Source organism: Lithobates pipiens, unplaced genomic scaffold, assembly GCF_037356315.1.
Source record: "Lithobates pipiens isolate NorthernLeopardFrog02 unplaced genomic scaffold, aLitPip1_a1.2 Scaffold_16, whole genome shotgun sequence".
In the NCBI taxonomy this organism is placed as follows: domain Eukaryota; kingdom Metazoa; phylum Chordata; class Amphibia; order Anura; family Ranidae; genus Lithobates; species Lithobates pipiens.
The window spans coordinates 454740922-454885100 of record NW_027507748.1 but is presented as its reverse complement, the minus strand read 5'-3'; positions in this window follow the sequence as shown (position 1 = coordinate 454885100).

Here is a 144179-nt window from a genome sequence, read left to right as displayed (position 1 = left end):
ATTAAGATGGCTCTCATTCATTTACATTGATTTTTACATGTAGTGCGACTAGGGGCGACCTGAAGTCAGATCTGAGTCGCCCCTGTGTAAACCGGCTCTTACACTTTGCTATGATTGGTGCTGACTCACACATGTGCAATCCTATTGTCCGCATTATGTGTCATCACACACCCTCACCCCAGGCCGAGTTCACATGCTGAGGGTGCTAAAGGTGAGGAGACTTACTACTTGTGAAATGCAAGTTGTTCTCACTACACTGAGGAATCAGTATTGATTATATACAAAAATGGTGATATCCAGTACTCCTCCCTTGTATGAAAGACCGAACAGATACATGACAGAGTGATATAAAGATATACAGTATTTATACATACATTTGAACAATGGTAGTTTAAGGTCAAGGGGTATAATTTTGATGCCTTTGTTTATATATCATATAGTGAGGGTGGCGTGCTGACATCATCACTGTCTAGGACAAGTGTCTTCAAGCCGGCCGGCATTCTTTTTATGAGCTTATACTGTTTTTTAAAATGTATAATAAATAAATTGTGTTTCTGTGGATTTACACTATGGTGAGTTTCTTTTTCTGAGACCGTGATCGTTGTTTGCTGGTCTGCCCTTTGAGTTTGGATTACCTGGCTTGCCCTGAGTGTAGTCACAGCTGATTCCTGCCAATTTTCGATCTGATGTCTGGATGCTGATCTAATACTACAGGCTCTATATCGCCTGCCTTCCAGTAAGCGCATAGGTTGGGTGGTGGAGGCTCACGTAGCAATGGTGTTTTACCTGCACAGGAGGATTTGATTTTTATGTCATCACTTTCACTTAATTCACTGGACTTTTATATTTAGTTATATATATATGTTTTTCTTACTATCCTCCTCATTTGAGGATTGGTTAGTCATCATGTATTATATATATATTTACCGTTAGGATTTAATGTTCATTATGATGATTAATTGGTGCAATTCACTGTTTATTTTTATCACTGCATTATTTTAGTTTAATTTTATGCGCAGCTTTTTTCAATGCTTATGGTTACGGTGTTTGTATATTTCTTACAAATTTGAGCTGCAGCTATATATTTTTAGGATTTAATTCACCCATTCACTATTTAGTTTTTAGTGCGGTATTTAACCCCTTTTGCTTTACTTTTATATATCATATGTTGGAATAGATCAAACGCAAACCAAAAATATTCTTTTTATGAATTTTAATAATTCTAAATAAATATTGCATTTCAAACTATTTTCAGTGTTATGGTACCATTAAATTCATCAGTTTTTGGTAAAGAAATTTCTTATTGTACAGTTACGGATGTAGTACCCTGGCCCATAAATTAAGAAAATAACCTGATTTAAAAAAATATTAATTATGCTGAATCCAGGTTTTTGCTTTCATCTCACAATATTTTACCTCTGAATTAGTTGCAGTTATAAAAGTGTTTTTCCAGCTCATATAATTAAAAATGAAGCATTTGCTTCTAACCACAGTCTGCATTTTGCAGGCTGGTACCCAGTAAAACCACCATTCAAATACTGCAGTCCAAAATTAGAGGCAAACAGTCTCCCAGACAGTGGTTTGTTTGAAATATGCAAAATATAATCATGCAGTTGTCCTAAAATGACCTTATGTTTTTTCTCCAATGAATTGATTTTTATTTGAGTGCAAAAAACGCATTTGGTAAAAAGAAAAAAAAATCATAATAATTACACAATCCAGAGAGGAAAATGGTAAATGCAATCATCTGAGAATTGCTTTATATTCTTGATGTGAAAGGTTACCCAGATGTGCTTGCACATATTAGCTTGCAGCATTCATGCTATGAAATTACAAAAGGCGATAGGTTAAAAAGTTCTGTCCAAATTTTGTTGTCTCTGGGCTGAGCATATGCTCCCAGCTGCTCGGTAAGAATGTGCAGTGAGATGGAACCCGGCCAGTTGTTTCCTCTTGTAGCCCTTGGCTATGTTTCATCCTTCGCTTCTCCTTGATCTCTCAATTTATGTAATAGAAGGAGGAAATGATCCTATCAGTTCAAACAGCCTATTCTGCATGTTTTTACAAGGGTAAATAGTACCTGCATGCATAACTAAATGTGCTCCATCATACACAGGCATATGGGGCAAGTGTTCACTTATTACAAAAATTGATTCTGCAGCAAAATATTTATTTGTGCATTTTTGGGTTGTAGCGGTATTTATAAATACATTCGATTTTATATTATGAAAAGCCAACATTTCAGTAAGCTTTACTTTAGGGGAAAAGTTGTGTGGTAATAATTAAGAAAACCACATGTTCAGATTCTAGCATACATTACGTAAAAACATTTTTAAAATGGAAAATGTTTCTTATTCATGTTGTGCGCATATTTGACAAATACGTCTAGATCTTTCCTCTAGCTTTTGCCTAAGCATGGTGTAATCAAAGTTAAAGAGTTTCTGTGACTTTTCTAAAGAGCAATACATAGTGCTAAGTTTGCTGTGTACCCAGGTACATATTCTTCCTGCTGCTTTCCTTCTGCCTGTGAAGGTGGGATTTAAAATACTGCCTTGTAACATATTAATGTGGCTTACTTCAACAAGAAGTGCTGCATATTCTTGCTGTTAGAAGTGATATGACATTTTTAGATTCCTTTAGATTTACTATTCATGCTGGACTAAAGTTTTATTTGCATAGAATATAGATAGTTATACATATGTGATAAACAAAGCCATCCATTTCAACCTATCATAAATTCAGCAGTTATTCCAGAGGAAGAAACTGTGCAACCATTGTAGTTTGGCAAAACAATTTTTAAAACCCCCAAGGTCACTTGGCTTATTTCCCTGAATCAAAATATTTCTCCCTTAGCACTTAGTAATTTGCATATTATTAGTTCTTTTTTTTTTTTTTTTTTTTTTAGAACTCAGTCCTTGTTTTTTTTTCTCCATTACAGTCACATTTGCTAAACATATCAAGTTCTAACAACTCCTGCTGTGTAATGAGCATTTATATCATAGAAATGTATAAAACTAATCTATAGGAATAAATAAATCCTAAATTTAGTTTTAGATAATGTAATGGAAATTTGTAGGTTCTGTATATAATTGTATTCTATTTTATATGTATTGCACAATGCCCTCACTGTGCACACAGCACTAATAATGTTTTCAGTACATGTTTTGCATTCTTTCGAGTTCTGATTAGAATTAGCCTGCCTATGTAACGGCCCTTGTTACCATAAACGTACAATTGTAATATTAATGTGATACCTACGTAATCATGTGTATAAAAGCCTTCAAATGCGTCATAATAAAGGAGAACGGTTATTTGGAAAGATGCTGAGCGTATCTTTTGTGTCTGTTCCCTACTGCAGTAGTTATTAATTTGGAACCACTAATCAATATGAGGATAGGAGTTGCCTATCATCAAAATATCCATTTCAGGTGGCGAGCCAGCCAGGAGGGGTTATCAGGTGACCCTGAGTATCCGAAACGAGGAGCTTGAGACGATCCGGGAATTTCTGATAATCAGCCGGCTGAGGTAAGCCTTTTGCTTACATTTGAGTTATCAGACTTCCTTGATCGGTAAGGCATTTTCGGGACAAAGGGAACCTATTTTACTCCCCTTAATCGAACTGTATTGATTAGTGGTTATATGTTATGTTGTCACTGTCTACTGTCCATCAGAGTGTTATAGAGAAAGAGAAGAATAGTGCTGTTCACAGAGTATAATGTAGTACATCTGCTAGATAAAGTAGTTTAGAGGCAAGAGGGTATAGGCACACGTAGAGAAGACTGGCCAGTCATTATGGGCATTAAATTAAGTAAGGGAATGATGGGTAAGAGACCCTCAAAAATGCCCAGCGCAAGAGGAGCGCTATATATGAACCGAAGATGTGGTTCCGCCTATACTGAGCCCCTAGATTAATGGTTGAAGTGGACAGGGATCCACAATGGGTAACTGGGTTACCACCAAAGTCCACAGGGACTAAGAATCATGCAGAGTATACAGCTAGAGAAACAGCTATTTATGTGAGCAGGATGGATCAAGAGTGACATTAACACTAGACAGAAAGGGACTTTTTGATGTTAAGTTGTGGGATGAATTTGAGGTCAGGCACTACAACTAGTAAAGTCAAGAAACAGTAATGAGAGTTAAAACAGAATGCTTTATATGTTGTCAGAGAGGGAAGATGGGATGAGCACTATAGCTGCCCGTCTGATCATAGAAGGTACAGTATGTGAAGTATGGAATTACAATACATTGGATGCAAAGGATATCAGAACAAAATAAAGAAAGCAGAAGTTTAAGCAAGGAAGTATTAAAGAGCGTTAAAAGAAAGTGAGAGAATGATATGCATGTGTTGTGTACAAATGGGAATAATGTAAGCGATTTTAGAGCGATACTTGTGTATGTTTGTGAATGCTGGAACCTTTAGTTCGCTCGGTTGTGTCATGTACGCAAATGTGACCCCCTCCTTTGTGCTCTCCTGAAAGAATGTGGCTGACATGAGAGATTGGTGATAAGCTGGAGGACACCATGCCAATTTCAGTTTTTTAGACAAAACATTTATAACAAAATGTGCTGGGTTAACGAATCTAATGATAAACAATGTGATCACAATTATTTTTGAATCTGTTTTCCAAACATGGTAAAATCAAGGTTACATTTAACCATGTCTTACACTAATTGAATATCTTTTGATAGTGGAAACAGTGCATTAAAAAAAAAAAGAGAGAGAAATTGAGTAAAATTAAGTAATATGTCCCCCTTTAAGCATGCCAAGTTAATTTTGATCGGCTGTTTTCAGCCTTCCAGGTTCTTACTGAGGTAGCCATACTAACAGTAAAACTCAAATATGGAAGCAGACCAGGCGACTCTAAGGATGCTGCATTTACAGCCCCGGACACTTGCTGGGTCTGTGCAACTCACAGATTCCACCCCAGTTCTGGCCCAGTATAGCTGGGATTAATAATTCAACTTTAAGGACCCCAGAACGAGAAGCACAAGTGGTCCACAGAGGGCAACTTCTTACGAAACAAGACTTTGGAAAAGGTGATCATTTATGTCTGAAAATACTACACACATCAAATACCGCCACCTAGTGTGTAAACACTGCGCCAGCACCCAACCTCCCCCCAGCTGCCACTTGTTTGTATATTATTCAAATATTTAGAAGGTGAATAAATCCTCACACTTACACCGTGTTAAATCACTATCCCCTTGTGGCGCTAAATGGGACAGATTAGTCCCCCAGTAAGAACTCCAAAAATATATAATGAAAGTATACAGAGTGGATTCATCAATCCCTATTCAATACACCTCAAATAAATATTGTATATATATACAAAAAAATCAAATCAATAAATGAAATATCAAGTGAACTTAATCACTCAAAAAGTGCAAAGACTAAATGAATATTTTCATATCCACTTAACATATGTGCATGTCCCCAAAAAAAAAAAAAAAAAAAAAAAACCTGTTCAAACAAATATGCATACAGTGTCTGCCCTCCTTTACATGTGTTTATAACATACAGCAAAAGCAGGTTAATTTAAAGTGAAAAAAGAAGAACAATTTCTTAACATATAAGTGAAAAAGTCCTCAATAGAAGTATCCCAAAGTAGAACGACAGGTGGTGATAAATGAACAAATCAGCACGCCCTTCTCCTATGTGCTTTCTTATCAGTGTCCCCAGACGATGAAAACTCCTTCACCACACCACTAGTGACCCCCTATGGATGGAGCACTCACCAAATAGATTGCCTAGTACTCTCGCACCAGGCTCAACAGGCGTTTCAAATAGCTTAATTGGGAATCACAGATGTCCAGCACACAATATCCAGAGAGTGTTACTTCCCTTTTGCAGATTCAAATAGGATTGACTCCCCAAGTTCCTCAAAAAGAAAAACAGAGGCTTCCCATGGTGTAATACTATAAACCACTTTAATAGCACACTTAAAAGCCACTTGGTAATGCACTCACATGTAAAAAGATTATAAAAAGCACTTCAAAGTCACTGCAATAATTCACATCAGCAAAAACTTCACTCAAAGGCATTGGTGGTTACAGTGGATACTGGTCACAGTTAGCAGTGTCAGTGATATCTCTCACCCCTCCTTCAGCTGTATGGTACCCTACAGCCAGACTCTCAATGACACTCTCTCTCCAATCCTGTTCCTCGTGTAAGAGGCACACACACTTCAGCCTTGTTTGCAGAGTTTGATACAATCAATGGTTGCCAGATAGCCACGCCCCCGACATGTTTCGTCACTAGGACTTATTCATGGGATTGGCTATCTGGATCTCAATACCTCCTTTTATTCTAATGGCAACCATCCCTAAATGAGAGTCACAGCTGCTCTTCACAAGGTGACTCCCAGTTCTCTCCTCCCACCAATCTGAATGCTCGGGTACACCCACCTCTCCATCAGAGTCCTCCTCCAATGTCCAGAGCCAATCCGGTTGCATTATATCCGAGGGGTTGTGAGCCAGCAGCTATAACAAATCCCAGCTCATATGCATCCGGCGGCGCCTGTACAAGTCTCCTCCCCCCTTGCTGTGCTTCAAAACACCCCACAAGGTGTCCCCACCCCTACTCCGATAATTCACCCCGCCCCCCATTACACAACCCGGTGTGCCGAACAAATAGTAAGCCCGCGTGTGCGCAAATGCTAACTCCCTCCTCACCATCCCTAAGCGACGTCAGCACGCACGCCCTAGCTCAACGTTCCACCCACCACGGGGGCACTCATCGTTAGATCCGATCGTGCCACCACTGCGCATGCGTCGACACCTCACTCGCGCTTGCGCAGATACTGTCCACCTCCCAGATCATCAACTGACGTCAGCTCACAACTTCCAGCCCCTCGCTCCACCCACCGCATGGGCTTTCTACATCAGGGACAGCCTCGCCCCCCACTGCGCAAGCGTCACTTACTCCCTTTCTAAACTACGAAGTGAAAAAAGGTTATCAATACCGCTCGTCCTCCCAACCCTTCGGATCTCTCCCCAGACATCCGAAAACCTCCTCCTGTGTCACCGCGCACGCGCACCTCGGATGTCAATCCGACAGCATTAATTCACACAGCAGGGAGCTAGTATCACCTCCAATTCACAGATGTCCACTCGAATCACGGGATTCAGTCAGATCAATCAGTCATCCTTCATATAGTACAGCTGTAAAGTCCCTACCATTCCCATATAGGTGGCTATACCAAACCATATACTGACCCTCCTCCCAATAATTCACCAAGTGTTATAGTAGAGGTGAAAAAAAGGGGTGATGTTAGTAGTTATAACATAACTCTCATCTCCCTATCCCCATTAGGATGCCTACAGTATCTCTATGTCGCCATTGCCTTAGAGTTCACATAATACATGTTCCATCATTTATATCATGCAATCATAAATGCAAATGACAATAAGTTAATATGCATCACATCTTTCTAAAACCAATAAATTAAATATTTATCTATATTTGCAGCTGATTACAAAAGTTATCATATGTACCCCCATCAATCTGGTGTATGAACACCTATATACACCTCACCACTCCATAAATCTTGATCTCAGAGTACATATGGTTCACCTTATTCACCTATCCGCATAGTATAGACTAAAATTATCAATCTCAATGGATATCACTATTGGTCATTCTTCATCAAACCCATTGGGCCTATTGGGCAAATAATCCAGACGTTTCTATAAATGGTTTCCTATAGCCCATTTGTACTTAATAGATTACTCCAGACGTTTCTATAAATTATTTCCTATAACCCACATGATCTTGCAATCATTGGTGGGTTTTAATTCCCCACAAGCCTGTGATCCTACTAAATCAGAGAGGTCAATTCAAATGACAACGCGAAAACGCAAAAAAGGGAATCACTCCTTTCCTATCCTTACACTGCAGTATTATGAGTTATTGATAAAGCTATTCACATCTAATTCGATGTTCATACCCCTCGGCGTCAGGCTCTTCATCAGAAAGATCCATTTGGTTTCTCTCTGCGAGAGTTCCCTCACCCGATTCGAGCCCCTCCATGAGGGGTGTACGTGATCTATACCGCAGAATTGTAAAAGGCTAGGATCTTGATGGTGATGTTCTTTAAAGTGTAAGGATACGCTATGGTCTTGGTACCCCTTGCGAATGTTAGTCAAATGTTCGGAGATGCGAACTCTCAATAGCCTCTTGGTACGACCCACATAGTATAACTTACAGGGACACCACAATAAGTATACCACATATGGGATATTACATGTCATAAATTCCTCTATGTGGAAGGTTTCGCCCACTCCATTGGTCACCTCAGTGATCCCCCTACTCAGATTCCTCACGGTTTTACAACAAATACATCTCCTACATGAGAAGAATCCCTTCAATTCCTTTGATATTGTCTGTCTGATCGGGGGATCAATTATTTTTTTAACGATTTTATCCCCTATGCTCGGGGCCTTTCTGTAAATAAACTTGGGATAGTCTGGAAGGCACAAGCCCAAATGTTTATCTCTCCCAAGAATATACCAATGTTTGGCAAAGATATGTTCAATTTCCTTATACTGATGATGGAATCCCGATAAAAACTTAAACTGATGCTGTGTGTCCCCTTCCTTCTTACGTGGCTCAAGGCAAACTTCCCTAGGTGTATTAGCCACCTCTTTAATGGTCATATCCAGAATGGTTGCACTATATCCTTTCTGTATAAATCTCTTTCTCAGGACCTCAGATTGGGTTAGATAATCCTCATCAGTGGTGCAATTGCGACGTACCCTCAAGAATTGTCCTCTCGGAATGTTCTTAATCCAAGAGGGGTGATGCCCACTTCTCGTAGATAAGAAACTATTCCGATCGGTGGCTTTAAAGAAGACCGTAGTTTTCATTACACCTCCCTTTCTTTCAATAATAAGGTCCAAAAAATTAACACATTTTGAACTGATGTTATAATCCAGTACAATATTATTGGGGTTGGAATTCAATTTCCTGATAAATTCTCTAACTGATGGTTCAGTACCCACCCAAATGGGATAGGGATATTCAGAAGAAGAAAGTGAAAAAGTATAATAGAGATACAACAGATTTTAAGAATAATAAAATTTATGCGTGGCAGACTAAGGAAACAACTACAACTAATGAGCAGGAATCTTCTGGGGATAGTAATGTATCAAGTGTAAGGCAGACCCAGGGGGTTAAAACCCAAGAGGGGAAAGGAAAAACCACCATGAAAAATACTGTTAATAAAACAGGTGCTTCCCAGGTCTTGAGACCAACTTACACTAATATCCAACAGAGGAGGTCGGAACCTCAGGGGGGGTACCAGTCACCGAGATTACCACCAATGGAGGGGTACCCACCCAGATATTTTGACCACCAGCCCCCACAGATGGATGGGTATGGTTACCCGACAAACTATGCACCCTATATAGATCAGAGATGGCCGCAAGAGGGATACGGTACACCGAGAGATCCCCCTATATCATTGTATAATAGATTTACCCCTTTGAGACAGGATGATAGGGGAAGGAGATATAGTGGTAATTCATATCCCCCTCAACACCCTCCTCCTCCACCTTTTCCAGAGCAGAGGGGGAGAGGGGGCAGGGGAGGTGGGACTATGAGAGGACGAGGATCAGGGGGACACAAAGATTTGAAGAATGTACCTTACCAACAAAACCCACCAACTGTAAGAGACGGAGGGGATGCCGGGCAGGAAGGCGCAAACAATCCAAGAAAGAGATTGAGGGACAACTGAATGATGGAATCTTTAATTTAAGTGAGGTAGAATTAAATACTAATGAATTGCACATTTTGAATACGGGTCTCAAATGTGCCCCGAAAAAAATCATGAACAAATTCGAAGTGTACATGGATATTCAGAAGTATACACGCAGTTTAAATATTAAAAAATATTTTCTAATGCACCCCAGTAAAACACACTCAGAGGCGAATTTAAGGCCTCTGCAGAGTGACAGTGGTTTAAAAAACCGCTCTTTATTTAATCCCCAGATTGTGAGCAATCACTTCGTTGAGGTGTTTAAAAATTTGGTGCTGAATGATTTAGAACAATTACCCATAAAAAAAGGGGTGAATGCGAGGCATTTTATAGATGGAATAAAATCCTTGGAAAAGAAGAAGGGAATTATCATTCGACCGGCTGATAAGGGGGGTGGGGTTGTCATCCTGGATAGTGCCTTTTATGATAATCAATTGAGGGACCTATTGAGTGACACCAACACCTACAGGAAGTTGGATGCAGACCCCACTAATCAATACCAAAGCCAGTTGGAGGCCCTAATCCAGTGGGGTTATGGGAAGGGGGTACTGAGTGGCAGGGAAGCTAGATATTTAACCCCTAGTTTTTGCCGTATTCCAGTGATCTATACCTTACCCAAGATCCACAAGAATTTGGAGGCTCCGCCTCCACGCCCAATTGTGAACGGGATTGGCTCGGTGACAGCTAGGCTGGGGGAATATTTGGATAAATTCCTCCAGCCTAGTGTAAGAGACACACGAGCTTTTTTAAGGGATACCACCGATCTCTTGAAATCATTGGGTGATATTTCTGTCCCCCTGATGGCCGAGGTCTTCCTAGTAACAGCTGATGTATCCAGCCTATACACTATTATCCAACACGAGGATGCCCTACTAGCCCTCAATTGGGCGATGAGTAGGAGGGAGGATGTCTCCCATTCCCGGAAGGTATTTGTGGGTCATGCTTTGGAGTTTTGCATGACCCACAACTACTTTTGGTATGGGGGCATGTTCTACTCTCAGCGGGTTGGTGTGGCAATGGGGGCTAAGTATGCCCCGAGCCTCACCAACCTGTTCATGGCTGAGTGGGAGGATAGGTTCGTTTTTCAGAACAAACCTCAACAATTATTATTTTATCGTAGGTTTATAGACGACTTATTCTTTATTTGGGTGGGTACTGAACCATCAGTTAGAGAATTTATCAGGAAATTGAATTCCAACCCCAATAATATTGTACTGGATTATAACATCAGTTCAAAATGTGTTAATTTTTTGGACCTTATTATTGAAAGAAAGGGAGGTGTAATGAAAACTACGGTCTTCTTTAAAGCCACCGATCGGAATAGTTTCTTATCTACGAGAAGTGGGCATCACCCCTCTTGGATTAAGAACATTCCGAGAGGACAATTCTTGAGGGTACGTCGCAATTGCACCACTGATGAGGATTATCTAACCCAATCTGAGGTCCTGAGAAAGAGATTTATACAGAAAGGATATAGTGCAACCATTCTGGATATGACCATTAAAGAGGTGGCTAATACACCTAGGGAAGTTTGCCTTGAGCCACGTAAGAAGGAAGGGGACACACAGCATCAGTTTAAGTTTTTATCGGGATTCCATCATCAGTATAAGGAAATTGAACATATCTTTGCCAAACATTGGTATATTCTTGGGAGAGATAAACATTTGGGCTTGTGCCTTCCAGACTATCCCAAGTTTATTTACAGAAAGGCCCCGAGCATAGGGGATAAAATCGTTAAAAAAATAATTGATCCCCCGATCAGACAGACAATATCAAAGGAATTGAAGGGATTCTTCTCATGTAGGAGATGTATTTGTTGTAAAACCGTGAGGAATCTGAGTAGGGGGATCACTGAGGTGACCAATGGAGTGGGCGAAACCTTCCACATAGAGGAATTTATGACATGTAATATCCCATATGTGGTATACTTATTGTGGTGTCCCTGTAAGTTATACTATGTGGGTCGTACCAAGAGGCTATTGAGAGTTCGCATCTCCGAACATTTGACTAACATTCGCAAGGGGTACCAAGACCATAGCGTATCCTTACACTTTAAAGAACATCACCATCAAGATCCTAGCCTTTTACAATTCTGCGGTATAGATCACGTACACCCCTCATGGAGGGGCTCGAATCGGGTGAGGGAACTCTCGCAGAGAGAAACCAAATGGATCTTTCTGATGAAGAGCCTGACGCCGAGGGGTATGAACATCGAATTAGATGTGAATAGCTTTATCAATAACTCATAATACTGCAGTGTAAGGATAGGAAAGGAGTGATTCCCTTTTTTGCGTTTTCGCGTTGTCATTTGAATTGACCTCTCTGATTTAGTAGGATCACAGGCTTGTGGGGAATTAAAACCCACCAATGATTGCAAGATCATGTGGGTTATAGGAAATAATTTATAGAAACGTCTGGAGTAATCTATTAAGTACAAATGGGCTATAGGAAACCATTTATAGAAACGTCTGGATTATTTGCCCAATAGGCCCAATGGGTTTGATGAAGAATGACCAATAGTGATATCCATTGAGATTGATAATTTTAGTCTATACTATGCGGATAGGTGAATAAGGTGAACCATATGTACTCTGAGATCAAGATTTATGGAGTGGTGAGGTGTATATAGGTGTTCATACACCAGATTGATGGGGGTACATATGATAACTTTTGTAATCAGCTGCAAATATAGATAAATATTTAATTTATTGGTTTTAGAAAGATGTGATGCATATTAACTTATTGTCATTTGCATTTATGATTGCATGATATAAATGATGGAACATGTATTATGTGAACTCTAAGGCAATGGCGACATAGAGATACTGTAGGCATCCTAATGGGGATAGGGAGATGAGAGTTATGTTATAACTACTAACATCACCCCTTTTTTTCACCTCTACTATAACACTTGGTGAATTATTGGGAGGAGGGTCAGTATATGGTTTGGTATAGCCACCTATATGGGAATGGTAGGGACTTTACAGCTGTACTATATGAAGGATGACTGATTGATCTGACTGAATCCCGTGATTCGAGTGGACATCTGTGAATTGGAGGTGATACTAGCTCCCTGCTGTGTGAATTAATGCTGTCGGATTGACATCCGAGGTGCGCGTGCGCGGTGACACAGGAGGAGGTTTTCGGATGTCTGGGGAGAGATCCGAAGGGTTGGGAGGACGAGCGGTATTGATAACCTTTTTTCACTTCGTAGTTTAGAAAGGGAGTAAGTGACGCTTGCGCAGTGGGGGGCGAGGCTGTCCCTGATGTAGAAAGCCCATGCGGTGGGTGGAGCGAGGGGCTGGAAGTTGTGAGCTGACGTCAGTTGATGATCTGGGAGGTGGACAGTATCTGCGCAAGCGCGAGTGAGGTGTCGACGCATGCGCAGTGGTGGCACGATCGGATCTAACGATGAGTGCCCCCGTGGCGGGTGGAACGTTGAGCTAGGGCGTGCGTGCTGACGTCGCTTAGGGATGGTGAGGAGGGAGTTAGCATTTGCGCACACGCGGGCTTACTATTTGTTCGGCACACCGGGTTGTGTAATGGGGGGCGGGGTGAATTATCGGAGTAGGGGTGGGGACACCTTGTGGGGTGTTTTGAAGCACAGCAAGGGGGGAGGAGACTTGTACAGGCGCCGCCGGATGCATATGAGCTGGGATTTGTTATAGCTGCTGGCTCACAACCCCTCGGATATAATGCAACCGGATTGGCTCTGGACATTGGAGGAGGACTCTGATGGAGAGGTGGGTGTACCCGAGCATTCAGATTGGTGGGAGGAGAGAACTGGGAGTCACCTTGTGAAGAGCAGCTGTGACTCTCATTTAGGGATGGTTGCCATTAGAATAAAAGGAGGTATTGAGATCCAGATAGCCAATCCCATGAATAAGTCCTAGTGACGAAACATGTCGGGGGCGTGGCTATCTGGCAACCATTGATTGTATCAAACTCTGCAAACAAGGCTGAAGTGTGTGTGCCTCTTACACGAGGAACAGGATTGGAGAGAGAGTGTCATTGAGAGTCTGGCTGTAGGGTACCATACAGCTGAAGGAGGGGTGAGAGATATCACTGACACTGCTAACTGTGACCAGTATCCACTGTAACCACCAATGCCTTTGAGTGAAGTTTTTGCTGATGTGAATTATTGCAGTGACTTTGAAGTGCTTTTTATAATCTTTTTACATGTGAGTGCATTACCAAGTGGCTTTTAAGTGTGCTATTAAAGTGGTTTATAGTATTACACCATGGGAAGCCTCTGTTTTTCTTTTTGAGGAACTTGGGGAGTCAATCCTATTTGAATCTGCAAAAGGGAAGTAACACTCTCTGGATATTGTGTGCTGGACATCTGTGATTCCCAATTAAGCTATTTGAAACGCCTGTTGAGCCTGGTGCGAGAGTACTAGGCAATCTATTTGGTGAGTGCTCCATCCATAGGGGGTCACTAGTGGTGTGGTGAAGGAGTTTTCATCGTCTGGGGACACTGATAAGAAAGCACATAGGAGAAGGGCGTGCTGATTTGTTCATTTATCACCACCTGTCGTTCTACTTTGGGATACTTCTATTGAGGACTTTTTCACTTATATGTTAAGAAATTGTTCTTCTTTTTTCACTTTAAATTAACCTGCTTTTGCTGTATGTTATAAACACATGTAAAGGAGGGCAGACACTGTATGCATATTTGTTTGAACAGTTTTTTTTTTTTTTTTTTTTTTTTTTTTTTTTTGGGGACATGCACATATGTTAAGTGGATATGAAAATATTCATTTAGTCTTTGCACTTTTTGAGTGATTAAGTTCACTTGATATTTCATTTATTGATTTGATTTTTTTGTATATATATACAATATTTATTTGAGGTGTATTGAATAGGGATTGATGAATCCACTCTGTATACTTTCATTATATATTTTTGGAGTTCTTACTGGGGGACTAATCTGTCCCATTTAGCGCCACAAGGGGATAGTGATTTAACACGGTGTAAGTGTGAGGATTTATTCACCTTCTAAATATTTGATCATTTATGTCTGCCAGACACTCTTTTCCCTCCAGCTTGACACGTGGACCGTGTCATCAGTCACAAGCAGTTATGGCTGCCTTAGTAAATGAGCGTGGGATAGAGCCAGGGTTCTCCACAGTTGTTTTTATAACATACCACTTCTTGTTTTACCTGTTACCAAAGGTGTTACCAAAAGCTGAACATCCCTTCCAGAGATAACAAAAAGATATATCCAGATGCCCAAGTCAGGATCTTAGTATGTATTTTGTTTGTATGGACATGTTTTCTGGATGTCCAGTGGCAAATGCTACTGCACAGGCCACAGTAAAAAAAAGTGTTATCAGAAGTAGTTTGTAAGTACAGAGACAGAGAGTAACAGAGGAAATCATTTTTATAGGAGAGTCCTTATTAGAAGTTTTGAGGTTTTATTTTTACACCCCCTACTGTCTACAATGTAGCGGACAAAGTAGAGTAAGACACTAGAAAACTTTTGCCTGAATGTTTTATTATATTTTATCAAGCCTGTAGGGGGATGTTGGACTCTCTCCCTATGGGATTTGGTTTGGGAGTGTGTTGCTCACTTGCTTATATTTTGTCTCAGCAGCTGAAGTCCTCCATTCGGATCTCACAGAGAATGGTGCTGATTTTTTAGGGTTTTTGACAAACTCATTTATGTGTTTTCTCCCCAATTTCAGATCCTAAAAGTTTGGAAGGATCTAAAACTAAAGCCAGTTGACTTGTGGATTGTTAAGAGACATTTATATTTAAGGAAATGTTTGGAGACTCAATACAGCATCTATTTCATGTACAGTTTTGCAAAACTTGAAGGAAAAGTGACCTGGATCCACACCAGACACTGCAAAAATGACTAAATGAAAGAAATCTCTGTGTTTGATTTGTTTCCCTCTTGCGATAACAGTCTAGGGTATTTTTTGATTCAATTACTTTAATTGTAAGGGATATATATATTTGAAAAGTAGTTTAGCCATGTTGAAGCCATATTTGTCTTTTGTACCTCTTCCATTTTATGTAGAATTGTCTGTGTTTACATGTGCTGATAAGTCAGCATACCAGCAATTAAGCTAGAAGGCCATTCTGGCCACAGGAGTGTACAGCCAGTACTCTGTAAATATGTCTTATCAATCATTTGTTTTTCACAGTGAAATGTCATTTTGTAATGAAAAAAGCTGCTCAGCTATTATTTTCTCCACAATGGAGTTTTTGCCTCTTTGGCCAGGATTACCTCCACCTAAGCGTGTGGAGGTTCCAGGTTAAAGGTGATAGCAGGTATGGTTAGTGATCAAAATATTGATCAAAAGAGAGGAGACTGTAATGGAAATTTGTAGGTTCTGTATATAATTGTATTCTATTTTATATGTATTGCACAATGCCCTCACTGTGCACACAGCACTAATAATGTTTTCAGTACATGTTTTGCATTCTTTCGAGTTCTGATTAGAATTAGCCTGCCTATGTAACGGCCCTTGTTACCATAAACGTACAATTGTAATATTAATGTGATACCTACGTAATCATGTGTATAAAAGCCTTCAAATGCGTCATAATAAAGGAGAACGGTTATTTGGAAAGATGCTGAGCGTATCTTTTGTGTCTGTTCCCTACTGCAGTAGTTATTAATTTGGAACCACTAATCAATATGAGGATAGGAGTTGCCTATCATCAAAATATCCATTTCAGATAATAAAATCTAAAATAAACACAAGGGACATTACTGTTTTTAGAGATGTGGGGCAGTACGTTTGTTCTGTCCCATGTTTACCATCCGCTAATTTTATAGTTTCTATTATGTGTTAGTGCTTTGTCAGTTTTTACTGATCTCACTTGTATCATATATCCACATCCTTGTCCTACATTTCATTTGTGTGTCTTTTGTCTTTCCTCCTCTGTTTTGCTTTTGTCCCCCTTTTTCCTGTTTTGTAAAGCTATATTTTAGTTGATTTCCTCACTTATTATTATCTACATGGATTAGTGATTTTATTGTGGACAAATACAGTATATATATATATATATATATATATATATATATACTAGATATGGATTATAAGGACACAGATTGGTATGAGGCTAATGGTGTTCTAGCACTGTTTTTTTTTTGGTAGGTGGTTAATATGTAATACTTTGATCTGTCTGTGCACATTTTCTTGTTTCATATATATGTGATATGTACGGTATTTATATTTTTTTTCACACATTGATCATAGGCAACAGAAGGTCTGTGATTAGTACCCCATGACACCTGTTATAGGTATAGGTGGGGCTATATAAGAATTATCATGCCGACATACCTGTGTAATGATTAAGCGTATTGCAGTGTGTGAAACACGTCTACCAGCATACTGTTCCTGTAGTGTTTTTGGGATGTCCTAATAAAGAATCTTGGATCAATTGTAGTGTGTGACCATTCTTCTATCATCTATTGCACATAGAGGCGAGCCTAGGCAGGCACCCACTGGATCCATTAGGCTTCCTTATATCACCTGGAACAGCAAGTTTTTCTTGTTCAGATTACAGCATCTCGCAGCATGCTTGCTCAGTGAGTTAAGCCCTTCCCTCGAAGACTACCGTTGTTTTCTTGTGTGACTTATATATCAAACACTAATGCACTACAGGATACCAGTCTCACTTTTTGGTTATTTGAAGATAACCCGCTGAGAGCAAATGCACGTGAAATTTTAAATAGTAATACACATAATGACATTGGCTCAGTGAGGGCTCTCTTCCGTAGACTTGAAAAAAAAGCATGTCTAAGGAGATTCAGGCAGACTGGGACTCAAGCTTTCTCTCTGAATACCTATCCAATGAACAGATATTGTGGGGATTGAGGGTTAAAAAGTTCCCTACTTTTTAGTTGTTTGAGGAATCTCTTAAAAAACTATAAACAGATACTTTAGCTGCATGTTCCTTTGCTCTAATCCATATAATAATTACATCAAAGTGAAAGGAAATGGAAGTGCTACAACAGGAGATATTGGAACTGCAACAAGCCTTGAAACCACTACAAAGTGTCACACAGTTTGTTGATTTTGATTTACGTTTCAATGAGAAATTAGACACATAAGCTGAGTTTTGGGATGGCACCTTGACCGCATAAGATTCGGATCAATCACCACCACGATCAGCTACTAGAGGTGCACAGGCTTGATCTACTCCTTCTACAGCGACAAAAAACGGGGTCAAGAAATGCGAACCCCACAAAAGGGGCCCTAACTGAGATATAAAAGGACACACAAACAGAAAACAAGGAAAACGTGCACCAGATGTCTATTCCCAATGATCTCCTCCCTCTTCAGGTGAGGGTGCTGCTCAATATGCAACCACATATTGGAAAAGAACAAGTAGTCCGGATTGCTGCACTTTCATTGAAGTGCTGCCATCGGGACTTTTTGTTTCTTTCTTGCATATAAAAGGACAAGCCAAGGCCGCAGAGGGAGGAGAGACAGAGGAACAGAAGAGGTATCCCTCTTTCAGGCAACCATGCAAGTTATAAATAACTATTCCGATGTTTTAAATTTGTCCTACCTTGTTGACAGTGAAAAAATCTTTATTATCAAAGGGATTTTATTTTTGTCCAGAGACATTTACATTTATTTGACACTATTCTACATGTCAACAGGTTTATCGGAAATATTACAATAAAAAACATTATTTTTCAGCAGGAGATGTGGAGATTTCTGAGCAATCTATTTTTGAGTCAACTAATACTAATCTGGAGGGTGCAGCTTTCTCTTTCAGGGAACACCGTGCTGTTAGAGATCTGGAGGATTTGTTGTCCTGGAATAATCCCCTCATTGTACCGGTGGTTGATGCCGGTGCTGTAAGACCGGTTCTTTTTAAAACCAAATCTGATTTTTATCCTGTCAATTTCTGCACCCCTGAAATGACTACATTTCAAAGATTGGTGGAGCGGGATCTGACAGCACTGGTACAACAGGCAATGGGAGGTGTTACAGAGTGGCAAGATTACACAACTAGAGATGAGAGGATGTCATTAAAAAATCTAGAGGAAGACAATACCTTTGTCATCCACAACTATGACAAGGGAGGACTCATGAATGAATGAATGAATGAAATACTTATATAGCGCACAATGCGAACTGAATCGCCTCTAGGCGCTGTGGCGAGCCTTGATCATCTGCTAAAAGAGGAAGGTCTTGAGTTTTTTCCTAAAAGCCAGGTGATTTTCTTCCAGGCGGATGTTGATTGGTAGAGCATTCCATAGCAGAGGCCCTTGGACAGCGAATCTCCGATCACCCTTGGATTTATACCGGGCTTTGGGCACGAGGAGGAGGTTTTTGTTGGCTGATCGAAGACTGCGGTTTGGTGTGTAATGATTTATTTTCTCCATTAGGTATTCATGACTCATAGTAGTCATGAATGAAAACTCTTATAGAGAAGACGCAATTTGCCAGCTATCCAACACCCATACTTACATTAAGCTTAGGGGGTGATCCTACTGAGCAATATTGAGCAGTCCTTGCAGTACTTATTAACAGGGATGAGAGTGGGTGTTTTCAGTCAAAACGAAGCAACAAAAATCATACCTGAATACCTTACCCTTCCCACATTCTATCATCTCCCCAAAACCCACAAGGGGCTAAATCCCTTAAAGCAGGGATATGCAATTAGCGGACCTCCAGCTTTTACAGAACTACAAGTCCCATGAGGCATAGCAAGACCCTGACAGCCACAAGCATTACACCCAGAGACAGAGGCATGATGGGACTTGTAGTTTTGCAACAGCTGGAGGTCCGCTAATTGCTTATCCCTGCCTTACAGGGACAGCCAATTATATCAGCCATTAAAAGGCAATTACAGCCTTTGGTCCAGCAGCTCCCTGGGTATCTCAAAAACACTAGGGGAGTAGATACCCACAGGTGGCACAGGTATATATGCCCCAAAATTGGGAGCAAAATACCTGTATTAGACAGGTATCTGTTCCCCCCTGAAAGGTAAATTTACTGTCCCACAACTATTTTTCTTTTGATGGGGGTTCTACCTCCAGAGATGCAGGGCTGTGATGGGGCCAAGCTTTCGCCCCAACAGCCAAACTCTACATGAGTTGGTGAGAGCAGTCTTTGGAGGAGATTACCCCTATAGATCTTCCATAAGACTATATTTGAGGTATATTGATGATTTGATATTCATCATGGAGGATGGGACATCCAGGTTGACTTCTTTTTTGGAATAATTAAATTGCAACAATAAAAAAAATATTATTGGTGAGCCTAGTGACAAAGAGATTCACTTTTTGGATATGTCCTTGACTGGAGTCAATTTGAGCATCAATACCACCCTATATAGGGACCCATTGTCGGGCAATTCTCTCTTACTGGCACAAACGGGACACCCAAGGTAGACCATTAAGGACAGTTCTTATGGGGGAGGAGAATCTGTAATGATTACCTAGATTTTGAACAAGAGGCAGCCTCCTTATACAAGCGATTTTTAGAGAGGAGTTACCTGAGGTGGATGGTTAATAGGACTCTGGCTATTGCCAGAAGTAAGGATAGGATAGATCTTTTCAGAAGAAAGACACAGGTTAACAATTTACAACAACACAAATTGACCTTGTCCACCCCGTAAAGTACTGAGTTCAGGGAGATAAGGAACATTATAAATAGACACCTCCCTATTGTATACAAAGATGAGATTGGTGCAAACATCTTATGAGAAGGTATTAATATAGTATCCCGGAGGGCCTCCACTCTAGGTCGCTCTCTGTCCCCCAGTTTTTTCAATAGAAATACTCCAAAATCAGTAACATGGTTACCCGGTTACACTTTAAGGGAAATTTTCAATGTGGAACCACAGGGTGCCCATGTTGTGGTTATATTATGGGTGGTAACAAATTTTGTTCATCAATGACACAAAAAGAATACAACATTTGTTCCTTCCTTGATTGCAACACTAGCTATGTAGTGTATATGCTTAAAGAGAGAGGGGTTGTGGGACTTTGAATGAGGTCTATGACGTGTAGGTCAAAATTACCTTCAGGCATTTGGAACTTTAAATGAAGCATGCAAGTGAAAATGAATAATGAACTGTAAGGCCGCGTACACACGCGGGGACTGTTCGCCCAACTTTGTCCGCTGAACAGTGTTTCGGCAAACAGTCCGCTCGTGTGTGGGCTTTCAGCGGACAGTTTCAGCGAACAGTCCGCTGAACAAGGTTTTTCGGAATTTCCGAAAAACTGTCCGCTGAAACCTTGTTTCAGCGAACAGTTCCCTCGTGTGTAGGCTTGTTCGACAAACTAAGTTCCGCGCATGCTCAGAAAGGCTTTACACGCCGAAAGTTATAATGCAGTGTATAGGACGTCGTATTTTTCGTCCCGTCGTACGTGCCGTTCACGTCATCGCGCACGGTTTCAGCAAACTGTTCGTTAGTCGTGTGTGGCCATGTCCGTCCATGCTAATTTTGAGTGGACTGTTTGCCGAAACTGTTTGACGGACAAAGTTGGGCGAACAGTCCCCGCGTGTGTACGCGGCCTTAATCTGCAAAGGGTTTATTGCATATATCCATAAATATAATCAAAAGCAACACATGCATAAATGTGGGTAAGATATTGAGTTCATATATATATATATATATATATATATATATATATATATATATACACACACACACACATAATAAATGAATGTATATATATATATATATATATATATATATACATACATACATACATACAAGGGCACAGTACTTCATGGTAGCTAACATGTCGGTTTCTAAAAACCTTGAATCCTAATAACATGGTAGAAAGATTGGTATCTAGTAAAAACTTGCAGTCAAACATATTGTTACACATATCTTGGTGGAACTCTGAATAGGAAAATGCATTGTTGTGGCATCATCAGCTCATCGCGTTTCGTGGTTAAATACCACTCATCAGGAGCAGATACGGAGAGGGTGCCTAAAAAGTATAAACAATAAGTCAGACTGAGTACAGGGATAAGGGATTGAGGGGGGGTAATAAAACATTCACCCATATTTACAAGCTAACCATGAATATGGAGTGTGGAAACAATCACTGAAGGTAGGTTCAGGACATCATCTAGCATAGGAGCTGAGGTGGTGCACAAAGGCACAGCACCGGGGAACAGAAACAAAAGGATGTGGCTTAAAAGGTGTGACTGAAAAAACAGTTCCCACCAAAAACATATGTGAATAAATCTAGTTGAGTGTATTAGTATTGGAGATTGCCTGTTTGCCTGTTCACCGAACAGGTTTCAGTGAACAGGCTTTCCCCTTGCGTCAGAGAGGGGTGGGGTCAGGTGACGGGTGGCCCGACCTCCTCAGATTAGAAGTGTGAGGCTGCCAGGATTCCCGCAGTGTCTCCTCCGGTGGAGACAGAGGATGGATGCGCTGTGCTGGAGGGAGAGATCACCCATCGCTGGATCAGTTCAGCCATCGCTGGACCCCGGAGAGATGATCATCTGTCGCTGGATAGCAATAGTGGATTACCACCGCTGGAATCTTTTATTTTTTTTATTTTTAATAAAGGACTTTTGCAACGGTGTGTGTGTCTTTTTTAACTATTTTTACACTTTCTTTGTGAAATGGTAAGGGTACTTTTGTACCCCCTTACCATTTCAAACAGGGGGGGGGGATCGGGATCTGGGGGTCCCCTTGTTAAAGGGGGCTTCCAGATTCCGATAAGCCCCCTGCCTGCAGACCCCCCCAACCACCGGCCAGGGTTGTGGAGATGAGGCCCTTATCCTCATCCACATGGGGACAAGGTTCTTTGGGGGGACCCCAAAGCATCCTCCCAATGTTGTGGGCATGTGGCCTGAACCTGACCTGGTAATTGAATTTGGGGGAACCCCACGCTTTTTTAAATTTTTTTACCAATGACTGTTATCTGTATTATGGGGAGCCGACAATTCATTATAGCCGCGAGTGCTTTTAAATGACTTTTTTCCTGCAGAAATGACAATTTGTGCAGGGACAGTTCTAAGCACTAGAAACATGCGCCCCTTTACAGGCATAGTATTCACACCCCCCAGGTACGAAATTTAAAGGAATATCACACTTTTATTGTTTCACTTTAAGCATTTTTTTAAATCACTGCTCCCAAAAAAACGGCCGTTTTTAAAACTTTTTTCTACATTGATACTTTTTATGACAATAACTTGCATATTAGCCTTTAAAATTAGCACTTTTGATTTTGAATGTTCAAGTCCCTTGGACTTTAATAGGGTTCTAAAGTTCACACAAAGTTTAGGTCTGTTCGCAGGTTCTGGTGCGAACCGAACCAGGGGTGTTCGGCTCATCCTTATTGGAGAATTGGGATGGATGTCTGATCAGGGAAAAACCCCGTATTTGTCCTATGGAGTAATATAGAGTCTGGAGTAGGAAGTGACGTGATAATGAATGTATCAAAACCAATGTAAGAAACCAAACCAAAGTGGTTTGGCTAAGTGACATGTTGTATGTGGTGTCCAAATAATGAAGGGATTTACACAGGTAATAAAAAGCTGGACACCAGGGATAAAAAAGTGTGTTGGACAAAGAGGACTGCCATCATTACCTGAGGTCTCTATGTAAAAATCTTGTGTGTAGTTGCCCAAAACAAGGAAGAAAATCTGTTCCTGGGATGGGGAGTTATATATTTCACTATGACCAATAGTGCACCACCAACGTCATGTAGGCTAATGATTGGGGGGAAGACATCAATGCCTGAGCAGAAACCACCTGGCGTTTGGTGCCAAAAACCCTTCTTCATAGAGCTGCAGATGGAAATACACAAAGCGCCGGTACCACGATGCCGACCTGATTGGCTGCATGTGCCCGGTGCCGCATGAGTGATGTCGATGCGCAGCACAATGTCCACCCATGCCCTTAATCACCATGGGCGAAGAGGGAGGGGACAGACCCACGGTGCGCATCGCAGCATCCAAATTGCTACAGATACTGGACCTTGTAGAAAATGTGTAAATTATTCTGATAAATCAATTGGTTTCTAGAAATGCAAATAAGAGTAAATTGAAAAATTTAAATAATGAAAATAACAATCTAACCAATGTATGAACCCACAATCTTGCAGGGAAATTATTGCATACAAAGGAAAAAATAATATAGATAGTTATAAATATGTGACAAAAAAAAGCCATCCATTTCAACCTATCATGACTTCAGCAGTTATTCCAGAGGAAGAAACTGTGCAAATATTTTAGTTTGGCCAAACAATTCTTAAAACCCCCAAGGTCACTTGGCTTATTTCCCTGAATCAAAATATTGCTTCCTTAGCACTTAGTAATTTGCATATTATTAGTTGAAAAATAAATTGTCCAGTTCTATTTTTTAGTCAGTCAGTCCTTTTTTTTTCCCATTTTGCCACGTACACACGACCGGACTTTCTGGCAGAAAAGGTCAGAGGGAATCATTTTGTCGGATATTTTGATTGTGTGTAGGCTTCATCAGAGTTTTTCTTTTCCAACATTCTGACGGACCTAGAAATAGAACATGTTTTAAATCTTTCCGACGGGATCAATTCCTACCTGGAAAACCGTTCGTCTATATGCTATTCCTATGGACCAAAAACTACGCAAGGGCAGCTATTTGGCTACTGGCTATAAATGAATGGACTTTGGTGTGATCGTTTGCAGCCAATTCTGTTTCAGCGGAACTCTGTCGGGAACTCCGTCGGAAAGACCGTTAGAGTTTATTCTGACGGAAAGTCCGGTCATGTGTACGCGGCATTACAGTCACATTTGCTAAACATATCAGGCTCTAATAACTCCTGCTGTGTAATGAGCATTTATACCATAGAAATGTATGAAAACAATCTATAGGAATAAACAAAACCTAAGTTTAGATTTAGATAAGAAAATCTGAAATAAGCACAAGGGACATTACTTAACATCATTGCAATGTGACTCTTCTGCTTCTGTCTCCTGGTTTAGGCATAATCTTCCTCCTTCAATGCCCCCCATCCCCGCTGCCATAATCTTCTGGTGCGAGTGGAGTTAATAGAACTGAGGGAGCTTTTGTAGGCACTCATCAAGAATGCCCGATGATGCCTGCCCTTTCACCTGACTCCTGCATTCATGGAAGATGGTACTACAGCTTCTATGAATAAAGTTTGATCTACGAATGGATGATGGGCAGATAATCAAGAAGTGCACCCCCTACATCCATACATTGTGTTTTATTTGTAGAAACTGTAGTACTTCTATGAATGGAGGGCGGAAAGGCCTATGGCTATCACAGCTTCTATAGTTCTTCAGTTCTTTTAACTGCAGCTTCACTGGAAGATTATGTTGGCAGATGTTGGGGGCAGCATCACAAGGCACACATCACACTAATGGTAAGTTATTTTCCTCATGCTTATTTTTAACTAAACTTAGGTAGCCCAAAGATTTGAACAAAAACAATTGACTCTATTCCCCCCATCCACACATTCAAGGTGGATGACGAAATCCTTCCCGTTGAGTTATTGTATTCTTACAGCAAGGAGGCTTAGTAGATCGACTTTTGCACAACCTCCCTGCCCATACATGGATCAAAATTCAGATAATCCCTGCTGAACCAGCTGAATTTTGATCTATGTATGACTTAAGCTTCAACAATAAAATTATTGACAGGTTGTCCTTAATAGATAATAAGTCTGTAAGCCTTTAAGAAGTTTTGCAGAAAACCTTACCTCCTCTGCCTTCTATGCTGTATATTAGGTCCAGAGTAATTATAGCACAATAAAAAAAAAAAAATTATATCACAACAAAAGTAAATCATGAAATCACAAATAATTAATTCTTATTTGATTATTTAAATACCCAATATAATAATAGCATTGGATATTGGAAAATGTAAAAATTGGGGATGAGAAAATGTAGAAACATATACAGTCGTGCTCAAAAGTTTGCATACCCGGACAGAAATTGTGAAATTTTGTCATTAATATTGAAAATATGACTGATCATGCCAAGAACCCTTTCTTGATCTACTTGACCTTGGCTTGATATCAAGAGATCCACACATTTTCCACTTCTTATTAAGTGATTGAACAGTAATGACTGACATATTCAAGGCTTTGAATATCTTTTTATATCCTTTTCCATCTTTGTAAAGTTTCATTACCTTGTTACACAGGTCTTTTGACTGTTCTTTTCTACCTCTTCATGGCTCAGTGTCTAGCCTGCTTAGTGCATCCATGTGAGAGCTAGCAAACTCATTGACTATTTATACACAGACAAATTGTAATTTAAAAAGCCACAAATGTGGGAAATTAACCTTTTAAGCTGTGTGCCACCTTCTGTGTCTGTACCAAGGCCAAACATTCCAGGGTATGTAAAATTTTTATCAGGGCCATTTGTGTGATTACGGTTATCATTATGATTTAAAAAGAATCCAAAAAACTAGGTGATAATAAATGGCTTCTTGTGATTGCTATCCTTAAATAAAATAAATTTTTTTGGCATGATCAGTCATATTTTCATTAGTATTGCCAAAATGTCACAATTTCTGCCAGGGTATGCAAACTTTTGAGCACAACTGTGTATATATATATATATATATATATATATATATATATATATATATACATCCCAAGGGGATGTCATTACAATTCAGGAAAAAGAAAGCTGAAATGCAAACTGCAGACATGTAAATAAGAACTGTTCTGCAGCTGAAACGTCTTTTAATTAATTCACCTGTCAATGTTTACCCTATTTATAATTATGAAGGTAGTTATGCACATTGTCAACATTTTATTATATCTCCACATCACTGGAAATTATTGTGTAAAATGATAAAGTTGTCATTTTCTTTATGTTATTATTATAGAAGTATTACAGGCAGCTGCTACCCTGAATATTGCAAATGAATATGTCTAACATACCTAATTTATATCTCTGCAAACTAAGTTTTTGCTTCTCAGCAGACCTTTTTTCATTGTACCAGATCTGGAAAAAGTTCAGGGAACACTGAGGGTATGTATTAGGAATTATTAAAGTTTCATAAAAAGTCCATAAAAAAATATGATGATGCCTTCTGACTAGTTGGAACCTGGCATGTGTTTAGCTGCCTGTAAAATAAAAATAAAAGTGTTTATAATGACCTTTGCTAAACTATTAAAGTCAATCAATGTAAAAAAAAAAAAAGAAAAAAAAAAGAAAGAAACCAATCACTTGGGAAAAGACAGTGTACTCATGTCTGTATGGAGTGTATTGCAATTGGGGTGCATAGCTGATTTGTTCTCAAATAAACAATCATCACATCCGATCTCCGTAGCGATGCGAGTTCAGCCATACAGATAGTATGGCTGAATTCGCATCGCTCCCGCAGCAAACTCGCACGGGACCCTTTTTTTGGTCCGCAGCAGAATCGGATCGCATGGGTGTTCACACCATGCGATCCGATTCCTGTGCGAGTGTGCAGATCGCACTGCGATATGCGGACGGATCTGGGGGTGTCATTAACATTTCATTGACACTCCCAGCCGTTCGCATAGGGCAGTGTGAACTGCCGGCGGGAGGCATGCGATGCGGGAAAACGCAGCGGATTCGCGGCGTTCCCGCATCGCTGTGGTGTGAACCCGGCCTTAGGGTTTTCCTGTGCCTTCCTGACTCCTGAAAGGAACTATCAACAGAACCAATGCTTTACGGGAAAGTACAATGTTGACGGATGAGGAGAGCCACAAAAACTGGTCAAGATGCTTTCAACTTTAAATAAATAACTTAATTCTCCAAACTCAATCAGATTGATTTAATAAAGGAAATGTGTAAACCAATAATACACTCACTATTGCCCTCTCACCTGTGTATTCACCACTGCGCTGAAAAAAACACCCTTACCCCTAAGCCACCACTTAAAATATAATAATAACTTGCGTAATGTTCCTATTACAAATTGCTGAAACATGTGGCGCTAAATTGTAGTGTATATTCCACCACTAAATCCTATACATCAATTTAGCGCCACGTGTTTCAGCAATTTGTAATAGGAACATTGTATACAATAAAGGAAATGTGCTTGTAAAGTGTTAATGCATTTAGAGTAATGATCGAGGGGAAGCTGTGTTTAATCGTACAATTATTTGCAATCAAATATCTTGTTTTTTACATTTTCCTTACAGATGATAGAGCTTTTACAATGAATAACATTTTAACTTTACTAAGCTAAATGAGCATTAACCTTAAAGTATCCAGGCAGACTGAACACTGATTGCAGATCAGACTTCTGACGGCAGACAGAGTTGATTTTTACACAATCATTTTACAGTTGCTATCTAGGGATAGCTAAGCTTTCTACATAAGTGTGCTAGGGATGAGCTCGGTGTTCGATTCAAACGCATGTTCAACATGAACATAGGCCATTCGTCTGTTCGGCGAATTCAGAACTTTGTGGACCATTCGCACCAAATTCGTGTGGTCCTGAGGCTGGCAGGAAGAGGTCAGTTGGTAATGGCTGAGACCTTTCCAGGATCCATACGAAGACCGAAACTAGAGACAAAGCATCCCAGAAACAGGACCTCAGAACATTCAAAGGAACATTTCTCCAGCTTGGCATACAAATTATTTTCTCAAAGGAAATAAAATCCCAACATGGTTTCTGTGAACAAGCAGATTTTCCAAAAAGATGAGAATGTCATCCAGATAGATAACAACAAACTGATAAAGCAGATCCCTGAAAATTTCATTAACAATGTTTTGGAAAACAGCTGGGGCATTGCACAGACCAAAGGGCATAACCAAGTAATCGTAATCCTCATCTCTAGTGTTAAATGCAGTTTTACATTCATCACCCTATCCGGATCATATTATATGCACCCCGAGTTCCAACTTAGTAAAAAGGAAGGCACCTTTCAATCTGTTGAATAGTTCATATATTAAGGCTTATGCCGCGTACACACGGGCGGACTGTATGGCGTACTTAGTCCGTCGAAACACATTTCAGCGGACAGTCCGCTCGTCTGTGGGCTTCAGCGGACTTTTTCAGCGTGCAGTCTGGCGTACTAAGTATTTCGGATTTTTCGAAATTCTGTCCGTCGTACTTTGGTTTCAGCGGACAATCCGCTTGTCAGTAGGCTAGTTCGACGGACTAAGAATGGCGCATGCTCAGAAAGGATTTACACGGCGGAAAGGGGCTTTGCTGTGTATTGGACTTCCTATTTCTAGTCCCGTCGTACGTGCTGTACACGTCATCGCGCAAGCTTTCGACAGACTGTTTGTGCATCCGTGTGTGGTCAAGTCCGTTCAGTCGAAAGTATGACGGACTGTCCGTCGGATTGTATGACGGACTAAGTACGCCATACAGTCCGCCCGTGTGTACGCGGATTAAGGGGTATTGATTTTTGATTGTCACAGCGTTTAAGCCTCGCTAGTCAATACAGGGTCTTAAAGTACAAACCCTGCTCCCACAGGCAATGAGGATTTCTAGATGATTCCTTTCTCTAGATTTTCAGCAACATACTCTGACATGGTCTGGGTCTCTGGGATGGACAGGGGGTAGGTACCACCCCTGGGCAAAGGGTGGTATCACAGTCAAAGGACCTGTGAGGAGTAAGCATGTCAGCTGATTTTTTTCAGAGCACATCCTGGAAATTGCTATATGCAGCAGGAAGAGCAGAAGATATTGAGGTGGGGGCAACAGAAAGTGTCTCCTTTGGGGCAACCTTGAGTAGGCAGGATGAGGCAGAAACAGGAGGAACCCCTTGCCAGGATCTTCCCAGGAGAACGTCAACGTGTGGAGAATGAAGCTGTAACCAAGGAAGGCCCAATATGATAGGTGTTTAGGCCTTAGGAAGGATAAGGAAGGATATTTACTCCTGGTAGAGTATCCCTACCGACATCTTAACAGGGAGGGTCTGGAAGTGGATAGGGCCCCCTGGAAGAACAGTGCAATCAAGTCCCGAGACCATCAATGGAGTGGTGAGGGGTGAAAAGGTTTCATCGAAGATGCAGTTCTCCATGTTGGAAGAACAACAACATGTAATGTAAAGTTGCTTATATAAACTGACAATATGTACTGTATGCATTTTACCTTTCTATCTAGCAGGTGGTACTGCAGTGTAATATTGTGTATTCGATGGTAAGGTAACCAGAGGAAGTGTTTATCTATCCTCTCTATATGTACTTGCATTGTCCTGTTTTCTTGTCTCAAAGAAAACTACCCACCCCCTGCAGCTTATACACAGTGACGTATCTGGTCCAATGTTCCACGTCAGGTGGGAACAGATATCTGCTGACTTTCATTGATGATTATTTCAGGTACACAACTACTTATCTGATGAAACAGAATGAAAAGAATGAAGAATGAAACATCAGAGAAACTTCAAGAGTTCATTGCCATGTCTAGCAACAAATTCCAATACAAACCAGGAATAATATGCACCGACAATGTAGGAGAATACATAAGCAAAGAAGTGGCCTCGTATCTTAAAAGACAAGGAATAGTACACCAGACAACCACACCATACACTCTAAAAAAACAGTGTAGCAGAAAGGAAAAATCACACTCATAGAAATGGCCAGATGCATGCTGTCGGATGCCAACCTACCTCACAAGTTCTGGGGAGAAGCAGTCATGACTACAACCTACCTACAAAGCAGACTACTCTTAAAAGCCAATAAAAGTACTCCATTTGAATTGTGGCATGGATCAAAACCTAGCATAGGGTACATCAGAGTGTTTGGATGTAAAGCATATGCCTATATCCAAAGTGAAAAGCGATCCAAGCTATTGAACAGAGCCATAGAGGGAATTCTAGTAGGTAACAGTGAGCAAACTAAGGGTTACAGAATCCTACACCCAAAGACTGACAAAGTAACAATAAGCTATAGTGTTTATTTTGATGATAGCCCATCACCAGAAGCACTGATCCCTGAAAGCTATGAAGTGAATATGCCAAGCAAAACATAAGAAAAGGTCAACCAAAGAGAACTTTTGCAGAAGTCAGAACAAGAGTTGGAACTTACATTGCCGAAATCAAGTTTCCCACCAGATCCTGCTGAACTGCCTGAAGTCAAATACCACCCCGCTAGCTGTCATACACTGTCAAAACACAGCATACTTGAACGAGCATCCTGGGAATACATAGAAAAACTGCCAAAACGTGAAGCCAATAAATGGAGAAAGGCAGAAGAAGAATTAATAAAGGGGGGGGGGGGGGTAGGGTTTGCGCTATGGAGACAAAAGATATTGAGATAAAAAGGCCAAAAATTACCAAAAATGTGTTAAATCGCTTTTATGGGAAGGGGGCTGCCACTACCAAAAAATCCCAGCCTAATGGGCTGGAAAGAACTATAAACATCAAGGTGGTAGTTATGGCGCTCTCCTATGACAGTGCAAAAATCGCATACTATTTATGAGTTGAAAATTATTCCAGCCTTCTCAAGGTGCTAATGTTGCATATGTTCTTATGTGTTAAATCACAGTGCAAAAATATCTGCAAATTACTAAAAATATAAAGGAAACATATATGAAAAATGTATATTAAGAGTTAATAAAATTAACGACTGTGCAAAAAAGTGTTTACGTGCTATAGTGCAAAATACATGCATATAGAGCCTATCAAGCTTATATCATCTTCAAACAAACAAACATTTAAAAAAACTCAAAATAAAATCCATTTGAAAAAAATTTTGAAGAAAAATCCAAAAACCAAGAAAACAAAACGAAACAAAAATCCTCAGGAAAAGTTTTCTCAGAAAAAGTTTTTTCCAGAAGAAAATCACAAAAGTTCAATAAAAGTGACTTGTGCTCAGTGCCTGGTGTATTCTGAATCACAACCGGTGCGTTTTCCGTGCGTAAAGCAAATTGCTGCACTCACCAGCTCCCCTGCCCAGGGCGTGGCCTAACGTACTTTACAAGGCGGAGGCGGTGTTTTGTGATATTTACGAACGTTTTTAATCTGTGATCATGTGAGTAGCCACTTTTTGAATACAAAAAAGGCGCTAATTTTAAACAGTACTGTACTATGGATGTTCTATATTTCTTTATATAAACACGAGGAAATGAGGAGTAACTGAACACCAACCGGACCAGCTTTATACAGCGGCACAGGGGCTTACACTGTGGAGGCGAGTTAACCCTGCAGGGGCAGGGGAGCTGGTGAGTGCAGCAATTTGCTTTACGCATGGAAAACGCACCGGTTGTGATTCAGAATACACCAGGCACTGAGCACAAGTCACTTTTATTGAACTTTTGTGAATTTCTTCTGGAAAAAAACTTTTTCTGAGAAAACTTTTCCTGAGGATTTTTGTTTCGTTTTGTTTTCTTGGTTTTTGGATTTTTCTTCAAAAAATGTTTCAAATGGATTTTATTTTGAGTTTTTTGAAATGTTTGTTTGTTTGAAGATGATATAAGCTTGATAGGCTCTATATGCACGTATTTTGCACTATAGCACGTAAACACTTTTTTGCACAGTCGTTAATTTTATTAACTCTTAATATACATTTTTCATATATGTTTCCTTTATATTTTTAGTAATTTGCAGATATTTTTGCACTGTGATTTAACACATAAGAACATATGCAACATTAGCACCTTGAGAAGGCTGGAATAATTTTCAACTCATAAATAGTATGCAATTTTTGCACTGTCATAGGAGAGCGCCATAACTACCACCTTGATATTTATAGAAGAAGAATTAAAATTTCTTCAAGAAAATAAAACCTGGACACTCACAGAGCTCCCTCCTAACCGCAGAACCATATGAAGTAAGTGGACTTTCAAAGTAAAGTCAGACGCAGAAGGGATTATCCACAAATACAAAACCAGACTAGTTGCCAAGGGTTACTCCAAGAAACTTGGTGAAGATTACAATGAAACTTTTGCTCCCATCGTAAAACACTCCACCATCAGAACGCTTCTTAGTGCTGCAGCCGGAAAGTCAAACACCTACAGTAGATGTTAAAACTGATTTCCTATATGGAGACATTAAGGAAGATCTCTACATGGACCAACCACCAAGGTTTGAGCAAGGAGACAACTTTGTGTGCAAACTTAACAAGAGCATCTATGGTCTTATGCAATCTGCAAGGATGTGGAATGAGGAAGTGAACAAAGTTCTTTACTAGAGAGGGATTCTCAAGAAGTTAAGCAGACCCCTGTCTCTACTTCAAGAATCAAGGGGTTTAGACACAGGCTGAGGTGGTGGGGGGTTTAGACACAGGCAGCAATGGTGGTGGGGGGTTTAGACACAGGCAGCAGTGTTGGTGGGGGGTTTATGCACAGGCAGCAGTGGTGGTGGGGGGTTTAGACATAGGCAGCAGCGGTGGTGGGGGGTTTAGACACAGGCAGGGGTAGTGGGGGATTAGACACAGGCAAGGTTGATGGGGTTTAGACACAGGCAAGGGTGGTGGGGGGGTTTAGACACAGGCAAGTGTGGTGGGGGGGTTTAGACACAGGCAGCAGTGGTAGTGGGGGGTTTGTACACAGGCAGCGTTGGTGATGGGGGGTTTAGACACAGGCAGCGGTGGTGGGGAGGGGGTTTAGACACAGGCAGGGATGGTGGAGATGGGATCAATGACGCTGGCACTTACTTGCCCTCAGTGTCAGCCGTGCCTCCAGTGATGCCTCTTTCAACATGGGGTCTCAACGAGCAGCCAGGTGGAGGAATGGAGACAGGTGGAGGGATGAAAGAGCCAGGTAGATGGATGGAGCAGCCAATTGGAGGGATGGAGCAGCCAGGTGGCAGGGTGGACCCTGGTGGAGGGATGGAGAAGCCAGGGAGGGGGATGGAGTAGCCAGGTGGAGGGTTGGAGCCAGGTGGAGAGATGGAGCAGCCAGGTGAAGGGATGGAGCCAGATGGAGGGATGAAACAGCCAGGTGGAGGAATGGAGCCAGGTGGAGGGATGGAGCAGTCAGGTAGACGGATGGAGCCAGGTGGAGGGGGTCACACACCAGTGATAAGTTCTGGAAGCCTTCATCCCCAGCGCTCCCCCACCACCTGACAAGTTCTTACCTTGGGTCACTGGCACATGTCAGGCATCGGGTGGCAGTTGGTGTCACCAGTCCCAGGATTAGGAGATGGGGTCTCCTACAGACTGTGACTCACAGCTCACGTGAGACCTCCTCCAGCTCTTCCCCCACTAGATCAGCTGATCATTCGGTTCCACCCCTGGGCTCTGGGGGCCGGCCACGAAGAGGCTGGTTGAGCGGAGAGGGCTACAGGAGCAGCTTTGCTTTGAGCTTCTCCAGGACAAGTAACCCGGCAGCCTCTGCCCAGAATGTGTCCTGGGTGGATCCATCCTGGCTGTCTGTGTACAATGCCGCCCAACCTGCCCCTTCAATGGCTGCTCATCACCCAGGGAAGGAAGCGGGCAGAGAGCTTACATGGCTGCTGGACATCTGTATGGTCACTCTGGGGGAGGGGAGATTTGTCTGTTCCTTCTCCCCACCTACTGACTCTGCAGCCAGGCAGATGCAGCTGCATAAGCTGCCTCCCACTACACTCTGGACCACACCAGCCACCACCCGCCAGGGGGACCCGATCCTCTGGAGAGGACCCAGTGGCTGTGGCTGTGCCCCTAGGCTGCCTTGTTCACCTAGCGGGAGCACCAAATCTGTGTGCCACCCTTTTTAATCTGCCGCCCGTGTCCCATGGACCCATCGGGGACCCAGGGTAGGGCCAGCCCTGGTCAGCAGCTACAGTATTTGTAGCTGCTGACTTTTAACTTTTTTTGACAGGCTGGAACTCCACTTTAATATGCACTGCAGGTTTTTCATTATATTAACCTGCAAAATAAATTCTCCTACTCCTGACAATCACAGCAATACCATATGTGTTGTGATTTGTCCTTTGTACCCATAGCACAATAGTACAATTTTTTTTTGTCCTACCTAAACACACTGGCACTAAAACTTGCAGTGACACTAAATATAAAACCTTTTTTTATACCTAAAACACACTCACCCTAATATTGCCACAAAATGACGCTAACTGCCACAAACTATCACTTGCACTGCACTGACACTAACACTTAAGCCCCATATACACTATCAGTTTTTCTGCTGTTTTTCCTTCAGGTTTACCAAAACCATGTAGTAGAAGGGCCTGCCTGATTGCATGCAAATTGAAACTCCTAAGGTTTGACCTCATATTATATGGTTTTGGTAAATCTGAAGGAAAAACTCAGCAGAAAAACTGATCGTGTGTATGGGGCTTAACTGACACTTGGACAAGGTTCACACTTAAATCAGGGATTTAATTCCCGCATATCAGTCCCGACTTCGGGAGGTGATTTCAGAGACAGATTCGGATAGTGCCATTGTCGACAATAGCTGGCGATTTAGCATGCAATTTTATATGTCAAATCGCATGCCAAACTGTGAACCTAGGCTTAGACTGACACTAACTGATAATTACAAAGGCACTAACTGACACTTGAACTGCCACAAACTAACACTAACTGATATGTACACTGCCACTAACTGCCATTAATGCTGCGTATAGACGATCGGAATTTCCAACAACAAATGTTCGATGTGAGCTTGTTATCGGAAATTCTGGCCATGTGTAGGCTCCATTGGACAGTTTTTGTCAGAATTTCCGACCAACAAAATTTGAGATCTGGTTCTCAAATTTTCTGACAACAAAATCCTTTGTCATAAATTCCGAGCGTGTGTACATAATTCCGAGGCACAAAATTGCACGCATGCGCTGAATCAAGTACGAGACAGAAGCGCTCGGTCTGGTAAAACTAGCGTTCGTAATGGAGACATTTGTCACGCTGCAAAGTTTTTAATCTTTTAATGCAGCGCATTCTCTTCTTCTTTAGAATGCTAGAAAAAGGAAGTTTTGCTGCTGATATTCACACAGAGTTCTGACAAACTGATTTCTGTATTATTTTTCATGATCTCATCTCATCTTTTTTTTTTGCCAGATCTACAAATAATGTTTTACTTATTTTTATAGTGATCTACTTTTTTTTTATCAAGATCTCCTGTTTTTTTTTATAGTGATCTCCATAATATTTTTTCTCGTTTTGTGTATCAAGTTACCACAACACTATTATTATCTTGTATTTTTTAACCTCAAAGATATTGGTTGGAGTTGGTGTCCCTTGTGCCTGGAAGGAAGTGTGGAAGGAAGGGTTGAGAGTAATGGCCTGATTTCAGTCTGGTCGGACAAAAATCGCAGTCTGCCATAGTACCCCAGCCTGGGGACATAAACGTCATCTGCTGCTGTTCCTGATCTCATGGAATCCTGGACCTTCTTGCGTTCCCTATTATATGTGCTCCTCTGGCCACCAATTATATGTGCTCCTCAGGCCACCCAATGTTGTGGGGATCTGCGGCTTCACCAATTCCTGCAATAGATCCAGCGCTGCCTGCCTCATTCTTTTATTAGTATAAAAGGGGTGCTTTACCTGCCACAGACAGAGCAGCTCTCTGTACATATCAATGAATTGGGGGAGTTGTGATCATTGAATGAATCCATTTTCTCTGCAAGACACAACACAAGACAAACCCTAATGTCAGGCGAATCTCTCCTAATCTTGTCCAAATATAGGCCTCAACCTAGAAGCAGTATAGACCACTGATGCCCCAAGTTAAAATTGTACCTTTGTTATCACGATCTGCGCTTATGCTACTCTGTCCTCTGCTCACAGATCGTATGTATGATGCACACGTGTTACGCTTTATGTACACTGTGCATGCGTGAAATTCTGCCCGACCCTGACCTTCTTTCTAGTCTATTCCCTGCCCCTTCTCTTTTGGCGTAGTGGGAGAGCACATGGTGAAGAAAGTGCAAGTGCATGCAGAGGAGAGCAGCAAGGAAGAGGACAACAAAAGCCCGGAGCCACAAACGTTCCGATCCAGGAGATTTAAGGCCTCTAATATGTCCTTTGTAGAGATGGTGGAGATGGTGGACATCTTGAAGAGGGCCGACTATGACGGGAAGCATGGACCTTACCCAAATCCAAATGTGAGAAAGGCCAAGATCCTGGCTAAAGTTGTGAAAAGTCTGCAGAAGAATTTTGGGGTACGGTGATCCAAGGATCAACTGAGGAAACGATGGTCAGACCTCAAATTGAGGGAGCAGGATCAGTACAGAAGAATCAAGAGAGCGCTGCAAAAAAGTAAGTATTTTGTTGTGTGTTCCTATTATTATTATTACGTTTGTGCTGCTCCATGTGCTTTTCTTTAATGTTGTACAGTTTAAAATGGCAAGTTTCAGGTTCATAGGCACAGTAATCGTTCGTAGTAAACATTATTCCTTTGCCCACTAATACAATGTTTTTGGCAGATGCAGGTTAACTACATTTGTTCATGCCTATTTGTATTAAAGAATGTTTAGTACATTGTTGTCCAGATGAGTTTGCAACTAGAATGAAATGCAAACTTGATTCAGTGTAAGGAGAGGACACTCAGCAGTTGTTTACACATCTGGACGCACGAGCACTAGTGTGTGACACCAGAACAAACTTTTTAGGGTGTCCCACACAGGTGCTCCAGTGGATACTAGGCATGTCTCCATCTATGAAACTTGCACAAAAAAAAGTAATTACCGTATTCAAGCTTTCTAAAGGCAAAAAAAATGTTTTCAGCTTGGAACTCTGCTAAAACAGACAATTGTACTTCACTTCCAAGCAATGTTTCATATTCCTATTTCTGGCCTCAAATATCTGTGTGCTAAGTATACCTAATTTTTAATTCGCATAGGGGAGAAAAGACTCGGGATTGCTTGAGGTCACCAGGGACCACCAACCTCCGAAAGAAGAGGAAGTCACCACACCACAACCTCGGGATGTGGAGGAAGTAGAGGTTTATGAAGTGGGCGAAATAGTGACCACAACAGGTGAGTGTCTGACACCACAGCTTCAGGTAATAGAAGTATGCCTGCATATTTATAATACATGGTGTGTTTTTTTGGAAGATGATGTGGATGTTGTGGAAGAAGAAACTAATTTCACAAGTGCAAGTGAACACGTCCTCATCGGGGAGACCATGGTGTGCAATCATGATTTACAGAAGATCAAGTAAGATATCAATGATGTGGAAAAAAGACCCAAAAACATCATTAATGTTTTAGGCAGAATCTAAAACACCCCAAAATTCTTCTAGTTTGTTTGTATTTTGATTATTTTTACACATTTTAAATATTTTTTAAAAAGCAAAAATCTTGAAGATGCACATAGTGTGTCAACATGTGCTATCTGCCATCACGGGATATCAAGGAATGCGTTTTGGGGGTGAAAACCCTTCCTCGCAACTAAAGTAGATGAGAGGAAGGGGTTGCACCCCCGAAATACATCTGTTGATCCCCTATGATGGGAGCTAGCACATGTTGACATTAGGCATGAGATCAGGAGGGAAATCTACATTTTGACTCCCAATTGGCGTGCATCTTCAAAATTTGGCTTTTACAGGGGTGACATCACCCCATCTGATGAAGGCAATATCAACACAGTTTGGTCTCATATTGCCTTCACTTTGTCAAAGTTGAACTTTGTAAGTTCCTGAGTTGTGTATGTTTATGGCTTTAAACATGCCTGTTTAACCCAAAAAAGGCTATTTGTACTGTCAAACCTAGAAATGTTATACAACAAATATGTTAGTTTGTTCAAAAACTCTTTTCTAATGCACATGTGAATGTGCTTTGAGTAAAATGTTTTCTACTCAACAAAGTGTGGCTTCTTCTTTCAATACCCAATACCAGTTTTTGGAGTAATTTGGAGTTTACAGTGACAGTGGGGGTTATTTATTAAAGGCAAATCCACTTTGTACTACAAGTGCACTTTCAGTGCTGTTTCAGTGCACTTTCAAGTGCACTTTCAGTGCACTTGTAGTGCAAAGTGGATTTTCTTTTCGTAAATAACCCCCAGAGTGCTCTAAAATTTGCCCCAATTAGGCCAGTTTGTTGACTCAAAACAATTACTTCATGGTGCTGAAAAGGATGTGTTTTTTTATCATTAATGCATTACATACATTAACAAAAAACATTGTGTGTGTAGCGCTGGCTCCTGACGAGCAGACGCTATATGTTTTTTCAAAGTTAATTTTCCTAAAACCACAGTTGGGTTTTGGGGCTAATTTTCTAAATTTCTGGTTTCAGTACCAGTCCAGCTGGGTTGCACTGGGCTCTCCTTGACTGCAGGAGTCGCTGTCACCTCCGGCAAGAGTAAGAATGCAGTCTAGCTGGGTGTATTTAATGCCACTGTTCTTTCTGAACCAGCCCAGTGGGAGTGTTCTCCTGCTGTGCATTCTGGGAGGTGCTATTTAAGGTACCGACATCATGTGCTTCGGGGGTTCCGGAGAATATTTTCCACCTGTTCGGTTCGGGCGGTCCTCCTGACCCAGCCCGATGGCCCTCCTGGCCTGGGGTGTGGGACCATACATTTCGAGTCTCAGGGCTGGCTAGCCCAAGGCAACGCAACTGCAGGGACAGGCCTGAATGGATTTTGGATTATTGATCCAAAGGTGGTCCGGTGCCATCTCATCTGAAGGGAGAGGCCCAGAAACTGGAGAAACCCCAGGGGAGGACTCACCAGAAAAAGGCTGTGCGCAATGCTGGCTTCTCTGAAGGAGCCTGGAGGCTTATTTGAAGGACACTACATGGATCTACACGTATACAGTATCGCTGGATCGGCTGAGAGATACTGGTACCGTATGATAGCTCTTTAAATTTGTCTATGTCCCTCAGTAATGCTCAAGTCTGTGGCAGAGACTTTTCAAACATTCTACGCTCAAGTCTGTGGTAGAGACTTTTTTCAAACATTCTATGCTCAAGTCTGTGGCAGAGACTTTGTTAAACATCCTATGCTCAAGTCTGTGGCAGAGACTTTACTTAACACCCTACCGGCTGCTAGGCCTAGTGAGAGGAGGTCTATCTGGTGGTTATAAAATCCAGTTGTGAAACGGTTGCTATTCTCTGGATTTTTCTATAAGAGACTTTCCATTTTTGCAGTCTAAAGTACCTGAACTTACTCCTAACCCTCTACCCTAAACTGAGAGACTCTGTTTCTGTTTAATAAATAATCCAAAAGAAGATTCTGTATTAGTTTCCAAATTTCTTTGGGCCATCTACCATGGGAACCCCTAGACGGAGAAGCAGTCAAGAAGGTAACAGTAAGCCCAATAAAACCAGCAGCTCCTTCGGGGGTCAGTGCTACATGTGTGTGTAGCAAACCCACAACATAATAGCTGAAGAGCTGAATAGCTGAATCTCATGTACTAAATTACATTTTCACTATTGAAGAAAATGGCCAAAAAGAAAACCTCATTGGAGAACCTAGGAGACAGCTAAAAGAAACACAAGCAGTAAATTAAATGAAATATTCTTAAATTTTAACCAAAAAATGTATTTTAAAAGGGTTTATCAAACATTTACTGGCATATCAATGGCCCCCTACCCGCAAAGTATTCCATATATTTTTGATGAACCTCGTGGGCACTTTGGGGGGCAAATCAGGGCGGCCAGCTTCAAACGCTGTCAGGTTGTTGTTTGTTCTGGAAATCTAGACTCAGGCCCAACTGAGGCCACATAGTTTGTAGCATTTCTCCTGAGAAAGTTGTGCATAATGCAGCATGTAAGTATTATATGGTTTAGTTTATATTCTGCCATGTTGATTGGCGTCAGGAACAGGCAGAACCGGCTGGCCATTATCCTGAAAGCTTTCTCCATCACTCTTCTAGCTCTGACCAGCTGGTAGTTAAAAACCCACTGGTCCGGCGTGATCACCCAGCCCAAATGCTTCATCAGCGACAAAGACAAACGGAAGACCAGCCATGTTGTCTTCTGCAGTTGGCAATCCCAAGCCACCACTCTGGAGCCATCCGTAGAATTTGTGTAGAACTCATTCTGGGTGATGACTCCACCATCCGACATCGGCCATTCTTTCCCACGTCCACATAGAGAAACTCATATGTCACCGATACCACCGCCAACATCACAATACTATTAAACACTATTGGGGGGTGGCACGACATAAGTATAAAACATTTATTTTAAGGACTATTTAAAGACAAAAATATAAGGTCCACTTATCAGATCCCTCACCCCCTCTAATTGCCCATTTCAAAATTTTAGGGGGGAGGGGGAGATGTTTTGAACAGGTAACCCTCTCCACTTCATTGCAAGCTGAATGTATACATAATGTGTTACTTTGGCCAGCCCCCCTTACTTACACTATTGGCAGCCCACTGGACAGGTAAGACGTTTAATAATACAAAAATATAAATACACGCTGTCCAAATTGAAGCACATTTTTACATTCTGCAAATACCTATCAAGATAATAGGAGAACAAAACTTTAAACAGCACCATTTGAAAGTATTCAGGCAGGACATTGCACAAAAGAGGTAGGTATAGTGTGTATGGGTTTGGCAAAGTCAGCAGATAGAGTATTGGTATCGGCTGACTTAGCAGTTGGGGGGAGAGAGGGTTCCAAATGAGTTTTGGGCCCCTGCACTCTGCCTGGGGGGTGATTAGGGTAAAGCATTACAATGGAGCGGACAAAATACATTGTTAAGTGACTAGGCTAGGTGTGTATGGGCCCAGAATAGCATGTTGGGGAGGTTAGTGAAGCAAATATGCATGAAGGACAACAACAAAGGGAATATTCACAGCATGTTACATTCATGGTAATTATGGAATGATGAAATAAATACAATACACAGCAAACTTTAAAAACAATAACATAGAATGTGATGTTAAAGGAGAAAGCTTACACTAATATAGCCCTTCTGCAGGACCTGAATGATGGCAGAACAGGTCTCTAGAATAATGATCCCCAGAGACCTGGGGGGAGATGCCAGTCGAGAACTTGATGTCCTGCAGACTTTTCCCCGTCGCCAAGTGATGGCCTGTTGCATGCAGGTGTCCGGCTTGGTAATATAAGGGGACAGCAAAGCCAACAGACAGTGAAAAACAGGGTCCGACAGTGAAAAACAGGGTCCTGAAATCATCAGGATTATTCTCATGGATGTCCCGCAACAAAGGCATGTGCGAGAATTGGTCACGTTGGAGCAACCAATTCTTTGTTCATGAACTCCTCCTCCCACTGTTCATGGACTGGGCTTGGGTCAAAGTAAGAAACCCAGCACCAAGCCCCTGCATAGCATGAACTCTATGACGAGTACGTAACCGCAACATGGCTTCAAAACGGTCGGCTGCTCAGAACGAACTGAAAATCAGAAAGAACCTAGGGTGGCACAGTGGTGTAGTGGTTAGCACTCTCGCCTAGCAGTAAAAAAGGTCACTGGTTCAAATCCCAACCATGACACTACCTGCCTGGAGTTTGCATGTTCTCCCTGTGCCTGCGTGGGTTTCCTCCAGGTACTCCGGTTTCCTCCCACACTCCAAAGACATGCAGTTAGGTTAATTGGCTTCTGTCTAAAATTGGCCCTAGTATACAACTGGGGATCTTGGATTGTGGCTCCTTGAGGGTAGGGACCAATGTGAGTGTGCAATGTAAAGGGATAGGGACAATTGTAGACACTCACTCAGGTTGAACTGGATGGACTGATGTCTTTATTCAACCTTACTAACTATGTAACTATGTAACCTGAGAAGAACGTGCTCAAAATCAGAAATGAGTGGACAAGAATGCACTGAAAATCAGATATGTACTAGAAATAGCATGCACTGAAAACCAGATGCAAACTGACTACACACACTGAAAACCAGATACAAATCCACAAGCACAAACTGAAGAGCAGTAACGATCGGAAAAGCACAAGGCTGAAAAGCGTGAATCGTCTCTCACCAAACTTCTACTAACACAAGATTAGCAGAAGGAGCCCAAAGGGTGGCACACTGGCTATTGAACTTCCTTTTTCTAGTCCCGTCGTACCTGTTGTACGTCACCGCATTCTAGCCGATCAGAATTTCTGATAACATTTGTGCGACCGTGTGTATGCAAGACAAGTTTCAGCCAACATCCGTCGGAAATAAATCCACGGTTTGATTGTCGGAAATTCTGATCGTCTGTACACGGCATAACAGTAACTGCCACTCTGCCACTAACTGACACTAACCGTAACTGCCACTCTGCCACTAGATGCCATTAACATTGACACCTATACGGTCATTTACATTAATACTAAGGTGGGGCAAGCACTGAAGGAGTTAATTTTCTATTTTTGCTTCTTTATTAGATTTTTTTTTTTTTGGAGATGTGTCCTCTAGCAAGGAGGAAATGATACAGTGTATCTTCTCTTCCTTGCTAGAGGTAAAGTGTGTGTGCTTATGTTCTTCACCGAAGATAAACAACTCGGGTAGACTACAGATTGAATGATAATTGTGATAGACTATCAGAGGATATCACAGTGATCATATTATCGGGATTTGGTTTCCCCATTTCCCGATCATTAGTAGAGACCCGGGGATTGTCACAGACATACTGGTCTCTGTGCTGTGAGCATGCAATCAATTGCTCTCTCAGCACAAACACAAGAACAAATATATGTGGCATGCAGGTTTAAAGCCTACTTCCTGGACACTGCATATAAGTGTTCCCATGCTGTAAAGGGGTTTAAAGGGAAACATTGTTTGTGTTTATATAGAATTTAGAGATTTTATACTGTCCTTGTATGCATCTTACTTAAAGCGAAGTTCCACCCAAAAGTGGAACTTCCGCTTTAAGCACTCCTCGCCCCCTTATATGTCACATTTGGCATTTCCTTTTTTTGGGGGTGGGGGAGTGGGTGACTATTTTTGAGTAGGACTTCCTATCCCACTTCCTACTTCTGACTACTGGCCACCTAGGGGACTCCTCCTCTCCCTCTAGGCGGCCCCTCCCTCTCGGAAATCTTCTGGGACACATCACAGGTTCCAGAAGATTGCCTGTCCATGCAGAGAGCGCAGCGCAACTCGCACATGCACAGTGTGCACTCGGCTGTAAAGCCACAAGCTACCATGGCTGGGTGCCCACAGTTTCAATGGAGGAACCGCAGAGAGGAGGGAGGCTCTGTGCAGCAGCATCACTGGATCGTGTGACAGGTGAGTGTCTGTTTATTAAAAGTTAGCAGCTACACTTTTATGAGGGCTCACGGTCACAGAGTGTTCGACGCCCTGCAACATGTTCCTGTCAGTGGCCACTGATAGACCTGCTTGGTCTTGGGTAGGGATCGTTCCAGGTATGGAGGAAAAAGGTTCCTGTTTGCCCTTAGTTGTTTGTTCAAGTTTGAGTCAATGTGCTGACTGCCACGATCTCTGGCTAGAGATCTGTACAGCCTTGAAGTACCCAGCTGGGAGTGGCTACTTTCTAGGTGGAAATAGAGACTTTGCTAGACCTGCAGTTCAAGGTGCCTAAGTTCTTCCCCCGTGCCCTCTGTTCCCTAAGAGACTGTATTAATTGAATGTTCTACTGCAGAATAAAACCTTTTTGAAAGGATTTCATCTGTGTCACTGTACAAGTCGTTGGGTATCAACCCTGGGAACCCCTAGAAGTGGAAGAGCAGGCCGAGAGAAGGTAACCGGTAAGCCCATTAAGTCAAGGCCGCCCTGCAATGGGTTATGGCCGTTAAATACTAACACGAAATTAGCAGAAGGAGCCCAAAGGGTGGCTCTAAAGAGCTGAACAACAACGTAGTACGTCACTACGTTCGTAATTCTTGACCAACAATTATGTGGCCATGTTTGTATACAAGACATGCTTGGGCCAATGCCCTTCGGACAAAATTCCATGGTTTTGTTGGCCAACAATCCAATCGTGTTTATGAGGCTTTACTCTTGTTTTAGTTTGGGTTCACTGCAATTTGCATATGTCAAATTCTGTTATTTAACGTCAGTTACATATATGTGAAATAATAATAATAATAATGCTGAATATCGGAGTAGTATGTTGAAGAATCCAAAAATTCTGTTTCTGTATACAATTATCAAAGATTCAAGAAATCTATTTTTAAATACTGGTAGTATGAGAACCTAAACTCTGTCTATACATTATCATCCCATAATCTTCTTCACACAAGAACACAGAGTGATATAACTGGTAATCCTCTTAATGCAGACAGAGAAGCAGGCTTACAAACACGCATGCACTGAACATAACATATATAAAAAGATATGGATGTCAGAAAATATGCAGATATATTTGTTATGGGTTAATATCATATAGGCTATGTTCATATATAAATGATATAACTAGCCCAAGTGTTGTACAGAAGCAGCAGCAAACTCAGAACTGTCATTCAAATCAGTCAGTTCCATTTATATTTGTGTTCTGTAGTGTGGTGTGTTAGAGACAGCTTTATAATTTTAATTTCAAAAGTAATTTTCAATATTTTTAGATCTGCAGTGAAATTTCAATATTCACAAAATGGATTCACATACATCTTATGTAGACATCCAAAAATATTTAAAAGAAAAAAATATATAATCACAAAGGTAATGGTAGTAATACTCTTAGATAGAAAAAGTAATCTATTTTGTTGGGAATAGATCAGGGTCTATAAAGTACAAACACATTGAACAATACATGTAGGTAAGTCCACAAAAAACATGGCGAAACATGGTAAAATTATAAAAAAAAAGCCACGAGTGGAAAAAAGTGGTTGCAGCTTCAGATGTGCAGCAACCCCAGATCTGGATTACTGATGTGCATGTAAATGGTCAGTCTTCTTTTCTATAAAGAAGCTTTATTAACCACTTAAGGACCAGGCCTCTTTTTCAGATTTGGTGTTTACATGTTTAAAACATTTTTTTTTTGCTATACAATTACTTAGAACCCCCAAACATTATATATTTTTTTTCTAACACCCTAGAGAATAAAATGGCGGTCATTGCAATACTTTTTTTTACACCATATTTGCGCAGCGGTCTTACAAGCGCACTTTTTTTAGAAAAAATTAACTTTTTTGAATAAAAAAATATATTGTGAAAGATAATGTTACGCCGAGAAAATTGATACCAATGTGTCACGCTTCAAAATTGTGTCCCCTCATGGAATGGCGTTAAACTTTTACCCTTAAAAATCTCCATAAGAGACATTTAAAAAATTCTACAGGTTGCATGTTTTGCGTTACAGAGGAGGTCTAGGGCTAGAATTATTTCTCTCGCTCTACCGATTGCGGCAATACCTCACACGTGTGGTTTGACTGCCGTTTTCATATGCGGGCACTACTAACGTATGCATTTGCTTCTGTGCGTGAGCTCATTGGGACGGGGGTGTTTTATAAAAAAAATAAAAAATTCTTATTTATTTTACTTGATTTAATTTATTTTTACACTTTAAAAAAAAAATTGATCACTTTTATTCCTATTACAAGGAATGTAAACATCCCTTGTAATAGAAAAAAGCATGGCAGGTCCTCTTAAATATGCGATCTGGGGTCAAAAAGTCCTCAGATCTCATATTTGGACTTAAATGTAATAACAACAAAAAAAAAATGCCATTTGAAAAAATGACATTGAAAAAAATATACCTTTAAGAGGTATGGGTGGAAGTGACGTTTTGATGTCGCTTCCACCCTCCTATGGTATAGAGACCAGTGGGGGCCATCTTAACCTCACTCGTCTCTATACCCAGCAGGAGAAAGGACCCGATCGCCTCCGCTGCTACCGACGTCTCCGGACAGCGGCGGAGGGCACGGGAGAGTGTTGCGGGAGGGGGGTGGCACCTATCCCGCCGCCGATAAGGGTGATCTCGCGGCAAACCCGCTACAGAGACCACCGTTATCGCACACAGGACCGCCTCCTGTAAAGAGGGATACCTCAGTTGTGGCAGCAGCTGCTGCCGTTACCGATATATCCCGATATATAACCAGGAGGTGGTCCTTAAGTGGTTAAGGCAACAAACACAATTTACAACAAGAATTAAAACATCTGACATGGGTGGAATAGAATATCAAATAGAAATAAATAAAGTCATATAACTGCAGTACAAACCTGTTTGCGGTTATTTTATAATGAACATTTGCCTCACTTGTGGTGGGATCAAAGCAGGGTATTATAAAGTTTGGGATACACATAGGTGTATGGATGGTGGGTCAAGAGCAGTTAGGCCTGATTTGCACTTATGCATTTTTAGTGCTTTTTGCAGATTTACACTACAGAGCACGTTCCATAGGAAACTATGTTAAATGGGCTGTAGTGCAAATCTGCAAAATGCAAAAACCACTAAAAATGTATAGGTGTAAATAAGGCCTTATTCTTATGGGACAAAAAGAGGTGTAGAATCATCACTAGGTGTGTTGCCCCATCCATGTGGGGATCTATGTAGCATGAGTTATATGTTATTTTCTCTTAGTATGGTCAGTATTAGCCATTTGTTCTAAATATCTTCTACAATTTGGTTTATTGTGAAAAATGTGAATGAGACATTCCCAACACATTTTCAGCAGCTAGTCATTTTACCACAACTCTAATCACTTTCTATCTTTAAATTGAGCTTGTGGTTTATTCATTTACTCTACAAGTGCTAGATAAATTGCTTTCACGGCATAAGCCAGCACTTGTTCATTAAGTGAGTGCAGCTTTGTGCTTGACAACAGGTTAATGGGCCAAAACAACTCAATTTGAAAAAGTCAACAATTTTTGTCCAAGAAGCCAGTTTCCAAATCTAACACATTCCACATTCCCATCTCACATCTGGAATTTAAACACACAAAAGTTTTCTTTCATATAAAGCTGTTTATTGTTCTGCTAGATTGATGCAGTTAATATTGCCTTTCAAGATGACAGATTAGTATCAGTAGTTAATCAGGGTTATTAGCAGATAAATATCTGTAATTTAATCACTACAGTAATTTCTTTTCCAATAACACGATTTACAAATGCAAGCGATTAAGTAATTAGCCTGCATCTCCAAAACTCACAATTCCTCTGAGCTCTGTTTGTCTGACTTTTCCAAAGATTAAATGTTTTAAGTCAGCATGTTGTTTTTCTGTTCTTGTTTTCCTTCTTTTGTGAGTAGGATTAATTAAACTATTTTATGAGATTAATTAGCCTAAGAAATACAGATTAAACACACTTGCATGTATCTGTTGATGCTTGCCCATTCTCTGGGCACAGTTAACAATAGAGGTGAAGACGGTCAGGTGGTACACTTGTCAAAAAATATGACTTTTATTTTGTCGATTTATAAACAGAGATGGACTAAAGTTTAGAGCCTATGTCTTCTTCAGGTTCCCTGGCAGTCACATTTGCAATACCCCCCAATAATCCTACCTAAAAGTCAAACCATACATGAATTCAATGTCCTCCAATATGGCGACTGCATAGGTTTTCTTTGTATTATTCCTTTTATGGCCCTTTTACATTTTTTTCTCCTTTATTTCCAGGCCTTTGATTGTGCTGGAAATGCTCCTTTCAGTGTATGGTGACAAAGCTCCTTCACTGTACTGTGTCTATAGAGGAGCAGTGTTATCATCGTAGCCTGCTTGCTCTTGATTTGGACTACAGAATACCTCCTCCTCTCTTCATTTCTATAAGAAGGAGGAGGTGTTCTGCAGTACAGCAGAGGGAAACTCAGACATGGCTGATAACAATGCTTGGGATTTCAATTTAGTAGAGGCAAAGTACACAAGAAGTTAGGAGCTCATTGGATATATGGTAGGATCTACGGGTATTTTTCTTGCATTTAATAAACAGATATAACAAATTACTTTTAATAGTATATTAGTATATTTAATAGACCATAAGGGACCATATAAAATAAGTTTATGATTAGGGTTAACTCTTTAAAAGGTCCAATGGAGTATCGTTCAAAACTGTATACACACTTACTGCTCCAGCAACATTATCCTGCCATCAAGATGGAACATATCTATGTAACCTGTGTATGAGTGACCTTCCGTAGAGAGATTCCTCTTAGGTCTCTTCAGGACTTGTTCCATTCCTAGAAACTCGGGAGAAGTGAAGAGTGATTTAGCCTTTAGCTACCTGCTAGTAAATACATATTAAATTGCAACAATTGCATCAAAGTAACTGAAACCAGACGGATAACTCAAAAACTGCCCCCTCAAATCCCCCTTCAAGTGTCATGACTCAAGTCTATGGGATAAGGCAAATATGCAGGGAAACTGGAGAAGAAACAACGCTAACATGAAACTGTTCAACGTGGGACATACAGAAGGGAAGAACATAAAAATTGCTGGCACAAAATAGCTGACATACCTCATATATTCCAATTAAAACATTTTAGTAGACATCTTTTTTAAGTTCTTTTTGCTATATCTCATTCCAGGAAAAATAGGAAATTCTCATAGGATACTTGTTTAAATACCTTTAAATTAAACAAAATTATGATTATGCTGTACCAATTTATTGTACTGGATTAAAGCTTTGCAGTTTGGTTTTATCTTTGGCTGCATCTTTCCCTTGTTATTTCATTCATCTAGAAGAACATATTTTCCAATGATCAGTTTTACATACTAATGATGTAGCATTAAATATGGATGCAAAACCAAATGAGAAGTCCAACCTGGAGTTCTATAACATGTCACACGCTTTCTTTTAATCCTGCTTATTAAATTGCAGACAACTCTTAAAATGTGAGCTTGTGTCTGAAGTTAATGACACTATTACTCAGAAATGTTTTTTCCCCTGCAAATGAACATTTATATTACATTAAATACATTCTGGAAACAATTAAAACAGTTTTTAAAAGCCAATTTTGCTTAATGGTGAAACTTATTCTGAGACATGGTATTTTTGACAGAATTACTTTCTAATGCCTTTTTTGTTCCTTTGTGTGTGTAAAGGTAATTTATACCTAATTTCACACCCTTCCCGTTTATAGTTTTCATATTTAGCAACATGGAAGTTTCTGATTTTTCTGTTAATGATAATTACAAGGGGCTTTTTTAGCATGTCACATGCTATAGAAACTTGCAGGAATTAATATATTTGTACAATTGTTGTCGTTCAGTGTTTATGCTGTATTTTGCTTTTTTATGTTGATAATTATTGTTGCCAAAGATTTTGTAATCATCACGAATTTAATAACTGTAAGCAGAAAACAAAATGTGATTTTATTATATGAAATACTGTTTACAATCTTGGATTGACTCGTACACTAAATTATATTACACAGGTCATCACAATCAGAGCACTGTCTGGTGGAGTAAATGGGCATTTGGGGAAACTCCAGTGTAATCGTTAGCTTTGCCAGGATTTGAGGAAACAGTAAGATATATTCCCACAGTGTTATTAGCTACTTAAATTTAGTGTTGGTTATGCCAATAAAAATACATTGTTTCTCTTTAAGAGCAGTGGTTCAGATTAGCCTGTATGCTCTTTATTACTAGCCAGTTGATTGAAAAAAGGTCCCGCCTCTCAAACAACATTTAAAGAGGTGCTTATTTTATCTTTTCTTTCCTTTCTTTTTATACTCTGGACTGAAAATCCGAATGTTTGACTTACCATGAAAATCTTTTCCTAGAGTACATTTAGGTGTCACTAAACTCACATCATATATCAATATATCAATTAATTCTGTATTACATGCTATTCCTACTCACTCAGTCACTATGAGATTCATTTTTGGCATTCTGCAAAAACCTGGTTGATCCTGATGCTCTCTATCTCCACCTTCTGTTCATGTCTCCAATTCATCTGGGCATTTTGCAGCTGTCTTGGCTACTCTGCACACGCTCAGTTTTCAAAGAGTTTCTATGCTGAGCATTTCCTCCCTTTCACATTTGTCAAGCCCATGTGACTATATATTTTTTTTTGTTTACAATTTTTTGTTATTGAAGTAAAATTGTGGTACAATACGAATTTTCAATTACAGTAAAATTAACATATTAAGATTATTCAGTTATATAAGTAGAACATATATTGATACAATCTATCAAGGGTTTTGTAAAAAGAAATGCCTGCGCAATAGTGTAAAGAATATATATATGATGAAGAAATAAATGGTTCTCACATGGAGATGTATTGTTCAGAAATGCAAACAATTAAATAGAGATGCTATCCCATGTGACTATAGAGTCACACATGTGGGCGTGTACACAGTGGTAAATGACAGCCCTCCTCCTCCCTGCCCACTAACCAGCTAAACACAATGGGAGTGTGATATTACATGTAGATTAATGGTGGCATCATCTCCCTCTTACTCTAATGCCGCGTACACACGATCAAACAATCCGGTGGAAAAGTCCGGCAAACTCAAGTCCGCCAAACAATCCCCCCGTGTGTAGCCTCCGGCATACTTTTTTGACCCGAAAGTACGGCGGACTTAGAATGCCGTGTTGCACACCAATCTGCCCGCCGTACTCGCATTTCGGCAGACAATCCGGCCGTGTGTATGCCAGTCCGCCGTACTTTTGAAATGAGCGGACTTTTCCCGCCCGGAGAAAAGTCCGCTCATTTAGAGCGGGTCTCCAGGTAGGCGGGGCCCGCGAAGGAGACGTCGCTGGCCCCGCCGCCTGGTATGGACTTAAAGGGGAACCCCTAGGCCGAAATCCCCCCAAGTCCACAACAGACCCTTGTCCGAGCACGCTACCCGGCCGGCCAGGAAATGGGGGCGAGCGAGCGCCCCCCCCCCCTCCTGAGCCGTACCAGGCCGCGTGCCCTCAACATGGGGGGTGTCTTGGGGAAGGGGGGGCTGCGCGGCCCCCCCACCCCAAAGCACCTTGTCCCCATGTTGATGAGGACAAGGGCCTCTTCCCGACAACCCTGGCCGTTGGTTGTCGGGGTCTGCAGGCGGGGGGCTTATCGGAATCCAGGAGCCCCCTTTAATAAGTGGGCCCCCGGATACCGGCCCCCTCCCTATGTGAATGAGTATGGGGTACAATGTACCCCTACCCATTCACCTGTAAAATAAAAGTACAAAAAAAACACAGCACACGAGATAAAATACTTTATTGCACAGCTCCGGGGGTCTTCCGTCTTCGGGGGTCTTCTCGCCGGACTCCTCCGCTATCTTCTTGTAGCTCTTTTGCTAGCGGAGGAGTCCGGCTTTCTTCCTCACCGCCGGCCTCTTCTCCCGACTTCGGGGGTCTTGTCCCCCTCTTCGATTCTTCTGCCGGGCCACCGCGCCTTCTTATAGCTCTTTTACAGGCGGTGGCCCGGTCTTCTGTCGCTGCCGCCTTCCGTTCTTCTTCTTCTTCTTCTCCTTCTTCTCCTGGAGAAGTTGACTCGACGCTTTCTCCGGCCACAATGCCAGGGACGCGCTGCGCGGCCACTTATATAGGGACAAGGGGCGGTGTCACATGGCTTTATGTCACATGGGTTGGTGTCACATGGTGACCCCGCCCCTTACGATGTCACAGTCCCCATGTGACATCAACCCATGTGACCAACCCATGTGACATAAAGCCATGTGACACCGCCCATTGTCCCTATATAAGTGGCCGCGCAGCGCGTCCCTGGCATTGTGGCCGGAGAGAGTGTCGAGTCAACATCTCCAGGAGAAGAACGGAAGGCGGCGGCGACAGAAGACTGGGCCACCGCCTGTAAAAGAGCTATAAGAAGGCGCGGTGGCCCGGCAGAAGAACCGAAGAGGGGGACAAGACCCCCGAAGTCGGGAGAAGAGGCCGGCGGCGAGGAAGAAAGCCAGACTCCTCCGCTAGCAAAAGAGCTACAAGAAGATAGCGGAGGAGTCCGGCGAGAAGACCCCCGAAGACGGAAGACCCCCGGAGCTGTGCAATAAAGTATTTTATCTCGTGTGTTGTGTTTTTTTTGTACTTTTATTTTACAGGTGAATGGGTAGGGGTACATTGTACCCCATACTCATTCACATAGGGTGGGGGGCCGGTATCCGGGGGCCCCCTTATTAAAGGGGGATCCCGGATTCCGATAAGCCCCCCCGCCCGCAGACCCCGACAACCAACGGCCAAGGTTGTCGGGAAGAGGCCCTTGTCCTCATCAACATGGGGACAAGGTGCTTTGGGGTGGGGGGGCCGCGCGGCCCCCCTTCCCCAAGGCACCCCCCATGTTGAGGGCACGCAGCCTGGTACGGCTCAGGAGGGGGGGGGGGCGCTCGCTCGCCCCCCTTTCCTGGCTGGCCGGGTAGCGTGCTCGGACAAGGGTCTGTTGTGGACTTGGGGGGGACCCCACGCCGATTTTTTTCGGCATTGGGGGTTCCCCTTTAACTCCATACCAGGCGGCGGGGCCAGCGACGTCTCCTTCGCGGGCCCCGCCTACCTGGAGACGCGCTCGAAATGAGCGGACATTCCTCCGCGTGTGTGGGCGAGTCCGTTCATTTCGAAAGTACGGCGGACTTAGTACGGCGGACTTAGTACGCCGTATTAGTCCGCTGAAAAAGTGCCGTGTGTGGGCAAGTAGCCCGTTCGGAAATTCTGACGGACAGTCTGGCGGACGTCCGCCAGACTAAGTACGTCGGACAGACAGCTACGTGTGTACGCGGCTTAAGACATAGGCTGGAGGGGAAAGGCACAGCCTGTGACTGTCAGAAATTCACCCACACCATGTTATTTCCACAAAAAATAAAGATTTGATTTCAAATATATATACAGTGCCTTGCGAAAGTATTCGGCCCCCTTGAACTTTTCAACCTTTTGCCACATTTTAGGCTTCAAACATAAAGATATAACATTTTTATTTTTTGTGAAGAATCACCAACAAGTGGGACACAATTGTGAAGTGGAACGAAATCTATTGGATTTTTGAAACTTTTTTAACTAATAAAAAAATGAAAAGTGGGGCGTGCAAAATTATTCGCCCCCCTTGCATTAATACTTTGTAGAGCCACCTTTTGCTGCGATTACAGCTGCAAGTCGCTTGGGGTATGTCTCTATCAGTTTTGCACATCGAGAGACTGACATTCTTGCCCATTCTTCCTTGCAAAACAGCTCGAGCTCAGTGAGGTTGGATGGAGAGCATTTGTGAACAGCAGTTTTCAGCTCTTTCCACAGATTCTTGATTGGATTCAGCTCTGGACTTTGACTTGGCCATTCTAGCACCTGGATACGTTTATTTGTGAACCATTGCTTTGTAGATTTTGCTGTATGTTTTGGATCATTGTCTTGTTGGAAGATAAATCTCAGTCCCATTTTCAGGTCTTTTGCAGACTCCAACAGGTTTTCATCCAGAATGGTCCTGTATTTGGCTGCATCCATCTTCCCCTCAATTTTAACCATCTTCCCTGTCCCTGCTGAAGAAAAGCAGGCCCAAACCATGATGCTGCCACCACCATGTTTGACAGTGGGTAAGGTGTGTTGAGGGTGATGAGCTGTGTTGCTTTTACGCCAAACATATCGTTTTGCATTGTTGGCAAAAAGTTCGATTTTGGTTTCATCTGACCAGAGAACCTTCTTCCACATGTTTTGTGTGTCTCCCAGGTGGCTTGTGGCAAACTTTAGACGAGACTTTTTATGGATATCTTTGAGAAATGGCTTTCTTCTTGCCACTCTTCCATAAAAGCCAGATTTGTGCAGTGTACGACTGATTGTTGTCCTATGGACAGACTCTCCCACCTCAGCTGTAGCTCTCTGCAGTTCATCCAGAGTGATCATGGGCCTCTTGGCTGTATCTCTGATCAGTCTTCTCCTTGTCTGAGCTGAAAGTTTAGAGGGACGGCCAGGTCTTGGTAGATTTGCACTGGTCTGATACTCCTTCCATTTCAAAATGATCGCTTGCACAGTGCTCCTTGGGATGTTTAAAGCTTGGGAAATCTTTTTGTATCCAAATCCGGCTTTAAACTTCTCCACAACAGTATTACGGACCTGCCTGGTGTGTTCCTTGGTCTTCATGATGCTCTCTGCGCTTTCAACAGAACCCTGAGACTATCACAGAGCAGGTGCATTTATACAGAGACTTGATTACACACAGGTGGATTCTATTTATCACCATCAGTCATTTAGGACAACACTGGATCATTCAGAGATCCTCACTGAACTTCTGGAGTGAGTTTGCTGCACTGAAAGTAAAGGGGCCGAATAATTTTGCACACACCACTTTTCAGTTTTTTATTTGCTAAAAAAGTTTAAAATATCCAATAGATTTCGTTCCACTTCACAATTGTGTCCCACTTGTTGGTAATTCTTCACAAAAAAATTTAAATTTGATATCTTTATGTTTGAAGCCTGAAATGTGGCAAAAGGTTGAAAAGTTCAAGGGGGCCGAATACTTTTGCAAGGCACTGTATATGTGTATGCCAATTTAAAACAGTTCATTGATATTATTTATTTTTACTCTGTATTCCAAAGGGTTTTTCCTTGCAAACAGGCTGGGAAAGATGTGGGTCTTACAGGTTCCTTTCTAATCTGCGGCTTCTATCAACCAACATCATGTCACTAACCAAGAAGGCATAACAGCGCCTATATTTTTTCCGCCGCCTTAAAAAAGCCCTCCACCCATCCTTACTGTATATTGATTATATTATTTTTTACTTAAAATAATTAAAGTGTCATCATCCACATACAGAAATAGAAGGGACAATTTAAATTAAACAGTATGTGTGCCATGAACAGGTATGATCAGAACTGTGTGGACTGCAACAGAGAGAACCAAAGGCATGTGAAGTGAATAATGTAGTTTATTAAAGATAAGTGAATACAAATTAAATGCACCTCCAATACCAAACAGTGTACAACAATCAACCAACCAAACAGTGACCCACAAATAATAACAGTCTAAGCTAAATATATTTACATTAGATAATGAATACCCAAAGTGTAAACATAGCCAGGCCAGGGTCTTACATGGGCGATTCAAAAGAACAGACCAGGGCTCAAGGACATTACCAAGGCAAGTGTGTGAGTGCCCGGTATAGTTACACATCTCCTGCAATTAGCCTCAGTTGACGCCTAATCACAGGAGATGATGTTGGCTCCATACTGCCAGGAGACCAGTACTGCGGCCCAAAGATCTAATAGTGCCACCAGCAGGTGAAACCTTTGACAGCACCAGACTGCTAGGAGACACCCACTGGCAGACAGTGATACTACAATCCAAATAACTCACAGCTCCACTAGCAGGTGAAACCTTTCTTGACAATGTGTTTAGTATCACTTTAAGGGACTATGGGTAAAGTAATTCTGGGAAATGTGGCTATACTGCTGTCTTCAGGTGCAAAAAAAGCTTTGATATAGGTTCAATTGAGCTTACAAAGCATCCTAAAGAATAAGCCTACTGTTAAAGAGGAAGTAAACCCTGATGGGTTTACTTCCTCTTTTTTTCTCTGCAAAGGTAAAGCATAATGGACTACTATGCATCGCATAGTAGCTCATTATGTGTCACTTACCTGACACAGGAGCCAGCGAAGTCGCCACTGTCCCCTGTAGTCCGCCGCATCCATGTTGCTGGTGGCGTCTCGCAGCTCCGACGAATCACAGCGGCGCAGCCGCGATGACATCACTCCCGCGCATGCGCACGGGAGTCGCGTCTCGCAGCTCCGCTGCTGCCATACGGCGAAGCCGCGATGACGTCACTCCCGCGCATGCGCACGGGAGTCGACAAATTAGGCAAATCCATTCTTGGATTCGCCGCATTTAGTGCGCCTGCGCGCCGCTGTCTACGGCGCATGCGCCGTAGACAGCGGTGCCCATTTTCGGGCAAATATCTCCTAAACTATATAGGTTTAGGAGATATTGCTTGGACCTACAGGTAAGCCTTAATCTAGGCTTACCTATAGGTCCAAGTTGTTTGGAAGGGTTTACTTCCTCTTTAAGTAAAACTAAAAAGATGTGTGAATATGCCTGATGCTTAAAAACTCTTGAAAAAAAAAGTACTGACTGATCTAGTAGAGTGTGCTTTGACATGGAAGCATGTGGGAACTTATCCTTTAAGGCTTCACTGATGAGCTGCTTAAAGGTAATGGAATGGGAGGCAGGCTGTACCCTATGAGGTGCCTCCTGAATGACAAAAAGTTAGTCAGTCTGTCTAAGAGAAGCCATAGCGGAGAGAGGATGTTTCAGAGTAGGACAAAAAGATGATAGAACAATGTCAGGATAAGGTGAAAGGAGAAAACCACCTTGAAAATAAGTAAGGCTCTAGGCAGTCTAGGTGTTGATTTACTAAAGACACATACAGTAGGCTGTTCACTTTGCAAGGGAGTTTTCTCTTTGTAATAGAATCTACCCTTAGCTTAGTGAATGAGATGAAGCTTCTCTGGCTTCCATTATCCAATCACATGCAAGCAAAATACTGTTGTATTAACCACCTCAATACTTACACCCCCTTCCTGCCCAGACCAATTTTGAGCTTTCAGCGCTGTCGCACTTTGAATGACAGTTGCGTGGTCATGCTGCACTGTAACCATGTGAAATTTTTTATACTTTTCTTCACATAAATAGAGCTTTCTTTTGGTGGTACTTAATCACTTCTGGGTTTTTAATTTTTTCCAAAAAAACGACATTTTGAAAAAAAAGTTTCTGTCAGTAAATAGTAATTTTTCTCCTTCACTGATGGGCACTGATAAGGCGACACTGATGGGCACTGATAGGCTGCATTGATGGCACTGATGCGGTGGCATTCATGGGCACTGATGAGGCAGCACTTATGGCCACTGATTGGGTAGCACTGATGAGGAGGCATGAAAATGCTGCACTTATGGGCACTAATAGATGGCTCTGATATGTGGCGCTGATGGGTACTGATAGATGGCACTGATGGGTGGCACTGGTGGGCACTGATGGGCACTGATAAGCAGAACTTATGGGCACAGATAGGCTGCCTAGTGGGCACAGATAGGTGGCATGGATGGGCACTGATGGACATTGATGGATGGCATTGATGGGCAGCAGTGATGGGCATTGATAGGCAACACTGATAGCCAGCATTGACTGGCATCACTAATGGCCACTGATTGCTGGTAGTGGTGGGCACTGATTGCTGGTAGTGGTGGGCACTCATTCCTGGCACTGGTGAGCATTGAATTGTAATCAGGGCACTGATGATAAGTGCCCTGGTTACATACCTACATGTCCTCTGTGAGGAGATGAATGAATGAATGAATGAAATACTTGTATAGCGCACAATGCGAACTGAATCGCCTCTAGGCGATGCCGCTGATCAGGTCTCCTCTCTCCGAGGAGCGGCCATTACCGGCATCTCTGTGTTTACATGTGACTGGCTGCGATTGTCATTTGACAGTGGGCAGGCGGCAAGTGGTTAATCAATTTAATTAATTTGGGTAATCTTTGCATTTTCACCACATTCACAAAGTTAAGATACAATTTCCTAGAAAAGTGCAAATTCACTTGCAAATTTAAAAGCCTATTTTCCTTTAGTAAATCAACCCCCCTGTCTCTGTGTTACAAATGAGAGGGTTCTTTAGAGGACAAAGCTGCATACTCAAAAACTTGCCTCACAGAGGCGATGGCAATGGTAAAAAGAAGCCTCGTTAGTGAGAGCAGACAGAGGAATATCCCTGATAGCTTCAATGGGCAGTTTCAGTTAACTGGGAGAACCAAGCTGATATCCCAGGGAATCATTGTGTAATGTACACTACTATTATTTGAAAGTGACAAAGACTATAATAGAGTATGTAAAAGGGAAATCAAGGCCAAAGCATTTGAAACAAATGACAGGTTGTGAAAAAGAGGCGGACAAAGCCCCCAAAAAATCTTCAACAATATCATTAGTAAAAAGGCCAGGTCTAAGCATGAAGGCCCAAAAAATGTTAGACACATCAAAGGCGAATAAAGCACCTAGACCAGATGACTTACTTCCACTTGTCCTCAAAGAGTTGAGCTCTGTTATTTTGAAGCTATTGTTTTAAAATTTTAGATACTCTTTCATTAATGGCTTGGTTCCTCTATATTTGCACCTGTATATAAGGGGTCAAAGTCTTTACCAAGTAACCACAGACTGGTTACTTTAACAGAATCTGAAAACAAAAAAACATGGAGAAGTTTTAATAGAAAACTATTTTTAAGCAATAGGCAACGTGGCTGCACAAAGACTGAAGCTATCAAACAAATCTGCGTTCATTCTATACAGAAGTAAGCAAAAACTGAGACAAAGGAGTTGCTGTGTATATAGTACATTTGGATTTTGAAAGTGTTCCCCATGCACACAACTAAGGTGTAAATCTATAAGCTTAGAAAATTCACTTTGTAAATGTATATAAATCTGGCTAAAAGACAGTATTCAGAGAGTTAACCACTTCCTGCTTGGTCTATTGTAAAATGACAGCCCAGAGGGAGCACTGTTATCCTGGGTGGAGGATCAGGAGTTATTCTTCTTAATTTATTCTGTGATATTTAGTGGTTCTTGGTGGGTGAGTGTAGAATAGTGATGTTTACCATCTGATTTTTGGGAACTAAATTTTATTTCTGATGTTGATACACAGATCATATTTTTTGGGCTCAAATTATGGTTGTTTGTAAATAATTAAAAAAAAACACAAAATTGTGACTCATTTTAAATTTGCATCAGCAATGGTATTGTTTGTGGTTTGTAAAGACACCTTTTGTGAGATGGACAGCAACAAGTGAAAGTGACAGAGGAAAATATATTTTACCAAATAATGAAAAAATTCCACATTCTAGCAACAAAAAATAAATAAATAGATGAAGTAGAAGCAACATTGTTGCAAATACAATTTCTTTGAGAGAAAGATATATTTCATCTCAACATGTAAAGGATGTATTTGGGGAAGTTACAATTGTACCATTAGAATCAATGGTTGAAACTTGCTTTGAGCTACATAATTCTTATTTTCACTCCCAAAAAAGCTCTTTAACCCAGTGCTCATTTTGGTATTTACTACAAATCTTGGTAAAAAAAGCCATAGAAGTTAAAATGAGAGTTGTTTGCAGGTCTGAGCATGCTCAGTTGTGTTGGCACCTAGTTGTAAAGAGACAGGGAATTTTTCTCTTCTCAGACTTTTAAAGATATTTCAGTGTAGAAATCACCTTTTCACATAGTCTAAAACAAGATTATCTTTAAACAATATACTGCATATTTCACTACCAGGGATGAGCTTTATGTTTGGGTCAAACTCATGTTCGACTCGAACATTGGCTGTTCACCAGTTCGCCGAACATCACACAATTTTGGGTGTTCGCTGCAAATTTAAAAGCCACGGAACACTCTTTAAAAGTCTATGGGAGAAATCAAAAGTGCTTATATGCATGGTATTGTCATAAAAAGTGTTTGGAGACCCGGGTCTTGCCCCAGGGGACATGTATCAATGCAAAAAAAAGTTTTAGAAACTGATGTTTTTTCAGGAGCAGTGATTTCTATAATTTTTAAAGTGAAACAATAAAAGTGTAATATTCCTTTAAATGTTGTACCTGGGGTGTGTCTATAGTATTCCTGTAAAGGGGCACATGTTTCCAGTGTTTAGAACAGTCTGACAGCAAAATTACATTTCTGAAGGAAAAAAAATGTAATTTAAAACGACTCGCTGCTACAATGAATTGTCGGTCCGCAATACACAATAAACAGGGGAACCCCGAACCAAAATGTAAAAAAAAAATGCGTGGGGGTCCCTCTAAATCCCATACCGGACCCTTCAGGTCTGGTATGGATTTTAAGGGGAACCCTGCACCAAAATGAAAAAAAAAAATGTCATGGGATCCCCCCAAAAATCCATACTAGACCCTTATCCAAGCACACAACCTGGCAGGCCACAGGAAAAGAGGGGGGATGTGAGAGCAGCCCCCCTCCTGAACCATACCAGGCCACATGCCCTCAACATTGGGAGGGTGCTTTGAGATAGCCCCTTGAAGCACCTTGTCCCTATATTGGTGGGGAGAAGGGCCTCATCCCCACAACCCTTGCCCAGTGGTTGTGGGGGTCTGAGGCCGGGGGGCTTATTGGAATCTGGAAGCCCCCTTTAGAAAAAGGTGACCCCCAGATCCCACCCCCTGTGTGAATTGGTAATGGGGTTTAAAGGAATATTACACTTTTATTGTTTCACTTTCAGCATTATAAAAATCACTGCTCCCGAAATAATGGCCGTTTTTAAAACTTTTTTTTGCATTGATACATGTTCCCTGGGGCAGGACCCAGATCCCCAAACACCTTTTATGACAATACCATGCATATAAGCCTTTAAAATTAGCACTTTTGATTATTCATGTTCGTCTCCCATAGACTTTAACGGTGTTCACGTGTTCGATCAATTTTTTTGCCTGTTCTGGTGCCATTTAGGTAATTATATCATGCTCTAAACATTATTTCTATGTGCAATCGTCATGGTCTTAACAAGAGTCATGGTTTTGGCGCTATCTGTTTTCAGGGAGTTATAGTAAATTCGCTTTTGGGAATTTTTTTTTGCATCAGCGCTATAGTGAATACTGCTTTAGTGCTAATTACCATGATTAGCACTAAGTTGCGGCAATTAGTGCACGGCACTATAGTAAATAGCCCCCAGTGGGTATATGCAGTAAAGCCTGCTTGTTATACTTACTGTGGAACCTAAGGGGTAAATCCTCCGTATTGTGTAAAAAGGCTGTTTGATCCCATGTTCTCTGATCCTCACCTTCTTTTACTGTCCCTGATCCATCTGCTGATAGAAAAGAGCCCTAGGAGGCACTCTGCACATGTTCAGTTTGGTGTGTATTGCTAGAGAGGAAAATTTTACCGGCAAGTTGGAAAAGTTGGTCCGTCGGATATTCCGACGGAAACAGTCCGATGGAGACCACACACATTCCGTCGGAATCTCAGACCGTGTGTACAAGGGCTAAGAGTGCCATGTCTCCCAGCTTTAGCTGACAATGTTCAGCATACAGTATATACATGCGTACACATGTGTGTCATTTGTTTACAGTTTTTTTGGCAGGTCTAATGGTGTAATTTGCTGCAATTGGGTGGGAGGGAACACTTACTCTCTTGTACTGATTGGTGGATGTTCACTTAAATATTTCTGCACTACAGTATGGGCTTATTACATGTCTGGCAAAGGGGTCCTGCTCAGCTCTGAAACATTACACTACACTATTTTGTGATATGATCTTTCTTGAATAAAAACTGGATGAAACTGATGATCCTTGGTGCGCTGGTGAACAGCTACATATCATATAGGTTCCAGTAGGGGGTCGCTACAGCACCTAATACCTTAAGAGCTCATTCCAAGAGCATGTGCGATGGGAATATAGACTATGTATCCTCATAGGACAGTCCGAGAAGAATGAAAACTCTTCCTACAAGCTTTAACCAGTGCTCAGCCGGACACTGATAGAAGTCACAAGACTGCTATAAACTGCCGATGAGATAAAGGTATTTAGCGGTTTATATTTACTAAAATAATTGCATTTCCATGTTTTGTGTACTGTGGGAGACCAGATATAGTGAATGCAGGGTCCTGGGTTTAGTAACACTTTTAGAAACACTGCTGTAGAATTTTGAAATTTGGTATTTTTTTTATTTAATTTTTTTTGTTGAAAGCTCCAGGGTTGCCATCCTGATCTTGGTTTTATAGACCTAGACAAATAAGACAGTAATGACTGCCTGCTTGTTTTGTATTTTCTGAAGGTAATAATATTTATTTCAATTATTTTATTCTTAGTTTTTGGTTAAACTCGATGGACATGCACCTGGACCAAACATGTATCTATGTAAGTGAACAGCCTTTACTGATTTGATATATTAACCTCTCCAGCACTACACTAGTAATGTGATAACAAAACAAAGCATTACAAAATAACTTGTCACTATCCCATTCATCAGCTATTCTCACTATCTGCAGCATGAAAAACCCTTGTCTGATGTTTTCTTTTCCTGTTATATTGTTTACACTAGAGGCAGCTGTTCTATGGCCCTCTACTGCGGTTAAAGGTTTAAACCTGAAGAAAACAGAAAATGCAATATGTCATATTTTTCACTGCTTTCATGGCAAGCAGGGAGCAGAGTAAAGCAATCCAAACAGGTACATGATTGCCAGCATTATATCAGAAAGTATTAAAGTATTAATGATTTTTCTTCTGTGTGTATGAGAGAGAGAGAGAGAGATAGTTAGGAGGCTATTAAGAAGTTTTAGAAGTGTGTACTTTCAATAATGCACCTATAAATAACCAAATCTTTAATAAAATGACATAGATAAAGGACCAACCCATAAGCATAACAATCTTAAAAAACAAACAAAAATTACATTCTAATAATTTGTTATACAAGATCAATTATATTTTTATGTGGCTAAAAGAAAAATTTTCATTTACCATTGCACAAGTGAAATGCTTAGATCCCTGAAGCACACTAATCCCTGAAGCACACTAATCCTTTGACATACTTTTGAAGGCTTTTGTGCACTTCGGTCAAAATATAATACTTCAGCGGGATTATGAATGTCTAAAGGTCATTATACTAGTGCTATTGGACATTGATTAATGAGGCCATTAGTGCACAAAACAACCACGGACCACTAAATTAGCATTTTCAGTTGTCTTGTTATCCCTAAATGAAATCATCACCTTAACAACTGCGCTGTGTGTGTTACGTTAATTCACTGTGTCTGGATGGCCTTGCTAACAAATACAATTTAGTTGAACATCTTGCCATCCTCTGCCATGAATGACTGAGCCTGACCATTTTTATCTCCCTCTAGAAGAATATGAATGATTAGTTTACTGATCATTACTGTTGTCAGTCAGCAGCAGGAGATCAAATAACCCTGTCCTCTGAAAGGACCTTGAATTGATATCTTTGCACAATATATCTGAATCATAAGAAACTATAAGCACTAATCTAGTAAGGCTAGGTGATTATTTTGTGTTTAACTACATATTTAAATTAGTGGCATCAGAATATTCTTTTGTGATGTATTTAAATGTTCATGCTCATCATTTTTTATTTTACTTCTTTAGCAAAATGTTAGAAAGAAATAAGCTAAAAATGGCAGCTAAAAATGTTGACAGCGTAGTTTTTTTTTTTTTTTTTGCTGACTAACTAGCAAGTATCATGGGACATTTTTGTGACTAATAGACAGGATCAGTTAAGATACAAGTAGAATTCACTTGAATCAATTGATCAAAAAATATATTATGTATAAATATACACTAAATAGATGTTTAACCACCTGCTGACCTGCCACCGTCATTATACGATGGCAGGTCGGCTCTCCTGTGCAAACTGCAGAAGGTGTACGTTGGTCTTTGCATAGGAGATAGTGGGCACGTGCACGCCCCCTAATGTGCCACGGGAGTGTGTCCCTTCCCTGTCAGTGTAGTTTTTATAGCACTGATCAATGTAATAATATCACTGGTCCCTTAAAAATGTAATTTGGGGTCAGATTTGTCCACTGTAATGTCGCAGCCCGACTAATAATCGTAGATTGTCTCCAGTAAAAACAATTGAAAAAATAAAAAAATCTAACCCATAGTTTGTAGACGTATATACTTTTGCGCAAACCAATCAATATATAAGTATTGCAATTTTTTTTTACCAAAAAACATGTAGAAGAATATATATCGGCCTAAACTGATAAATACATTTGTTTTTTACATTTTTTTTGGGATATGTATTATAGCAGAAAGTAAAAAACAAAAAGATTTTTTTTTTCAAAATTGTTGGTCTTTTTGTGTTTAAAGCGCAAAAAATAAAAACTGCAGAGGTGATCAAATACCACCAAGAGAAAGCTCTACTTGTGGGTAAAAAGTTACAACAATTTTTTTTGGGTACAGCGTAATGCAAACCTAAATATAATTCAGAATAAACTGTTGAGAAATTATAGATGTTGTTCATAGTGACCAATCAAATTTCTTGCTTAATTTTACCAGAGAAAGTTAAAACCTGTTTAATCACTTTTTTTTCTTTTTTTTGGAATGACTGGTAAACAGTGGAAATTTGAATGTATTAAACTGATCAACTGATGATATAGCTTGGTGGCTTTTTGTACATATTTTTTGTGTGTACAATTGTGTTTAGGTTTACTGACCCTACAACAATAGGGTTGAAGCAAACATATAAAGAAATAAATAGTAAAACAGCAGTTTCTGTTTTTTTAAAGGATAAGTTCACCTTTTGTAACATGTTACATGTTACACTCATATTCAGGTGTAGCATGTTACAAATTCACTGGCCCCTACACATCCCTGGCTCCCTGATGTCACAGGCGACAGGGGATCTTCTGCCCCTGCCATTGCGGCTGTCGGGTTATAGCTTTCCATGATGATTCTTGTTACTGTGTAACTGCTTATTCGCATGATGTACAGCCAAACAGCTTACACACAGAGCCTGCAAGAGCCCTCAATAGCACCCATGACAGCCTTAGGTAACACATACAGTATAATAAATGTAAATGTGAACTATCATGATTAAAAGAATTGATATAAAATAAGTTAAAGGGCTGACCAGGAACAGTAAGGCTGATGAGGAAAGTGCTAGATGATGCTGGATGTCCTCCAGCTAGGAATAGAGGCATAGGTTCTATCTGTTTAGTTGCAACTTATAAGGCACGGTCCGGGGGGGGGGGGGGGGGCTTTACTAAAACTGGTGCACACAGAATCTGGTACAACTATGCATAAAAGCCAATCAGCTTCCATGTTTTTCAAAGCTTAATTGATCAATATGAAGTTAGAAGCTGATTGGTTACTATGCAAAGCTGCATAGTATTTGTATGCACCAGTTTTAGTAAATCTCCCACAAATAAGAGACTCACAGAGGGTTGTGAAATCAGAGTAAGGCTGCTTTCACACTGGGGAGGGAGCAGCGTCGGCGGTAAAGCGCCGCTATTTTTAGCGGCGCTTTACCGTCGTTTTAGCGGCGGTGTGCGGGCGCTAGCGGGGTGGTTTTAACCCCCGCTAGCGGCCGAAAAGGGGTTAAACCCGCCCGCAAAGCGCCGCTGCAGCGGCGCTTTACCGGCGGTATTGCCGCGGTGTTCCATTGATTTCAATGGGTACGAACGGTATAGGAGCGGTGAATACACCGCTCCTTCACCGCTGCAAAGATGCGGCTGGCTGGACTTTTTTCACCGTCCTGCCAGCGCATCGCTCCAGTGTGAAAGCCCTCCGGCTTTCACACTGGAGTTAAAGGGGCCGGTTTTTTTCAGGCGTTACACAGGCGCTATTTTTAGCGCTGTAACGCCTGAATACCGCCCCAGTGTGAAAGCAGCCTTAGTAAGTTTCAGTACAGGAGAGAAGCATGTACTACCAAAGGTAAAACTGAAGTTAAATTTTAAAGCGGTAGTAAAATCCACTTTTTCACTTGTACCTAGTTCTAAACCCATAATAAACTCCTGTGTGTAAGCTGGCCTGTCCATTCAAATTGCCAGAGAGTGCAAACCCAACAGGAGGACCAAGTGAAGATGGAAGTCCTGTCAGTGGTGACAGTGGTGCATACTGGCATATTATGACATTAACCTTTAGGGGAACCATTTTTGTAAAAATATATTTTACTATTGCTTTAAGAGTTAAACGAAGTTAAAGTTAAGAGTTAAACAAAGTCTATTACTAGAAAATAGCATTGCTATATTATTCTGTCTATTATACTCCATCAATTCATAATGCTCTGTGTCTGGACACAGATGATAATTTTTCAAAATGGGCAATGCACACTGATCAGCAATATTGCTCCCCTGAAGCCCCATACACACTATCAGTTTTTCTGCTAAGTTTTTCCTTCAGATTTACACATTGAAACTCCTAATGTTTGACCTCATATTATATGGTTTTGGTAAATCTGAAGGAAAAACTTAGCAGAAAAACTGATAGGCGGCGTACACACGGGCGGACTGTCTGCCCAAACTAAGTTCGTTAGACAGTCCGCTCAAACTTTTCAATGAACGAACTTGCCCACACACGGCACTTTTTGAGCGGACTAATACGGCAGACTAAGTTCGTCGTACTAAGTCCGCGCAACTTTTGAAATGAACGGACTCGCCCACACACGCGGAGGAAAGTCCGCTCATTTCGAGCGCGTGTCAAGGTAGGCGGGGCCCGCGACGGAGACGTCGCGGGCCCCGCCGCCTGGAATGGACTTAAAGGGGAACCCCAACGCCGAAAAAAATCGGCGTGGGGGTCCCCCCAAAGTCCACAACAGACCCTTGTCCGAGCACGCTACCCGGCCGGCCAGGAAAGGGGGGCGAGCGAGCGCCCCCCCCTCCTGAGCCGTACCAGGCCGCGTGCCCTCAACATGGGGGGTGTCTTGGGGAAGGGGGGGCTGCGCGGCCCCCCCACCCCAAAGCACCTTGTCCCCATGTTGATGAGGACAAGGGCCTCTTCCCGACAACCCTGGCCGTTGGTTGTCGGGGTCTGCGGGCGGGGGGCTTATCGGAATCCGGGAGCCCCCTTTAATAAGGGGGCCCCCGGATACCGGCCCCCCACCCTATGTGAATGAGTATGGGGTACAATGTACCCCTACCCATTCACCTGTGAAAAAAAGTACAAAAAAAAACACAACACAGGGTTAAAATATTTTATTGCACAGCTCCGGGGGTCTTCCGTCTTCGGGGGTCTTCTCGCCGGACTCCTCCGCTATCTTCTTGTAGCTCTTTTGCTAGCGGAGGAGTCCGGCTTTCTTCCTCCCCGCCGCCGGCCTCTTCTCCCGACTTCGGGGGTCTTGTCCCCCTCTTCGGTTCTTCTGCCGGGCCACCGCGCCTTCTTATAGCTCTTTTAGAGGCGGTGGCCCGGTCTTCTGTCGCCGCCTTCCGTTCTTCTGCCGGGCCACCGCGCCTTCTTATAGCTCTTTTAGAGGCGGTGGCCCGGTCTTCTGTCGCCGCTGTCGCCGCTGTCGCTGTCGCCGCCTTCCGTTCTTCTTCTTCTTCTTCTTCTTCTTCTTCTTCTTCTCCAGGAGATGTTGACACGACGCTCTCTCCGGCCGGAATGCCAGAGCCGCGCTGCGCGGCCACTTATATAGTGACAATGGGGTGGTGTCACATGGTATATGTCACATGGGTTGGTCACATGGGTTGATGTCACATGGGGACCATGACATCGTAATGGGGCGGGGCCACCATGTGACCAACCCATGTGACATATACCATGTGACACCGCCCCATTGTCACTATATAAGTGGCAGCGCAGCGCGGCTCTGGCATTCCGACCGGAGAGAGCGTCGTGTCAACATCTCCTGGAGAAGAAGAAGAAGAAGAAGAAGAAGAAGAAGAAGGGAAGGCGGCGACGGCGGCGACAGCGGCGACAGAAGACCGGGCCACCGCCTCTAAAAGAGCTATAAGAAGGCGCGGTGGCCCGGCAGAAGAACGGAAGGCGGCGACAGAAGACCGGGCCACCGCCTCTAAAAGAGCTATAAGAAGGCGCGGTGGACCGGCAGAAGAACCGAAGAGGGGGACAAGACCCCCGAAGTCGGGAGAAGAGGCCGGTGGCGGGGAGGAAGAAAGCCGGACTCCTCCGCTAGCAAAAGAGCTACAAGAAGATAGCGGAGGAGTACGGCGAGAAGACCCCCGAAGACGGAAGACCCCCGGAGCTGTGCAATAAAATATTTTAACCCTGTGTTGTGTTTTTTTTTGTACTTTTTTTCACAGGTGAATGGGTAGGGGTACATTGTACCCCATACTCATTCACATAGGGTGGGGGGCCCCCTTATTAAAGGGGGCTTCCGGATTCCGATAAGCCCCCCGCCCGCAGACCCCGACAACCAACGGCCAGGGTTGTCGGGAAGAGGCCCTTGTCCTCATCAACATGGGGACAAGGTGCTTTGGGGTGGGGGGGCCGCGCGGCCCCCCCTTCCCCAAGGCACCCCCCATGTTGAGGGCACGCGGCCTGGTACGGCTCAGGAGGGGGGGGGGCGCTCGCTCGCCCCCCTTTCCTGGCCGGCCGGGTAGCGTGCTCGGACAAGGGTCTGTTGTGGACTTTGGGGGGACCCCCACGCCGATTTTTTTCGGCGTTGGGGTTCCCCTTTAAGTCCATACCAGGCGGCGGGGCCCGCGACGTCTCCTTCGCGGGCCCCGCCTACCTGGAGACGCGCTCGAAATGAGCAGACTTTTCTCCGGGCGGGAACAGTTCGCTCATTTCGAAAGTACAGCGGACTGGCACACACACGGGCGGACTGTCCGCTCAAACCAAGTTTCAGCGGACAGTTTTACGGAAATTCCGTAAGACTTTGTTCATCAGACAGTCCGCTGAAACTGTCCGCTGAAGCCCACACACGAGGGGACTGTCCGCTGAAACACTGTTCAGCGGACAAAGTTGGGCGAACAGTCCGCCCGTGTGTACGCGGCCATAGTGTGTATGGGGCTTAAGAGAGCATAAGAGAGCATAGTTATAGGTGTTGTAAAGTGCCGGGATTAGTTCATTTTGACTACTGATTAATTGGGGTTGTTTTGCTAAAGATGATGTTTGCTATGCAGTCGATTTTTCACTTAGCTTTCGGAATGAGGTGAAACTTTTCTAGCTTTCATCATTCAATTGTGAAAATAAAAATACTGTTTTTGTTTTCCATGCATATGATTGGGCATTTTTGGCAAACGGAATTTTCACCACATTTACCAAGCCAAGAGAAAATTCTCCTGCAAAGGGAACAGCCCATTTGCCCTTAGTAAATCAACCCCATCCTTTTCATGTAATATACTCTTACTAAGCTTTTAGTTTATCCTTTGTTTGCTTTAGTGCATCTGCTACTACCTAGTACTTGATTTCATATATTCAAATTAGCTTTTTATAACATGACAAGAAAATAATTGGATTTTTTCTACTTACCTGTAAAATCCATTTCTTTGAGTACTTCACAGGACACAGAGCAGGCTATAAATATGACCATCTGGGTTATGCGTCACCTATAGGCGAATGGACACTGGTTGACCAAAAAACATACAGGAAGTCCTCCCTTATATAATCCCTCCCACACAGGAAGCACACCAGTTTTGTAGCAAGCAATGAACTTCCAGAAAGAGGGGAGGGACCTTTGTGGAATTTACAGATAAGTATCATCTGCAGCTCTGACATCGACCTGGTAAAACTAGGTGAATGTATGCACTGAAGAATAGCGTGCGGCCTTGCTAACCTGAGCAACTGCGGTCTGATGCTGAATAGCCTATGATGCCCCACACTTCTGGTAAGGTGGGACTTTACCCTTCATACCCTTCAAGCCACAAACGTGAATGTTTCACTAGCAGATCCAATGTGAAATAATTTTTTCGGCTGCCACTTGCCCTTTCTCAGGTCCTTATAGAGATACAAACAAGGATTCCAACTTTCTGATTTTTGCCGACATTCTCAAGTAGATTCTGACAGCTCGAACGACATCTAAAGTTTGCAGTGATTTTTTCCCTGCCAACTATGGGCTAGGAAAAAAGGAAAGTAAGACAATGAACAAATGAAAACTAGAAACCCCTTTAGGCAAAAAAGAAAGCGATGGACGCAACAACACCTTATCATAATGCAAGACAAAAACCATTTACACAAAAGCGCTACCAGCTTCAACGCCCTTCTTGTCAATGTGATCGGGACAAATAAAACACATTCCTAGTCAAAAGAACAAATGGAATATCCCAAATTGGTTTAAAAAGTATGAATCAATGAGTGAAAAGTAACTGATCTCTGGAAAAAAATGGATAGAGCCGAAATTTGGCCCTTAATGGTACTAAAGGCCAACTTCATCTTCACTCCTGATTGGAGAAAAGACAAAATTATCCCAATCACATATTTCCAGGGATGCCACTTCCTGACTTCACACCAGGAAATATAGGACTTCCAGGTCCTACAATAGATACTTCTTGAAGCCGACTTTCTGACATTCAACAGCGTGGATCTAACTGGACCTGAGACCCCCCCCAATCCTTTGAGACTTAGGCTTAAATAGCCAAACTGTCAAATTAGAGCACGTAAAGCAGGGTGCAGAGAAAATCTTGTGATGCAGGGAACACTACCCAGGTATTAGCTGCTTGTGACTGAGAAAAGTATGCCTGCCAGTTCTCTATCCTTGGAATTTGTACTGCCAACAGAAATGGTACATGTAGTTCTGCCCAAGACAGAAAGCAGTCCACCTCTTCCTGAGCCAGGCATCTCCTGGTCCTGCCCTGGTGGTTCCTTTACTCCACAGCCATGGCATTGTCAGACTGAACCCTGACAGGAAACCTGGGAAATTTGTTTGTTCAAAAATCCAGAGCAAGTCCCACTGCCCAAAGTTCCAAGATATTTATGGGCAGAATCTTCTCCTGCTAAGACCATGTCTCTTGGACTGTGGCTTCCTCCAGAACAGCCCCCACTGGGTGTCATCAGTGATTACAATCTTTCATAAAACTTAAAGAAAATACCTTCTTTTCTTTTCTGAACCATATCTAGAACCAGCCCCAAATACTGCAGGCTTTGCACTGACTCCAGGGCTGACTTTCAAAGTTGAGAGCCCAGCCCAGGCATTCTAGAGTATGCACTGTGAAAGCAACATTCTTCCCTAAACTTGGAACAGACTGCTCCCTGAGCCATAAATCGTCCAGATATCCTACAATCGACACCCCCCTTTTTTCTCAGCAAGCCCAACACTGGAGCTAGAACCTTTGTAAACACTCAGGGGGCAGTGAGCAGCCCAAAGGGCAGTGCCACAAACTGAAAGTGACGATCTTCTACTGCAAACCACAGAAACCTTTGGTGAGCCTGAAAAATTGAAGATATGCATCCTTGATGTCTACGGACGATAGAAAGTCTTCCCCTTGCAGAGAGGCCTCCACTGTTCGGACTGAGGCCATCCAAAATGGACAAACATTTAGAAAATTGTTTTGTGCCTTGAGATCTAAGATAGGCCTCATATCCCTGGTTGGTTTTGGAGCTATAAACAGGTTTGGGTAGAAACTCCTGAACCTCTCCCTCTCTTCTGTCTGCACTTCCACAATTACTCCCTGAGATAACAACTGGTTGAGTGCCTGCAATAATGAATTCCTCTTCAGCTGACTTCAAAAAGCGGGAGGGGGACCCAAAATTCCAGTTGTTACCCCTGAGAAACCATTGAAATTACCCATTTGTCCTGGACCACCTTCTTCCGGGAATAATCCAAAAGCCTCCCCTCCACCCGCACAAGTGGGGGTGCTCCTTCATAAAGAAGAGGACTTTTGGTCTGCATTAGATTACTTTTGCACCCAGCGCTTAGCAACCTAACTCTAGACCCAGGTGCTTGAGGACATCAAAGATGAGGAGGAACTATCAGCCGGAGCTCCAGACACCTTAAAGGTTGGACGTTTACTCTTTCTCATAAATGACAGGAGAGAACGCTTTCTACCTGGAATTTTTCTGCAGATATTTACCCAAATCCTTGCCAAACAGGCGTTCCCCATGAAAGGGAAAACCTGCCAGTAACTTCTTGCAAGGCAGCTCAGGTAACCAACTTTTTAACCACAAGAATCTGCGCATGTGCATTGACACTAGAGCCATGCATGAAATTTGCTCTATTGAAACCTTAAGGACATCCAAATTATAAGGCTCAGGGTAAATCTGCAAGATCCTCAGCAGAATTCTCCCCCTGACTCTGAGCCTCCTTTACTAACCACTTGATGTGGTCTTTCAGACTTTGGTAAGCACCAATTGTGGCCACAGGTGGCTGAGCAGCAGACCCAGCCAGAATAAAAGTAGCCTTTAGTAGTGATTCCAGCTTCTTATCAGCCTTAAACACTTGGACAATGTCCACTGGATAAGTTATTTTTTAAAGAAACAGCTGCGTCAACTGCTGGCATGCTCCATTTTTTAACAAATGTCTCCATAGGATAAATCAGGTGAAATCTCTTGGGTGGAGTCAATACCCTATCCAGGTGATCCCAGTTTGCAAATACCACTTGTTGCAGGAGCAGGTGTAATGGAAAGGCATGAGAACTCTGTGGTGGCCACAGTGAACCCAGAGAGGAATATTTAACCTTTGAGATCTCCACTGGAGGTAACACGTACTTGGAGGGAACCATTTCAGGAAAGGACTGGACCAACAATCAGAACCAACAATTTATGTGACTGTGAAGCAGACATTGCATGTCCCTCTTCAGTCTTTGACTCCTCATAAGCAGAGTCTAGTGCCTGACCTAACGTCAACTCCTCAATAGCCTCCTCATCTTTGGGCTCTACCCATTCCTGTTCTAAAACAGAAGGATTAGAAAAAGGGGCTTTATTGCATGTCTTAACCTCCTGAGTTACAGAGGCAATCTTTCATTCCAATCCTGCCAATGCTGATGCTAAATCCTCTATAGTGAGGTATGATGAAGTGGGCGTACCAGTAGTAGCCACAATGCTGGACAAAAGCAGTGGCTCAGATTTGCCTGTAGCCTCTGGTATTTCAGAGAAAGTCACCACAGTGGACCTCCAACTAAGATCCTCAGAACCTGGCGGCAGTGCACATGTGCCCTTTCCTGCTGTGCCCCCCCCCCCCCCCCCCCACACTGGAAGACATAATCCGACAATTGACACCAGGCACTATGTTAAAAAATGTTAATGTACACACCTCCCAAGATCGACAGAATGTAACAGTAGTGCAGCTTGCATGCAACTCAATGCAGCATGCCCTAAGCATGAACAATATAGAAGCAGATCCGGCACTGTCTGGCCAACTATCCCAGTAGTACTCACACATGTTTGTAAAACTCTAAATATGCAATTTATACTAAAAATATGGAGGCTTCACACCCATGCATTGGGGCAATGTCCAAACTGCAGTGCAATGTGTGTGTTGTCACAAAAAAAAAAACATGTTATATTTACCTGCCCTATGCAGTGGCAGGCCAGATACTCCTCTTCTCGGGCCCCTCTTTGGCTCTCCTGGCCCCTCCCTCCTGTCGAGTGCTGCAACAGCAAGCAGCTTGCTATGGGGGCACCCGAGCCAAGTCACAGCTCCCTGTGTCCATTCAGACACGAAGCCTCGGTTTGGCCCTGTCCCCTCTCTCTTGATGGGCTAACTGACTTTGATTGACAGCAACTGGACCCAATGGCAAGGCTGCAGTGTCTCAGCCAATCAGGAGGAAAGTCCTGGATGGCTGAGGCACTTATGGACATTGTTGGAGAAATATGGGGCTCAGGTAATTATTAGGGGGGCAAAGGGGGGCTGCTGATGCATTAAGACAAAAAAACCTTTTGACTTTACAACCACTTGAAGTTCCGGAAGAAGTCTTATTTCTATGTAAGCCATACATAAATGTCAGAGAAAGAGTTAAAGTGAGAAGGGAAGTTCCAGGGAAGCAGAAGAGTACAACAGAAACAAGATCTAAACATGGTAGGTTAGAAAAAGGAATGCAAGCACAAACGTGGAATTACACAGCAAAAAAATATCTATATAACTCAAGGTGAGTGGTTCATTACAGTCTCCGTTGCAAGATCTCTGGGTGCTGGTCCAGCTCACTGCACTCTAAAAAAATCAATCAGAAAAAGAAATAAAACACCATGCTCAGGGTTTCTGTGCTTTTTTTATTTATCAAATAGTAGCAGGGTCACCCCTGACATGTTTTGTCTTGAAAAGTAACCCATTTTAAATTTTGTTTAAACAACTAAAGTTGCAGCAATCTGATTAATTTTCTTTTTTTCACAAAAATGGAGCAGTTGCCCATATTGATGAATTCTGTATACAACAGAATTGTATACATTTTACATACTTTTATGTTGATTTTAATGAATAATCCCCTTTATACTGTATGTTTAGATTTATATGATGGCATGCAATTAGATTTTATACTATATGGAAAAAGAATACCGGTATATAAATTATACCCTCTTTAAATATGCCTATATTATTTCAGATGAAATTTAGTACTGGGTTATAGTGATACTTTAGATATATACAGTATCTCACAAAAATGAGTAGACCCCTCACATTTTTGTAAATATTTTATTATATCTTTTCATGTGACAACACTGAAGAAATGACACTTTGCTACAATGTAAAGTAGTTATGCCCTGTACACATGACCGGTTTTCCAGTCGGATTAAACTGAAGGTTTTTCCGACGGAGTTCTGACGGAATTCCGCTCAAGCTGTCTTGCATACACACGATCACACCAAAGTCCGACTGTCAAAAACGCGGTGACGTACAACACATATGACGGGACTAGAAAATGGAAGTTCAATAGCCAGTAGCCAATAGCTTCCGTCTCGTACTTGCTTCAGACCTTCCTTTTTTTTGGTCCGTCGGAACAACATACAGACAAGTGGTTTTACCAATAGAAATTGGTTCCTTTGGAAATATTTAGAACAAGTTCCATTTCTTCAGAATTTTCGACATAAAAAGTCAGATGGGGCATACATACGATTGGAATATGTGATGAAAAGCTCCCGCCTGACTTTTTCTGTTGGACATTCCGCTTGTGTGTATGCGGCATTGGTATACATGTGTAAATAGCTTGTATAACAGTGTAAATTTGCTGTTCCCTCAAAATAACGCAACACACAGCCATTAATGTCTATACTGCTGCCAACAAAAGTGAGTACACCCCTAAGTGAAAATGTCCAAACTGGGCCGAATTAGCCATTTTCCCTCCTCGGTGTCATGTGACTCATTAGTGTTAGAAGGTCTCAGGTGTGAATGGGGAGCAGGTTTGTTAAATTTGGTGTCATTGCTCTCACTCTCTCATACTGGTCACTGGAAGTTCAATATGGCACCTCATGGCAAAGAACTCTCTGAGGATCTGAAAAAAAGAATTGTTGCTCTACATAAAGATGGCCTAGGCTATAAGAAGATTGCCAAGACCTTGAAACTGAGCTGAAGCACGATGGCCAAGACCATACAGAGGTTTAACAGGACAGGTTCCACTCAGAACAGGCCTTGTCATGGTCAACCAAAGAAGTTGAGTGCACATGCTCAGTGTCATATCCAGAGGTTGTCTTTGGGAAATAGATGTATGAGTGCTACCAGCATTGCTGCAGATGATGAAGGGGTGGGGGGGGGGGGGGGGGTCAGCCTGTCAATGCTCAGACCATATGCCGCACACTGCATCAAATAGGTCTACAAGGCTGTAGTCCCACAAGGAAGTCTCTTCTAAAGATGATTCACAAGAAAGCCCACAAAAACTGTTTGCTGAAGACAAGCCAACTAAGGACATGGATTACTGGAACCATGTCCTGTGGTCTGATGAGACCAAGATAAACTTATTTGGTTCAGGTGGATGGTGTCAAGCGTGTTTTGTGGCAACCAGGTGAGGAGTACAAAGACAAGTGTGTCTTGCCTACAGTCAAGCATGGTGGTGTGAGTGTCATGGTCTGGGGCTGCATGAGTGCAGCTGGCACTGGGGAGCAACAGTTCATTGAGGGAACCATGTATTGTGACATACTGAAGCAGAGCATGATCCTCTCCCTTCAGAGACTGGGTCGCAGAGTAGTATTCCAACATGAAAACGACCCCAAACACACCTCCAAGATGACCACTGCCTTACTAAAGAAGTTGAGGGTAAACGTGATGGACTGGCCAAGCATGTCTCCAGACCTAAACCCTATTAAACATCCGTGGGGCATCCTCAAATGGAGGGTGGAGGAGAACAAGGTCTCTAACATCCACCAGCTCTTTGATATCATCATGGAGGAGTGGAAGAGGACTCCAGTGGGAACCTGTGAAGCTCTGGTGAACTCCATGCCCAAGAGGGTTAAGGTAGTGCTGGAAAATAATGGTGGCCACACAAAATATTGACACTTTGCACCCAATTTGGACATTTTAACTTAGGGGTGTACTCACTTTTATTGCCAGCAGTTTAGACATTAATGGCTGTGGCTTAATGTGTGTTGAGTAATTTTGAGGGAACAGCAAATTTACACTGTTATACAAGCTGTACACTCACTACTTTACATTATAGAAAAGTATCATTTCTTCAGTGTTGTCACATGAAAAGATATAATAAAATATTTTCAAAAATGTGAGGGGTGTAATCACTTTTGTGAGATACTGTATAAAATGAAAACAGATTAAACCATTTTAATCTTAATAGCTTAGTTTATTTAAAAACTAAGCTTATCTGTCATTACCTGTCAGATATTGTGATTGTATTCTTCTGAAACACAATTACTTTACTGTATATTTTTTATAATTGCAAGGCCCATTATATATATATATATATATATATATATATATATATATATATATATATATATATATATATATATATATATATATATAATATATTCACATGGAAACAATATCCTACAAGTCTTTTTTACAAGGCACCTCATGGTAGTAAAATCTCACCTGTTCATTACACTAATAAGTTTTGCTGTTTGACTTGCGAGTTTTTATCAACGGAATCCCCCCACCCCCCAACTAATTGGACAAAGTTGTCACAGACGTTAAAAGATGCTGACATTGTTATTACATTTAGTAATTCTTTTTTAAGGAAATTTTGAGAAATTACATGGATCAATGTTATTTCACATTACAGAAAAATCATTTTTAACTTTGCATGCTTATTTTTCAAACAATGGTTACAACAGAGCCTGCATAGATTAGCAACTTAAGCATACTTTTGTGGTTTTTTTTTTCCAAATGTTAACTCTACTGGACTTGCTCAAAAAGATTACATTAAGCATTGCCTGGAACTTATTTAATATTGGAACATTTATCTTCTGTAGAGAGCTGTCAGATCTTCTGCTAAAGCAATAAAACAGTGCAGGGCCCCACAATATTAAAAGTGTGGAGGTAGAATGCCTATCTAGAGATGCATTACTGGAAAGACAAAACAGCAAAAGTCAATTGTCTTTCTTATGCAAATATATTTATAGAAATATATATTTTTCTCATTTGGATAAAGTTTTTTTTTTTTTACAAATAGCTGTATTACTTGTGTTAATGATTACATTTGTGTTATGATGTGTTTTGTATATTTAGATAACAATACAATAGATAACCCTTGCAAATTCTTGTGTGGACTATTTTGCAAAAGAATGCAGTTCATCGTATCACTTTAAACTACAAACTCTTATGATTCCTACTATACAGCACTCTACTAAACTAACACCTAATTGCTTTTCTCAGAACTGTTGATTTCATGCACATTAACCAGCTCCTAATATGCGCTCATATAGTATTTTCTTGAAGCGAGCTCTCTTCTCTTAAAGATATGTCAGTTCCCATTACACCCAAGATTCTCAGTGAAACTTTTCCTGAGTGTTATAGCATCATTCATTTTTTTAACCCTTAGATTGTAAGCATGTGTTTATCATGTCTGGGAACTCTTTAGAAACAGCACTACATACTACCTTTTTATTCATGTCTACACTTGAGGTTTGCTTGGCCATTTTGGGCAAAGCTTACAGTAATTGAGGAAATGTAAAGGTTACCACTTGAACAATAGTTATAATATGGGCTAAATTACATTCTGAGAGCTTTCCCAATGTTAGTATACATCCCCAGTGATTATTTTATTATTTTTATATAATTGAAGAAGAATGGCCCTTTTACTTTATTTTTGATAAAGGAGAAAGGCACCAAAGTCATATAGGATGTTTGCAGTGTGTTTTGTCAAGTGTTTATTGGGAAAGCCTAACTGGTATGGATTAATGTTTAGGGGAACATTCATTATTGGTGTCCAGAAGAACCTTTTCATTGCTGTATTAACTGAACATTTGCGTAACATATTTGGACCTTTGGAATGACAAGAACAAACTAATACTGAGTACCAGATAAGAATATGTACGTGCCATTTGTTAAATGCAGATATTTATGTACTAACATTGTATCTCTTTTTTAGTCTTTGCATTATAACTCAGCTTAATTTTTTGTTTTACTTGTCTAAATATTTGCAAGTGTTATAATTAATCTTTGCAATTGGTCTTTGTGGGAAAGTGTAGCAAACAGAACATAAATGGTGAACAGAGTAGAAACACATTAGCACAGTACTGGACAAATTAACTTAGTGCTTTTATAAAAAGATTGTATTTTAATAGTGCATCATTACCTTTATTTTAATTAGCATTAAATCACCTATTCATTGAAGAGAATGTAAATAATATCCAGATTTTACTTAAAACAAGTTTAAATAATAACATTTTAAATGGGATTTTCTTTAAAAGCAATATAGCTGGTGCAAACAATAGATCACATTCATATAAACTTCCAAATTTAAAACAGACTGCATGTCTTTATTTAAAATATCAATTAAGATTATAGCCATACAACATCAACTTTTTATTGAATGAAACCTTTTTAAACTTTTGATTTTAAAATTCCATAAATAAAGCAATGAACTCTTCTTTATAAAATTTCAGTTTTTGAGACTTTCCTAAATAAAACAATAATTTTTCAATGAATTAATGCCATCCACATCCTACAGTTTGTGTTTTTCTGGATGTACTTTCCAAGGTACATCAATGTGTAAAGTTTTCTCCTCCTTGATGAGCTATATGTAAGGTCTCAATACATATACATATATAACAAGACAATAACAGGCTAAAGTGGTAAACATGATCAAGCCATATAATAATGCACATAGTGGTGGATACGCAATGACAAGCATCACTGGCAGCATCCTTAGACAAAAACAAGACTATGCAATATCAAAAGGGAGCACAGAGGGGCACCAGACTAGGTGCAGTATGAAAAATAGAGTAAAGTGGCTACTCACATCTCGGTAGATAAAAACGGACATGTAAAGAATGATTCCAGTCAGTCCTTAGGCTCCCTTGTACTTGTAGTTTACTAATTTACAAAACTCTGTGAATGAAAGACATGTTGTTTTTTAAATTGTAACAGGGGGTTAGGGAGAAGATCCCCCATTCTCTTTCACAGAGGATACCGGGGGGGGGGGGGGGGGGTGCCGGCAGGTGCTTTATAGTAGCATGTTACATGTTACATGCAATAGTTTTTGCATGTCTGTCTTGCCCTTTCTATATTTTGTTGTTTACATTTTTATGTAAAAAAAAAAAATACAGGTGCTGCAGCTGCATGAATACAGTAGTCAGCAGTTCAAATCCCTCTGTCCAGAATGGGCTCTGTTTACTGCTGCATTCAGACAGCTGCAGCACCTGTATTTTTTTTTTTTTTTTACGTAAAAACGCGAACATCAAAAGTTGAGAGAAACTGGGAAAGTTCAGATTGAACATACATTTTTCAGATGTTCCGCGAAATGCCGATTGTCTTGGGCATTGGCAGCTTCCTGCTGCCAATGATTGCTAAGAAAGCAGCAGATGCTTGCACAATATGACATATTTGGGCATTGATGTCACCATTATCCCTGCCCCATTCGTTATATTGCCAATTAAAGCTCAGAGAGCTGTCATCCGGTGACTAGCCTCTGTCGCATTAAGATCTGAAGGGTTATTCTTTTGGTGGACATCGCTATTGATGTGGATCTATATCATTGGATGATGTAATTTTGGGATACGGGTCAAATGTTTGATCATTTTTTGATTTTACATGGGTTTCACCCTTACAATCCATACCAAACCCAAAGGGTCTGGTATATAATTTGGGGGTAACCTCATGCTGTTTTTTTTTTTTTTTTGCAAGGCATTCCATTTAAAGAGGAAGTAAACCTTGATGAGTTTACTTCCTCTTTAATTCCCTGCAAAGGCAAAGCATAATGGACTACTATGCATTGCATAGTAGCCCATTATGTGTCACTTACCTGACACAGGAGCCAGCGAAGTTGCCGCTGTCCCCTGTAGTCCACCGCATCCAACTTGTTGGTGGGGTCTCGCAGCTCCGCCACTGTCATTCGGCGAAGCCGCGATGATGCCACTCCCGCGCATGCGCACAGGAGCCGACACGCGCGGCAGCTCCGTCGCTGAGAATGCCGCGCTCAGTGCACCTGCGCGCTGTAGACAGCAGTGCCCGTTTTCGGGCAAATATCTCCTAAACCATATAGGTTTAGGAGATATTGCTTGGACCTACAGGTAAGCCTTAATCTAGGCTTACCTGTAGGTCAAAGTGGTTTGTAAGGGTTTACAACCACTTTAAAGGTCCTGGTATGAAATATGGGGTAACTCCCATTTTTTTTGTGTAGGAGTCTCCCAATAACATCTACACCAAACCCTCTTCTAGGATAAAGGTCTAGTATAATTAAAGGTAATCCCTGGCTGCTCTGTTTATAAGCATTTTGTTTGTAAATGTAATTTTAGCTTTAGTGAGTTGTATGCATTGTGCAAGTTTGCTACGTCACAGGCAGGGTCCCCCAGGCATATTATTTATTGGAGTTTGCAGTTTTAATATTTTATTTTAACAATGACTAAAATTGCTGCTCCCTACCATAGAGAATTTTTAATTCTTTTTTGCTTTGGTACTTGTTCATCAGAGCAGTGCCCACCCTCTCATGCTCTTTGTTTGACAAGCTCATGTTTATTGTCCACGAAAATTACCATTACTGTTTTTTAACATTTGAGCCCTAAATGACTTCAATGGCGAAATTGACACCCAAACTTTAGCAACATTTGTTGAACCCTTATCGAGTTGAAACCAGACATGTTCCAGTTATCACTACAGAGCGGCGGTAGGATTACCTGCAGGGAGATTCACCTCCCTCCATAGGCACAAACGGCATTAAAATGTATTTCAACATGGACATTTACTAATTGCTCCTTGATGACATATGGGGGAACATTTAGAGAACAAACACTGATGTAGCGGCCATAACCCTTGGCAGGGCGGCCTTAACTTTTGGGCTTACTGGTTACCGGCTTGGCTGGTTCTTTCCCGTCTAGGGGTTCCCAGAGTTATTACCCAACAACTTTGGATGCTGACACCATAAAAGTCCTTTAGAAAAAGTTTTTATTTGCAGGGATAACATCCAACAAACACAGTCTTGTATGGGAACAGAGGGCAAGGGTGAAGAAACTCAGGCTCCTTGAACTGCTAATATCAGAAAGTCTCTAATACCACCCAAAGAGTAGCCACTCACAGCTGGGCGCTTCAAAGCTGAACAAATCTCTAGTGTCAGGAACAGTGTTATTGCTTGGATCGCCGGCTGGTGTCACCATTTCTTTCGGCATCAAAGGGTGCATTTCTGGTGGCCACCAGCCGGTGTCTCCCAGCAAATGGACATTCTAGTGATCAAGCTGCACCTGATGTGGAATTGCTGGGAGTATATAAGCCCACCCTTCACTGAGGCTCAGTGCTTCAGAATTCCTTCCTGCAAGCCTTGTCCCTGCCTGATCTGATCTGTTGCCAGAAACCTGTTCCTGATCTGCTTCCTGCCCTGTCCTGGGCTTTTTCCTGTACCTGGTTCCTGAGACTTGTCCCCTGATTCCTGCCTTGGCTCCCCTTGCTTCTGCTTCCTCCACCTGGCCTCCTGTTCCCCTTGTCTCTCATCCCTGCCTTGCTGTTATATATGTGTTCCCTTTCTGTGTGTATATATAGTTAGTTAGGTTAGGGTTTTGGGGGTTGCTGTGTATTATTTGCATTCTTGCAGTCTTTATCCTTAATAAATATATATATATATATTTCACTTACCTTTGAGCCTGATTCGTTTAGTTCAGCCCATTGATCTGTTTACTCTGTGCTGGATGCCTGTGTTAGGCATCCCTCTCATGACATCTAGCCAGAGATTATGGCAGTCATAATTCAGAACTTGTAAAATCTTTGACCTTGAGTAACTTGTAACAGAAGTGAACAGTACCTCAGTACCTGGAACGTTCTCTGTCTCCTTAGCAGTACTGAAAAAAACGTGGATTCATCAATGTCCTTCACAACCCAGCAACCAGGCACTTCTCAGGATGCCAGCTTGTTGGCCCTCCTCCGAAGAGTCCTCCCCCGGTCACTTACACAAGCTGTGGTGTCCCTCCAAGCTGAGAGCACACCTGGATGCCTTGAATCCTCCCTCAGTTACTGCGCCTCAGGCCAGCTGGTTCCGAGACTCGGGAACAGATGGATCCCCACCCCAGACCAGGCGTGTCTATTGGGGTTAGCCAACCAAAGCATGTTGCTCAGCGACGAATGCTCCTGTGACCGGAACCCCTCGCAGGGCTACCCTGGTCCAGAATCAGGAACAGGCAGCTAAGGCCTCACGAACGAACCTTGAACACGTGACTTCAGCATCTTAAATACCCTTCCCCAGACTCCTCAGCGGGGCCCGGCGCACCAGCGGATTGGTTCCGGGAAAGCTGATACCTAAAACGTCCAACCAGGCCTGATTCTAAGCCTGTCATGTGCAACTGTACACATGACCAGGCAGAACTCTAACACAGCCTAACACAGCCCAGCTAAACTGATGTCAAAGTTAAACCTACATAATTAACCCTCAGAACCCCTTTACTGTTCTGAGGCAAAAACTAAGTTTGTACATGACGGTCCAATGTGTCATCCCTACACTGAGCTTACAATAAAATCACATCTAAAAGTAAGGAGGCGCATCTATTACCTAGAGTTGAAGATGACACTGGAAGGTCCAATTGATAACTCAACTGTAATACCAACCTCCATTCTGGACAAGTTGTTCAGCTTATAGATCACACAGTACTAACAGAAATTAAATTTCCAGTACATCAAGTTGAGTTACCACTTTATAAACTAGATGATATGTGACATTCCACAATTAGTTTATTTCACAGGTTCATTTTAAGATCTCCCTTCACGCATGGCCAAGATCAAATTACTGTACTTTACAACCCCCCCAAAAATGAAGAGAATCATAACTTTCTTTACTCCACCAGGACTAAAAATACATCTTAACGTAAGTAATTTAAGTAACAATCTTTAATTGATCAACTGCAGAAGAAATGTCTCTTCAGAAAAATGTAAAATAAATACTGTAAATTGTTGCTCTTCTGCCTAACCAAATATGTGAAATATTTGTGGATTTATAGGATTTCAGAAAACCAAAAATATTATGAAAAAAAAAAAAAACTTTGAGAAAGAGACATTGGGATGCAGACTAAAATGTTCCAGTTTTATAAAATTAAATACTGCCCATAACATAAAATTGTATTTTGGACAAATGCATTACTAAGCTTCATTCAAACTCTTATCCTGCACAATTCAAAGGGAATTTTATATCAGTTTTTCAGACCTGTGTTTTAATGGAATTTGAACATTTAAACACAAATACTAGTTCACTCATGTTTAATTGTTTTATTTTTTAATATGACAATACATTTATGTGTTTTTTAAGGGATATCATGCTGGAGGAAGGCTTAATTAATAAGGTCTATTTGAATAAATCATAAGAGCGTCATTGTAGTCTTTCTATCACAAATATAGCTGTATTACAATATCAGGATGGGCTATTATCAATCCAGTGTTTGAAACTAAACTGAAATAGACATAATAGAATAGTATTTTAACAAACATAATTAATCCTAAATGCCTCCCTATACACCCACTTAGTTGTGTTCAACAGTTCCTTACATGAAGTATTTTTTATGATTGCAATTATTAAGTAAAAGTAACCCAATACTTAATTGCTATGTCAATTTGATAGAACATTTAGTAAAGGTAACCCAAGCCTTGCCAGGAATAGCATTTTGATTATTCACAAAGATCTACTAGGTTCCTCCAGGCTAAATAAGCAGACTGTGGATGATCAGCTACTTACATAGTCTACTGTGCTTTAAGAACCTTATTGAGCTCTGTCTATATCAAGATGGGCAATGTATAATGTGAAATGTAAAACATGTGGTGCATAAAACAATGGACAGAATTGATTATTAAATCATGAAATAATCAGCAGCATAATACTGTAATTTTTAAAAGTTGTTGCTTCTAAAAAGAAATCGTCTTTTGACTGATGCACTCTTAGATACAGGATGTTTTTCTAAAATTCCAAATTCATTCACTTATAGAGAAATCAGCTTTTCATAAACACCAGTATTACAATTTCAGCTATGCTGCATATATATATATATATATGTAATTACATTCAGTATATTGAAAATATGCAACCTACAAAAAAAAGAAATACTGAAAGTATTTAGAGTAAGTATGCAAATGTTCAGAATGCATTAGAGGATGACTACTTAAAAAGTTGGTATGCTTAATCTATAGCTTTTATAACCAAAGTTAACCACTTCCCTCCCAGCGCATGATGATGTACATCGGCAGAATGGCACGGACAGGCATATGGGCGTACAGGTACGTCCATTTAAGAATGCCGTAGGGGCGGCGCATGCGTGAGTCCGACCTCGGGTCCCGCGGACTCGATCACCACGGGGATACCCGCGATCGTCTCACGGCGAGGCTGAACGGGAGATGCCGAAGTAAACAGCATCTCTCCATTCTGCCTAGCAACAAGTGACACTGATCTCTGCTCCCTGTGATTGGAGCAGAGATCAGTGTTCACTAACACACAGCCACTCCCCCCAAAGTTAGTAACACACCCCTAGGACACACTTAACCCCTACACTGCAACCCCCTGGTTAACCCCTTCACTGCCAGTGTCATTTACACAGGAATCAATGCATTTGTATAGCACTGATTGCTGTATAAATGACGATGGTACCAAAAAAGTGTCAAAAATGTCCGATGTGTCTGCCATAATGTCGCAGTCACGACAAAGTGCCGAATCACAAAAAGTGGTCTGGTCTTAAGCCAGCAAAATGGTCTGGTCTGAAAGTGCTTAACCAAGATCTGTCATATTCCTTCCTCCAGTTACCTAACCTAAAATGAATGCTTTTGGTAGTTATAGTTTTAGAAAGTTGATCTCTAAGATGATCACATAGGCATCTTGGGGTCCCCCCAACATATTGTTTCTTTTATGTGATAAAGAATATCACATAGATGACATATTAATTTTGACAATTAACTAATTGTCTAATTCCAAATGAACTATCATTCACAAATGACTGAAGATAACAGGAATCTCCAACATAGTCAGTTGGAACAGTGGACAACACCACATTTAAACATCCCAACAGCTTTCAACCACGACAATTTATTTCACTTCATTCAATTCTGAACTAAATTGAGTGGTAAAGTATTTACAATTCTCTCTTATTGTATTTCCTGTTATTCTTTCTCATAGGACTTTTCTGCATTTACTTTGTATGAAACTGTACTTTTCCAACAAACTGATAATAACACTCTGTATGTGGTGGTTGGTGATATCATGAAACAATGTTTTAATTATGATTGGAATTTTTGATATCCCACCCAAGAAAACCTAACTATCAGAAATAAAAAAAGCAATAGCATATGTGCTTCTTCTTGTAAGGTAAATGATATACTTGTTAGCATATGTATATAGGGTTCTATTTCCTCCTACAATTGTATATACAGAAAATCACTTAGATTCAGTTGACCATTTCATACTGTGTACATTGTAGCAGTAAGGAAAAAATAAAGCCAACACCTGTCAGGCATGTTTGTGTTTGCTGTGTTAATGATTGATGGAAAAATATGTAGTACCTTTTGGTTTTGGATTTCCCCTCACTTTCCTGAGGACAATAGCCACTAGTACACATTGCAAGGGTATTTATCACCAACAGGGACACTAATACCAAAAAAGCCTGACAAGTGCCCTTACCATAACTATATCCAAAACTAATACAAAATAACTTGGCTATGAACAACAAAGATTCAACAAAGCAGCGAAAAACATACAAACGTCGAATCTTTGGCTTATGGTGTGTGTTGAAAGTTCTAAGAAGATTCGACGGAGCAGCTAAACTATACGGAGTCCTACAGTTTAGCTGCTCCATCGAATCTTCTTTGAACATTCGACAGACACCATAAGCCTTCAATGACAGATTCGACCTTAATTAATTTGGATTCTCGGACAAATGCAATTTTTAACGAAAATCTAAATAAATAAAAATGAATTTCGGGAGTAACTAAATAAATGTATTTTTCGGACAAAAACGAATTTCCAAAACAAAATATTTCAGTGTGCACATGTCTAGTAGCCAATAGCATCCATCTCATAGTTGAATCTGAGCATGCGTGAGTTTTTGCGTATCGGAATTGCATACACATGATTGGAATTTCCGCTAGAAAGTTTTTCCGTCTGAAAAATTGAGAACATGTGCTCAAATCTTTGCTGGCAGGAATTCGGCCAGCTAAATTCCGATGGAGCATACACACGGTCGCATTTTCCAATGAAGAGCTCTCATCAGTCCTTTGGGAACAGAGGGGCGCCAGACTGAGTGCAGTATAAATCATATATTTAATAAAAACAAGTAGTAACTCACAGGTTAAATTAGATGAGTTCAGTATGTGGTGAAAATCGCCAGTCCTGGAGTCTCATAAATGTCTTCCCTTTGCAGCTTGGGACACTGGTGTGATCTTACAGGGATCCAGAGAACGCTGGGAACCAGGAGGCAGGAAACAAGAAGCAGCTGGTCGTGACTTCACAGGAACAGGAAATGTGATTATTCACAGTGGCAAGGAATGGTAATGCATTTCGAAGCTACAGCTATTACTGACAATCTAATATAAGCATGTGGGTGATGTCGGGCGGCAGAGTACTTCTCATCCATATTCTCATATAGCTGCTTGTAAGTATTTATGACATGTGAACAGTTGTGTGAACAGTGGCAGGGGAGGAGAGAACTGCTCTGTCATCAATCCCATCTAGGTGCTAAAAACATTAAGGTGGAGTGGGGTAAATATAAATTGCAGCCAGAAAAATATATTAAAGTTTTTTCTGATTACTACTCATGCTTTGCAGAATGTGTGAAAATGTGGATTCTGTGAAGCAAGCGGAAGGGCAGATAGTTCACCAGAACATACATTACAGCTAGGGATGAGCTTCGTGTTCGAGTCGAACATACGTTCGACTCGAACATCGGCTGTTCGTCTGTTCGGCGAAGTCCGAACATTTTGGTCCATTCGCGCCAAATTCGTGTGGCGCTCACGGCCCACAATGCACTGCGATGGCGCAGTGCATTGCTGGCTCATGATTGGCCAAGCATGCACTGTGACCCCGCATGCTTGGCCAATCGCAGCGCCAGCAGCGAGGAGAGCCATGATTGGCCACAGGCAGGATGCCTGTGGCCAATCATAGCTCAGGCTGTGTAGTGCACGCCCCACACTATATAAGGCCGCCAGCGCGGCGGCCTTGTGTAGTGTGTTGGCGTCTGAAGCAGTGGGTGTTCTGTGTACCTTCAACACAGTACACACCGATCGTTTTCAGCCGATTTTCGATCTTGCTGTTGTGTAGTGGTTGTTATCTGCGTGCCCTGACCGCAGTATACACCGCTATATTCACCTCACCTATATAGCTAGTGATCTATCTTTTATAATAGAGCTTGCAGTCAGTAGTGTTAGGAGCTTGTGCGTGCTGTCTGCGTGCTCTGTACCCAGTACATACCGCTATATCCACCTACATAGCTGTTCTCTATTTGAGCCCACTTGCCATCTGCAGGAGTTATTGGAAGTTGTGTGTGCCTCCAGCACAGCACAGTATACATCTGTATATACCCCTTTATCTCTGGTGTTCTATGATAAAGAATGTCATCATCAGTGACTCCTTCCCTAGACCCACCACGTCCTCCTGAGGAGTCTCCTGAACTCTTTGAGCACAGTGTTGGGTACATGCTCCAGGAGGATGCCCAGTGTTTTGTGGGCTCTGATGATGACACTCAACTAGAGGAAGGCAGTAGCGTGAGCGCAGAGAAGGACAGCAATCTGGCAGTCATGTTCCACAAGCTGCAGCATACTGCCAGGTTTGCTACAGTGATGAAGAGGGAGGGGATGATGAGGGCACTGACTCCACGTGGGTGCCTGGAAGGAGAGAGGAGGAGGAGGAGGAGGAGGAGGAGGAGGAGGCGGCACATATCCAATGAGGCAGGATGCCCTCCGGGGGCCAGCTTAGGGGCAGCACACCGACTGAATCACACCGCAGAGCTCCGCCTGTGCAGGGCGCTGCCTCTGCGCGTTATTCTAAAAGTTCTTTGGTGTGGGCCTTTTTTGAGACGAGTGCATCAGATCGCACCGCTGCTATTTGCAACATATGTCTCAAGCGTATCTCGCGTGGCCAAAACATCAGCCGCTTGGGCACCACATGCTTGACCAGACATATGTTGACCTGCCATGCAGCTCGTTGGCAAGCATACCTCAAAGACCCACACCAAAGAACAAAGCGGACCTCTCCTTGCTCCTCATCAGCTGGCATCTCCAACCCCACTAGACCTTCAGTCCTCTCTGAAACCTGCTCTGAGAGGAATGAAGGTGTAGAATTAGGTGTGTCACAGCCAAGTGCTTCCGGGAACTCTGCTAGCGGTACACCCACGTCCGATTATAGCAGGCAAATGTCCCTGCCCCAGCTGCTGGACCAGCGAAATAAGTTCACTCCCAGCCATCCACATGCCCAGCGGTTGAATGCTAGCTTGGCTAAATTGCTAGCACTTCAACTGCTGCCTTTTCAGTTGGTAGACTCGGCCCCCTTCCGTGAGTTTGTACAATGTGCGGTTCCTCAGTGGCAGGTCCCCAACTGCCACTTTTTCTCACGGAAGGCGATTCCGGCTCTCTACCGGCATGTGGAAGGCAATGTCCTTGCCTCGCTGGACAGGGCGGTCAGCGGTAAGGTGCATATTACCGCTGACTCATGGTCCAGCAGGCATGGACAGGGACGTTACCTGTCTTTCACGACCCATTGGGTCACTCTTCTGGCAGCTGGGAAGGATGCAGGACAAGGTGCAGTAGTGTTGGAGGTTGTTTCATGCTACTATTGGTTGTGACACACCTCTCTCCTCTACCCCCTCCTCTTCTTCTTCCTCCATGGCCTCTTCCAGTGCTCTGTCCTCAGAACCAGCGGTGCTTCGTAGGCGTTCCAGGGGCTACGCAAGTACGCAGGCAAAACGATGCCATGCCGTGCTTGCGCTGGTTTGTTTGGAGGACAGGAGCCACACTGGGGCGGATGTTTTGTCAGCTCTGCAGGGGCAGGCCGAGAGGTGGTTGACGCCACGCCAGCTTAAGCCAGGAATGGTGGTTTGTGACAATGGCACCAACCTCCTCTCCGCCCTCCGACAGGGACAACTGACCCATGTGCCCTGTGTAGCTCACGTCCTTAACCTGGTGGTGCAGCGGTTCTTGGGCAGGTACCCCGGCTTACAGGATGTCCTGAAGCAGGCCAGGAAAGTCTGTGTGCATTTCCGCCGATCATTTAATGCCTGTGCTCGGCTGGCTGAGCTCCAAAAGGAGTTGAACCTGCCCAAGAACCGCCTTATATGTGACATGCCCACCAGATGGAACTCAACGTTGGCCATGCTGCAGCGGCTGCACACGCAGCAGAGGGCCATCAATGAGTACCTGTGCGACTACGGCACCAGGACAGGGTCAGGGGAGCTCGGTTTTTTCTCACCACGCCAGTGGTGGAATAATGGACAGGGCACTTGAGGCAGAACAGAGGCAGGAAGAGGAGGACTTCCTTGCCTCTCAAGGCCCCCTTTATCCAGACAGTGTTCCTGCTGTGCCACCCATCACACAGGAAGAGGATGAGGAGGAGGAAGAGGAGGAGGAGGATGATTGTGTCAGCATGGAGGTGGAGGCTGGCACTCAGCATCAGCAGCAGCAGCAGCAGCAGTCTTGTAGGGATGATTTACAGTCCCAAGAAACACGTGGACTTGTACGTGGCTGGGAGGAGGTAGCTGCGGATCATGTTGTCCTTAGTGACCCAGAGGACTCTGGACCGAATGCCTCAGCTAACCTACGCTGCATGGCCTCCCTGATCCTGCAAAGCCTGCGGAAGGATCCTCGTATTCTTCGGATCAAGGAGAGGGACCATTACTGGCTGGCCACTCTCCTTGATCCACGGTACAAGGGTAAGGTTGCCGACCTTATCTTGCCATCGCAGAGGGAGCAGAGGATGAGACATCTCCGGGAGGCCTTGCAGAAAGGTCTGTGCAACGCGTTCCCAGAGACTGGGAGGTTACAAACTCCTGGTCCTGGACAACGTGTTGCTGAGGCATCGGTCAGAAGGAGCGGTGGAGAAGGTGGCCGTCTGACTGATGCTTTCAGACAATTTTTTAGTCCGCAGCCCCAAGGTATGATCGGTTCCAGCACCCATCGCCAGCGTCTGATTTACATGGTGCAGGAATACCTAGGGGCAAGGTCAGACTTGGACACCTTTCCCACCGAAAATCCTCTGGCTTACTGGGTCTTGAGGATGGATCACTGGCCAGAGCTTGCACAGTATGCAATTGAGCTACTGGCCTGTCCTGCATCCAGCGTTCTTTCGGAACGCACCTTCAGTGCTGCTGGTGGCTTTGTTACCAATCACAGGGTGCGCCTGTCCACCGAATCAGTTGATCGACTGACCTTCATCAAGATGAATCAGTCTTGGATCACCCACAGCTACCAAGCACCTGAAGCTGATGTAACAGAATAATTTTTTTTGAAATATCACATCCCTTCAAGACTGCCTATGCTGATGCTGAGTGACTGTCCTGTTATGTTGATTGTCTATCCTCTTCCTCCTCCGCTGATATGTTGGAAGAACATTTCTGGTTCTGGGTGATGCCATCAGCCCAATTTTTCTGCCCCTGTTTAACAGGGGCGTTTAATTAAAATTTTTGATGCAATGCTTTGCAGCAGGGCTAATTCCTGCAATAAAACTAGAGTATATGGAAGAGGTTGCAGTGTGGTGGCACCAGCACCAGTGCCTAAGGCCCAATTTTTCTGCCCCTGTTTAACAGGGGCGTTTAAGTACAATTTTTGATGCAATGCTTTGCAGCAGGGCTAATTCCTGCAATAAAACTAGAGTATATGGGAGAGGTTGCAGTGTGGTGGCACCAGCACCAGTGCCTAAGGCCCAATTTTTCTGCCCCTGTTTAACAGGGGCGTTTAATTAAAATTTTTGATGCAATGCTTTGCAGCAGGGCTAATTCCTGCAATAAAACTAGAGTATATGGGAGAGGTTGCAATGTGGTGGCACCAGCACCAGTGCCTAAGGCCCAATTTTTCTGCCCCTGTTTAACAGGGGCGTTTAATTACAATTTTTGATGCAATGCTTTGCAGCAGGGCTAATTCCTGCAATAAAACTAGAGTATATGGCAGAGTTTGCAGTGTGGTGGCACCAGCACCAGTGCCTAAGGCCCAATTTTTCTGCCCCTGTTTAACAGGGGCATTTAAGTAAAATTTTTGATGCAATGCTTTGCAGCAGGGCTAATTCCTGCAATAAAACTAGAGTATATGGGAGAGGTTGCAATGTGGTGGCACCAGCAGCAGTGCCTAAGGCCACATTTTTCTGCCCCTGTTTAACAGGGACATGTAATTACAATTCTTGATATAATATTTCACAGGAGGGCCCCTTCCTGTGCCCACCCAGAGTAACGGTGAGGACTTATAGTGTTGTGGCACCAGCACCACAACCACTAAAGGTCAATTTTTCTACCACTGTTCAACAATGGCATGTAATTACAATTCTTGATATAATCGTTCACAGTAGGGCGCTCCAGCGCCCACCAAGAGTCACTTTGAGGGCTTACAATGTTGTGGCAAAACCAACACCTTGTTCCGCCATTTCTGCAGAGCATATAGGGCAGGCCCCTACTTTCCAACATCCAATTTACAAGCATCTCCTACTTGCAAACGGAAGGAGACAACAGCAAGTGAGATGAAAAAAGATGGACGACAAAACAAATTATACAGGGGTAATAACCCTTCCCTATGTTTTCCAAAAAGCTTAAAAATAGTTTTTTTGACTGGAGCTACACTTTAAAAATGTACCAGTTGAAAATTACAAACAGATTCAACTTAACACAACAAACCTACACAGTCCCTGTCTTGTTTGCACCGCCTGTATACTGCTGTTCTGAGTATATAGGGCCTGGGGGCCACACGCATTTCCTTTTTTTAATATGGGTACAGGGTTCCCCTTAATATGCGTACAAGACCCAAATAGGCTGGTAATGGGCAGGGAGAGCTACCCATGCCATTTTTCTCAATGATTTTCAACCATATTGCAGGAATCAGATATAACATTAAAACCGCAAGCAGTTTTAAATGGTGTTATTTCCGTTTAATGTCATTTTGTGCAGGGACTGTTCTAAACACGGGAAACACGTGGCACTTCACAGGCATACTACAGACACCCCCCAGGCACCATATTTAAAGGAATATTTCACTTTTTTTTTTCACTTTAATCGTCATTAAAATCAGTGCTCCCGCCAAAATGGCCATTTTGAAAAACATTTTAGGCATTGACCCATGTCCCCTGGGGCAGGAGCCAGGTCCCCAAACCCTTTTTAGGACAGTATCTTGCATATTAGCCATTAAAATTAGCACTTTTAATTTCGAACGTTCGAGTCCCATAGACTTCAATGGGGTTCTAAAGTTCGTTCGAATTTGGGGTCCGTTCGAAAGTTCTGGTGCGAACCGAACCGGGGGGGTGTTCGGCTCATCCCTAATTACAGCATATTTTTAAAGCAATCTATACAAATGGGGAATGAGCATACCCTTTTATAGAGGCCCAAGGGACAATGCCTAACTATTAGGGCTTTATTGAAGATGATTTTTATGTGCTGTATTTAATTTTTAGGGAGAGATAAAAGTAGAAAATAATATCCCAAATAGCCTCAGACAAAAAAAGAGGTAAGCATGGAGCAGTCAAACCTTCTCCCCACCAATGCCATGTGAACTCAAAATATAGAAAAGTATGAGTGCACCAAAAGAAAAAAACCCTACATTTTTTGATCAAAAATCAAGCTTTGTCAGGGGTGCCCATAAATGATAAATTAGAAAATGTGCAACAAACACCACATGGTAAATGTCAAAAATTTCCTTTTTATCCTCTATTTATAGATTATTATTGTTATTATTATTATACAGGATTTATATAGCGCCAACAGTTTACGCAGCAATATAAATCACCCTCAAGATGGCCGCCACATCACGCATGTTGTGGCATCATCACACATGCATGCATAATGACCTCATTACACACGTGGCGGCATGACTTTATCACGTCATGATGTGTGTGCATGCACAATCCAATTATCGCCATCTAGTGAATGGCAGGAGAAATGCATGGTCTGAATACAGGGTAATCCACAGCCAAGTCAATAGTAACATGAACCCCCACACTATTCTATGGCTGCAATATACTGTACTGTATGAGATTTAAAGTGACCAGTACCAATTTTTTATCAATATATCAATTTATCAATATAGGACAATTACTTTTTTTAGCAGCCCAGACAATAATGCGATCGCCTTCTTCACAATTGTAAGGCTTCAGTGTTCCTTATTTCATCATGTTTAAAGGGACCAACACTTATTTCACATCCCAAGTTTCCGATAGTCACCATTTTAATCCAACAAACCAAATAACCTAAATAAAAATAATTTATAAACAGACCAGGTAACTAGATGAGGAACTAATCATCCACAAAAGACAGGTATGCAAACCCCTCATTTAGCCCATATGGAGAATGTGATCCAAGGTAAAATATACATCTTTCCTCTATTTTAAGCATTTTGTTTGCAGGTCTCCATTTCTCTGACCCAATTTGACCTGTTAAAATGCCCACGCAGTCTACTTTTCCATTGTGCTTCTGCCAAATATGTCTGGCAATTCCTCTGCTCTTTTTAAGTATCACAATTTATGGGTTCTCTTGTTTCCAGAAGCAGTTTGGCATTTGGTCTCCTATGGAGAAGACCTGGAATTCCATAAGCAGGATCTAATATATGAGGTTTGGTGGCTACTATGTGGTGAGTGTTCATTTCACTTAGGCACATGGAGGAACAATCTTTTTATGTAAAGAAGAAATCATTATTTCACATTTGTCTTTGCAAGAACATTGTGATTGGGGACATTTTTCTTTACTTTATAATTGGACATTCACATTCACATAATTCACATTCACAGATGTGTTGAATTCATCAATGTTAATTGTTTCACTATTCTTCTCATTAATAAACATTTGGACCATCGGTATGTACTTACAGGCCTTGCAGTGCCCACATTTGACACTCACTTCTGGTTTGTTTAGTAGCCTAGTAGCCAAGATATAGACCTCTGTGGCATGGGATTTTTTTCAGAATGACTATTTACAAGCATGTCTTTTAGACTCCTACCTTTTTTATTTGTAATCTGGGGGGTCTGTGGTAGGTACTATCTTTTATCACCATGTAATGCATAATCATGCCAGTACTTTTTGATGGTGTTAAAAATCTGGTCAGATTGTCTACAATAGGTACCAATCAAGGGAAAGCGCAGATAGTTCAGCAGAAAATACATTGTAGGCATATTTTTTAAAGCAGTAAGTGTGAAATTTAGTGGCCTCAAAGTAGAATTTCTAGACACCGACAATCCTAGCATTAGCCATTTTGGTGCTTGGGCAGTGGCAATCATTTAGTAGGTTATTCATAAAAAAGACTGTAGAACCACTTGACTAACATTATTCAAAACCAGCACAGTTTTACCTCATTCATTAAGCTAACTGAATTCTCACTTTGCTAAGTATATTTCCATTTACCTTAGCTTCACTTTATTCACTAAGCTAAGTGAAAAAAAAATCACTTTGCAGTGAACATACTATTCCGTTATCGAATAACCTTATTTATGCACTTTCACAAATCAGGAAACTAAAATTGTTTTTTTAGTGAGCAGAGCTAAAACTCTCTTCTTTTTTAAGCAATTATAATAAGAACAGCAGATACACAAACAGCATATATTAAATGAAACGATGAATGAAAAGGAAAATAAAATGACACTGAATGTGAAGAAAACAGAACACGTTAATGAAATCAGGAATTATCTTTGGGTTCCCCAACATCTCAGTTTTGCATTTTGCAGCTTTTAGTCAACCCTGAGTAATGGAGATTTCTGTAAAGTATTGCAATAAGGATTATTAAAATAACAATCTCGATTGCAGCCAATTTAACATTGTTTTCAGTAGAATGAAGTAGTGTTATGCTGCGTACACACGGTCGGATGTTCCGACAACAAGCTAACATCCAATATTTCCCGTCGGAAAATCCAACCATGTGTATTGTATTACATTAGAGTCTCTTTCAGATTTTTATTGCCATGTCCACTGTGGAAAACTTCTCACCAGTTGAAATACAGACAGATATAAAAAAAAAAAACAGATACTTTAAAACCTTCACAAGCCCAATACAGGTCATGTCACACCTTTAGGATGTTATGCTGTCTCCCGAACCTGGGTGTTCTGCAGTAAGAGGAATATTGTGCTTCTTTTATACCCTGAGCACTGATTTTCCAGTGGAGCTTGTCCAGTCTTAAATGCATATCATAAGAGGATTAAAACTAGCCTGGAGGTAAATCAGACCTACAGCATGACATCCTAAAGGGGCTGCATGAACTGTAATGGGTCAATCATTAAGTCATAATATTATTATGACTCATGACTTATGAGTTATTTTCTATGTGCTAATATAATATATTTTTTTATCAATATATTTTTTTAATGTTGAATTTTTAGCCGATTATAATTATTATTAAAAATGTTAGTTTATTTTAATTATTTCCCATGAGATTCAAATATTATATTATATGAGTTGGTTATTGTAGTATTTGAAGGAATACATCAATTAATGTACAGTAGTGTGAATTATATATACTTTCCTGCCTGAAAATTATTACCATAATTTCTTTACTTGAGATGATTGCTGTATATTGTAACGATCCACAGCCTTATGTTAAGTGATACCACCAGTCTCTGCTGTGCACCATTAGATATATAGTGCAGAGGTTAGAAATGGTTAAAATATGGGCTGGATCAGTGTAATATATAATCCTGGATGCCGTGCCGTAAGACCACACCCTTTGACAAAGTCCGAGTGACGAAACCGGTCAGGGAGTGGTTTTGCGGCGACCGGAAGTGACGTAGTGTGCGCTGCATTCCAAAGACACAGCAGTGAGAACCAGAAGGAAAGAGTGCAGGGCGGTGAGCGGACTGATTTTACTCCCGCAGCACAGACACTTCAGCTAGATCTGTCCGATCCTTCAAGCCGTTAATAACATCAGGCTGTGTGATTGATTTGGGACCAGGACTGCTATACATGGAAAATATTTTAAGAAACTTTTAGACCCAAATAAAGAGAATCAAACGGATCTGCTCGATGTGGAGTTTGTTTACTTTCTTTTATGTACCGTTGGTAAAATGGTTATCTGGAGATTGAATCTGAGGTGGAGACTGGGAGATTCTGGTGGAGTAAGGATCGTTGATTTCTTCCATTTGGTGAGTTTAAACCCCTAGGGAGACGTGTGGAGCACGTTGTGGAGGATAACGTGTTAAGTGCACTTACCAATTGATCTTTCTACAAACTCACCTATTCAATTCTATCACGGACATTTTATCTCCTGCACATCTGTCACTGTATTCATTATTGTGATTATCAGCATTATTTTGAGGTTTTCAACTAATGTATATTTGATTATACATATCAGTGTCAATGGTATATGTTGACCTGAGCGCTGCTTTGATTAATTAATTTTAATTGCATTTAAGCGGTTGTAAATTTGTTTTAATCATTTATGTCTATATTTAATATTTTACTTTAAGCAGCTACTGACCTTTGCAAGCTACATATGTGTATGAACAATAGTTTGCTTATTTTTATGTGTGTTGGTACTTGAACCTTTAGCGCTGAGGTGGGAGGAAGTAGGTAGCAGTGTTTTAAAGTTTTCTTCCCCTGTGGTAATTAATCGCTGTGTGTTGAGTTATTTTGAGGGGACAACAAATTTACACTGTTATACAAGCTGTACACTCACTACTTTACATTGTAGCAACGTGTCATTTCTTCAGTGTATAATAAAATCTTTACAAAAATGTGAGGGGTGTACTCACTTTTGTGAGTATATATATATATATATATATATATATATATATATATATATATATATATATATATATAGAGCATTGACCCCCGAAGGAGTCGTTGGTTTTATTCGGCTTACCGTTATCTTCTTGACCTCGTGTATGTCTAGGGGTTTCCCGAGGTAGATGGCCCAAAGAATTGCAGAAACTGATACTGGATCCACCTTTAGTATATTTATTTGACAAGTAGACAGAACAGTCTCTCAAGGAAGGATAAAGGGTTAAGTAGGAAGTTCAGGTACTCTTGGAACTGCAAAAGATAGGAAGTCTCTCACTATAGAAATCCAGAGAATTGCCACTCACAACTGGATTCTCACAGCTACCCGAATAGACCTCCTCTCACTAGACCTAGCAGCCGATAGAGTGCTTGAGTAAAGCAAAGCCTCTGCCACAGACTTGCACGTAGAACACTTGAACAAAGTCTCTGCCACAGACTTGATGAACACTTGTGAATAGGGATGAGCTGAACACCCCCAGTTCGGTTCTCACCAGAACCTTCGAACAGACCGGAAATTCGTACAAACTTTAGAACCCCATTAAAGTCTATGGGACTCAAATGTTCGAAAATAAAAAGTGCTCATTTTAAAGGCTAAAATGCAAGATATTGTCCTAAAAAGGGTTTGGGGACCTGGCTCCTGCCCCAGGGAACATGAATCAATGCAACAATTTTTTTTTTTAAATTACCGTTTTTTGGGGAGCACTGATTTTAATGAAGATTAAAGTGAAAAAAAGTGAAATATTCCTTTAAATATTGTGCCTGGGGGGTGTCTATAATATGCCTGTGAAGTGGCACATGTTTCCCGTGTTTAGAACAGTCCCTGCACAAAATGACATTTAATGGAAAAAAGGTAATTTAAAACTGCTTGTGGTTTTAATGTAATGTCTGGTTCCGGCATTAGGGATGAAAATCTCTGAGAAAATTGGCATTGATAGCCCCCCTGCCCATTACCAGCCCCTTTGGGTCTTGTACGGATATTAAGGGGAACCCCGTACCCAAATGAAAAAAAGGAAAGGTGTGGGGCCCCCGGGCCCTATATACTCAGAACAGCAGTATACAGGCGGTGCAAACAAGACAGGGACGTGTAGGTTTGTTGTGTTAAAGCGGGAGTGCGCCGTTTTTTTTTTTAAAAGCCAGCAGCTACAAATACTGCAGCTGCTGACTTTTAAAATAATGACACTTACCCGCCCAGCGCGCCCGCGATGTCGGCACCCGAAGCCGATCTCTGATCGTCTCTCGGGTGCTGCCACCGCCATCTTGGGTATGGGAATGAGGAAGTGGAGCCTTGCAGCTTCATTTCCCGGTTCCCTACTGCGCATGCACGAGTCGCGCTGCGCAATAAGGATGGTCCCCTCTGTCTCTGGGATCCTTGTGTTTCCCAGCAGACAGCGGGGGACTTTCGGAAAGGGGCGTAGATTCTGCAGAAAGGGGCATAATTTCTGCAGATATCTATGCCGGAAGTGGGAGCAGATACCTGTACTGTACAGGTATCTGCACCCCCCTCCCCCCTGAAAGGTGCCAATTGTGGCACCGGAGGGGGGGAGGGTTCCAATGAGCGGAAGCTCCACTTTAGGGTTGACCTCCGCTTTAAGTAGAATTTGTTTGTAATTTTGAACTGGTACATTTTTAAAGTGTAGCTCCAGTCAAAAAATCTATTTTTAAGCTTTTTGGAAAACATAGGGAAGGGTTATCAGCCCTGTATAATTTTTTGGCCGTCCGTCTTTTTTCATCTCACTTCCTGTTGTCTACTTCCGTTTGCAAGTAGGAGACATTTGTAAGTTGGATGTTTGAAAGTAGGGGCCTGCCCTATATGCTCTGTAGAAATTTGGTCCTAAGGTGTTGGTGTTGCCACTGTAAGCCTTCAAAGTGACTCTTGGTGGGCGCTGGAGCACCCTGCTGTGAACTAGTCTATCAAGAATTGTAATTACATGCCATTGTTGAACAGTGGTAGAAAAATTGGGCCTTTGGTGGTTGTGGTGGTGGTGGTGGTACTGGTGCCACAACACTGTAAGTCCTCACAGTTACTCTCGGTGGGCACAGGAACGGGCCCTGCTGTGAAATATTATATGAAGAATTGTAATTACATGCACCTGTTAAACAGGTGCTGAAAAATTGGGCCTTAGGCACTGGTGCTGATGCCACGACACTGCAACCTCTCCCAGATACTCTAGTTGGAGTGCAGGAACGAGCCCTGCTGCAAAGCACTGCATCAAAAATTGTAATTACATGCCCCTGTTAAACAGGGGTTGAAAAATTGGGCCTTAGGCACTGGTGCTATGGCACTGCAACCTCTTCCAGATGCTCTAGTTGGAGTGCAGGAATGAGCCCTGCAGTAAAGCATCAAAAATTGTAATTAGGTGGGCGGACCCGGCAGCCGGAGCGCATGATGGTGTGAGAGGAGAGCTCTGACACAGCTGGGATACTAACGTGGCACACAGTGAACCTACAAGCCTAAAAATAGCATCCTCTGAAAGGGGAACCTACCAGGCACCCGCTGATCACCATGAGCAAAAGAAAGGAATGAGAGGGGCCACGAAAACTGACCGAATCCTTTCCTCCATCAGCAGGCAGAGAGTCCCAAGATGGCGCCTGCAAGGAACACAGCGCGGCTGCCTCCCCTGGACACACAGCCTATGCAGCTCAGACGGACCTGGGTGAGTCCTGTCCATTACTCTCCCCAATGCCCCCCCCTTTGTGAGCCCAGTTAAGCAGAAACGAAGGATATTGGAGGGTGAGGACACCCAGGCCGACACAGAAGCAGAGGGAGATGGCATGGAGGAATCATCCATATCTACACAGCAGCTGGATACTTTCCCCACATCAAGGCAGCCCATATTGGCCACCACTATGAAGGAGATGCTACAAAAACTAAGGGGGGGCCTGCAGCAGGACATGGCTTCATTTGTACACTCCACTATGGCATAGCTGTCTGCAGTTAAAGCTAGAGTGACATATGTGGAACGTAAAATGGAGGAATTCAGTTTTGCACATAATGAACTGATTGATGCTCATTTTGATGTTGAAGTTGAAATAAAAGCTATGCGCCTTAAAATGGCGAATATTGAAGACAGGGCACGCAGAAACAATGTGAAGTTTAGAGGAGTTCCGGAAACTGTTAAACCAGCTGAACTTACTACTTATCTTCAAAGCTTATGACCACTGCTCTCCCAATGCTGGGACCTTCAGATGTTATCATTGACAGAGCACACAGACTGCCTAAACCCTCATTCTCATCGGAGCAAGTCCCCAGGGATGTTATAGCAAGAATCCACTTCTACCACGTGAAAAATCAGCTAATGCGATATGCTAGGCAGCACCCGTCCCTCCCGGACCCCTTTACAGGGATCGTTCTATATGCTGACCTGTCGCAAGCTACGCTCACAGCTAGACATAACCTAGTCCCCATCACCAAGATACTGCGTAACCACAAGATATTGTATAAGTGGGGCTTTCCAGCTAAGCTCCTACTGGAATTGAATAATGAATCACATGTGATTGCTTCTGTAGAAAAAGGTATGGAACTGCTCAAGAAGTAGCGCCTCCTCCCAACCAACAGAGAAGCAGCGGACCCTGAGCCCCTGCAGGACCGGCGGAACTACCACCGGCACCAAAGACGGAACAGATAAGTACATGATTTGCACAACAGTGCTTTATTGCTGAGATCTTCCCCTGCCCTCCTCTCTCAGCCTTTCCGCACTTTATCACCCAAGTGCCTATTTTATAGTTGACTATCCAGGCGTTGGTTCAATTAAGCACCCGCTGAATGGCTCTTTGTGAACACTTCTTTTCCCCCTTCCCGCATTTACAGGATGAACCCTGTATTCTGTTCATTGGACCTCCATTTGGATGATCCTACCCAGTTATTTGATGATCGTTCATGGTCTTGTTCCCAGTTCCCCCACCATTTCTATGAAACATGCTGTCATTTACTACTCACCTGCTCAATTGTAACGACTTCCTGGTCTCACTTCTAGCTCTTACCCGGGGATGGCAACGGATAGCACACCTACCTTGGAATGAACATTAAATTCATGTCTCACAATGTGAGAGGCCTTAATAGCCCCCACAAACGTAGGGTGCTCTGGAAATCTGCTTCTGACATGCACTGTGACATTCTATGTGTTCAAGAAACTCACTTTGCCAGTGCGAATCCACCTAGATGCACACATAGGAAATTCCCACATATATTTACGGCAAATGATCAGACGAAAAAAAAAGGAGTAATAATCGCCATAAGGGACACTGTAACCTTCTCTTTATTGCAGGAACACACTGACCCTCGCGGTCGATATATCATTCTGATTGCTAAAATTAATAATTCTGTGTATACACTGGTAAACCTCTATGCACCAAATATAAAATCTATGCACTTTATCCGTAAAGTGGTGCATAAAGCTAAAGCTATGCAGTCACTCATCTGCCTAAGCTATTATACCATTTTAGGACGTTACCAGTGCCTATACCCCAAAAATTCTTTGCTCAATTATCTAAAATTCTGAACACTTTTATATGGGTGGGAAAAAAATCTAGAATAGCACTAGCACAACTTTACAAACCCAAATACCTGGGTGGGATGGGACTCCCTAACGCACGAATATACTACCAAGCAGCAGTACTGGACCAAATGAAATACTGGTTCTCATGCCAATCCGACAATAGATGGTCAGATATAGAATGTGCTATCACTCCTGGACATGATCTTCCGGCTCTGGCTATGGCGGCCAGTATATATCACAAACCTGATACTACACAATACCCTACTGTACAGGCCACACTCACGGCATGGTCGGACCTACTCCATAGAAAAATCTCTGATACACCAATGTGCACATTACCAATCCCCCTAGCGACTTATCAATACCTCATACCTGATATGTCGACCCACCATTGGAAACAAACGGGCAATCACTTCCTTGCACCCCCCGAAAGAGAGAGAGAAATTTCAGACACATATAAACTATACCAAATTAAACACTATAGCTTGTTCAACGCAACTAGTCCAGTGGAAATCCCTCAAGCACTTTGGGATTTTCTTCTAAATAAACAATCTAAAAGCAAGAAGGGGATCTCACTGTTGTATAAATTTGCAAACCCTCTCTATATGAACTCCAAATTGCCCTGCATGGTACGCTGGGAACAGGAACTGCGGAAAGAATACTCAATTAGTCAATGGTATCTCGCAATTAAATATAATGGTAACTCCTCTGCCTGCATAGACCATTGGGATAACGCCCAAAAAATCCTTCACCGGTGGTACCTAACACCACTTTGCCTCCACAAATTTCACCCAAGTATAACCCCAATGTGCTGGAGGAATTGTCAAAACACTGGGAGCCTCCTCCACACTCTATGGAGCTGCAAGGCTATAATACCATATTGGAAAAGTTTAGAATCCTTACTTAGGGAAATTACGCAAACTATAATTACCCTTGAACCAGACTTAGCACATTGGTATTGAACAGTTCCCTCCAGAGCTGAGAAAAATAGTGGTAAACATTTTATATGCTGCTCGAATATCATTGGTGAAGGAATGGCAGTCACCTACGCCATCATCCCTAGAGGTGGTAATAGCCAGAGTGAATAATCAATTTCTCATGGAAAAGCTTCTAGCATATAAAGAAAGAAGAGCTCCAGGTTTCCACAAACACTGGGGAACATGGAGATCTTCCAAATATGCCTCCTCACACTTGTGATCTAGATCAGATTTTTTGATGAAAACATATTTCCTAATGAGAGTTGCCTTAGGTTTTAAACCAGCCATTAACATAAGTGAGTACTTGCATAACTGGAGGTGACTGCGACACCAGGGCACGCTCTAGGGGGTTTGGTGGGCGCAGTTACCCCCACTTTGAGGTGTAGTGTCAAGAGTTGAACACATATCACTGTTTTCAAATCTGTTTATTGTTCTCCCTAAGCTTCTAGAAATGTTTTGCTGTCATTAGACAAAATTCCTAGGCATTCAATGGTTGATTTGGGAACGTGCGCACCCCAGTACTACTGCCCTAGAACCTCATTAAGGTCAAGGGGAGCTACTTTTTCTTTTTCAACACTGGATCTGAGCCTGTTCACAGTGTGAACCCATGTGGGGTGATGGGCTCTGCCTCCTAGTAGGCCATGTTTTACATTATGATAAGTAGCGCTAATGTGTGTTATAGTTCCAAGACTATTCACCCACAGATTGTTGCTCTAACTGTGTACTTCATTGATACCTGCTTTACTGTTATTGATGCTTGTACTATGCAAAACTCAATAAAAATCTTTTGGTTAAAAAAAAAAAAAAAAAATTGTAATTACATGCCCCTGTTAAACAGGGATGAAAAATTGGGCCTTAGGCACTGGTGCTGGTGCCAAGACACTGCAACCTCTCCCAGATACTCTAGTTGGAGTGCAGGAGTGAGCCCTGCTGCAAAGCATTGCATCAAAAATTGTAATTACATGCCCCTGTTAAACAGGGGCTGAAAAATTGGGCCTTAGGCACTGGTGCTATGGCACTGCAACCTCTTCCAGATGCTCTAGTTGGAGTGCAGGAATGAGCCCTGGTGGCATCACCCAGAACCAAAAATGTTCTTCCAAGCTATCAGCAGGATCATTGAGGAGGAAGAGGATAGTCAGTCAACATAACAGGACAGTCACTCAGCATCAGTATGGGCAGTCTTGAAGGCATGTGACATTTCAAAAAAAATTATTCGGTTACATCAGCTTCAGGTGCTTGGTAGATGGTGGTGATCCAAGACTGATTCATCTTTATGAAGGTCAGTCGATCAACCGAGTCGGTGGACAGACACACCCTGTGATCGGTCACAAAGCCTCCAGCGGCACTGAATGTGCGTTCCCGAAAGAACGCTGGATGCAGGACAGGCCAGTAGCTCAATTGCATACTGTGCAAGCTCTGGTCAGTGATCCATCCTCTAGACCTAGTAAGCCGGAGGATTTTCGGTGGGAAAGGTGTCCAAGTCTGACCTTTCCCCTAGATATTCCTTCCCCATGTAAATCAGACGCTGACGATGGTTGTTGGAACCGATCATACCTTAGGGCTGTGGACTAAAAAATTGTCTGAACGCATCGGTCAGACAGCCACCTTCTCTGTGACTGACCGAAGCCTCAGCAACACGTTGTCCAGGACAAGCAGTTTGTAACCTCCCAGTCTCTGGGAACGCATTGCACAGACCTTTCTGCAAGGCCTCCCGGAGAGGTCTCATCCTCTGCTCCCTCTGCGATGGCAAGATAAGGTCCGCAACCTTACCCTTGTACCGTGGATCAAGGAGAGTGGCCAGGCAGGAATGGTCCCTCTCCTTGATCTGAAGAATATGAAAATCCTTCCACAGGCTTTGCAGGATCAGAGAGGCCACGCAGCGTAGGTTAGCTGAGGCATTCGGTCCGGACTCCTCTGGGTCACTAAGGATGACATGATCTGCAGCCACCTCCTCCCAGCCACGTAGAAGTCCACGGGTTTCTTGGGACTGTAAATCATCCCTAAAAGACTGCTGCTGTTGATGCTGAGTGCCAGGCTCCACCTCCATGCTGACACAATCCTCCTCCTCCTTGTCCTCTTCCTGTGTGATGGGTGGGACAGCAGGAACACTGTCTGGATAAAGTCCTCCTATTCCTGCCTCTGTTTTTCCTCAAGTGCCCTGTCCATTATTCCACACAGCGTAAGCTCCAACAGGTAGACAAGAAGTTATTAGCAGTGGGCAGAAGCCCCTTTGGTGTGGGTCTGTAAGGTACGCTTGCCAACGAGCTGCATGGCAGGTCAACATATGTCTGGTCAAGCATGTGGTGCCCAAGCGGCTGATGTTGTGGCCACGCTTGAGACATATGTTGCAAATAGCAGCGGTGCGATCTGATGCACTCATCTTAAAAAAGGCCCACACCAAAGAACTTTTGGAATAACGCGCCCTGCACAGGTGGAGCTCTGCGGTGTGATTCAGCCGGTGTGCTGCCCTTAAGCTGGCCCCCGGAGGGCATCCTGCCTCGTTGGAGATGTGCCTTCTCCTCCTCCTCCTCCTCCTCTCTCCTATCAGGCACCCACGTGGAGTCAGTATGCTGCAGCTGGTGGAACATGACTGCCAGATTGCTGTCCTTCTTGAGCATCCCCTCTCTGCTCTCACGCTACTGCCTTCCTTTAGCTGGGTATCATCATCAGTGCCTTCAAAATGCTGGGCATCCTCCTGGAGCATGTACCCAACACTGTGCTCAAACAGTTCAGGGGACTCTTCAGAAAGACATGGTGGGTCTAGGGAGGGAGTGACTGATGACATTGAGGCGAGGAAAGAGGACACGTTGACAGCTGCTTTGCTAGTACCCTGAGCCTGGGTGAGACAGCATGAGGAGGATGAGGAGGGCTTGGTCATCCACTCTACCAAATCTTCGGCATGATTCGGCTCAACACGTCCAGCTGCTGTAAATAAGGACAAGCGTGTCCCATGGCCACGTGCTGATGACGATGCACCGCGTCCACGACCAGCACTGTTGTCTCTAGACACAGAGCCTGCTTGCCCTCTTTTATTGGCTCGTGACTGTCTGCCTCTCCTTGTTGGCCTTCCAGACATAGTAATGGTCTGCAGGGAGATGGGAAAACCAGCAATTGGGGTAGCTTTAGGTGCACACTGAGCAGAGAACACAGTACACCAACTGTAATTACTGCAGCTGCCTGCCTTTGTTACAGAAACTCCTGCAGATGCCTGTATTAGAGAACACCAGCAATAAAGGGTAGATACAGGTGTATACTGTGCTGGAGGCACACAACAACCACTTTAACTCCTGCAGATGCTTTTATTAGAGAACACCCGCAATAAGGGGTAGCTTCAGGTGTATACTGTGCAGGAGGCACACAGCACCCACTGTAAATGCTGCAGATGCCTGTATTACAGAAACAGAACAACACCAGCAATAAGGGATATCTTCAGGTGTATACTGTGTAGGAGGCACACAACACCCACTTTAACTGCTGCAGATGCCTGTATTACAGAAACAGAACAACACCAGCAATAAGGGGTAGCTTCAGGTGTATGCTGTGCAGGAGGCACACAACACCCACTTTAACTGCTGCAGATGCCTGTATTACAGAAACAGAACAACACTGGCAATAAAGGGTATCTTCAGGTGTATACTGTGCAGGGGGCACACAACACCTACTCTAACTTATGCAGATGGTTGTATTACAGAAACAGAACACCAGTAATAAAGGGTAGCCTCAAGTGTATACTGTGCAGGAGGCACACAACACCCACTTTAACTTCTGAAGATGCCTGTATTAGAGAACACCAGCAATAAAGGGTAGCTGCAGGTGTATACTGTGCTGGAGGCACACAACACCTTTAACTCCTGCAGATGCCTGTATTAGAGAACACCAGCAATAAAGGGTAGATACAGGTGTATACTGTGCTGGAGGCACACAACACCCACTGTAAATGCGGCAGATGCCTGTATTACAGAAATAGAACAATGGCAGCAATAAGGGATATCTTTAGGTGTATACTGTGCAGGAGGCACACAACACCTACTCTAACTTATGCAGATGGCTGTATTACAGAAACAGAACACCAGTAATAAAGGGTAGCTTCAGGTGTATACTGTGCAGGAGGCACACAACACCCACGTTAACTGCTGCAGATGCCTGTATTACAGAAACAGAACAACACCAGCAATAAGGGGTAGCTTCAGGTGTATATTGTGCAGGAGGCACACCACAACATCCACTGTAAATGCTGCAGATGCATGTGTTACAGAAACAGAACAACACCAGCAATAAGGGGTATCTTCAGGTGTATACTGTGCAGGAGGCACACAACACCCACGTTAACTGCTGCAGATGCCTGTATTACAGAAACAGAACAACACCAGCAATAAGGGGTAGCTTCAGGTGTATACTGTGCAGGAGGCACACCACACCCACTCTAACTGCTGCAGATGCCTGTATTACAGAAACAGAACAATGCCAGTAATGAGGGGTAGCTTCAGGTGTATACTGTGCAGGAGGCACACAACACCCAATTTAACTGTTGCAGATGCCTGTATTACAGAAACAGAACAACACCTGCAATAAGGGGTGTCTTCAGGTGTATACTATGCAGGAGGCACACAACACCCACTTTAACTTCTGCAGAAGCCTGTATTACAGAAACAGAACAACACCAGCAATAAGGGGTAGCTTCAGGTGTATACTGTGCAGGAAGCACACAACACCTACTCTAACTTATGCAGATGGCTGTATTACAGAAACAGAACACCAGTAATAAAGGGTAGCTTCAGCTGTATACTGTGCAGGGGGCACACAACACCCACTGTAACAGCGCCAGGTTCCCAAGCAAAAAGACACTGTCCCTGCCTATCTTGCTCTTTCCCTGCAGGCCAACACACTACACAAGGCCGCGGTGCTGGCGGGCTTATATAGTGTGGGGCGTGTACTAAACCCCACTGAGCTATAATTGGCCACAGGCATCCTGCCTGTGGCCAATTATGGCTCTCCGCTCTGCCGGCACTGTGATTGGCCAAGCATGCAGGGTCACAGTGCATGCTTGGCCAATCATGAGCCAGCATTGCACTGCGATGGCATAGTGCATTGTGGGCCATTCACGCCACATGAATATGGTGCGAATGGTCCACAAAGTTCTGAATTCACTGAACAGGCGAACAGCTCATGTTTGAGTCGAACATGCGTTCGAGTCGAACGCCAAGCTCATCCCTACTCGTGAATAAAGTCTCTGCCACAGAATTGGATGTAACTGAAGGATGTAGATAAATTTAGAGAGCGATACCGGCGATACCGTATGAGTGTAGATTCACTTGGTGTCTTTCAACTGAGCCTCCAGGCTCCTTCTGAGAAGCCAGCCTTATGCGTGGCCTTCTCCTGAAGAGTCCTCCCCTGGTTGCTTCTCCAGTTGCTGGGCCTATCCACAGCTGAGACGGCACAGGACCACCTTTGAATTCCCCTTCCAGTTACTTTGCCTCGGCCTAGAGCCAGCCCCGACACTCAGAATTGGATGGATCCCCACCCCAGGCCATGAGGGCCATGGGGGCTGGTCAGGAGGACCAGGACCAAACAGACAAAAATATCTTCTGGACCGGAACCCAGAAGCACGTGATGTCAGTACCTTAAGTACCCTGAATGGCACTGAATGCACCTAGCATATATATATATATATATATATATATATATATATATATATATATATATATATATATATATATATATATATATATATACGATTTTCTGTTGAACAGCACACCAGTTTCCTTTATTTAATTTTTCCTTGCCATAATAGTGGTTGTGGCAACTCCCTTTGAATTCACATCTATTCTATTTATTTAGCATAACAACACATAAGTAACTTTCAACTGGTTTAATGAGTTAATGTTTTTCTCCTTTATATGAGCTTTTTTTTATCTGAGCTAGAAACACAATAGAAAGCTCACACAGAACAAAGTTTCAGTTATGGATATAAAGACGTTATCCTGCTGCCTATGTCTGTATTCTTCTCTCAGACTGGGTATCAAGCAGATATAAGATCAAAAATGTACAGTAGTTGTAATTTAATATTTCACAGGGTTAGTGGACAAAAGGAGTCACTTGCATAGTTTATTAATAAAACTCACAAATCTGTGGTTGAGGTGATCTGGCGATACGTATGGTAACCCAAGAACAGAGACAAATCCAGAAAGATGAAATCATCCCATGCAGAAAAAATAAGCTTATCCCGTGACTAAAATATGTACAGGCAATTCTGGCATTAATCCATCAGTGATTAAAGGTTCAGTGAAATGTTTGGGAGTATTAGAAATAAAAGAAGGGACATTTATCTTGACTGCATACCTCGGTGAATCAGAGAAAAATGTTTTCAATAGTTATTTCTGACCTGATAGAAGTTGCTGATTTTCTCTATTTCCTGTAATATGTGTAAAGGTATATGGGCTGCCTGATCCAAAATAAAAATTGGTCAAGTGTGCATGGAAAGAGAGAAAGATGGATTTAAAAAATATGTTATCCCCATGACTGTTGATACAAAAAAATGCAGAGATCATATCAAATCATATGGAAGAGAAGGAGGAAGCCTTCAATGAGAAGAATTAGAAGAAAGAAAATCTTGTGCTTATTGGATTACAATATCAAAGAATGTACACATGTTCCACATTCTCTTGTTTCATTTAATTACAAAACATATCTCAGCTTGATTTATCTTACAAGACACAAATCCTTATTTTCATGGCCATTGCATTTTTCTTAATAAAGATGGCATCCAAGTTCTGAGAACTGTAATAGGTAAATTATGTGCAGGAAGTGCATTACATACATATAAGCTTTTATACGTAGGTTCTCACAATTTATTTGGTGAAGACAACCAGAAAGAATTTTTTCAACATGAATTGCATTATAAAATGATATTAGAGATATGTAAAGATAAATTGTCAAATTCTCACAAAAATGATTGTGACCAAAAGCAAATGATTCTTCTATAAATGTATAATAACAGTTTTTGAATAATAATAAAATGTTTTAGAATGGCGACTTAGAGTTTTATTTCTAGCTCACCCAAATTATACATATAATGCTTTTTTTTTTTTTTTGCATACAGAGGCACTGTACATGTGTTATATGAAAAAAATCCTCCCTTGCAGTACTGGACTGCGCAGACTTAAATGCTAATTTAAGTCTAGGGCAAGGGTAGGCAACCTCAGCCCTCCAGTTGTGGTGAAACTACAAATCCCATCATGCCTCTGTCTCTAGGAGTCATGCCTGTGATTGTCATGGTCTTGCAATGTCTCATGGGATTTTTGGTTTCAAAACAGCTGGAAGGAAGAACAAAATTATAAATACACAAGCTATGTATTAGAGCTACACAATTCAGGATAAACTGAGAATAAAAATAGAGATTGCGATTCTGAACAAACAACTAAACAAAATGACATAATTTATGTTAATTGCTGAAGTCTATTAAAAATGTTAAATTAATCTGAAGATGAAGATTTTTTTTCACAAAATTGTCATTGTAATAGGTTATTTCTCTCACATGGCATGTGTATACCACAAATGACACCCCAAAATACATTCTACTACTCCTCCTGAGTATTACGATACCACATGTGTGGGACTTTTTCACAGCCAAGCCATTTAGAGAGGCCCAACATGCAGGAAGCACCTTCAGGCGTTCTTGGAGCATAAATTACATATCTAACTTGTTGACTACCTACTTTTGAAGGCCCTGGAGCACCAGGACAATGACACGTGACATTGACGTGGCACTGATGACAGATGGCACTGATACGTGGCACTGATGACACGTGACACTGATGTGGCACTGATGACAGATGGCACTAATATGTGGCACTGACATGTGGCACTGACACGTGGCACTAATACATGGTACTGATGACAGGTGGCACTAATACGTGACACTGATGATAGATGACACTAATACGTGGCACTGATGACAGATGGCACTAATACGTGACACTGACAGATGACACTAATAGGTGACACTGATGACACGTGACACTGATGACAGATGGCACTTATACGTGGCACTGGGGACAGATGGCACTGACACGTGGCACTGGGGACAGATGACACTGGGGACAGGTGGCACTGGGGCCAGGTGGCTTTGTGAGCACTTTATTTTCTCCTTTTTTTTACCTTGCTGCTGCAGCCATTCGCTCTCCCTCCTCACACGTGGTCTCTGTGTGAGGAGGGAGAGCCAGTGATGAGATATGATCTCATATGTTTACATATGAGATCATTTCCCATTAGACACTGCGATTGAGTGCTAAATAGCCGCTGTGATTGGACATTTAGCACGATCTGTGATTGGCTGTGTCCAAGGGACATGGCCAACACAGAACTTCCCCGATGAGTGCCTGCAGCGGTGCGCATTGAGGAAGTAAACAGGAGGACGTCCAGGAAGACTGTGGGCGCTGCAGCCTTCTTTTGGCTATAGCATGGACGCCTACTGTTTAAAACATAAACAGGCAGGGCCGGCTGGGCCCCCAATTGGGCGGGCCCATGGGCTTGAGCCCAGTCAAGCCCAATGGTAAGTCCGGCCCTGGATGTAGGGATGCCGAGAAGAAGTCCACTATTGGAGCGCGGGGGAGCTCAAGGTGCCAAGGGAGTGGAGGATTAGGTAAGTGAAACGGATTTTGTCATTCTCTAGACCTAAAGAAGCAGGCATCCCCACTGTAAGAGAGGATTTTTTCCCTTTGAGTCAGTGTTGCCAACCTAAAAAAAAGAAAGTTACTGACACAACACCCAAAATTTACTGGCACAGGCACTTTTTTTTAACAAAACAGAATGTTCCTTTATGGAAACATAGGCATAGAACAAAATAAAAAAAGACGGAAACAGACAAAGTAATATGACATACAATGACAATAAGTGCAAAGCATATTCATCATAATAGGTCATATACAAAAACAGGATGTGACATAAAAACCCTGAATTACCATGAGAGAGTAGAGCAGCCATTTCAACAGATAGAAAGGGTATATGTACAGAGAGAATATGCAGTCCATGGCTGCCAAACCCTATCAAACTTTTTAGGAAAATTCCTATTAATATATATCAGTTTATACATAGGAAGATCTGAATTAATGGACTTCTCCCAAGAGGCTACAGGATAAATTGATTCATTTGAATCAGTTTATCCCGAGAAGCGATTAGTAATCTAGTACTGTCCTCGAGACATGCCTCCCAATCCTCCCTATCAAAGTCAGGTAAGTCAGCCCTCTACTGGTCCCACAGACGCTCCATCTCAGGAGAGTTGATGCTAAGTAGAGCAAAGTAAAGAGCAGACAAGGGTTTAGCCAATGAATCCTGAGCCAGCAGTTCCTTAATAGGATCCATAGCAAGGCACAGTGAAGCCGCAAACTGAGCTCACACCACATGACGCAACAGGAAGTAAAGAAAAATCATCCAGCCAGGCAATTCAAATCTAGTCCTAAGGTCTGCAAAGGAAAGAAGTATGCCTGGTACAAATATGTCACGCAGAACTTTAATCTCATATCTAGCCCAGAGCTGCGGGTCAGGGATGGAGTGAAAATGTATGAGGTTTGGGTTGCCCCAAAGCGGGTTAAAGGGAGACCATCTATTGGGTTTGTAGAGTGGTCCTAGATGGACATGGTAAAATGGTGTATGCCCAGGGACCCCAGTAAACTAGATTCCCTAGCTCCTGAAGGGATCCCAAAATAACAGCCTCAAGGCACACAGCTGCATTAGCCCAGGCAAGCGTGTACCATCAGCGAACAGTAACCAGGACAGTCACCTAAAAATAAATCCGAACATCCAGTAGTGCCAGTCCACCATACCACACCAAAAGAATTAAGGTCGAACTTGCTAATCTTTGAGGGGCACCCTCCATAAAGGTCCCAATACACCAATATATGTTATGTCCTTAAAAAGGAATTGGACATCCAGGTTGGACAGTTTCAGAAAACATAATGAAATATGGGAAGTAAAATCATTTTCAATAGGTTAGTCTGTCCCAAAAGATTCAAAGGCAGAGTAGACCATGAATCACATCTCTCATGGAGTTGGGACAATGGTGGAATCACATTGAGTTACAAGAAACTTCCCGGGTTCCTTTGCATATTGTTTTGTTTATATGCATTAGATTTCGCAAATGAACAGCAGTTTTATTTCTTGCATCATCATTTAATTTTGCCCAGACACTTATGTTCTGTTTATGGGTGTATTTATACTGGTACTTTGATTGTGTATGGTTTGGCCATTTCTCAGTTCCATACTGAACAACAATATAAGCACAAAATCAATATGCTGAAGAAATATTTAGCTTGCTAGAACACAGAAATAGAGCCACATTGCACTATGCACATTGTATAATACAGTTTAAAAGTAAACTGATTTTAATGGAAAGATAGGTTACTCTTTTAAAGGAAAGCACATAAAGGTAACATAAAGGTAGCATTTACAAATTTGCATAATATAGAAATAAAAATATAGAAGAGCAAGCAAAAATGTGGCATTCGCAGAATTACTGTTAGGCCGCGTACACACGATTGCACATTCCGATGGGATTTTTTCAGACGGATGTTGGCTGACACTTGTCTTGCATACACATGGTTGCACAAAGTTGTCAGAATTTCCAAACGTCAAGAACGTGGTGACATACAACACATACGGTGCGCCACCCTTTGGGGTCCTTCCGCTCATCTCGTGTTAGTAGAAATTTGGTGACAGACGATTCACGCTTTTCAGCCTCCTGCTTTTACGATCGTTACTGTTCTTCTTTGTGGGTTCGTATTTCTATTACATATTTGATTTTCAGTGCGTTCTTGTCCGCTCCTAACTGATTTTCAGCTCCGGCCTTTGTTTTTCAGTGCTTTCTGTTAGTTTGTTTTGATCAGCCAACAATTTTGAAGCCATGGGGGCCCTCATCCCAGACCAGAGGGTTTATAACTACCATCTGGCCAGAGCTAGAAGAGTGGTGGAGAACGCTTTTGGGATAATGGCCAGCCAGTTCTGCCTATTCCTTATGCCAATCAACATGGCGGAATATAAACCTAACCCTATAATCCTTGAATGCTGTAATCTACAAAACTATTTAAGGAGAAATTCAATGAACTATGTGGTCTCATTTGGGCCTGAGGCAGGACTTCGACAAGAAACCCAGGTGTCGCTTTCAGCTAGCTGCCCTGGCTTGCCCCCCAAAGTGCCTGCGGAGTAAGACAGAAGTATGTTGAGTACTTTGCGGGTGGGGGGCCATTGATATGGCAGAAACTTTTGGGAGGGGGGTCACTTGTTTACGTAAACAGGTTGCCCTGCCCCCTCTGGCGCTAGGGTGAAGCCATAGGGATGTCTCCGTGCATCAGAGGGAGACGAGGTCACCCGGTGATGTCATCATGTGGCTCCGCCCTCGGTTATAAGAGAACTGAGAGGCCGGTCATTATAGCGGGTGCCTCCCATGGAAGCAGATCGTAGGTGGCGTGCAGCTTTTATTTTAATTTTTTTTTGGTCCATCGGAGTGAGAGAAGAAGAAGAAGAAGACTTCATGGGACAGTTTTTTTTTTTTTTTTAATAAAGGACTTGTCTCAAGCCGTGTCTTCAGTTTTTTTTACCATTTTCACACATTTCACACAGGGGGATCTGGGATCTTGGGGTCCCCTTGTTAAAGGGGGCTTCCAGATTCCGATAAGCCCCCCACCCGTGGACCCCCACAACCACCGGGCAAGGGTTTTGGGGATGAGGCCCTTCTCCCCATCAACATGGGGACAAGGTGCTTTGGGGGGCTACCTCAAAGCACCCTCCCCATATTGAGGGCATGTGGCCTGGTGCAGTTCAGAAGGGGGGCGCTCTCTCATCCCCCCACTTTTCCTGTAGCCTGCCAGGTTGCGTGCTCGGATTAGGGTCTGGTATGGATTATTTGGGGACCCCACGCCATTTTTAAAAAATTTTGGCGCGGGGTTCCCCTGAAAATCCATACCAGACCTGAAGGGTCTGGTATGGATTTTGAGGGGGGGCCCCACATAATTTTTCTTTAAAATTTTGGCACGGGGTTCCCCTTAATATCCATAACAGACCTAAAGGGCCTGGTATGGAATGTGGGGGGCCCCACGCATTTCCTCTAGAAATGTCATTTTGCTTTCGGACTGTTCTAAACATGGGAAACATGCACCACTTTACAGGCATACTATAGACACCCCCCAGGTATGAAATTTAAAGGAATATTTCACTTTTATTGTTCCACTTTAAGCATTATTAAAATCACTGTTCCCGAAAAAACATTTTTAAAACCCTTTTTTGCATTGATACATGTCCCCTGGGGCAGGACCCAGGTCCCCAAACACTTTTTATGACAATACCATACATATAAGCCTTTAAAATTAGCACCTTTGATTTCTCTCATAGACTTTTAAAGGGTATTCCGAGGCTTTCAAATTTGTTGTGAACACTTCAAATTGTTCGCTATTCAGAGAACAGGCATAAACTTGATGTTCGAGTCAAACTTACTCTTGACTCGAACATCGGGCTCATCCCTACTATTGGGCATTGAAAGAAGAAGCCACACATTGTTGAGTAGAAAACATTTTACTCAAAGCACATTCACATGTGCGTTAGAAAAGGGTTTTGGAATAAACCAACATCTTTGGTATTTTTTGTTTCACATTGTAAACATATATAATTTTGGTTAAACAGGCATGTTTCAAAGCATAACATACACAACTCAGGAACTTACAGTTCAACTTTGACAAAGTGAAGGCAATATCAGACATGAGTATGTCCAAACTGTGTTGATCTTGTCTTCATCAGATGGGGTGATACCACCCCTGTAAAAGCCAAATTTTGAAGATGCACACAAATTGGGATTCAAACTAGGGATTTCCCTCCTGATCCCATGCCTAATGTCAACATGTGCTATCACCCAACATGTGGGATCAATGGATGTGTTTTGGGGGTGCAACCCCTTCCTCTCACCTATTTGAGTTGGGAGGAAGGGGTTGCACCCTCAAAATGAGTACATTGATATCCCGTGATGGCAGATAGCAAAATTTGGCTTTTAAAATACTTTAAATATTTTAAATGTTTTTTTAATTTAAAAATAAATGTGAAAACTGTACAATTTTTATGTGTTTTAGATTCTGCCTAAACATCAATGATGTTCTTAATTTTTTTGAACATCATTGATGTTTTCCTTTATATTTTCAGAATCATGATTGCACCCCATTCTCTCCCCAATGAGGATCTGGGCACTTTCACTGGTGAAATTAAATTCTTCTTCCACAACATTCACATCACCTAAAAGAAAAAAAAACACAATATGTATTATAAATATGCAGGAATAGACATCTTACCTAAAACTGTGGTCTCAGACACTCACCTGTTGTGGTGACAATTTCGCCCAATTTCCCCCTCCTCCTCTGCTTGTGGTGTGGGGATTTCCCCTTTTTTAGGAGGTGGGGGTCCCTGGTGTCCTCAGATGTCCCAAGTCTTTTCTCCCCTATGTGAATAAAAAATAGGTATACTTAGCACTCAGATATTGGAGGGCAGAAATAGGAATATGAAACATTGCTTGGAAGAGTCATACAATTGTCTGTTTTGCCAGAGTTCCAAGCTGAAAAGCATTTTATTTCCTTTCTACAGCTGGAATACCTTTTTTGTTAAAGTATCACACATGTAGACACCCCTATAGTATCCACTGAAGCACCTGTGTAGGACACCCCAACAATTTTGATTCTGGTGTCCCACACTAGTGCTCCTGTGTCCAGGTGTGTAAACAGCTGCTGAGTGTCCTCTCCTTACACTGAATCAACTTTGCATTTCATTCTAGTTACAAGCCCATCTAGACAACAAATTTTAATACAAATAGACATGAACAAATGTAGTTAACCTGTATCTGCCTAAGACATCTTATAAGTGGGTGAACGAACAATGTTTCCTACGACCGATTACTGTACACATGAACATGAAAGTTGCCATTTTAAAATGTACAACAGTAAAGAAAAGCACATGGAGCAGCACAAACGTTAAGAAGAAGAATAGGAACACACGACAAAATACTTACTTTTTTGCAGCACACTCTTGATTCTTCTGTACTGATCATGCTCCCTCAATTTGAGGTCTGACCATTGTTTTCTCAGTTGATCCTTGGATCGTTGTACCCCAAAATTCCGGTGCAGACACTTCATAACTTTAGGCATGATCTTGGCCTTTCTCACATTTGGGTTTGGGTACGGTCCATACTTTCCATCATAGTAAGCCCTCTTGAAGATGTCCACTGTCCCCACCATCTCTTAAAGGCCATAATTGAGGCCTTTTCATCTCCTCCGGGATCGGGATGAAAGGGCTCCGGCCTTTTGTCTTTGCACCTATTGTCTCTCCGCCATGTGCTCTCCCACTGCGGTGAAAGACAAGTGGCGAGGAATAGACTAGAAAGAATGTCAGGGCGGGCGGAGTTTCACGCATGCACAGTGTATATAAAGCTGAACACGCGTGCGTCAAATGTACCATCTGTGAGCGGAGGACAAAGTAACGGAAGTAACAATCGTTATAATGAAGGTACAATTTTAAGTTGGTGCATCAGTGGCCTATACTGCTTATAGATTGAGGCCTATATTCGGTCAAGATTAGGAGAGTTTGGCCTGACATTAGGGTTTGTCTTGTGTTGTGTCTTTCAGAGAAAATGGATCTATTCAATGATGAGGACTTTATCCCCATATTCATTGATATGTACTGGGAGCTGCCCTGTCTGTGGCTGGTAAAAGAACCCTTTTATAACAATAAACCAAAGAGGAAAGCAGCGCTGGATCAATTGCTGGAATTTGTGAAGCTGGTGATCCCCACGGCAAACATTTGTAGACCTTAATTGGTGGCATGACGAGCACTTATAATAGGGAGAGCAAGAAGGTCAAGGATTCCCTGAGATCAGGAGCAGCAGATGACAGTTATGTACCCAGGCTGTGGTACTATGACAGACTGCATTTTCTGCCAAGCCAGACAGAACCCAGGCAAACACTCTTCAATCTTCCTTCAAGGCTTCCTCCCCACCAGCTGAGGCTTCCAAAGACCAACCCTGGCCTTCCAGACAGCAACATGTGGAGGAGCCCAGCTTGAGTCAGGTATAGCATTCTTCAAAATATTTCTGTTTGTCAAATTAATGATGTTAAATATATGTTAGTTTTGATAACTAATTTCTGATTTCACAAAGTGTTTTACATATCAATAGAAAGTAGTGGCCACAAATGATTGGGACAAGAATGAAAAATTCTAGGGTCAGAAAGGTAGTCTTTTCTATTTATTAACATTCAATTTGCAACAGTCATGAGCTGAAAAATGTGTGTGATTGATGAACCAAAAACTAAAACTATGTCCCTTTTTTTCATACACAGGAAAGCCTCAGCCAGGAGGAGTCCGTGGAAACTGACAGCCAGGAGATGATGGGGTAACTGCCAGCCAGGGGGTGGCAGGGTAAGTGGCAGCCAGGAGGTGGTGGGGGTAAGTGGTAGCAAGGAGGTGGCTGGGCCCAGTAGCCTTCCCCAATCGCAGGTCCCTCCCCTCAGCCTTCCACAATGAAGTGCCAGAAAGAGGAGTAACCTGAAGGATGCAGCAATTGGCCTATTTCTGAAGGCTATTGCGGACCCTCAGAACCCCCCCCCCCAGTGTTCAAGAGGACTATGCCTACATGACAGCCTGCAGAATGCTGGAAATGGAGGAGGGCCAATGCCTCTTCTGCGAGGAAGTGATCTTGCAAGCCCTAAATAAGGAGTTGAGGGGTGAATTAACAAACCAAAGCCACATTTGTGAGTTCAACCATAGTCCTCCTCCACCTCCTGCCACAACTCCAACACTAGAGCCACAGTCTGGAAGGAAGCGTGTAAGGAAGACCAGAGAGTGATGGCCTGGGTTCAGTCTGGTCTGGCAAAAGATGCAGGCTGTGGTATGACCACAGCCTGGGGACAGATATGTCATCTGCTGCTGTTCCTGATCTCTTGTAGTCCTGGACCAGATTGTGCTCACTATTATATGGACTCTTCATGCTACCAATTTTGACTGTAAAATAGTGGATGTGTGCCCTGGGGTACAAAGGCTTTGCCAATTTCGGCAGTTTCTCCAGCGTTGCCTTCCTCTTTATTTTGTTAGGACCCAGAATAAATGGCTATTTCTTTTTCACAAATACTTGGCTATGTTTTTTACTTCAAAAAGGTCAGTTTGTTTGTGAGTAGGCAGGTACATTTCAAAAATACAAGGTCAAATTAACAAGGGACACCAACACAAACCAACCTCCTTGAGGTTAAAAAATACAAGATAATAATGGTGTTGTGGTAACTTGACACACAAAACGAGAAATAATATTATTAAGAGCACTAGAAAAATTAAAAATCTTGATAAAAAAACGAATAAAAAAACAAAAAAAAACATTATTATGGAGATCTGATGAAAAAAAAATATTCATGAGAGCATGAGAAATAATAAAGAAAGATTTTGAAATCTGCAGCGTAACAAATGTGCTATCTCCATTACAAATGCTAGTTTTACCAGACCGAGCGCTTCCGTCTTGTAATTTATTCTGAGCATGCGTGGCACCTTATGCGTCGGAATTGTGTACACATGATCGGAATTTATGCAAACTGATTTTGTTGTCGGAAAATTTGATAACCAGATCTCAAAGTTTGTGCGACGGAAATTCCGATGGAAACTGTCCGATGGAGACTACACATGGTCGGAATTTCCGACAACAAGCTCCGATCGCACATTTGCCATTGGAAAGTCCGACGTGGCATTAGATGTGTGTAACAGCAATATCAAGTTTGTACTCATTTTAAGTCTAAAACCTGTGTCGGTGTCACATACCTGATAGGAGATCTAGATGACGAGAGCAACCTCTCTTATATCTCCTGCTTGAGCATCTCTGAGAATGAGACAGAAGATGTAAATGGACAGGAGGAACATAAGTGGCAGAACATTTACAGAAATCTTGACTGGTGATGCCAACCAGGATGATGGAGATACCAGCGAGGCTTGCGAGCATGAGGATCAGTCGAGGAGACATCAAGAAAACCAGCAGAGGTTAATAAGAAATTCTGATTAATTAGAGAGGATCTCACAGAGGACATTAGCAGATACAGTAGGCAGAAGGACAACACGTGGAATTCTACAACTGGATCTTAACCCAAGCAAGCAGGTACAAGTAGGCACTTGGCAGTGGCGTAGAGTAAGATGAGATGAAGCCAGGGTCAGCAATGAGGGGGCAATGCAGTACCAAATCAGAAGCTTAGGTTGAGCAATAGTACAGACTGGGATCCAAAATCAGGCCAGGAGAAAGCTGGGTCAGTAACACAAAAAACACATGCATAACACAAGTCAGAAAGCAAGGGACACACTGAACTCAGTCAGCATTACCAGTGAGGTTAAGGCATCCCTTAACCACTTTCAGACCGGACCATTTTGCTGGTCAAAGACCAGACCACTTTTTGCAATTCGGCACTGTGTCGCTTTAACTGACAATTGCGCGGTCGTGCGACGTGGCTCCCAAACAAAATTGGCGTCCTTTTTTTCCCACAAATAGAGCTTTCTTTTGGTGGTATTTGATCACCTCTGCGGTTTTTATTTTTTGTGCTATAAACAAAAATAGAGCGACAATTTTGAAAAAAATGCATTATTTTTTACTTTTTGTTTATAATAAATATCCCCCAAAAATATCTAAAAAAACATATTTTTCCCTCAGTTTAGGCCGATACGTATTCTTCTACATATTTTTGGTAAAAAAAATCACAATAAGCGATTATTGATTGGTTTGCGCAAAAGTTATAGCGTTTACAAAATAGGGATAGTTTTATAGCATTTTTATTAATAATTTTTTATTATTATTTTTTTACTAGTAATGGCGGTGATCACGGACCGGACTCACGGGGGTCCCGACCAGCGCAGGAGCGCGCCGCCGGCGGCACGCTCCCGATGGCAGGGCGGCATTGAATATTGGACGTACCTGTATGCCAATATGCCTGCCCGTGCCATTCTGTCAATGTACATCGTCGTGCGCTGGTCGGGAAGTGGTTAAAAAGGCTGTCTGGACCATAGTGACTGGGTGTGCATACGTCTGTGCACACTCTGTGAAGCATGTGCATGATTGTGTGCACTCCTGCACACAGGCACATGCCTAGCCATTACCCTTCATGCAGAGCCAGGAGCAGAGGTAATCACAGACACATATTTAGGAGCCAGAGGCATTTCCTGACAGAGAGTTGAAGATTATGTGTCTGTAACTAGCACATGATATTGACTGTGAGCACAGTTGAAAAAAAATGTACTGAAAACTTGTACTGCATTGTGGAAATCTGGATAATTATGGTTCTAGAGCAATGGCCAAGGATATAGTAAGCAGGAGTAAAGTCTACTTGCTACTAACAGTTGAAAGCATGAAGAAAATTAAAAGTATTTTAAAAAAGGGCTTTAGTTTTCAAAATGATTTTTTTTTTACATTTATATATAAATAGTTTGTAGCTGAGTTCCATAATATTTTGTTCCTGTGCACCAGCAAAAATCCTTTCACAGATTTGACCTTAAAAATCATATACTAGGAAGACAACCCCAAAGTTGACCCATAAAAGTATTACAAATACTGTAATACTGAAAACACCTCCATTTTCACACTAGTTTTGTATAAAGACATAGAATTTGTTTTCCTAGAAACTCAGTATAATAAGTATTTGAAAAATATATACTTTTGTATCTTGTATTCTGACTGCTTGAAATAGGTAATCTTTTATTTTGTCTAAGCTTGTGTTATTAAATGCTATAAACAGTAGTTCAAAGTTCCAGTTTAACTTGTAGACTTCTTTTTTTATATATCATTTTTAGGTCCTCTATTCTTGTGTGATTTGTGACTGAATCATGCTCCCTTAAAAACTCCCTTTTTACTAACAAAATGCTGTTTCCTTTCTCCCTCTCCAGTGCTCCAAGCTGGTTGAGTAGCAAAAAACCCTTCATCACATGTGTACTTACACATGCTTGTTTGCAGAGGAAGTTAGTCGAGTGTGTTTGATCAAGTCACTTACTGATTTCTGATCACTCAGAGCACTACATCTAACTTCACTGCCTACTTAGACAAACAACACAACTACTATAACGGGAGACTGGATGAAGACATTTTTACTTCTGTGTTACCCATATTTTACCTTGTACATTTAGGAAGCAATGTTTAATAGTGTCCAATGTTAAAGTGGTTGAAAGGCTGAAGTTTCTTTGTTCAGCTTCCCCCTCAACCCTCCTAATACTTACCTGACCTAGAAATGTGCACGACAGACTAGGCTCTCCTAGGTCTCTCTTTCCTCATTAGCTGAGATGCAGAAGCAGGAGTCATTGGCTCACACTGTTGTTATTCACTCACCGTGTTCCCACCTCCGTGCTTGATTGTAGGGATGGTGTTCTTAGGTAGTTAGCATTTTTCTTCCTCCAAACATGGTGAGTCCCCGTCCTCAAGAAGGCACATGTACAGTCATGCCAATGAACATGTAAAATGCTGGGGTCAGATGAGACCAAAATTTTGCTCTTTGGCAATAACTTGACGCGCTGTGTTTTGAGAAAGAAAAAATGCTTACTATGCTAACTATTACCCTACGTACACAATCCCTACAATCAAGCACAAAGATGGAAACATGTTGCTTCGGGCTGTTTCTCTGCTAAAGGTACAGTCCGACTTTGCCGCATTGAGGGGGCCAATGTATTGTAAACTCTTGGATGAGAACCTTTTTCCCTCAGCCAGAACACTGAAGATGGGTTATGACTGGGTCTTCCAGCATGACAATGACCGAAAACATATCGCCAAAGCAACAAGGGAGTGGCTCAAGAAGAAGCACATTAAGGTCATAGAGTGGCAGTCAGCCTACAGACCTTAATCCTATAGAAAATTTATGGAGGGAGCTGAAAATTTGGTTTTCCAAGAGATAGCCAAGAAAACTTAAGGGTTTAGAAAAGATCTGTAAAGAAGAGTTGACCAAAATCCCTCCTGAGATGTGTGCAAACCTGGTCACCAACTACAAGAAACATCTTAACTTGTGCTTGTCAACAAGGATTTCTCCACCAAGTACTAAGTCATGTTTTGCTTGGGGATCAAATACTTATTTTACTGCAACTCATATTATAACATTTTTTCTGGATTTTCAGTTGATATTCTTTCTCTATCATTAAAAATACAGCTTTGATAAAAAATATAGACCCTTAATTTCTTTGTAAGTGGGCAAACTTACAAAATCTGCAGGGGATCAAATAATTATTTCCCCCACTGTATATATTAACAAACTCAGTGAAACTACACTTTTAACAGGCTCTGGGTCACCTAAGAATCATTGCAGAGCCTCCTGCTTGACTATTGTGCCTGTCACACAGCAATACTGACATTTTCACAAATACATTTTTTTTTTAATTGCTGGCAAAATTACAGTTTCCAGTAGTTTTCCTTTTGTTTGTAAAGAGACAGCCAGACACTTATCCTAGATGGGGTCTGGTAAAGCTGTTAATAGGAGAAAAAAAGGCATAAGGTTACCCCCTAATTCATACTAGGCTCTTCAGATCTGGAATTAATTTTAAGGGGATTCCCCACAAAACACAATCAACTCCCATATAGCATTCTACATTTAAATGAGTAAGGGGTACAGAGATGTTCAAAGCCTGCTGACTCTATGAAAGAAAAATCACATCAACAACTGACACACATCTGTCTCATTACTTCACTCTCACCAAATGACAGGCTCAATGGATGACAGCTGTGGGGTCTCTCAGATTGTGCAATTGACCATTTTGACCTGTACCTGCAGACATCCTTAACAATCATTGACAGTGGAAAACTGTGCTGTATAATAGCATTATTTTACATTATGTTAGGCTCCCAGTGAAAGGGTGAATGTTATGGCATTTGTTCAAATCCCTGAACAACCATGTTTTGGTCCGAACGTGTGTTTGGACCAAACCTTAAGCTCATCCCTATTATATATACCAAATGTTCTGTGGCACTTTATCAAGCATATATACCATCCACATCAGTTTCTGCCCCAGAAGTAACTTTTAACAATTTAACACATACTGTACACTGGGGCCAATTTGGATAGAAGCGGATTAACTGCACTGCTTTTTTTTTAAATGAGAATCAAGAGTTCTAAAGGTGCTGCAAGGGCAGAGAGCTGTCTATTTTGCCCACATTTTGCCTGCTTTGATACATGTAATGTTTATTAGTATTACATTTTGCCATTTTTGTTTTGACCTCAAAATTGGTACTGACCCCAAAGTCCTGTAAAATAATTAAATTAAATGCCTGTTTTCCAGCCATTCTTTTGGTTTTACAAAAATAGCTCTAGCGATGCAAGCTTTCAATTATACTTTATTGCCTTAGCTGAACAAAGTCACAAATGTCCTATTTTCTGGACATTTGGTTCATGTTTTCTAAATCTCTTATGTGTTTATCGACTCTGTTAAAAACGTCTGTAGCTTATTAATCTTATTTTAGTTCATTCTATTCCAATTTTTGGTGGATATGAAAGATAGGATTTGAATTTACTTATGTGGCTGAATATAAAGGAGCTGTGGTTGAGTCAATTCTATTCAAACACAAACCACATTTATTTCCACTTTGAACCATGATCACAGCTCGCTTGCAATGTAAAAACGGATAATGACACTTATAAATATTTAGGAAGCAACACGGATCAGAGCCTCTTGGTATTCCAATTTCAATAATTATGTTGTTTGGTTGCTAAAAAAACATGCTGGAGCTAAAATAATTGTGAATGAGTTATTGCTTTATTTATGGATCACAATTAGGTTTTAAAATGCTTTCAAAAGATGTAAGACTGTGACAATATTCCCATACTTTATGTATTTATTTTATTCATGAATGTAGTGCCCCTCTGTAGTATTTTAAATAAAGCTCTAAACCCTCCCCATTAGTCCATGACACTAAGAGAACTTCACCAAGTCACTGCTATTCAGACAGTGGCTGGGAGGATTGTACAGAAATTCACAAACTTGAGACCTTTTCATGTTCAGTTTAAATCCCAACTTGAATCATTTTTTTAAATTTAGATGAACAGGAAAGGGTGAGATCCTCTATTAAGTTTTTTTTTTTGCCATTTCTGTCTCTATTTTGGATATTTCCCTTCACTTCCTGTCAGGAATGAGAATCTTTCCCACAGGGAAAAAGAAATCCTTAGCACAAGGTTCTCATCTGTATACTTTTATGTACTAAAAACATTTTTTTTAAATTCAGGTATGAAAAACTATTACCAGCTAACATTTCATTAACTCTATAGAACTTCCTCAAAGTCTTATAGATATTCTCTCCTCTGATATTTGAGCAAAAAAAGAGTGACTTCAAAACATATAGGTGTACTGCTGAGAACTTAATTTTCTTCCTTAAAATTTTAACTGGGCCGTCCTCCTGCTCATTTCAGCACTATGGGAATTAAATGCTCGTATGGTATATGATTGATAGTATTCTTGATAGCAATTTATCTCTCTAACAGGAACACAGACAAAAACACATTTTTAGCAGAGCAAGGAAGGAACCCATGACAATGTTTTTAACTGACTATTAACTCTTGTTTCTGTGAGTCTGTAATAGGGAAGATGAGATTATCATGACAGGAAGACATGGTCAGCAATAAAAACATGTTTTAGGTTTAGGAAGTTAGAGAAATAAATAGAAAACATAGCACAAATAAAACATTACAGATAAATGTCCCAAACAAATACAACTTGTCTGGGGTCCTCCGCTAAATATTCAGGTTTACAGTCCTATATATTTCACTCCTTTGAATGCATGTTGGGTTTTTGAAGAAACCACAAACTAGAGTAAAACGTTCCCCTTTAATTCTCCTTAATGTGCTTATTATAGGAATCTAAAATCACATATAATAGGGCCTTCTGAAAGTAAGTAATATTACCAATATATTTTAGGCTACTACTTACTTCCCAAGGGCAGGATCAGGCCTTCTGTCAATATGGAGAAGGCTAACGCTAACATATTTCCTCCCAATACAGGTACAATGTATTTAGGCTCACACCATCTGCTAGTCTAAAAAACTAAACTGCAGGGAAGGTATGGACCAGCATACCTTTGACATTATCAGACATTATGTCCAGTGAAGTGCACAGTGTAAATATCTGAGCCAAAGATTCCTATTTGTGAGTTTGGTACTTGCATTATGAATCCTATCTGTTGATGTGGTTCCTGATGTTCATCCTTCTGCCAAATACAGGGCTGGAACAACTGTATAGGTGCCTTTAGACCAGTGCCAGGACAAGGCCATCTAGAGACCAGGGCAAACATGCCAAACTGTGCCCCCACAAGATGTATATGTATTATTTGTTAGCAACCCCCCCAAAAAAATTGACCATTAATCTGCAGGCCCCCCTGCTAAAATCCCCCTCCCAACACAAATGTTTGCCCACCCATCTCCTCTCCCAGCTCAAATCCTCTACCTCCCCAAATCCCTCAGCACACATCACAGAAAAAAACATTCCTCCTTGAACAAATCCTCTACTCCTCAAATCCCTCCCAAGTACACATGCTCTCCCCCCACTCCAAATCCCCCTCCCAGCACAGATCCTCCCTCCTAGCACAAATCACCCCCCCATTTTAACCTCTTAGCACACATACCCTTCTTCCTCTACCATATCACCTCTTCTAGTACAAACACCCCAAATCCCACCCCCTAGCACAAATCCTCTTCCCCCCATCCCCCTCCAAACTCAAATCCCTACACATAACCTTTCCTAGCACACCCTGTCTCCTCCTAGAACAATTCTTACCCTTTGCTGGCCCCCAATTTCCTCCACCCAACACAAACCATCTCTCCCCATCTCCTTGTGGTGACCCCCATCTCACATAAAACACAGTGCTCAGGGCAGCCACCCCTCCTGCCCACCCCTTGTCCCACCCTGCTCTAAGCACAGAAAACCAAGCATCCTTTGCCCATGAATACATGTCACATTAAAAGCTATACCCCTGTTGTTGTCACTGTTCATGTTGGGAAAATAATTGTAATGGTTAGAAAATAACTATCCTGGCCAAATGATTATTTTTCTGGGAGTGGTTGGTCTGGTGTTGTCTGGAGAAGTTACTAGTGGCTTTAGGAATATAGGTTTTGTTCACTGTTAGGTATCTGCTGACCTTACATGCATATGTTAATATAAAGGGGTTAATTGGTGGAAGAATAGCAACTAGGAATATTTTCCTAAGCTTTAGACATGTGCAAACTGAAATATTTTGTTTCGGAATTTCGTCCGAAAAAAAATTATTTAGTGTAAGGAGCGCCCCTGTCTTATCTTGCCCGAGCTGGACTTTAGTGACCACTGGAAAGCCCTTTCAATCGATTGGGTAAAATCAGACAATCACACGAGTTGAGGATTATCATGACTACGAGTTCTTTATTTCCTGTATACTACTTTTTATGTGCTTCAAATTGCATTGTCAGCCAATCAGATTTAGACAAGACATTCAAGACATTTGACCAATCATGAAACATTAACATCTAGTGCGTCATACAGTTAGTGGCCTTTTTTAGGGGAATTCTGATCAAAAGTCTCCAGACATACAGACATATATTTATATAAATGACCTTAAGAAATCATCTATAATTAAACCACATAGCGTCATTTCACCTTATGAATATTTCCTACTTCCTATAAATTCTAACAGCTAGCTCTAACCACAAATGCATCCTGTTTCTTGCAGACTTCAGAAGTAACTTGCAAAGCATGGTGTTTCACTAAATATCTGTACAAGCAGCTAAATGTAATAAGCGAGTTTTAACTTAAAGGGTGACTCTCCCTACCCTTACATTTAGTTACTCCCGAAATTCATTTTTATTTATTTTGTTTTGTTAAAAAATGCATTCGTCCGAAAATCCAAAATAATTAAGGTTGAATCTGTCATTGAGGCTTATGGCGTCTGTCGAATGTTCTAAGAAGATTCGATGGAATAGCTTGTAGGTGGAAGATTCGACGGAGCAGCTAAACTATACGACGCTGCAATCGTACATTTCTGGTCGAATGTTCGGCCTACAAGCTATAGTAGAATTCTAATGTTGTATGACACTAGTAATAATTATATTTATTAATCAGTCAACCAACATTAGAATTCTTCTATAGTCTATGGACGGAGCATTTGACCATATATGTCCAATCGCTTCGTTGAATCTTCATGTCAAATCTTCATGTCGAATCTTTTCTCTCTATGTTGAACAATCTTGGACTAATAGAGTTAGGTTAGGCACATTCAACCTTTTTTGCTATTGTCTCTATAATGTCGAATCTTTTCTCTCTATGTTGAATCTTTTCTCTCTATGTAGTATAATCTTGGACTAATAGAGCTAAGGTTAGGCCCATTCGACCACAGATTCAATGGACACAGATTGCTAATGTCAGCATCATCAAAGAAGGGGGAGGGGGGACAAGGAAGGTGGGACTTTATATGAAGCACATGATCGCAAAACACAGTACCAGTTGAACAGAGGAATTTTATTCACACAGCAATATAATACACTTTTATAATCGAATAAGATATATAACATGGTAACAATGGTAGCTATAGTGACAACAGGGATATCAAAAGACATGACCACTGGTGTTGGTGAAAAGGTAAATATAATAATAAACATTAGACATTTTAATGACAATGGTATCACAGATATGATCAATGTAAAACTCCATAGTTCAACAGGGGCGGACTTGGGTAAAATCAATATTGCACAATACTATTTGCAGGATCTATGGCCTTACTGAGCCGGATGGGGTAAGGATCAAGTAATAACTAAGTAGAGATAAAAATAGATAAACACACGGCAACAAATAGCTCTACGCGTTTCGTGGCTGATGCGCCACTCATCAGGAGCATGCACGTGGATGTCTAGAAAAGAAAAAAACAGAAAGAAAAATAGTATAAGGTAATCAAATGAGGCCTATAAAGCGGGGGTAAGATAATACCCCTGACAGGACTGAAGTATAAACTTACTCATTAAAATGGCTAGCTAATGATGCAGCAGGAAGGCGCCAAAGACATCCGGAATAGCCTCCAAACGGGGGCCGTGGCAGACAGCCCAACAAAGGTGACCCAAACCGGGCTACAATCAGGGCGGGCAAGGGACCACAAGGATACTCTGTAAGAAAAGCAATCAAGATTGCAATAGGAAGTCACTCAAGGTGGCTACAGTAAAAATGTGAAGTGAGACACCCGTGCTGGTGAAGATAAAGTAATGATTTAACAGCTGGCAGTTGTAAACTACCAAGAGAATAGTGACAAGAGCCGAATTTTAAATGGTGATAGATATAGAGACTGATAACCAACCAAAAGAAAGTGCAACAAAAACAATTACCTGTGCAGACAGAAGTCAGCTGGAGAAAAGGAAGAGTAGCGCGGTGTAAGGTGAAGTGTACAGGAAACCAAAGGAAAGTGCAGCAAAAACAATTACCTGTGCAGACAAAAGTCAGCTGGGGAAAGAAGAGAGTAGCGCAGTGTAAAGTAAAGTGTACAGGAAGCATTGAATGCCAAGAACGCCCGGAAAGGCGCCCATATATGCGTCACCGCGGTACCGCCCACCATCGTCACGCCGTGTGGCATAAACGAGGGGGAGGAGAGGCGCCGCTAGTCGGAGAATCATCTCCAGCTGAACGGGACCATAATCACTCCCCCCTTGCTCACGAGTGTAACATATCTGTAGCAGACGTGCGGCTATCTGAGAGACGCCGCACGTATTGCACAGCAAGCGTGACGTTGACACGCAGAACGGAACATACGCCCCCTCCAAACAGGAAGGTGGGGAAGGGGCGGAGGTCCGTGGTGCGCGTCACAGCCCCCGGGAGAGGACAAGGGGCCGGACACCATGGCAATCCAACCAACTGTACCAATGTCAGCAGTATTTAATAATTATTATAAATATGATAGAATTAAATTAACACTTATTGTTAAAGGGGTATAATGAGATATTAAAGAAATGTCTATAAAGGGCAGAGAGGCTAAACATAAGATCTTAAATGGCAGAGGTATAATAATAGTAAACCAATAGAGCTAAATCATGTGCTTCCATCCCTAAATTATGTTGAATAAAGAAGAGGGTGTTTTTAGGGACTTTAAGGAAGCCAAGACCTGGTAAGGTCCCGTATTTCCATCCCTATGGGACTTTCCGTGAAATCATGAGCTGGTAAGGTCATGTATTTCCATCCCTTTGGAGTCAAAGAAGGGGGAGGGGGGACAAGGAAGGTGGGACTTTATATGAAGCACATGGTCGCAAAACACAGTACCAGTTGAACAGAGGAATTTTATTCACACAGCAATATAATACACTTTTATAATCGAATAAGATATATAACATGGTAACAATGGTAGCTATAGTGACAACAGGGATATCAAAAGACATGACCACTGGTGTTGGTGAAAAAGGTAAATATAATAATAAACATTAGACATTTTAATGACAATGGTATCACAGATATGATCAATGTAAAACTCCATAGTTCAACAGGGGCGGACTTGGGTAAAATCAATATTGCACAATACTATTTGCAGGATCTATGGCCTTACTGAGCCGGATGGGGTAAGGATCAAGTAATAACTAAGTAGAGATAAAAATAGATAAACACACGGCAACAAATAGCTCTACGCGTTTCGTGGCTGATGCGCCACTCATCAGGAGCATGCACGTGGATGTCTAGAAAAGAAAAAAAACAGAAAGAAAAATAGTATAAGGTAATCAAATGAGGCCTATAAAGCGGGGGTAAGGTAATACCCCTGACAGGACTGAAGTACAAACTTACTCATTAAAATGGCTAGCTAATGATGCAGCAGGAAGGCGCCAAAGACATCCGGAATAGCATCCAAACGGGGGCCGTGGCAGACAGCCCAACAAAGGTGACCCAAACCGGGCTACAATCAGGGCGGGCAAGGGACCACAAGGATACTCTGTAAGAAAAGCAATCAAGATTGCAATAGGAAGTCACTCAAGGTGGCTACAGTAAAAATGTGAAGTGAGACACCCGTGCTGGTGAAGATAAAGTAATGATTTAACAGCTGGCAGTTGTAAACTACCAAGAGAATAGTGACAAGAGCCGAATTTTAAATGGTGATAGATATAGAGACTGATAACCAACCAAAAGAAAGTGCAACAAAAACAATTACCTGTGCAGACAGAAGTCAGCTGGAGAAAAGGAAGAGTAGCGCGGTGTAAGGTGAAGTGTACAGGAAACCAAAGGAAAGTGCAGCAAAAACAATTACCTGTGCAGACAAAAGTCAGCTGGGGAAAGAAGAGAGTAGCGCAGTGTAAAGTAAAGTGTACAGGAAGCCTTGAATGCCAAGAACGCCCGGAAAGGCGCCCATATATGCGTCACCGCGGTACCTAAAGTCCCTAAAAACACCCTCTTCTTTATTCAACATAATTTAGGGATGGAAGCACATGATTTAGCTCTATTGGTTTACTATTATTATACCTCTGCCATTTAAGATCTTATGTTTAGCCTCTCTGCCCTTTATAGACATTTCTTTAATATCTCATTATACCCCTTTAACAATAAGTGTTAATTTAATTCTATCATATTTATAATAATTATTAAATACTGCTGACATTGGTACAGTTGGTTGGATTGCCATGGTGTCCGGCCCCTTGTCCTCTCCCGGGGGCTGTGACACGCACCACGGACCTCCGCCCCTTCCCCACCTTCCTGTTTGGAGGGGGCGTATGTTCCGTTCTGCGTGTCAACGTCACGCTTGCTGTGCAATACGTGCGGTGTCTCTCAGATAGCCGCACGTCTGCTACAGATATGTTACACTCGTGGGCAAGGGGGGAGTGATTATGGTCCCGTTCAGCTGGAGATGATTCTCCGACTAGCGGCGCCTCTCCTCCCCCTCGTTTATGCCACACGGCGTGACGATGGTGGGCGGTACCGCGGTGACGCATATATGGGCGCCTTTCCGGGCGTTCTTGGCATTCAAGGCTTCCTGTACACTTTACTTTACACTGCGCTACTCTCTTCTTTCCCCAGCTGACTTTTGTCTGCACAGGAAATTGTTTTTGCTGCACTTTCCTTTGGTTTCCTGTACACTTCACCTTACACCGCGCTACTCTTCCTTTTCTCCAGCTGACTTCTGTCTGCACAGGTAATTGTTCTTGTTGCACTTTCTTTTGGTTGGTTATCAGTCTCTATATCTATCACCATTTAAAATTCGGCTCTTGTAACTATTCTCTTGGTAGTTTACAACTGCCAGCTGTTAAATCATTACTTTATCTTCACCAGCACGGGTGTCTCACTTCACATTTTTACTGTAGCCACCTTGAGTGACTTCCTATTGCAATCTTGATTGCTTTTCTTACAGAGTATCCTTGTGGTCCCTTGCCCGCCCTGATTGTAGCCCGGTTTGGGTCACCTTTGTTGGGCTGTCTGCCACGGCCCCGTTTGGAGGCTATTCCGGATGTCTTTGGCGCCTTCCTGCTGCATCATTAGCTAGCCATTTTAATGAGTAAGTTTGTACTTCAGTCCTGTCAGGGGTATTACCTTACCCCCGCTTTATAGGCCTCATTTGATTACCTTATACTATTTTTCTTCCTTTTTTTTTCTTTTCTAGACATCCACGTGCATGCTCCTGATGAGTGGCGCATCAGCCACGAAACGCGTAGAGCTATTTGTTGCCGTGTGTTTATCTATTTTTATCTCTACTTAGTTATTACTTGATCCTTACCCCATCCGGCTCAGTAAGGCCATAGATCCTGCAAATAGTATTGTGCAATATTGATTTTACCCAAGTCCGCCCCTGTTGAACTATGGAGTTTTACATTGATCATATCTGTGATACCATTGTCATTAAAATGTCTAATGTTTATTATTATATTTACCTTTTCACCAACACCAGTGGTCATGTCTTTTGATATCCCTGTTGTCACTATAGCTACCATTGTTACCATGTTATATATCTTATTCGATTATAAAAGTGTATTATATTGCTGTGTGAATAAAATTCCTCTGTTCAACTGGTACTGTGTTTTGCGATCATGTGCTGCATATAAAGTCCCACCTTCCTTGTCCCCCCTCCCCCTTCTTTGACTCCAAAGGGATGGAAATACATGACCTTACCAGCTCATGATTTCACGGAAAGTCCCATAGGGATGGAAATACGGGACCTTACCAGGTCTTGGCTTCCTTAAAGTCCCTAAAAACACCCTCTTCTTTATTCAATGTCAGCATCATGTCGAATCTCCTATCTATATTGAACTGTTGTCACAACGGAAATAAAAATAAAGCATTTGTTTATGTCGGACCTTTTGGTTTTCAGATTCTGCACGTTCGTTATCGTTTGTTAAACCGATAACGAAAATACCCGAAATTTGGACGAAAATGCATTCGGATGAAAACAAATGCACATGTCTACTAAGCTTCCCATTAACTTGTTATCTCAGGTAACATCAATTGCACATATCATTTCTTAATTAAAAATTATATATAGCTACATTACTGATAATTACAGACTTATTTATTGCTGGGATTCTTTTCATATGAATATAAGCAAGGTGTTGCTCCTAATAGTATTATATTTCCAGCTATTTTTACTCTGATTTAGGTTGTCCTTTAGTGGTTATCTGTCAATTCTTGTCTGAAACAATTTATCCTGTACTGGAGGCAATTTTTTCAGGTCAGTGCTAGCTCCATGGCACAGTATACTTGAGCATCTTGTACTGACATGCCCTCCATGAGACCATTACTGGATCCAGGAGTTGGACAAAAACAGTCTCTAGCTTGGGTTGGGGATATTCAGTACCACAATCAAGAAAAGAACTGACAGATCAGGGAGTCTATTAAGAAACTTCATACCTGTCTGAAACAAGACTAATATCTTTCAGTGGAAACCATTATCATTATATGGATGGGCTCCACTTTAATTGCATGCACAAATTGTAGTGAAGCTGAACATGTGGTTCCCTGCCCCAGGACTAAAATAAAGGTCTGGGAGCTCCACAGAGACCTGTTCAAGTCCTTTTCTCAACCTGGTATGAAATCTCATGACAGAGATCTTTAAACTTACATTCTCTTAATATTTTTTTCAGTCATTTCTGAAGAGAATTATTTTATTTATTTTAATAGTAAGAGTATTTTGAAAAATATATTTGAATTTAATTTTGCCTCTTAAAAAAGGATTCATTTAAGTTGAGCACCAAATGTGTTATGGTTAATTATGATTCAGTCTAGAAAAAATACAGCATTCATGTTTTATCAAGCTCTTTACAAATCAATGAACAGGATCCGCTGGGATGAAGCTAATGGTAATATTGCAATTAAGTGAGCATTACAGCACGGGTAAGCACTGACATTGTGGTATTAATTCAATGAAATTACTTATAATGGAAAAATCTATTAGTAATATTATAAGTATAGCTTGTCAATCAAAAAGAATGAGGCATTGCAAAACAGGCAAATGACTAGCACACATTTCCAACCAGAGTACAGAAACATAGATTGTCATGCAACTATATTTAAATTAGTGTATTATTTCATCCTTCTGGGACGAAGCATATTTTAAATATTAAACCTTGAATATTCTGAAAAAAATAAACATATAAAAATGCTTATGTTTATTTGATGGTCAGTGGGATTAAGCAGACCTTAAAGGTTATTAATAGTGTATGTTGTTTAGAGAGTGGCTGCTTAATATTTAATTACAATAATGGAAAAAGGAGTTCAGGAGTATTCGTCAGGAAACATGCAACTATTGACATTAGAATTTATTTATTTTTCATTAAAAAAAAATGTTAAACAGCTTCAACAATGTATCTTTCACTGAAATATATTAGGTTATAAGTATTATATTAGTTGGTGTATCAACAATCATTTGGGCCTCTATGCAAAATATATACCAGTGCTCCACAAATTCTCCTCACTATTTCATAACACCTTCTTGGGGTCAAACTGACTCACCAGAGTATATCTGGAGCAATCCACTCTATATATATATATATATATATATATATATATATATATATATATATATATATATATATATATATATATATATATATACACCCACATACATACATACAGTATCTCACAAAAGTGAGTACACCCCTCACATTTCAACCCTCACATTTTTGTAAATATTTTATTATATCTTTTCATGTGACAACACTGAAGAAATTACATTTTGCTTCAATGTAAAGTAGTGAGTGTACAGCTTGTATAACAGTGTAAATTTGCTGTCCCCTCAAAATAATGCAACACACAGCCATTAATATCTAAACTGAAGGCAACAAAAATGAGTACACCCTTAAGTTAAAATGTCTAACCACTTAAGGACCGCCTCCTGCACATATATGTCAGCAGAATGGCATGGCTGGGCACAAGCTCGTACCTGTACATTGCTTTTTAAGTACCCAGCCATGGGTCGGGAGCGCGCCGCCGCCAGCGTGCTCCCAGCCTGGTCCTGAGCTCCGTGACCATGGCCGCGGGACCAGCGGACCCGATCGCCGCTGGTGTCCCGCGATTGGGTCACAGAGCTGAAGAACGAGGAGAGGTCTGTGTAAACAAACCTCTCCCCGTGCTTCCTACTGTGGCTGTCACCTATTGTCTCTTCCCTTTTATAGGGAAAGACGATCAGTGATGTCACATGCCAGGCCACGCCCCCTACAATGAAAAAAAACCATAACATCATACATAACACTACAATGCCCCCTAGCAGTTAACTCCTTCACTGCCAGTGTCATTTACACAGGAATCAGTGCATTTAAACAGCACTGATTGCTGTATAAATGACAATGGTCCCAAAAATGTGTCAAAAATGTCTGATGTGTTTCCACCATAATGTCGCAATCACAATAAAAAAAAAACGCTGATCGTCGCCATTACTAGTAAAAAAAATATTAATAAAAATGCTATAAAACTATCCCCTATTTTGTAAATGCTATAACTTTTGCGCAAACCAATCAATAATCGCTAATTGTGATTTTTTTTTACCAAAAATATGTAGAAGAATACGTATTGGCTTAAACTGAGGAAAAAAAATGCATTTTTTTATATATTTTTGGGGATATTTATTTTAGCAAAAATTGTTGCTCTATTTTTGTTTATAGCGCAAAAAAATAAAAACCGCAGAGGTAATCAAATACCACCAAAAAGGGGCTTGGTCCTTTGGCTGCAAATTGGTCCAGGGCTTAAGTAGCTAAATTGGGCCCAAGTAGCACTTTTTCCTCCCCGGTGTCATGTAACTCATCAGTGTTACAAAGTCTCAGGTGTGACTGTGGAGCAGGTGTGTTAAATTTGGTGTTATAGCTCTCACGCTCTCATACTGGTCACTGGAAGTTCAACATGGCACCTCATGGCAAACAACTCTCTGAGGATCTGAAAAAAATAATTGTTGCTATACATAAAGATGGCATAGGCTATAAGAAAATTGCCAAGACCCTGAAACTGAGCTGCAGACCATGCAACGGTATGGACAGGTCCCACTCAAAACAGGCCTTGCCATGGTCGATCAAAGAAGTTGAGTGCACGTGCTAAGTGTCATATTCAGAGGTTGTCTTTGGGAAATAGACGTATGAGTGCTGCCAGTATTGCTGCAGAGGTTGAAGGGGTGGGAGGTCAGCATGTCAGTGCTCAGACCATACACCGCATACTGCATCAAATTGGCCTGCATGGCTGTCGTCCCAGAAGGAAGACTCTTCTAAAGATGATGCACAAGAAAGCCCACAAACAGTTTTCTAAAGACAAGCAGACTAAGGACATTGATTACTGGAACCATGTCCTTTGGTTTGATGATACCAAGATAAACTAGATAAACTTATTTGGTTCAGATGGTGTCAAGCGTGTGTGGTGGCAACCAGGTGAGGAGTACAAAGACAAGTGTGTCTTGCCTTTGTCAAGCATGGTGGTGGTAGTGTCATAGCCTGGGGGGCTATACGAGTGCTGCCAGCACTGGGGAGCAACAGTTCATTGAGGGAACCATTAATGCCAAATTGTACTGTGACATACTGAAGCAGAGCATGATTCCCTCCCTATGGATACTGGGCCACAGGGCAGTATTCCAACATGATAATGACCCCAAACACACCTCCAAGATGACCAATGCCTTGCTAAAGAAGCTGAGGGTAAAAGGTGATGGACTGACCAAGCATGTCTCCAGACCTAAGCCCTATTGAGCATCTGTGGGGCATCCTCAAATGGAAGGTGCAGGAGCACAATGTCTCTAACATCCACCAGCTCCATAATGTCTCATTATGGAGGCGTGGAAGAGGACTCCAGTGGCAACCTGTGAAGCTCTGGGGAACTCCATGCCTAAGAGGTTTAGGGTAGTGCTGGAAAATAATGGTGGGCACACAAAATATTGACACCAATTTGTACATTTTCACTTAGGGGTGTATCCACTTTTCTTGCCAGCGGTTTAGACATTATTGGCTGTGTGTTGAGTTATTTTGAGGGGACAGGAAATGTACACTGTTATACAAGCTGTGCACTCACTACTTTACATTGTAGTAAAATGTAATTTCTTCAGTGTTGTTACATGAAAAGATATAATAAAATATTTACAAAAATGTGAGGGGTATACTCACTTTTGTGAGATACTGTATATTTATATTCATGGTTGAAGCCCTATGGCAGATACGGATATGGATAACATAACTTACAACATGAAGTGGACCTGAAGTGTGCCCTGGTCTGATGGACAGTATGCCAAAATCAGGGGGTATACCCAAGATTAGAATTTAATATTTTGTGAAGAGAAATGAATTTGAGAAATGCCCTGAAAAGGGGATTGAATGTGGGTATCGCACACAGGAAACCGACAAAGACCAAAGGCAAGCGGGCTGGTTAAATACCCTCCGGGCTCCTCCCATAAATTTAGGCCACCATACTGGCCTTCTTACTTATGGTTGAAGCCCTATGGCTGATACGGATATGGGTAAAATAGAATTAACATGAGACTTACAACATGAAATGGACCTGAAGTGTGCCTTGGTATGATGGACGGTATGCCAAAATAAGGGGGCAAAAACATTCAGGTAGGGGTGTCATTTTATTAGTTTTAGCTTTATTTATTAAGCAAGTTTGGTGAATGCTCGTGCAATTTCCACCTGAGTATTGGGGACATACCAGGCGAGGTAGGCAGAGTTCCACCTGCTTAGTCTTGTAATGACATGATCTGGGACCTCATGCCGGGATGCTGCCAAGGCTGCTCCAATACAGAAATAGTACTTTCCGGAGTACTTACTGGGGTCGAGGTGTAGGCTGCGTAGAAGAACCCCCACCTGTTTGATGAAGTGGCAGGCACTCAAGGGTTTGATCGTAAAAGGTAGTAGGGGCTAGAGTTTGAGTGTTCCGGTAGGAGTGACAGTAGGTGGTCGAGTACGGTTACTGGATGCCAGACATTGCTTGTTTTATGGAGATGGATATCTACCCCAAAGCCTGATTGATGGGTTTTAGACACTGCAAGGTGGAGGATGAAATGGTCTTGGCAGAGAGCCAAGTGAGGTCTATGCATAACTTGAGCTGTGCGGTTACTGTAGGTGAACTTGCTAGGCCGCCAGAACCCGTAGTAGGCTAAGTAATGGCTGCTTGTATGAGCAGGCTGGGGAGAAGGCCGAATGGCGAACTAGCAAGGACAGTAGACATATCCTGGAAGATGGCATTTGCTATGGGCAGATGTTTGACATTCACCATGGGTTCTTGCACCATTGGGTGCCATGTAGGATGGCTCGGACCACACGGGATGCGAAAAAAGATGGTTTTGAGGGATCTTGCAAGGCCAGAAAGTGCTGGACGCTGGTTAAGTATAGTCAGATAGTGTTGTGGGATAGGACCAACTGATTATGACAATATTAGATGAAGCCAGTATGTGCTTGGTGTCTGTTGTTTCCGCGGCTCTGGGTTTCTGGTAAAAGGGAAGTGTAATTAAAGCAGGACAATGTTTCTGCTGCGAGGTTGCACTAGCCCGGAATGAACATACAGTGGACATTAAACTGGCGCTGAAGAGATAATTGTACGAGCCTGCATAGGAAAGACATAACTGAAAGCGACTTTGACCTGCCTTTATTAACAAGATCGGCGGTGGTTGTCTGTGGTGAAAGCCATGGTTTGTCCAGTCCAGATATGACCCCAGAGTTGAGTGGCTGCCACAACGGGGAATAGCTCGGAGAGGGAGGGTGTCCAGGTAAACCTTGATTTTAGGAGTATCTCTGAAGGCCATGGTCCTGCAAACCAATGGTGGCCAAAATTTGCAGCAAAGCCTGTGGAGGCTGCAGCATCTGTCACTACCTGGGGTGATAGGGGCAATATTGACGGTATAAACATCGATATAACATTCCACATAGTACGGAACCCTCTGACATTGATAGGTCCATTACTGCTGTGGTGTCTAAATTAAGGATCTAATCGGGCTCTTGTGTCTGGGAGAGGAAGACCAGGAGGTGTGACACCAAAGATTGACCCTGGGGAATGATCCGTGTTGCAAAATTGAGCATTCCCAAGAGAGACTGAAGCTGCTTCTTAGTACACCCCCGTGTACTAAGTCTTGGAGAACTGACCTGACACGGGTCAGCTTGTTAAGAGGGAGGCTGGCCTGCATGGAGTTGTTAGTTTGAGAGAGGTTAATGTAGACCTCGGGTCCGGATTGTTGCATTTTGGAGACCACAAGCCGAATGACGTAATGGTTTTAAAAGCGAGTCAGGTTGTGTCTATATGGTAGCTGGCCACTAGTGCCACTAAAGGTGAATTCGCTAGGCAGTAAAAACCGTAGAGGGTCAGGTGCAAGGATTTTATGCATGTCCTAAAAGATGGCACTTGTGATGGGCAAGCATTGGCTATGGGCTGATGCTTCTGGACGCCACATAAAAGGGATCTTACTGTATGGGCCGTAAACACAGATGGCTCTCTGGGGTCCTGTAAGTGGCAAAATGATACCTGGTGCAAGATGAAATCTGAAATCGACTGACCTAAGGTAGAAATGACAGACAGAACATGGTGAGTGGCTCATATGAAAATGTCACTAGAGACAAGTGGCCGATTAAGTGCCACTGAACATGATGTGTGGCTGAATGTGTGCCACTGGGAGTGTGTTTGCAATGATTGCAAGAAGTATGCTAAGATGCGTGCCTTGCAACGATTGCAAGAGTTGTGCTTAAATGTGTGATTGCAACGAATGCAAGAGAGTTTGTCACTGGAAATGTGTTTGTAGTGACTGAGAATTTCATATTACTGAATGTGCTTGAAAAGAGTGCCAGAGTTATGCTTGGATGCGTGCTTGCAACGATTGCAAGGAGTTATGCTTGGATGCCTATTTGCAATGATTGCAAAGCAGTATGCTTGGATGCGTGTTTGCAACGATTGCAAGGAGTTATGCTTGGATACATGCTTGCAACGATTGCAAGGATTTAGGCTTGGATTCATGCTTGCAATGATTGCAAGGAGTTATGCTTGGATGTGTGCTTGCCACAATTGCGAGGAGTTATGCTTTACTGCATGCTAGCAACGAGTGCAAGAAGTTGTGATTGGAAGAGTGCGCATAATGATTGTAAGAAGTTGTGCTTGGATGTGTGTTTGCAACGATTGCAAGGGAGTCCAAGTTACTGGAGTTGTGTTTGTAGTACCTGAGAAGTCCATATCACTGCATGTGCTTGTAACGATTGCAAGATGTTTGTACTGCTGGAGGCGTGCTTGAAATGATTGCAAGAAAGTAACCTACTGATAAACGAAAACAAGGATAGCAGAAAATTGAATGTGTATGAATGAACTGTGACTCTAACCAGTTGTATCCGTGCTCGAGAGTGTAAGAAAATAAATCTGATATGAATTGTTGTGCCGCCGGCATGACTGGACTCGGACTGTGAAGGGTATGAAATAGATTTGACACAAATTTTTGTAGAGCGTATGAAATTAACCCAATATGAATCGGTTTTAAAGCGTATGAAAAGAATCCGATACGAATCGGTTGTATGAAATTAATCTGATACGAACCGGTTGTGGAGTGTATGAAATTAACCCGACATAAAATCGAACTGTGGAGAGTGTGAAATGGATTCGATATGAATTGTTGTGCTGCCGACGTGACTAGATTCAAATAGGGCTTTAGCGTGTATGAAGTGAAACCAATCATTTGTAAATTATGTGCAATGAAAAACTATATGCAACGAATCCTGATACGAATCGGCTGTAAAAGTTTATGACATTAAACCAATATGAATCGGATTGTGCAAGTATAAGGGGAAGTAGTAGTGAGCCAAAGGGTTTAACAAATGAATTGAGACCATGACAGAACTTCGAAGGAAGACAGGGTGAGTGTTTTTTCTGTTTTGTTTTTTTGTTTTTGTTTTTTTTTGTTTTGTTTTTTAGCAACGAGTCGAACTGTAGATCACAGAATGAAATGAGGCCAAAAACAACTGGGGCACACCGGAACAAATCGGTGCATCATGAATGCGACTGGATTTGAATCGGAGCGCGGTACGTGACAGTGAAATGAATGAAATGATTTGCCATGACAGAGGCACGAATTGGTTGTGCCGCGACTGCGACTGACAATGAGCATGTACTGAAATGAGGCCAAAAATAACAGGGGCACGCCGGAACGAATCGGTGCATCATGGATGCGACTGGATTTGAATCAGAGCACGGTACATGACAGTGAAATGATTTGCCATGATAGAGATACAAATCGGTCGTACCACGACTGACTAACAACGAACTGAACTCTGGAGCAGGTACTGAAATGAGGCTGGAAAATACCTGGAGCACGCTAGAGCGAATCAGTGAATCACAGATGCGACTGGGTTCATATCGGAACATGATACGTGACAGTGAAATGATTTGCCATAACAGAGCCATGAATCGGTGAGCCTAAAAGTGCGACTGACAATGACCGGACTCTGAAGTATGTACTGAAATGAGGCCAAAAAACAACTGGGGCACACCGGGACGAATCGGTGCATCACGAATGCGACTAGATACGAATCAGAGCACGGTATGTGACAGAGAAATTAGTGAAATGATTAGCCATGACAGGCACGAATCGGTGTGCCGTGATTGCGACTGACAATGAACTGTGGTATGGACATGAGGTAAACAACAACTGAGACATGCCTGAACGAACCGGTGCAATGCGGACATGTCTGGATTCGAATCAGATTGAGGTACGTAAAATGAATTAAATGTTTAGGCATGATAGAAGCACGAATCCGTGGATAAATACTACAGCTACATGCAGGGTTTCTTTAACGAATGACTCGTAAGTTCAGTGTCGGGGTTTGGGCGACACCAGATGTCTAGCAAATGACGATGCATGAAATTAAATGTTTATACGAAATCCTACCTGCGACAGCCGAACCAGACACGATGTATGAAAAACTGCGAACGGAACTGAAAGCCTCGGAAAGTTTCAAACACGCAACGAGTTGGAAGAGTCGGCCTAGTGACGTAACGTATTGTGCACAGGAAACCGACAAAGACCACAGGCGAGCGGGCTGGTTAAATACCTCCCGGGCTCCTCCCATAATTTCAGGCCACCATACTGGCCTTCTTACATATAAATACTCAGTAAATATACGTTATACAGCATATATATATATATATATATATATATATATATATACATATACACATATATATATATATATATATATATATATATATATATATATATATATATATATATATATATATATATATATATATATATATATATATATATATGTGTATATATATATATATATATATATATATATATATATATATATATATATATATATATATATATATATATATATGCATGTATATAGTATATATTATTTTAATTATTTTTACTTTAAAGTGAAATTAAACCCACATTATTAAACACTTTTAAAAAAGCTGTATTGCGTTTTGACCATACTCAGTATGGGTTTGTATTCTGTATTCTGAAAAAAAACTGGTTGATCCTGCTATTCACTGTTCCTCCCTTCTGTCCTTGTCCCCCACTGCAGCTGCGAATTCTGCAGCACAGTGTTGGCAGCTAAAACACATGCTCAGTTTACAGTGTGTTTCTATGCTAAACATTTCCTTGATCACATCTGAGCAGCCCATTTGCCTATAGATTGGGTGTATACACAGTGGTAAATGACACTCTCCTCCCTCTTCCTCCATGCCCACTAACCAGCTAAACACAATGGGGGCAGGATATTACATCTTGATTGGTGCAGGCTTCACCTCCCTCCTATTCTAAGCACATGCACACCATAGACACAGGCTGGAGGGGTGTAAAATAACCTGTGACTGGTAGAAATCTGCCCACACCATGTTATTGCAAAAAATAATAAAGATTTGATTTCAAATACATATTTGTATGACAATTTAAAACAGTTTATTGACATTAACTGGTTCCGGATAAGCCACCGCAGTTATACTGTGGCTGGTTGGCCCAGCTGCACGAAGAGTCGTAGCTATTCATCACGCATGTGGTCACCTCCTAGGCGGCCACAAAGATTTGTATTTGCTTCAGAACTGATCAATTTCCAGGCCCAGGCCAATGGTATCTGGTGGTCGGTCCTGGCGACTGAAATCCTTCCCCAGCATGTGTACGTGTAAACACAGCAGGGGAAGTGATGTCTTCTCTCCTTGTGCAACTTTTTTCCTTTCCAAAGAGAGAGGAGACATTTCACAATAAGTGCACCAACACTGCACTGACAGCCGTTCACGTAGGTATACTTTTCACCCCCGAACACCCCCCCATTCGCCCCCCCCCCCCCCCCAGTTAACCCATTCACCCCCTGTCATGGTGTCACCCAATGCAGTGTTCATATTTTTTTGATCACTGTACTGGTATCATTAGTGCCAAAAATCAGTGTTGAAGGTACTTAGTGGTAGGCACAGATATGTCTAGGGACCCCCTATCCCCCCTAATAAAGATTTAACCCCTTGATTACCCCATCACCAGTGATCACTGTATTAGTGTCATGGGTGACACCGATTAGCAATTTTTTTTTATAGCATCAGGGCATCCACCGTATATATTACCTAAATAAAGGTTTAACCCCCTGATCACCCAGTGGGTGAAACCAGTTAAATTTTAGTGCCAGATAGGGTCTTCGTCACCCCAAGCAGCGTCAGATTAGTGCGAGTAGCGCTAACACCCACGCATATACCATACACCTCCCTTAGTAGTATAGTGTCTCAGCGAATCAATATCTGATCTGATCAGATCTATGCTCGCGTCCCCAGCAGTTTAGAGTTCTCAAAAACGCAATGTTAGTGGGATCAGCCCAGATACCTGCTAGCCCCTGTATTTAGCCCTTCTACCAGCCCAACCCACCCAAGTGCGGTATCAATCGATCACTGTCACTTACAAAAACACTAAACACATAACTGAAGCGTTCTCAGAGTAAGGCCTGATCCCTGCGAACCTAACAGTTTTTTTGTAGTGTTTGAAGCAGTCGCTAGCAGTCAGGAGCTCTTTTTCCAGTGAGTCTCACTACTGTACCAGTACATTTAGAGACCACAATGTTAAATCGAAGGTACAGTAGTGAAGAGGCCTACACGTTTCTGAGCATGACAGATAGTCAAGAGGAAGTCCCCCATCTGTCAGATTCAGGCTCAGAATACGAACCGGTAGACAGCAGCGGCACCCTGACAGATAGCTCTGAGAACGGAGTAGTGGTCCCTGCCAAGGTCAGGTGTACCCGACCCCGTTCTTCTACTGTTGTTGAGGTGCAAGAACTGCAGGGCCCTCGCATGGAGCAGAGAGCCAGTACTAGTG